Source organism: Leptodactylus fuscus, chromosome 7, assembly GCF_031893055.1.
Source record: "Leptodactylus fuscus isolate aLepFus1 chromosome 7, aLepFus1.hap2, whole genome shotgun sequence".
NCBI classification, from domain to species: Eukaryota; Metazoa; Chordata; class Amphibia; order Anura; family Leptodactylidae; genus Leptodactylus; species Leptodactylus fuscus.
Genome location: NC_134271.1, coordinates 142,974,183 through 143,118,361, shown reverse-complemented (window position 1 = coordinate 143,118,361; position 144,179 = coordinate 142,974,183). Strand labels below are relative to the sequence as shown.

The window sequence follows — 144,179 nt, the reverse complement described above, 5'->3', positions numbered from 1 at the left end:
AGTAGTATTATAGTAATTATATTATTGTACATAGGAGTAGTATTATAGTAGTTATATTCTTGTACATAGGAGTAGTATTATAGTAGTTATATTCTTGTACATAGGAGGTAGTATTATAGTAGTTATATTCTTGTACATAGGAGCAGTATTATAGTAGTTATATTCTTGTACATAGGAGTAGTATTATAGTAGTTATATTCTTGTACATAGGAGTAGTATTATAGTAGTTATATTCTTGTACATAGGAGTAGTATTATAGTAGTTATATTCTTGTACATAGGGGCAGTATTATAGTAGTTATATTCTTGTACATAGGAGTAGTATTATAGTAGTTATATTCTTGTACATAGGAGGTAGTATTATAGTAGTTATATTCTTGTACATAGGAGTAGTATTATAGTAGTTATATTCTTGTACATAGGGGCAGTATTATAGTAGTTATATTCTTGTACATAGGAGTAGTATTATAGTAGTTATATTCTTGTACATAGGAGGTAGTATTATAGTAGTTATATTCTTGTACATAGGAGTAGTATTATAGTAGTTATATTCTTGTACATAGGGGCAGTATTATAGTAGTTATATTCTTGTACATAGGAGTAGTATTATAGTAGTTATATTATTGTACATAGGATTAGTATTATAGTAATTATATTCTTGTACATAGGAGTAGTATTATAGTAGTTATATTCTTGTACATAGGAGGTAGTATTATAGTAGTTATATTCTTGTACATAGGAGTAGTATTATAGTAGTTATATTCTTGTACATAGGAGCAGTATTATAGTAGTTATATTCTTGTACATAGGAGTAGTATTATAGTAGTTATATTCTTGTACATAGGAGGTAGTATTATAGTAGTTATATTCTTGTACATAGGAGTAGTATTATAGTAGTTATATTCTTGTACATAGGAGTAGTATTATAGTAGTTATATTCTTGTACATAGGGGCAGTATTATAGTAGTTATATTCTTGTACATAGGAGTAGTATTATAGTAGTTATATTCTTGTACATAGGAGCCGTATTATAGTAGCTATATTCTTGTACATAGGAGCAGTATTATAGTAGTTATATTCTTGTATATAGGGGGCAGTATTATAGTAGTTATATTCTTGTATATAGGGGGCAGTATTATAGTAGTTATATTCTTGTACATAGGAGCAGTATTATAGTACTTATATTCTTGTACATAGGAGTAGTATTATAGTAGTTATATTCTTGTATATAGGAGCAGTATTATAGTAGTTATATTCTTGTATATAGGAGCAGTATTATAGTAGTTATATTCTTGTAAAAAAGGGGCAGTATTATAGTAGTTATAGTCTTGTACATAGGGGGCAGTATTACAGTATTTATATTTTTGTAAAGTATGTCAGCCTGTTTTATACCAATGTGCAGATTTGGTCTTGTATATAATACATTTGCTTTCCCCTTCTTTTTGCAGCATCTGTGTATAAGTTGTGACAGAAATGATTTTATAACCTTGAGGAAGACAACTCACAGTGAGACAAAGTTCTCCATCTTACAGCAAGATACACAGGAGATGAATTCACTTCTCCAAGCATGATGAGAAAACTTCTGCTGTGTGGCTCTTTACGACTGTACCAAATATGACAGACTCCGATACAGTGACTGCGGAGAAGTTGACCTCATCTTTTAACAAAGTCAGTACAGTGAACAGTTCTGAAATGATCCTGGCAATGCTGAGAGGTGGCACGGACAGTGCACATCTGTATTATACTGTTATACTCAAGTGTATCCAGCAGGTGGCAGCATCATCCTAGCAGAAGATCTGACAGACGGATGGCTGACATGAAAAACACGGAGAAACTTTGAGAAAAGAGAACAAATGAAGGGGTGGTGAACATTGTGCCATTTCTCCATCACAAGCTTTAAGAGCCAAAATAAAGGAATAGACTTCAATATTGTATATTGTGAGGGATTTACTATGCAAATTGTGCCAAAAAAGTGGAGTACGTGGCACATGCCAAATTTATGTAAAAAAACACTTTTTACGATTTCTGCGACACTGCGTAGTTAAGTGAAATCACAATGTACACGAAATTTATTCATGACACTGTAAGGTAAGGGGATCTGTGAAGAACGCCGCCTCTGGGCTGTAAAATGGGCATAAAAAATGGATGAATGACCTCCGATTTATAAGAATGGTGTCGGCCATATTCGTGTCAGATGCGGCTTGGAGTTAGATATGGAGGGACATCTGCTCAGGGTTAGAGAGGATATAGCTTCTGTTAGGCAGGAAATATTCAAACAACAACTCTTTTAAGAGCTACACTGCTCGAAGAGTATATATACCTCCAGTATATACACCTCCAGTATATACACCTCCAGTATATACAGTCTTCCTGTAGAAATTTCACAAAAGCCCTTTTTAGGGCTCAAATTCCCTACCACTGGTATACAGTATATACCTCTCCCATAAGGGTGTGAAGCAAGTGGTATACTTTCCATCCGGTATATACTCAATATACAGTATATACCGTCCGTGTATACTTGCAAAAAATACGCTTGTATACATCAGTTTGTGCGCTCATTATACCTGTCCCATATGGGTGTGAAGCAAGGTGTATTCTTTCCATCCAGTATATACCGTACTTGATATACGCTATATATATACACATCAGCTGTTGTGCAACGTCACCACACGCTGGAACTCAACATACCATATGTTGAGTACAGTGGTTGAGCAGCAGAGACCTTTGATGGAGTTCCATCTCCAAAACCCAAGGGTTCCTCAAAGTCAGCTCCCTCAGTTTGTCAACCATGAGTGGCCATGGATGGCAGACTTATGTTAAATCCTACACGTCTTTGAGGAGTCCACCAAGAGGGTCAGCTGTGACAATGCATTAGTGAGTGTAACCATCCCGCTCCTGTGTGTGATGCGAGAATCCGTCATTGCCATCAGGGGTAACACATTGTACGCTGAGGAGTCTGGGATAGGAGCAGAAACATCCTAGCAGGATATTCAGTGCACACTCCTGTCAGCTTCACTGCGCGGATTGACGGAGGAAGAGGAGGAAGATGAAGTGGCAAATGATGTCATTCTCACACAGGAGGCTAGCGGGGAAGTCCAGTGCTTTCCATTGCTTAAGCGAGGATGGGGTGAAGAGGAGGAAGAGGAGGGAATGGAGAGTGACCCTTCTGGCGGGGGCAGCAAAGTCATGCCAAGTAACACTCTGGCACACATGGCTGACTTCATGTTGGGCTGCTTTTCCAGTGACAAACGCATTGTACACATCATGGAGAGCAACCAATACTGGATTTTTGCAATCCTGGTCCTCAGGTACAAAAATAATATCTCGTCTTTCATTCCGGTAGAGGGGAGGGCCAGTCGCATGAGTGATTGCCACAAGCAACTGGTGCAGAATATAATGGAAATGTTTCCATCAACTTGGTGGCAGAGAGGAGAGTTCCTCCAAGAGGCTAACAACTGCCATCCGGTCCACACCCGTCAGGGGCACACTCTCCAAGGTCTGGGACACGTTAATGGCACCCCGTCGCCAAACTACCACCACTGAGGGGCCTAGTGTCACCAGGAGAGATAAGTATAGGCGCATGTTGTGTGAATGCCTGGCCAACACCAGCCCTGTCCTCTCCGATCCCTCTGTGCCCTACACGTATTGGGTGTCGAAGTTGGACCTGTGGATGGAACTTGCCCTATACGCCTTGGAGGTCCTTTCCTGCCCTGCGGCCAGCGTGCTATCGGAAAGGGTCTTCAGCACAGCCGGTGGTATCATCACAGATAAGCGCAGCCGTCTGTCAGCTGAGAGTGCTGACCGGCTAATGCTGATCAAAATGAACAGCCAATGGATAGACCCAGGATTTGCATCTCCACCTGTGTAAAGCACCCCGACATGAAGTTCCTTGTTTCTGCTCCAGTTCACCAGTTCATCCTTCTCCTCCTCCACCATCACCATTGAAAAACGACATTTAAAACCACCCCATTAAGGCTCACCTCAAGGGCCTGATATTATGCTCCGACAAGGCTCAGTTCATCCCAAGTAAACTCTTGAGGGCACAGGATAAGTAACACAACAATATTTGGGAATACTTAGTAATGACCTCTGGAATTATGAAAAATTATTGGACTTCTCTGATGACTTTCTCAAACTCATTAGATCACCCCTAAGCCATTTTTTTCTGAACTGAAGAACCTAAAGTGTGATAATCTGTCTCTATCCTTCCATCCACTTAATTACCTTGGTCGCCCTCTTGTGCAACGCTTTAGCTCGGCTGTTTTTATTTGTACACAGAAGCCCAAAATTGTGCACAGTATAAGTCACGGGCAGGCGTGTCCCAGTACCGATTGTGTCGAGTATGACGCTCAAATAGTGTGACCCTATGGCGCTTGTGTCACAAGGATATCTAAGCAGTCTGATACAGACAGGTGTCTCGTGAACATGGCAGCACATCGCGATATAAGTGACTGAAAGTGGGATGATAATCGGTGCAAGACGTATGGGGCGTAGCATTTTAGAGATTACCTGGTTTCTGAGGTCAACAGTGTCTCGGATGGACCTGCTATACTAACAGAGGCAACGTTGGCAGCCGCGTAAACCTGCACACTGCGTCGTCCATAAGTGTTTGATGAATGGACATCACCTCCGCAGAGTGGCATGAGGCGGCTGTGACATCTCAGCGCCAGGTCATCTCCTTCATATATATAGGGTGGTGACTGCAGGACGACCGGACCTAAAGAACAAAATATCACAGCTGTAGTCTGTATATGACATGTTACTGTCTGGTGATCCCATGTGAATTGTATTACCACCATAGGACTGGTTTGTACAATATATATTACATGACTCACCGTACACAACATAGAGCGTCACCTCCTCACTAATATCCTCCTCACTGGTCCCGCACTGGTAATTCCCATCATGTCTGGACTGGGCAGACTGAATGGTAAAAGTCTTCCCTTGTTGGATCCATTGGTTGTTCCTGTACCAGGTATATGTGACGTCTCCCTGTACAGCGCCGTCCACATCACAGGTCATTGTTATAGGGTCTCTGTGTAGGATCTTGTTCCAGGGTGGAGTGAAGGTCACCACAGGTCTGACAGTAGATCCTACAACACATCACATTATACATGGACATTTCCTATGGGACTTGTCAATTATGGGGAATATTCAGATTATTCTTACACTGGAAACAAGATACAATAGATCAGATGAATAAAACAATTATGACGTCATCTGGTGTAATAAAGAGACTGTTATATGGACTGTGTCGACCATTTATCACTGGTGGTAAAAATTTCTCCTTTCAGAGTTTTCACACTTTGAGACAAATAGAAACTGAATTATAAAATTTTTAGAAAATGGCTACGTAGTCATGGACGCCTTTGTGCAATTTTACATGAAAGCGAACCGTTTTAAATAAAATCCTAAGTTTTATTTGTGTGTTAAATTATTACACAAACAGCTAAAGCAGCCTAGGCACACTATACTGACGGCCAAACTTACTGTTTTTGTTGGGACAAGGATACTGTTGAATGAGGGGGCTTTCTCCAGGCTTAATCCTAAGAGCCGACAAGGCTCTTCTTCAATGTAAGGACTGTGAATCTGTGGAATAGCCTACCCAGAAGCTGGTTATATAGTGTAAGAGTTGTGAATATGTTGAATAGCCTAACTCAGAGCTGGTTCTATACTGTAAGGACTGTAAATCTGTGGAATAGCCTACCCAGGAGCTGGTTATATAGTGTAAGAGTTGTGAATATGTTGAATAGCCTATCTCAGAGCTGGGTCTATACTGTAAGGACTGTGATTCTGTGGAATAACCTACCCAGGAGCTGGTTATATAGTGTAAGAGTTGTGAATCTGTGGAATAACCTACCCAGAAGCTGGTTATATAGTTTAAGAGTTGTGAATCTGTGGAATAACCAACCCAGAGGCTGGTTATATAGTGTAAGAGTTGTGAATCTGTGGAATAGCCTACCCAGAAGCTGATTATATAGTGTAAGAGTTGTGAATATGTTGAATAGCCTACCTCAGAGCTGGGTCTATACTGTGAGGACTGTGAATCTGTGGAATAGCCTACTCAGGAGCTGGTTATACAGTGTAAGAGTTGCGAATCTGTGGAATAGCCTACCCAGGAGCTGGTTATATAGTGTAAGAGTTGTGAATCTGTGGAATAGCCTACCTCAGAGCTGGGTCTATACTGTAAGGACTGTGAATCTGTGGAATAGCCTACTCAGGAGCTGGTCACAGCTGGCAGCTTTAAAAAACCAAAAGTAAAATAACACCGATACATAGAATTTTTGTTTTTCCCATCTCTTCCCTTGAGCTTGATGGACAGATGTCTTTTTTAACCGTGCGATGTAACTGTAACTCTTACTTAACAGCTGTAATGTAGAACATGATAATATGTTAGACTTACGGAGGTGACTACATGTACGAAAATACAAAGGAAAAAAAATCCTCCATGGCAGCGAGTTCACATATCACCTGTACTATATAACAAAAATGGAGGATTAAAACCCATGAAAGAAACGTGAGAAACTTATCAATACTCAGAGGAAGACGATCACTGGGGACAATGACCATCGACCGTACGTTATTGGAGCCATCCTCTGAAGGTGAAGTCAATGCAAAGCAATATTGGGAAAAAATTGTGAAGGCAGAAGGACGCTACGACATTTAATAGAGATAGATGTAGAGATATCACCTGCAGGAAGTCTCAGGGTCTCTGTGGTCAGTGTTACTGAGGCTCAGGACTGAAAAAGGAGATGTGAGCAAACGTTCATCTCTAACCTCCAGCCACAAAGATTAGAGCCAGAGCCTGCAGCAGGTCCATGGGAACAAAGTCAGGGGAGTATTCTTATTTCTTTTTATATATGTAACATTGGTGGTTGAGGGGACAGGGAACATTAAATTATGAAGGGGGGGCTCACTTTCAAAAAGTTTTTAAAAGGCCCCCCAATGCAAGAAATGGAGTAATGAACCCCATTATAGTCTCCATGGGTAACCGCTCTTTAAGTGGATTAGGTTTCCGTTTTTCGAGTCCCCAAATGGACCCAAAGAACAGAAATCCGAATGCAGGTGTGAACCCGGAATAAGACATCTGTTCCCTGGCTTGACTGTGACTAACATACCTCTTCCTACCCAAAACATCTTTTAGTCTGTAAGTCCACCTACACAGACTATTGAGTGAGAGGGTGTCACTCACTCACTCTCTCACACTCACACACTCACACACTCACTCACACACTCACTCACACACTCACACACTCACACACTCACTCACACACACACTCACACACTCACACACACACTCACACACTCACACACTCACACACTCACACACTCACACACTCACACACTCACACACTCACACACTCACACACTCACACACTCACACACTCACACACTCACTCACACACTCACACACTCACTCACACACTCACACACTCACACACTCACTCACACACTCACTCACTCACTCACACACTCACTCACTCACTCACTCACTCACTCACTCTCACTCACTCACACACTCACTCACACACTCACTCACTCACACACTCACTCACTCACTCTCTCACTCACTCACTCACTCACACACTCTCTCACTCATTCACTCACTCACTCACTGTCAGGACTTCACCCACACTGTGCAATGCATGTTGTGGTGGAAATTTCGTTCACCCATGGCGAATTGCAAAGTTCAGCATTCGGGTTGAACTCGTCTTATAACGAATCGGTTCCTCCATCTCTACTGGGATAGTGAAGTTTTACATTGAGTAAGTGAAATTTTTTCCTTATATCATTACAAAAAATTTTAGATAATGTTTTTATAAAATAAGCATAAAAACACAAGGGATTTTTTTTAAAATTATCAACAAAATATGAAAAATTGTTGAGAATACAGTGCTGGTGTCACATATATATTATAGGATGAAGTGGGCTGGAGGAGACATTTAGTGAAACATAAGCTAAGGGAAAGGACATGTTACCACTGCGAGAGCCAAATAAACTGCTGCTTATACATTGCTAGGGGAAAACAATACACCATTGCAATAGAACTGCAGAATTATAGGAGGAGGACTAGTGGAGCACAGTGTATAGAATTATAGGAGGAGGACTAGTGGAGCACAGTGTATAGAATTATAGGAGGAGGACTAGTGGAGCACAGTGTATAGAATTATAGGAGGAGGACTAGTGGAGCACAGTGTATAGAATTATAGGAGGAGGACTAGTGGAGTACAGTATATAGAATTATAGGAGGAGGACTAGTGGAGCACAGTATATAGAATTATAGAAGGAGGACTAGTGGAGCACAGTATATAGAATTATAGGAGGAGGACTAGTGGAGCACAGTATATAGAATTATAGGAGGAGGACTAGTGGAGCACAGTATATAGAATTATAGGAGGAGGACTAGTGGAGCACAGTATATAGAATTATAGGAGGAGGACTAGTGGAGCACAGTATATAGAATTATAGGAGGCGGACTAGTGGAGCACAGTATAGAGAATTATAGGAGGAGGACTAGTGGAGCACAGTATAGAGAATTATAGGAGAGGACTAGTGGAGCACAGTGTATAGAATTATAGGAGGAGGACTAGTGGAGCACAGTATAGAGAATTATAGGAGGAGGACTAGTGGAGCACAGTATAGAGAATTATAGGAGGAGGACTAGTGGAGCACAGTGTATAGAATTATAGGAGGAGGACTAGTGGAGCACAGTATATAGAATTATAGGAGGAGGACTAGTGGAGCACAGTATATAGAATTATAGGAGGAGGACTAGTGGAGCACAGTATATAGAATTATAGGAGGAGGACTAGTGGAGCACAGTATATAGAATTATAGGAGGAGGACTAGTGGAGCACAGTATATAGAATTATAGGAGGAGGACTAGTGGAGCACAGTATAGAGAATTATAGGAGGAGGACTAGTGGAGCACAGTATATAGAATTATAGGAGGAGGACTAGTGGAGCACAGTATATAGAATTATAGGAGGCGGACTAGTGGAGCACAGTATAGAGAATTATAGGAGGAGGACTAGTGGAGCACAGTATAGAGAATTATAGGAGAGGACTAGTGGAGCACAGTGTATAGAATTATAGGAGGAGGACTAGTGGAGCACAGTGTATAGAATTATAGGAGAGGACTAGTGGAGCACAGTATACAGAATTATAGGAGGAGGACTAGTGGAGCACAGTGTATAGAATTATAGGAGGAGGAATAGTGGAGCACAGTATATAGAATTATAGGAGGAGGACTAGTGGAGCACAGTATAGAGAATTATAGGAGGAGGACTAGTGGAACACAGTATACAGAATTATAGGAGGAGTACTAGTGGAGCACAGTATATAGAATTATAGGGGAGTACTAGTGGAGCACAGTATATAGAATTATAGGAGGAGTACTAGTGGAGCACAGTATATAGAATTTTAGGAGAGGACTAGTGGAGCACAGTATATAGAATTATAGGAGGAGGACTAGTGGAGCACAGTATATAGAATTATAGGAGGAGGACTATTGGAGCACAGTGTATAGAATTATAGGAGAGGACTAGTGGAGCACAGTGTATAGAATAATAGAAGGAGGACTAGTGGAGCACAGAATATAGAATTATAGGAGGAGGACTAGTAGGGCACAGTGTATAGAATTATAGGAGAGGACTAGTGGAGCACAGTTTATAGAATTATAGGAGGAGGACTAGTGGAGCACAGTGTACAGAATTATAGGAGGAGGAATAGTGGAGCACAGTGTATAGAATTATAGGAGGAGGACTAGTGGAGCACAGTATATAGAATTATAAGAGGCGGACTAGTGGAGCACAGTATATAGAATTATAGGAGGAGTACTAGTGGAGCACAGTATATAGAATTATAGGAGGAGTACTAGTGGAGCACAGTATATAGAATTTTAGGAGAGGACTAGTGGAGCACAGTATATAGAATTATAGGAGGAGGACTAGTGGAGCACAGTATATAGAATTATAGGAGGAGGACTATTGGAGCACAGTGTATAGAATTATAGGAGAGGACTAGTGGAGCACAGTGTATAGAATTATAGAAGGAGGACTAGTGGAGCACAGAATATAAAATTATAGGAGGAGGACTAGTGGAGCACAGAATATAAAATTATAGGAGGAGGACTAGTGGAGCACAGTGTATAGAATTATAGGAGAGGACTAGTGGAGCACAGTATAGAGAATTATAGGAGAGGACTAGTGGAGCACAGTATAGAGAATTATAGGAGGAGGACTAGTGGAGCACAGTGTATAGAATTATAGAAGGAGGACTAGTGGAGCACAGTATATAGAATTATAGGAGGAGGACTAGTGGAGAACAGTGTATAGAATTATTGGAGGAGGACTAGTGGAGCACAGTATATAGAATTATAGGAGGAGGACTAGTGGAGCACAGTGTATAGAATTATAGGAGGAGGACTAGTGGAGCACAGTATATAGAATTATAGGAAGAGGACTAGTGGAGCACAGTATATAGAATTATAGGAGAGGACTAGTGGAGCACAGTATATAGAATTATAGGAGGAGGACTAGTGGAGCACAGTGTATAGAATTATAGGAGAGGACTAGTGGAGCACAGTATATAGAATTATAGGAGGAGGACTATTGGAGCACAGTGTATAGAATTATAGGAGGAGGACTATTGGAGCACAGTGTATAGAATTATAGGAGGAGGACTAGTGGAGCACGGTGTATAGAATGATAGGAGGAGGACTAGTGGAGCACAGTATATAGAATTATAGGAGGAGGACTAGTGGAGCACAGTATATAGAATTATAGGAGGAGGACTAGTGGAGCCCAGTGTATAGAATTATAGGAGAGGACTAGTGGAGCACAGTATATAGAAATATAGGAGGAGGACTATTGGAGCACAGTGTATAGAATTATAGGAGGAGGACTAGTGGAGAACAGTGTATAGAATTATAGGAGCAGGAGTAGTGGAGCACAGTGTATAGAATTATAGGAGAGGACTAGTGGAGCACAGTGTATAGAATTATAGGAGGACTAGTGGAGCACAGAATATAGAATTATAGGAGGAGGACTAGTGGGGCACAGTGTATAGAATTATAGGAGAGGACTAGTGGAGCACAGTATATAGAATTATAGGAGGAGGACTAATGGAGCACCGTGTATAGAATAATAGGAGGAGGACTAGTGGAGCACAGTGTACAGAATTATAGGAGGAGGACTAGTGGAGCACAGTGTATAGAATGATAGGAGGAGGACTAGTGGAGCACAGTATATAGAATTATAGGAGGAGGACTAGTGGAGCACAGTATATAGAATTATAGGAGGAGGACTAGTGGAGCCCAGTGTATAGAATTATAGGAGAGGACTAGTGGAGCACAGTATATAGAAATATAGGAGGAGGACTATTGGAGCACAGTGTATAGAATTATAGGAGGAGGACTAGTGGAGAACAGTGTATAGAATTATAGGAGCAGGAGTAGTGGAGCACAGTGTATAGAATTATAGGAGAGGACTAGTGGAGCACAGTGTATAGAATTATAGGAGGACTAGTGGAGCACAGAATATAGAATTATAGGAGGAGGACTAGTGGGGCACAGTGTATAGAATTATAGGAGAGGACTAGTGGAGCACAGTATATAGAATTATAGGAGGAGGACTAATGGAGCACCGTGTATAGAATAATAGGAGGAGGACTAGTGGAGCACAGTGTACAGAATTATAGGAGGAGGACTAGTGGAGCACAGTGTATAGAATTATAGGAGGAGGACTAGTGGAGCAAAGTATAGAGAATTATAGGAGGAGGACTAGTGGAGCACAGTATAGAGAATTATAGGAGAGGACTAGTGGAGCACAGTATATAGAATTATAGGAGGAGGACTAGTGGAGCACAGTATATAGAATTATAGGAGGAGTACTAGTGGAGCACAGTGTATAGAATTATAGGAGGAGGACTAGTGGAGCACAGTATATAGAATTATAGGAGGAGGACTAGTGGAGCACAGTATAGAGAATTATAGGAGGAGGACTAGTGGAGTACAGTATATAGAATTATAGGAGGAGGACTAGTGGAGCACAGTATAGAGAATTATAGGAGGAGGACTAGTGGAGCACAGTATAGAGAATTATAGGAGAGGACTAGTGGAGCACAGTATAGAGAATTATAGGAGAGGACTAGTGGAGCACAGTATAGAGAATTATAGAAGGAGGACTAGTGGAGCACAGTATATATAATTATAGGAGGAGGACTAGTGGAGCACAGTGTATAGAATTATTGGAGGAGGACTAGTGGAGCACAGTATATAGAATTATAGGAGGAGGACTAGTGGAGCACAGTGTATAGAATTATAGGAGGAGGACTAGTGGAGCACAGTATATAGAATTATAGGAAGAGGACTAGTGGAGCACAGTATATAGAATTATAGGAGGAGGACTAGTGGAGCACAGTATATAGAATTATAGGGGGAGGACTAGTGGAGCATAGTGTATAGAATTATAGGAGGAGGACTAGTGGAGCACAGTGTATAGAATTATAGGAGAGGACTAGTGGAGCACAGTATATAGAATTATAGGAGGAGTACTAGTGGAGCACAGTATATAGAATTATAGGAGAGGACTAGTGGAGCACAGTATATAGAATTATAGGAGGAGGACTAATGGAGCACAGTATAGAGAATTATAGGAGGAGGACTAGTGGAGCACAGTATAGAGAATTATAGGAGAGGACTAGTGGAGCACAGTATAGAGAATTATAGGAGAGGACTAGTGGAGCACAGTATAGAGAATTATAGGAGGAGGACTAGTGGAGCACAGTGTATAGAATTATAGAAGGAGGACTAGTGGAGCACAGTATATATAATTATAGGAGGAGGACTAGTGGAGCACAGTGTATAGAATTATTGGAGGAGGACTAGTGGAGCACAGTATATAGAATTATAGGAGGAGGACTAGTGGAGCACAGTGTATAGAATTATAGGAGGAGGACTAGTGGAGCACAGTATATAGAATTATAGGAAGAGGACTAGTGGAGCACAGTATATAGAATTATAGGAGGAGGACTAGTGGAGCACAGTATATAGAATTATAGGGGGAGGACTAGTGGAGCATAGTGTATAGCATTATAGGAGGAGGACTAGTGGAGCACAGTGTATAGAATTATAGGAGAGGACTAGTGGAGCACAGTATATAGAATTATAGGAGGAGTACTAGTGGAGCACAGTATATAGAATTATAGGAGAGGACTAGTGGAGCACAGTATATAGAATTATAGGAGGAGGACTAGTGGAGCACAGTGTATAGAATTATAGGAGGAGGACTAGTGGAGCACAGTATATAGAATTATAGGAGGAGGACTAGTGGAGCACAGTATATAGAAATATAGGAGAGGACTAGTGGAGCACAGTATATAGAATTATAGGAGGAGGACTAGTGGAGCACAGTGTATAAAATTATAGGAGGAGGACTAGTGGAGCACAGTATATAGAATTATAGGAGAGGACTAGTAGAGCACAGTATATGGAATTATAGGAGAGGACTAGTGGAGCACAGTGTTATGTCAGTCCAGGTAGCTGCAACGGGGCTAAGGAATAGCAGTAGGGAATCTCGCCCTGCACTACTCCCACTAGCTATCCCGGTCCCTGCCTCACGGGTGTGGGTCAGCTGTACTCAGGCTAAGCCTGACCCCGACAGCTCCTCTCTCACTGATACCGTAGGCCTAGAGGGACGTGGGAGAAGGAATGCCCTATAAGATCTCTAGGGACTGGAGACTAAAGGGGGTCACCCCTAACGAACAAGTGAAGCTGCTACCGACAGGGACTGACAAGGGTGTGCGCTGACTAACAACACAAGCAGCACACAGGAAAAATGTGGGAAAGGATTCCCCCAAACCAATATGGGAAGGAACCTTACACTAGGAAACAAACACAGGGAAACTGAGTAGAAATCAAAGGATAAGGCAATTCACTCACACAGTCAATTATACACAGAGGGAGGATTGGTGAACACAGAAGGGAAAACACACAAACCAACTCGTTCACCCAAACCTCCCAAAAACCAACCACGGAACTTCCTCTATCCCAGATAACCACCTACTCCTCCTGCTAAGGCCTAGCTCTGTAAAAGCAACACTCAGCACAGAACCATGGGAGGCATGGGTTTAAATACAGAGTAGAGACCACTCCTCCCAGGTGCAAATGGGAGGACAGACTAATCAACCAGGAGATAAAGCTGCCTACCAGCAGTGCGCGCGTGCAAGTCAGAAGGTGTGCACCAATACCCACGACAGGACAACCCCGCAGCGCCAGGATGCCACCCCAGACACTGCGCAGCCAAAAACTCCCCAGGTAAGAAAAATAGAAAGTAATGAACCTAAATACTCCTAACAGGATCCTTCCCTAAAGGAGAAGACTCCGGATTCTCTAGGAGCATCCTTCTTCGGGAACTCCTTGTGGAATTTCTCCATGAGTCTGGGGGCTGACATATCCGACTCCAGGACCCAAGAATTATCCTCAGGACCGTATCCCTTCCATGCCACCAGATACCGTAGCTTCCCCCGAACATATTTGCTATCCAGAACTCGGGATATCTCATACTCCCCGGACTCAGAAACTGGTGGAACCTTAACTGGAGACGTTCCCTTCTTGGCCTTCTTTAACAAGGAGACATGGAACACCCGGTTTATCTTCCACCTTTTAGGTAGTTGCAGCTGCGCCGCCACTTCATTTACCATCTTGATGATCTCAAAAGGACCAACAAACCTGGGACCCAGCTTCTTGCTAGGAACCTTCAACCTGATATTCTTGGTGGACAACCAAACCATCTCACCAGGGAAGAACTGCAACTCTCCTCTCTTCCGATCCGCCTGGACCTTAGCCTGGTGCGACGCCCGCACCAGATTCTCTCGGATATGGGACCATACCCCTTGCAGCTTTTTAGAAAATAGCTCCTCCTCCGGAACTGGGGAAGAAATGGAAGAAAATACTCCGAAAACAGGATGTCTACCACCGGAGCAAAAAAAGGTGTGGTACCTGTGGCATTGGAATCATGGTTGTTTAGGGAAAATTCTGCCAGGGGGAGAAAGGCAGCCCAATTATTCTGGTTCTCTTGAACAAAACACCTCAAAAACTGTTCCACATCCTGATTCTTCCTCTCTGTTTGTCCGTTAGACTCTGGGTGAAACCCGGAGGAAAACGACAGTGTAACTCCCAACCTGCTGCAAAAAGCCCGCCAGAATTTAGCCACAAATTGCGGTCCCCTGTCCGAAACGATCTCCTCAGGAAGACCATGCAACCTTACAATTTCTTTAATAAACGCCTCTGATAGTGTCTTGGCACATGGCAGCCTGGAAAACGGGATCAAATGGCACATTTTCGTGAAGCGGTCAACGACTACCCAAATGACCGTGAAACCCTTAGACACCGGAAGGCCCGTGATGAAATCCATAGACAGATGAGTCCAAGGTGCCTTAGGAGGTTCCAATGTATGTAGAAGACCGTGGGAACGGGTATGCGACGCCTTGGCTCTTGCACAGACCGAACAATTTTGAACAAACTGCAAGACATCCTTACTCCACCCTGGCCACCAAAAATTCCTAGACACCAATCTCATGGTCTCTGAAACCCCCAGGTGACCAGCAAGAACCGACTCGTGACACTCCCTCAGGAGACTTTGTCGGAGAGTAGTTGGGACAAAAAGCTTGTTTCTAGGTATCTTGGAAGGTGCAGCGTGTTGCGCTTCGATCAAGGCCTTCTCCAATTTCGCGCCCAATACTGCTACCACCACTCCATCCCCAAGAATAGTGGCAGGCGCCTCTCGTTCCTCCTCGGTCGACATATACCGGGATAAAGCATCAGCCTTAACATTCTTCGAACCTGGCACATAAGTCACTGTAAAGTGGAACCGCGCAAAAAATAGAGCCCATCTTGCCTGCCGTGCATTTAATCTCTTCGCCGACCCAAGATAAACCAAATTCTTGTGGTCAGTAAATACCTGGACTGGCCTTCTGGCCCCCTCCAGGAAGTGACGCCAATGTTCGAACGCTAGTTTTATTGCCAGTAGTTCCCTATCTCCGATGTCATAATTCCGTTCAGAGGCAGAGAATTTCTTAGAAAAGAAGGCACAGGGATGCGTACCCTCCTCGAACTCCTGAGAAAGTACTGCTCCCACCCCCACCGAGGAGGCATCCACCTCCACTCGGAAGGCCAACCTCTCATCCGGCTGTCTCAAAATGGGAGCGGAGGAGAATCGCTTCTTCAGTTCTTCAAACGCAGCTAGCGCCTCTGGCGACCACTTAGCACAGTCAGCCCCCTTCTTAGTCAAGTCCGAGATAGGTTTCACAACCTCAGAAAATCCCTTGATAAACTGGCGATAATAGTTGGAGAACCCCAAGAACCGTTGGACCGCCTTTAGGTTCTCGGGTCGCGGCCACTCCAAGACTGCCCTGACCTTCTCAGGGTCTATCTCGAATCCCTTTTCCGATAGGATATAGCCAAGGAAACATAATTTATTGACCGCGAACACACATTTCTCCAGCTTAGCACTTAATTGGTTAACCCTCAGGAGATCTAAAACCTCTCTCACTCTCTCCCAATGAGTCTCCAAATCCGGGGTGTAAATGAGTATATCGTCCAGATAGACCACAACCCCCCTCCCTATGACGGCACTTAGTACATCATTAATAAAATTCTGAAAAAACGCAGGCGCATTGGTTAGACCGAAAGGCATCACAAGATTCTCAAAGTGTCCTAGGGGTGTGTTAAACGCTGTTTTCCACTCATCCCCCTTCTTGATTCTCAGCAAGTTATACGCCCCACGTAAATCTATTTTACTAAACCAGCGGGCTCCCGTAATCTGGCTGAATAGATCCGAGATCAACGGAATGGGATAGGGATTCCGCACCGTGATTTTGTTAATCTCCCTAAAATCCAAACAAGGGCGCAACCCTCCATCTTTCTTCTTTACAAAGAAAAACACCACTGCTACTGGGGACTTAGATGGGCGAATATGCCCCACCTCTAGACTCCCCTCAATATACTCCTTGAGCGCCTCCCTCTCCGGAATAGTGAGATTGTACAACCTTGTCTTGGGTAGCACTGCATTTGGTATAAATTTAATCGAGCAATCATAGGTGCGATGTGGTGGTAATGTCTTGGCTGCCCTTTCCTCAAAGACCTCCCTGAACTCACATATTTCTTGAGGCAAATTGTCTATAGACAAAGACATAACGGATATGGGCAGACATCGACCATTACACCCCTGCCCCCAAGAAACTACTGACTCGGTCTCCCAGTTGATAATAGGGTTATGCTGCTTCAGCCAGGGCCACCCCAAAACTACTTGTGCTGGTAACTTAGACAACAAGAACAAGTCAATCTCTTCCCTGTGGCCACCCACAATAAACTCCAGACCCTCCACCTGTTTGGAGATGACAGCTTGCTGTAGAGGGGTCTTATCAATAGCCCACACCGGTATCTGAGACTTCAAGACCAAAGGACTCACCCTTAATTGCTCACAAAACTCTGAGTCAATAAGGTTGACTGCCGAACCACAATCAACCAAAATCCGGCACTTCTGCCCATTTACCCATCCTTCAAGGGTCAACCCGGCAGTCTGAGTACAGGAAACATACACACCTCCCTCCTTAGTAGGTTTTCTCCCTTTACCCTCAATAGACCTGGGGTTATTACTCTCCTTGGCGAACCATTCTCTGGAGGGGCATACCCTTGCTACATGTCCCATCCCTCCACACACAAAACAGCGTACTGTGCGGGACCCTTCACTCTTGGGTCTAGCACTTCGCACAGTGGCCCCAATCTGCATGGGTTGGTCCCCCGGGTCCTCTCTAAAAACAGAGAATTGAGGAGGGCTAAGCCCCCAGGACTCTTGTCTCCACGCTCCCGGAGGCGCCGTCCAACTCTAATTGCCAGCTGCATGGCCTCATCTAGATCTCCCGGAACAGGGTGAGAAACTAGATGGTCTTTAACCTGGTCCGAGAGCCCTGTCTCAAACTGACTAAGTAGAGCGGGGTCATTCCAGTGTACTTCTGCTGCCCACCTACGAAACTCTGTGCAATATTTCTCTATAGCGTGATCCCCTTGCACCACACGTCGTAGGTTATACTCAGCCGTGCGTACCCTGTCTGGGTCGTCATACAGTAACCCCATTGTGGAGAAAAACGCCTCTACAGTTAGTAAGCAAGCTGAGTCGGCTGGTAACGAATGTGCCCAGATGAGGGGATCATCTCTCAATAAAGTAATAATAATCCCAACTCTCTGTACCTCAGAACCGGAGGAAAACGGCCGTAGCCGGAAATACAAAAGACAGTCCTTTTGAAATCGGAAAAAATCTGACCTCTTACCTCGGAAGGGTTCAGGTAAGCTGACTTTTGGCTCCAGAGGCCGACCCACAGGGGCGCTACTCACCTGCCTCTGTATGCCCTCCACCTGAAAGGCTGTGTGTTGAGCCAACTGCTGTAACTGAGATACGTCAGAAGCTTGGATGGCATCCATTCGTAGCTTGATCCCCTCCATCTCAGTGGAAATCTGCTGTACCGCCTGGTACAACTGTTTCAGGTCCGTCATAATGCAAACGAACCTTTTTTTTTTTTTTTTTTTACCGGCTGAGTGTACTGTTATGTCAGTCCAGGTAGCTGCAACGGGGCTAAGGGATAGCAGTAGGGAATTTCGCCCTGCACTACTCCCACTAGCTATCCCGGTCCCTGCCTCACGGGTGTGGGTCGGCTGTACTCAGGCTAAGCCTGACCCCGACAGCTCCTCTCTCACTGATTCCGTAGGCCTAGAGGGAAGTGGGAGAAGGAATGCCCTATAAGATCTCTAGGGACTGGAGACTAAAGGGGGTCACCCCTAACGAACAAGTGAAGCTGCTACTGACAGGGACTGACAAGGGTGTGCGCTGACTAACAACACAAGCAGCACACAGGAAAAATGTGGGAAAGGATTCCCCCAAACCAATATGGGAAGGAACCTTACACTAGGAAACAAACACAGGGAAACTGAGTAGAAATCAAAGGATAAGGCAATTCAGTCACACAGTCAATTATACACAGAGGGAGGATTGGTGAACACAGAAGGGAAAACACACAAACCAACTCGTTCACCCAAACCTCCCAAAAACCAACCACGGAACTTCCTCTATCCCAGAACACCACCTACTCCTCCTGCTAAGGCCTAGCTCTGTAAAAGAGACACTCAGCACAGAACCATGGGAGGCATGGGTTTAAATACAGAGTAGAGACCACTCCTCCCAGGTGCAAATGGGAGGACAGACTAATCAACCAGGAAATCAAGCTGCCTACTAACAGTGCGTGCGAGCAAGTCAGAAGGTGTGCACCAATACCCACGACAGGACAACCCCGCAGCGCCAGGATGCCACCCCAGACACTGCGCAGCCAAAAACTCCCCAGGTAAGAAAAATAGAAAGTAATGAACCTAAATACTCCTAACACACAGTATATAGAATTATAGGATGAGGACTAGTGGAGCACAGTTTATAGAATTATAGGAGGAGGACTAGCAGAGCACAGTATATAGAATTATAGGAGAAGGACTAGTGGAGCACAGTATATGGAATTATAGGAGAGGTCTACTGGAGCACAGCGTATAGAATTATAGGAGAAGGACTAGTGGAGCACAGTATATAGAATTATAGGAGGAGGACTAGTGGAGCACAGTATATAGAATTTTAGGAGGAGGACTAGTGGAGCACAGTGTATAGAATTATAGGAGGAGGACTAGTGGAGCACAGTGTATAGAATTATAGGAGAAGGACTAGTGGAGCACAGTATATAGAATTATAGGAGGAGGACTAGTGGAGCACAGTATATAGAATTTTAGGAGGAGGACTAGTGGAGCACAGTGTATAGAATTATAGGAGGAGGACTAGTGGAGCACAGTGTATAGAATTATAGGAGGAGCACTAGTGGAGCACAGTGTATAGAATTATAGGAGAAGGACTAGTGGAGCACAGTATATGGAATTATAGGAGAGGACTAGTGGAGCACAGCGTATAGAATTAAAGGAGGGGGACTAGTGGAGCACAGTATATAGAATTATAGGAGAGGACTAGTGGAGCACAGTTTATAGAATTATAGGAGGAGGACTAGTGGAGCACAGTATATAGAATTATAGGAGGAGGACTAGTGAAGCACAGTGTATAGAATTATAGGAGGAGGACTAGTGGAGCACAGTATATAGAATTATAGGAGGAGGACTAGTGGAGCACAGTGTATAGAATTATAGGAGGAGGACTAGTGGAGCACAGTGTATAGAATTATAGGAGAAGGACTAGTGGAGCACAGTATATAGAATTATAGGAGGAGGACTAGTGGAGCACAGTATATAGAATTTTAGGAGGAGGACTAGTGGAGCACAGTGTATAGAATTATAGGAGGAGGACTAGTGGAGCACAGTGTATAGAATTATAGGAGAAGGACTAGTGGAGCACAGTATATGGAATTATAGGAGAGGACTAGTGGAGCACAGCGTATAGAATTATAGGAGGGGGACTAGTGGAGCACAGTATATAGAATTATAGGAGAGGACTAGTGGAGCACAGTTTATAGAATTATAGGAGGAGGACTAGTGGAGCACAGTATATAGAATTATAGGAGGAGGACTAGTGGAGCACAGTGTATAGAATTATAGGAGGAGGACTAGTGGAGCACAGTATATAGAATTATAGGAGGAGGACTAGTGGAGCACAGTGTATAGAATTATAGGAGGAGGACTAGTGGAGCACAGTGTATAGAATTATAGGAGAAGGACTAGTGGAGCACAGTATATAGAATTATAGGAGGAGGACTAGTGGAGCACAGTATATAGAATTTTAGGAGGAGGACTAGTGGAGCACAGTGTATAGAATTATAAGATGAGGACTAGTGGAGCACAGTGTATAGAATTATAGGAGGAGGACTAGTGGAGCACAGTATATAGAATTATAGGAGGAGGACTAGTGGAGCACAGTATATAGAATTATAAGATGAGGACTAGTGGAGCACAGTGTATAGAATTATAAGATGAGGACTAGTGGAGCACAGTGTATAGAATTATAAGATGAGGACTAGTGGAGCACAGTGTATAGAATTATAGGAGGAGGACTAGTGGAGCACAGTGTATAGAATTATAGGAGGAGGACTAGTGGAGCACAGTATATAGAATTATAAGATGAGGACTAGTGGAGCACAGTATATAGAATTATAAGATGAGGACTAGTGGAGCACAGTGTATAGAATTATAAGATGAGGACTAGTGGAGCACAGTGTATAGAATTATAGGAGGAGGACTAGTGGAGCACAGTATATAGAATTATAAGATGAGGACTAGTGGAGCACAGTGTATAGAATTATAAGATGAGGACTAGTGGAGCACAGTGTATAGAATTATAAGATGAGGACTAGTGGAGCACAGTGTATAGAATTATAGGAGGAGGACTAGTGGAGCACAGTATATAGAATTATAAGATGAGGACTAGTGGAGCACAGTATATAGAATTATAAGATGAGGACTAGTGGAGCACAGTATATAGAATTATAAGATGAGGACTAGTGGAGCACAGTGTATAGAATTATAAGATGAGGACTAGTGGAGCACTGTTGAGTTAGATTTAATCAATTTAGACAGATAAATCATAGGGAGAAAGCTATTCACTGTACTATGACTGCAGTGTTCAGTGTGTTACACATACACTAGCCAGGTCACTCTTTCAGTGCCATGAATCTTATTTTCTACTTCTTTTTTAATGCAGTACTAGATCTGCCATTGGTGTTGCACTGTTTTCTGTGACTGTCCACAGAATAATTTACATTAGTATTACAGTTTTATTAAGGTGTCGTGCAGATTATACATTACTGGCTGATACTTTGTGGTATGTTTTTACTTCCCGTCTCACTAAGAATAGACTTAAATATCAATCCCACGCTTTTAAGACAAAGAATCATAACCATATGTGGGCTTCTCGATGCACATCACAGCTCACAATGACCAGGATGATCTTCATCGCATGTAAGTATTATTATTTTTATCACCATTATTTTGTTTTATATATTTCATATATTTACATATATTTTTTTTTTAATTAAATAAATAAGAATTCATATAAAAATTTAGGTAAATGAACATATTATAAAAACTGGAGCCTCTCCATGGATCTGGTGTGTGCCTATTCACGCCATACCTTTTCATGTGTCAGTATGCGGCTTCATTATACCGTATATAGATATCAGAGACTAATATAGCGCTATAGTATGTGTCAGTATGTGGCTTCATTATACTGTATACCGATAATATATCAGACTAATATAGCACTATAGTATGTGTCAGTATGTGGCCTCATTATACTGTATGCAGATAATATATCAGAGACTAATATAGCGGTATAGTATGTGTCAGTATGTGGCTTCATTATACTGTATACAGATAATATATCAGAGACTAATATAGCGGTATAGTATGTGTCAGTATGTGGCCTCATTATACTGTATACAGATAATATATCAGAGACTAATATAGCGGTATAGTATGTGTCAGTATGTGGCTTCATTATACTGTATACAGGTAATATATCAGACTAATATAGTGCTATAGTAAGTGTCAGTATGTGGCCTCATTATACTGTGTACAGATACTATATCAGAGACTAATATAGCGGTATAGTATGTGTCAGTATATGGCTTCATTATACTGTATACAGATAATACATCAGAGACTAATATAGTGGTATAGTATGGGTCAGTATGTTGCATCATTATACTGTATACAGATAATATATCAGAGACTAATATAGCGGTATAGTATGTGTCAGTATGTGGCTTCATTATACTGTATACAGATAATATATCAGAGACTAATATAGCGGTATAGTATGGGTCAGTATGTTGCATCATTATACTGTATACAGATAATATATCAGAGACTAATATAGCGGTATAGTATGTGTCAGTATGTGGCTTCATTATACTGTATACAGATAATATATCAGAGACTAATATAGCGGTATAGTATGTGTCAGTATGTGGCCTCATTATACTGTATACAGATAATATATCAGAGACTAATATAGCGGTATAGTATGTGTCAGTATGTGGCTTCATTATACTGTATACAGATAATATATCAGACTAATATAGTGCTATAGTAAGTGTCAGTATGTGGCTTCATTATACTGTATACAGATAATATATCAGACTAATATAGTGCTATAGTAAGTGTCAGTATGTGGCTTCATTATACTGTATACAGATAATATATCAGACTAATATAGTGCTATAGTAAGTGTCAGTATGTGGCCTCATTATACTGTATACAGATACTATATCAGACTAATATAGCGGTATAGTATGTGTCAATATGTGGCCTCATTATACTGTATACAGATACTATATCAGATACTAATATAGCGGTATATTATGTGTCAGTATGTGGCTTCATTATACTGTATACAGATACTATATCAGAGACTAATATAGCGGTATAGTATGTGTCAGTATATGGCTTCATTATACTGTATACAGATAATATATCAGACTAATATAGCGCTATAGTATGTATCAGTATGTGGCTTCATTATACTGTATACAGATACTATATCAGAGACTAATATAGTGGTATAGTATGGGTCAGTATGTTGCATCATTATACTGTATACAGATACTATATCAGAGACTAATATAGCGCTATAGTATGTGTCAGTATGTGGCCTCATTATACTGTATACAGATACTATATCAGAGACTAATATAGTGGTATAGTATGGGTCAGTATGTGGCTTCATTATACTGTATACAGATACTATATCAGACTAATATAGCGCTATAGTATGTATCAGTATGTGGCTTCATTATACTGTATACAGATACTATATCAGAGACTAATATAGCGCTATAGTATGTGTCAGTATGTGGCCTCATTATACTGTATACAGATACTATATCAGAGACTAATATAGCGCTATAGTATGTGTCAGTATGTGGCCTCATTATACTGTATACAGATACTATATCAGAGACTAATATAGCGCTATAGTATGGGTCAGTATGTTGCATCATTATACTGTATACAGATAATATATCAGAGACTAATATAGCGGTATAGTATGTGTCAGTATGTGGCTTCATTATACTGTATACAGATAATATATCAGATACTAATATAGCGGTATATTATGTGTCAGTATGTGGCTTCATTATACTGTGTACAGATACTATATCAGAGACTAATATAGCGGTATAGTATGTGTCAGTGTGTGGCCTCATTATACTGTATACAGATACTGTATCAGATACTAATATAGCGGTATAGTATGTGTCAGTGTGTGGTCTCATTATACTGTATACAGATACTGTATCAGATACTAATATAGCGGTATATTATGTGTCAGTATGTGGCTTCATTATACTGTGTACAGATACTATATCAGAGACTAATATAGCGGTATAGTATGTGTCAGTGTGTGGCCTCATTATACTGTATACAGATAATATATCAGACTAATATAGCGGTATAGTATGTGTCAGTATATGGCTTCATTATACTGTATACAGATAATATATCAGACTAATATAGCGCTATAGTATGTGTCAGTATGTGGCCTCATTATACTGTATACAGATAATATATCAGAGACTAATATAGTGGTATAGTATGGGTCAGTATGTTGCATCATTATACTGTATGCAGATAATATATCAGAGACTAATATAGCGCTATAGTATGTGTCAGTATATGGCTTCATTATATTGTATACAGATAATAAATCAGAGACTAATATAGCGGTATAGTATGTGTCAGTATGTGGCTTCATTATAATGTATACAGGTAATACATCAGAGACTAATATAGTGGTATAGTATGGGTCAGTATGTTGCATCATTATACTGTATACAGATAATATATCAGAGACTAATATAGCGGTATAGTATGTGTCAGTATGTGGCTTCATTATACTGTATACAGATAATATATCAGACTAATATAGTGCTATAGTATGTGTCAGTATGTGGCCTTATTATACTGTATACAGATAATATATCAGACTAATATAGCGGTATAGTATGTGTCAGTATGTGGCCTCATTATACTGTATACAGATACTATATCAGATACTAATATAGCGGTATATTATGTGTCAGTATGTGGCTTCATTATACTGTATACAGATAATATATCAGAGACTAATATAGCGGTATAGTATGTGTCAGTATGTGGCCTCATTATACTGTATACAGATACTATATCAGACTAATATAGCGCTATAGTATGTATCAGTATGTGGCTTCATTATACTGTATACAGATACTATATCAGAGACTAATATAGCGCTATAGTATGTGTCAGTATGTGGCCTCATTATACTGTATACAGATACTATATCAGAGACTAATATAGCGCTATAGTATGTGTCAGTATGTGGCCTCATTATACTGTATACAGATACTATATCAGAGACTAATATAGCGCTATAGTATGGGTCAGTATGTTGCATCATTATACTGTATACAGATAATATATCAGAGACTAATATAGCGGTATAGTATGTGTCAGTATGTGGCTTCATTATACTGTATACAGATAATATATCAGATACTAATATAGCGGTATATTATGTGTCAGTATGTGGCTTCATTATACTGTGTACAGATACTATATCAGAGACTAATATAGCGGTATAGTATGTGTCAGTGTGTGGCCTCATTATACTGTATACAGATACTGTATCAGATACTAATATAGCGGTATAGTATGTGTCAGTGTGTGGTCTCATTATACTGTATACAGATACTGTATCAGATACTAATATAGCGGTATATTATGTGTCAGTATGTGGCTTCATTATACTGTGTACAGATACTATATCAGAGACTAATATAGCGGTATAGTATGTGTCAGTGTGTGGCCTCATTATACTGTATACAGATAATATATCAGACTAATATAGCGGTATAGTATGTGTCAGTATATGGCTTCATTATACTGTATACAGATAATATATCAGACTAATATAGCGCTATAGTATGTCTCAGTATGTGGCCTCATTATACTGTATACAGATAATATATCAGAGACTAATATAGTGGTATAGTATGGGTCAGTATGTTGCATCATTATACTGTATGCAGATAATATATCAGAGACTAATATAGCGCTATAGTATGTGTCAGTATATGGCTTCATTATATTGTATACAGATAATAAATCAGAGACTAATATAGCGGTATAGTATGTGTCAGTATGTGGCTTCATTATAATGTATACAGGTAATACATCAGAGACTAATATAGTGGTATAGTATGGGTCAGTATGTTGCATCATTATACTGTATACAGATAATATATCAGAGACTAATATAGCGGTATAGTATGTGTCAGTATGTGGCTTCATTATACTGTATACAGATAATATATCAGACTAATATAGTGCTATAGTATGTGTCAGTATGTGGCCTTATTATACTGTATACAGATAATATATCAGACTAATATAGCGGTATAGTATGTGTCAGTATGTGGCCTCATTATACTGTATACAGATACTATATCAGATACTAATATAGCGGTATATTATGTGTCAGTATGTGGCTTCATTATACTGTATACAGATAATATATCAGAGACTAATATAGCGGTATAGTATGTGTCAGTATGTGGCCTCATTATACTGTATACAGATACTATATCAGATACTAATATAGCGGTATATTATGTGTCAGTATGTGGCTTCATTATACTGTGTACAGATACTATATCAGAGACTAATATAGCGGTATAGTATGTGTCAGTATATGGCTTCATTATACTGTATACAGATAATATATCAGACTAATATAGCGCTATAGTATGTGTCAGTATGTGGCCTCATTATACTGTATACAGATAATATATCAGACTAATATAGCGGTATAGTATGTGTCAGTATGTGGCCTCATTATACTGTATACAGATACTATATCAGAGACTAATATAGCGGTATAGTATGTGTCAGTATGTGGCTTCATTATACTGTATACAGATACTATATCAGACTAATATAGCGCTATAGTATGTATCAGTATGTGGCTTCATTATACTGTATACAGATACTATATCAGAGACTAATATAGTGGTATAGTATGGGTCAGTATGTTGCATAATTATACTGTATACAGATAATATATCAGAGACTAATATAGCGGTATAGTATGTGTCAGTATGTGGATTCATTATACTGTATACAGATACTGTATCAGATACTAATATAGTGGTATATTATGTGTCAGTATGTGGCTTCATTATACTGTGTACAGATACTATATCAGAGACTAATATAGCGGTATATTATGTGTCAGTGTGTGGCCTCATTATACTGTATACAGATAATATATCAGACTAATATAGCGCTATAGTATGTGTCAGTGTGTGGCCTCATTATACTGTATACAGATAATATATCAGACTAATATAGCGCTATAGTATGTGTCAGTATGTGGCCTCATTATACTGTATACAGATAATATATCAGACTAATATAGCGGTATAGTATGTGTCAGTATGTGGCCTCATTATACTGTATACAGATACTATATCAGAGACTAATATAGCGGTATAGTATGTGTCAGTATGTGGCCTCATTATACTGTATACAGATAATATATCAGAGACTAATATAGCGCTATAGTATGTGTCAGTATGTGGCTTCATTACACTGTATACAGATAATATATCAGAGAGTAATATAGCGCTATAGTATGTATTAGTATGTGGCTTCATTATACTGTATACAGATACTATATCAGAGACTAATATAGCGGTATAGTATGTGTCGTATGTGTCAGTATGTGGCCTCATTATACTGTATACAGATAATATATCAGACTAATATAGCGCTATAGTATGTGTCAGTATGTGGCTTCATTATACTGTATACAGATAATATATCAGACTAATATAGCGCTATAGTATGTGTCAGTATGTGGCTTCATTATACTGTATACAGATAATATATCAGACTAATATAGCGCTATAGTATGTGTCAGTATGTGGCTTCATTATACTGTATACAGATAATATATCAGACTAATATAGCGCTATAGTAAGTGTCAGTATGTGGCTTCATTATATTGTATACAGATAATATATCAGAGAGTAATATAGCGCTATAGTAAGTGTCAGTATGTGGCTTCATTATACTGTATACAGATAATATATCAGAGACTAATATAGCGGTATATTATGTGTCAGTATGTGGCTTCATTATACTGTATACAGATAATATATCAGACTAATATAGCGGTATAGTATTTGTCAGTATGTGGCCTCATTATACTGTATACAGATAATATATCAGACTAATATAGCGGTATAGTATGTGTCAGTATGTGGCCTCATTATACTGTATACAGATACTATATCAGAGACTAATATAGCGGTATAGTATGTGTCAGTATGTGGCCTCATTATACTGTATACAGATAATATATCAGAGACTAATATAGCGGTATAGTATGTGTCAGTATGTGGCCTCATTATACTGTATACAGATAATATATCAGACTAATATAGCGGTATAGTATGTGTCAGTATGTGGCCTCATTATACTGTATACAGATAATATATCAGACTAATATAGCGGTATAGTATGTGTCAGTATGTGGCTTCTTCTAGTGGTTTGTTCGTTCTCTAGTGTGAGTCTATTATTTTTTATTTTCTCAAACCACTACAGAGTTACCAGATAGGTGTGACTCTTAAAGTTGGCGGTAAGTTATTCTTTTCTGTACATGACTATAGGAGCAACCGCCATGTCTGAGCTTCTCCTCTGCTCCATTAATAGCACTTACTGATATACTTTCCATCTTAGTTGTGGCCATAGATAACAATAGACTGGAGACGACTCTCCAAGGTGTATGGGAGAGTTCTTCCTTCTCGTAAGAGGAAGTGAGTGCTGGTTAGACTATCTTCTGCTTGTCAGGGACCTAATTATAGTAAAATACATGAATAACATTATTTTTTCTGTTTCACTTACAGTCATGTTTACAAGAATAACAGGTGAGTGAAAACGGAATTGTGTCTGGATCTGGATTAATGCAGAACACAAATATCCTCAAGGTTACAGCAAAAATAATTGAGACCTGATAACACTTCTAAGTTCTTGCAATAGTTGTCTGATGACTTGGGTCAAGTGTTTTCAACTAATACATCTGTAGAACGGTGATCTTGGTGCCATATAAAACCTGAGAAACTTGTCTTTTACATGACACCAGAATTAAGTTCTATGTAAGTTTTATAATTCCTGAGATATAGCTGTTTGAAAAGATTCCCAACTGAGTTTTCAACTATGGGACCAATGCAGGTAGAACTGTGATCTTGGTGCCATAGGAAAGCTTAGAATCTCAGCTATTATAGGACACCAGATTTCTATGTAATCATGTTCAAAGTTTTATAATGCTCGAATTGCTGCCTCATTGCCAAGATATCACCCTGCAAATGAGATTCCTGGAGCAACAAGAGTGTTGTTATTGATCTATATAGATAATGCCATCATTGCACGAAAGAGCTCATGTGCAAGGTGATATATTGGGAATTTACAAGGGAAAAGCACCATTTAATTCAGGTGGCCATAACCTATCTGTCTGCAGGACTGGGCTGATATCATGGGTTCTGGTGACCTGGTGGCCGTCCTGCTGTAGTCCTCGAAGTCGAATTCTGCTCTAAATGATTTAATTTCGTATGCAATGCAGCTTAAGGTTAGAAATGGGAGAATCGGTTTGCAACTTTTCAGATTCGACCCAAATATTTCAAATTATTAGTTTTTTAACGAAACCAAAGAATTTGGGGATTATCTCAGAAGAACTATATTGCCTCCATGGCAAGCATTGCAGTAAATTTATTATACACTAGGGTTTCTTCAGACCCCAGACTACAATAGGTGGGGGTCAAGGGGAGGTGAAAAAATTAAAAAACATTCATACTCATCTTCAGTTACCTGTTTTGGGCCTCCTCATGGGTTTCCGGGCACTCTGTGTCCGTCTCTTGGTGTCTGGTGCTCTTCTGTGACGTCATGCTTCAGGGTCAATGCTGAGACCAGTGATTGTGGTAACATGGCGCCCAATCACAGGCCTTAGTGTGACCCCAGGCAGATGATGTCACAGCCAGTGCTGGATGCTACGAGGAGGGAACGGAAGGTAAGTATTTTTATTATTGTCACCTTCCCTTTCACTTTCAATTCTATCCAAAGTGAACTAGAGGATTGCTTTGTCCGAACAAGGGACAAAATAAATCATTAAAGTTCACCCATCATTCCTTAAAGTCACAATGTACAAATGTTGAATGTAAATGCAAACTTACTGGTGATATTTGTAGGATCTACTGTCAGACCGGTGGTGACCTTCACTCCACCCTGGAGCAAGATCTTACTTGGAGACCCTATAACAATGACCTGTAATGTGGACGGTGCTGTACAGGGACAAGTCGCATATACCTGGTACAAGAACAACCAATGGATCCGTACGGGGAAGAAGACTTTTACCATTCAGTCTGCACTGCCCAGGCATGATGGGAATTACCAGTGTGGCACCAGTGAGGAGGATATTAGTGAGGAGGTGACGCTCTATGTTTCAGAAGGTCAGTCATGTAATATATATGGAGGCTGATACACATGGAAGTGAAGCAGAAAAAAAAGAGATCTAATATGACAAGAATGATACTTTGCATATGCAACAACCCAGTGGACAGAGTGTTGGGAGGATGGGAGTAATAGTTGGACATGTTTAGGCTCATGGTGGCTGTGGTCATCCTTAGAAACCTTCTGGTACTACTCAGGTGCTAGTGCAGTGATGAGAGGACCTGCAGAATGGATGATGATAGTAGTATCCACCCCAAACACTCTCTGTTGAATGCCATCCTGGGCCTGATGGTGGTGTAGGGTGCCCTTGATGGTAATACAAAATATAAGACTCAACACAGTCTTAAAAGTCTTTGAACAGTTCACGAACTCATAGTTTACTGAACTAAAACAGACAAAAGCAAACAACCCCATGCACAGGCATGGTCAACACTGGGTTGGAGATGAAGCTTGTTGATGGTATTCCCTGGGGGTCAGTCAGTCTTCTCAAAAGGTGTTCTAGTTTTACTCTTCAGTTTTAACAATAAAAATACTTGAAATACCTAGGACGCAGGTTTTGGAAAGAGATGTCCAACCTGCCCGGAGGCGTATTTATTGTAGACTGGATCGTAGCTTTGAGGTCCATCTAAAACTCTTTTCACAGTTTTTGTTACACATACTTATTCCAAAAAGTGAGCAGAGCTATGGCCCATCTCCTTACATTGCTTCTAACTGGTAATGACAGGTCCATTCTAACCGGGTTACTCCAGTGTCTACTTTGGAACCCTTGCAGGGTAGGGAGGGAATTCACTAGACCCTTCTTCAGGCTAGAAATGAGGGTTGTACCTTCTCAAGTTCAGCCTAAGAGGTTCTGTCCAGTTAAAGGTACAACAGTATTCATAGAGTAACAGCATGTAATGTGTCTTAAAGCACAAACCACACAAGGTAACAAAACAACAATGTTTCACTATACATATGCTATACAAACACACATTATTGCAGTAGGTTGAACAATATCATAGTTATATTTCATATAGAATCAATAGACAGTAAGAGATTACAATTTGGATATTTTGTGCTTCAGGTCCGGTCGTCCTGCAGTCACCACCCTATATATATGAAGGAGATGACCTGGCACTGAGATGTCACAGCCGCCCCAAAGATATCAGGGGGACAATATACTTCTATAAGAACAATGAACTAATCCATTCATCTACCACTAACTCTGAATTCCTGTATAGAGACCATCTAGATGTGACTGCTGTATACAAGTGTACAAGACAAGTCATCATTACTGGCTATAGTATATACAGCGATGAGACTGAGGTCACTGCTCCAGGTAACTCCTGACCAACAGTTTAATAAAATTGTAAAGTTTTCTGTATAATTATAAATCTATATAGTTATCATTATGTACATCACCTACATGACATCATGACGCTCGGCGTACTCAGGTCACTGCTGAGGTTCAATAATAGGCCTCAGCACTGAGCCTGGGCCAATGACGTCACAGGAGGGCACCGGACACCCGGAGGAGGTCCACAAGAGGTAACAGGAGTTGAGTATGAATGCTTTTCTTATTTTTGTCTCTTCTGAGCCTCCACCTATTATACTTGAAGAGATCCCACTGTATAATTTGGAAGCCAGTTTAGTTAGTCCCAGACGAATCGGCAATTTGGAAGGAACCAGTTCTCCCATCTCTACACTCTACATGTGGTGTGGACAGCGGGTTTTTAGAAGATGGCAGACGTTTTTTTTTTTAACCTTTTTAAGTCTTTCACCCTTCATTCCTTTCCAAGCCACAATGAGTCTCATACATTGGGTCCCATTAAGATTTATAACAATCAGATGTCTTCTGTAAAGGACAGCAGAAAGCACGATACATTGTGGATTGGTATTATGTTATTCACTGCTAAGATACTTTGTATTAGATGCTGTCAGGACAATGTGATGTTTTGCAGGATCTTCTACCTCACTCATGGTGACCTTCTCTCAAAATTGGAAAAAGATCTTCACAGGAGACTCCATAACAATCACCTGTGATGGAAACCACCATGGCCCATATTACTGGTACAAAGATAATCGATTATTGATGAAAACTGATCAGAAATTTATTTATATCCATTCTGCCCAAAGAAGTGACAGCGGGAAATACCAGTGTGGAACCAGTTCTGGTCATAGTCCTGAGGTCAGATTGGAGGTCAGAGATGGTGAGTTCTTCAGGATATTTAATTGAATTTTGATCATGGGCACCAGCTTTCCAAACCAGCAGTGGAGCAGTGTTTGCTTTAACCTATGTGGCTAAGTAGGTTTAGGCTCCAATTGTCTCATTTGAGATCAATTTCTACGCCAATGGGAAAAACACTCAATGTAAGAATTGTCATCAAATCTTAGTAGAATACACTGGGATGGATAATCCTCATTCTCAACTACAAAACTAGTGTTTTATAGAGACAAGCGAGTAGTATTCGATCGAGTAGGTATTCGATTGAATACTACGGTATTCAAAATATTCGTACTCAATCAAATACTACTAGCTATTCGCAGTAAATATTCGATTCAGAGCCAGCGTTGATTGGCCGAATGCTATAAAGTGTATAGCATTCGGTAAATCAACGCTGGTTCTGCAGCAGGCTCGTCCTTGCTAGGAGCTGGCAGCTTGCTGTTACGAGGGAGCTGACTTTTTCTCATAGGAATGAATTGACCAGCGTTGATTGGCCAGTGTACAGCATTTGACCAATCAACGCTGGTTCTGCCGGAGGCTCGTCTGTAAGGAGGCGGAGTCTAAGATCGGACCACAGCAGTCTCCATTGGCCGAATGCTGTACACTAGCCAATCAACGCTGGTCAATGCATTCCTATGACAAAAAATTAACCTCCCTCGTAACAGCAAGCTGCCAGCTCTCCTGACTAGCAAGGACGAGCCTGCTGCAGAACCAGCGTTGATTTGCCGCAGGCTTGTCTTTGCTAGTGGGGAGAGCTGGCAGCTTGCAGTTACGAGGGAGCTTACTTTTTATCAGCGCAACTGCAAGCCCTGTGCAGTTAAAGCGCATGCACCCCATAGACTATAATGGGGTCTGTGCGCTTTAACTGCACAGTGCTCCTCCTAAACACTCTCCTCCTGCTATTCGTGGACTTGGTGACTCTCCTTTAGTCGAATAGTGGTTTCCCCTGAAACGAGCATTTTTTCCCATAGACTATAATGGGATTCGATATTTGATCGAGTAGTTGAATATTGAGACTCTACTCGAAACGAATCTCGAATATTTCACTGTTCGCTCATCTCTAGTGTTTTATAGTCTCATTTACATAAGTATAGAAATTTAAGAGATATGTTAGTGAAAGAACGGTTTGAGGACACACGTCCACAGACATAGTAGTAAGCATTAAGGCAAATTTTGATGTGGACATTGTAATTATTGTAGGCAACCCCAGAGTGTGAGGTACACAGAATGGGGGGGGGGGGGGGGGATATGCTTTAAAAGTCTTTATTACATGTAGGACCAATTATCTGACCGCTGCTGGAGGACACGAGGAGGGGGGCACAGCATGTAGACATAACAGGCAGAATCAGCTTTTTTGCAGAGGTGGGGGACATATGCAGCTATCATGATAACGTGTGGTAGTGCCTTTAGTATTTAATAAGATCTCATGGTCACAGCCGATAGAATTGATAACTTGCATCACCCAAAAAGTACAACCTCTTTCATTGCAAACCCTCCTCCTTTCTTCTTACCACTGTCATGTGTTCTATCCGTTCAAAGAAGTCTGAAGCCATGCAGGGAGACAGGGTGCTGAATTATTCCTCCATACTATCTCCCTCTCTTGCCATGCTTCCTTAACTCGTGGGGGACGGATGGTAACATAGGCTGTAACAAAGCCTCCATGTGTCCACTAGGAAAAAAATTCCAGTCATCCAACCGCAGGCATCTTCCAAGCATAAAGAATAGACTTTGAGAGAAGGAATCTGCAATTTTCTCCTGTATATAAAGAGTTGACTATTCCGTTGGTAAAATGGTAATTTTTAGTGTTTTTTTTTATTTTTATGAAATTATTCTAGATTGGTTATGATTATTGATGTTTGAATGTAGTTAATAAAGTTATACAAATAATGGCAGAGTGTGGTGCATCGTTGAGCCCCATAGGAAGTGGCACAGCATGTGAAACGGCCATAGGTCATGTATTGCCGAGTCTGTACCTTGTATTTTTTTTATTTGGTAAGAGGTTTGTGTTACACTTTGTATTCCAGGCCCGGTCATCCTGCAGGCTCCTCTCTATGATGGAGATAGCCCATATCTGAGATGTGAGAGTCGGCCTGACTATTCTGTAGAATGGACAAGATTCTATAAACATGACAAATATCTAAAGGACTCAGAAGACGGATATTTATATCTCACAGAAGCAGATGTGGCTGGAAGATACAGATGTCAGAAAAAACTGTACAGGAATTCTACATTTTACACGGCTTCGGTGTCTGTCCCCATCAGAGGTAAATCTTGTTATTTACATAGATTAATGCCACGTGACATCTTATTAGGTTCTGCTCTCTATTACTATCTGTCATGAATGACATCCAATACCAATTTTTGTTTTTGCGTATGATTTTTCCTCCCCACCTTCCAAGAGCCATCTTTTTTTTTTTCAGTTGAGAGTCACATGTTGGCATATTGTTTGTGGGGCAAATTTTACTATATAATGGCACCATTAAAATATCTTGTACAATGTACTGGGAAGTTGGAAAAAAAATTCTGAATGATGTTGAATTGGGAAAAAAAAAATTTTTATGGCAATTTCTTATGGGTTTAATTTTTATGGCATTCACTATATGATATGTTACCTATATCCTGTGGATCAGTACGATCATGGTGATACCAAAGTTATATGGTACTAGCAGAAGAATGAGGAAAAATGGCGAGGTTGTTATAGAAATCTGGAGTAAAGCTGTGTGCATGTGGAGACTAAGCACCAACGAGCTTCTATTGGCTGATAAGAGACATGTGACCGTGTGTATGGCAGGTGGAATTTGAGTGAAAGACTTGCAGGCTTGTATTGGCTAAGACAGGTCTTTGTTTTGGGAATACTGTATCTCCAGAACGGTCCATCCTAGAGAGCTGAGACCTGGTCTAAAACATTCCCGGACCCCTGATGTACCTGTGTGCCAAATTTGGAGAGGATCGCATAAAGAACAGACATACAGACAGAAACTCATTTTTATATATATGAGACTAGCAAGAGGACCCGGCTTCGCACGGGTATATTTCATTTTTGGTTTGTGTAGTGGCCCCATAAGAATTGTCCAGTTTTGCACTGGCTTATTTTGTATGTCATTTGTGTGTGTCCATAAGCATCAGGTGATCATGTGTATCTCATTTTGGATATCAGTGAAAAACCTGCGAATTGTTATGGATACCTGGAGTAAAGCTGTGTGTATGTGGCCTTATGTAACAGTGTCATCCACAGTACCCTGCCCTTTTAAAGCTGGCATACAGCAGTGAAGAAAAATGGCTGGGTTTCTATGGAAACCTGGAGTAAAACTCTAATATGTGGTACTCTGTGCAGAGCTGCATATCTAATCCTCCGGCGTGTGATACTGTGTGGAGAGGCGTGTATTTACTCCTCCAGTGTGTGGTACTGTGTACTGAGGCGCATATCTAATCCTCCTGCATGTGGTATGGTTTCTCCGACCTCCTACGCCTGCGCAATAGAGATGTAGTTCCGGTGACAGCACAATATCAGGACCCCTGCTCTATTGCACATGTGCCTGCAGAGGGTCAAAGAAGAGGATGGGCCGTCCCCACAGAAGAAAGTTTGGACAGGAAGAAACATAAGTATGATGGGGTGGGTGGGGTTGTATTGGTGATGCTTCATTTCCGGAACCGGGTAAACAGAACATCAATGGATAATCAGAAAATGTGCCTGGGGCGGTCACATGACTGCTCCAGGGATATGGGTAAATATACATTTTTTCTAAAGTAAGTAATTTAGAAAGTAGGTGGGGGAGGGTGTTTAGATTAGTGTAGAAATTTCATTTTATCCCGGACAACCCCTTTAAGCATGGTGTAGTATTTTCTTGTCTGTGTGCTTCTATGTAGTCAGATGTGTCCATAGTCACTACAATCTGTTGGATTTCAGTGATTTTATGGATTTTCTCTGTGGAGATTGTGTATTACCTTGTGCTGTTTGCCCATTATCTCCTTTATTTTTTTTCTTAAATCAGTCCCCAGTCCAGAGATAAGACTGACCCCATCCATGGTGATAGAAGGAGACAACATGACCCTGACATGTGACACGAGGCTTAGTCCACACAGACAGACCACAGAACTGCAGTTTGCTTTCTACAGAGATGGGTGGGAAGTCCGGGGATTTCTATCATCTAATAAATATGAAGTTTCTTACATTCAGCTGGAGGATTCTGGGAATTATTCTTGTAAAGCGAGAACGTTAGACAACAGAGGTTGGGAAATGAGTCAACAATTACCAGTACATATACACAGTGAGTATAACAATGTCTCCTTCACCTAATCTCCTGACATCTCCCCACTTGTATTCTCGGATCCTCACAAGGTCTTCTTCATTGCTCCCCTCTTGTTTATTCCTCACACAATTGTCTCAAAGATTTCTGTCTTATATTTGGTGGAAATCCTTTATAACTGACATCATGTCAAGTCAACTACAATATATATGTACAGTCTCGACCGTGATTTGTATCATAAGCCCATCACACTATATTTACTTCCTCAATTAATTATTTTCCATTATCTTCACCTACAGATCTGTTCTCCAGGCCAGAGATAAGACTGACCCCATCCATGGTGACAGAAGGTGACAACATGACCCTGACATGTGACACGAGGCTTAGTCCACGCAGACAGACCACAGAACTGCAGTTTGCTTTCTACAGAGATGGGCGGGAAGTCCGGGGATTTCTATCATCTAATAAATATGTTCTGTCTGCTGAGCTGGAGGATTCTGGGAATTATTCCTGTGCAGGGAGAACTGGAGACAACAGAGTCCGGAAGACTAGTCAAGAATTACCAATACTGATACAAAGTGAGTATACAATGTATCCATTCCTAAGTACACCACACATTCCCCACAAGAAAGAAATCTAGAAGCAAGGTTGGGTTCCGAATACTTTTCCTACCTGAATTTTCTTTTTGTGACTGAGTTAGGCTGAGGCCTCACACTTTTTTTGTTGCGTTTTTCTGAGCCAAAGCCAGGAGTGGATTGAGCGCAAGGTAGAAGTATGAGTTCCTTTTTATAGAGTTAATAGAGTAGATTTTTGTCACTGAATTAGGAAGATTTCTGGGTTGTATGGAACTGAATAACAGTTGTCATAATATACACAAGTACAATAGGTATGACTAAATTATCTGTTCCTGGTCGTGGACACAAACACTACAGACTGACAGTAAATCTGACTCTGAGAATTGTGATAGGTACAACCACTGCATAGAGTTGTACAATAGCATACACTGAGACACACACAAAGACTGTTACAAATTAGTCCATGGTCATGTGATATAAAGTCCATGGTCATGTGATATACAGTCCACGGTCATGTGATATACAGTCCATGGTCATGTGACCATGCAGGTGCACCTGTGTGTTCCTCACATGACCATGGACTGATTTGTATCAGCTGAAAGTAAGTAAAATACTGAAGAGCAAGCATAGACTGGTTCCAGTGACTATCATCACCAGACTCAGGGTTACCAAGAAGTTGCCTTCAATTCATGGAATATAACTGTTTGTTGTTACATTCCGTACTGTGAGTCTGTGCACCATACAGCATTGTCTCCTGAGTGCCCTAACTTGCACTACCCTCAGGGTCACTCCAACCACCATCAGGCTCATTCAGGCTTACTACAGGAAAAAAAAACAAAAACAGGTTATTACTAGCACCATCTTCCAAAAAATGGGCCCCGTCATTACCGGTCCAGCCTTGCGGGTACTCGAGGGTTGATTGAGCCAAATACAGCTACCATGAGCTCACTGACGTATCTACCGGGGTAGCAGGGGTAGTGGCTGCCATAGGGCCTGGGACATTAGGGGCCCGGTGACAGCCGCTACCCCTGCGGGTTTTTTTTTCTTTTCTTAATAGGCCCTTACCAGCTGGAGTTACTCCAGCTGGTAACGGGCCCAATTTACTTACTGATCCTAGCAGGGGCCGGGATCGATAAGTGACGCCGTGGGCCCCACAAGCACTATTATTATACTCAGGGGTCTTTTCAGACCCCAGAGTATAATGATCAGAGGCCCCGTAAAGGAATATAATAAACGTGTTACTTACCTTTCCACGCTCCTGGCAAGCTTTGGGCCTAGTTGTGTGACGTTCCTGACGTCACATGACCGGGCCTGCTTCCTGGGTCATGTGGCATCCCAGAAGTCATTGAAGATGGCCAACACCACCGAGGGCTTCAGCGGAGCCGGGGATAGGTAAGTGACAGTGGTTTTTATGTTGGTATCCCCCCCTGGGTCTCTGATTATTATACTGTGAGTAAAATAATTGTACATGGATGTTCACAGTGGGGCATAATACTGTGTGCAGGGGTCACAATGGGGCATAATACTGTGTGCAGGGGCCACTATGGGACATAATACTGTGTGCAGGGGCCACTATGGGACATAATACTGTGTGCAGGGGCCACTATGGGACATAATACTGTGTGCAGGGGCCACTATGGGACATAATACTGTGCGCAGGGGCCACTATGGGACATAATACTGTGTTCAGGGGCCACAATGGGGCATAATATTGTGTGCAGGGGCCACTATGGGGGATAATACTGTGTGCAGGGGCCACAATGGGGCATAATACTGTGTGCAGGGGCCACTATGGGGGATAATGGTATGTGCAGGGTCCACAATGGGAATTATAGTATGTGCAAAGGTCACTATGGGGCATAATTGTATACGCAGGGGCAACAATGGGCGTAATAGTATGTGCAGGGGCCACTATGGGCATAATAGTATGTGCAGGGGCCACTATGGGGCATAATAGAGCATGCAGGAATGCGGGGGGGGGGGGGGGGGTTGGTCGGCGTCTTTGGCGCCGGTCATGGGGGGGGGGGGGTCACAAGTCAAAAGTTTTCCAGGGGGCCCCACCGTTCCTAGTTATGCCACTGTGTGAGCCCAACCGTAACTGACTACCACACAACCTTCCTGCACAGTGTTACTATGTTTTACTCTAAAGTTACTACAGTGTTTCAGGGAAAACAGCAATTAAACATGAGTCAGGAAAAGGGAAAATAGTCAACTGTGCAGCTCCACACCAGCTTCTCCCCACCTAACTCAGCATCATTTACAAGTCTTTACGCATTTGTGTATAGAAATAGACCTGTCATCACAATGGGTGGGAAAACGCTGATGGGGAGTTGTCCCAATGTCTCCTGGACCCATTCCAAGCTCTATTCCTGGTTCCTTTTCAAAGTTGTCTTTATAATACCACAACACTACAAAATAATTTAAAAATTAGCTGTGAACAGGGAGCCTGCCGGGATTTCATGCCCTATGGTTTTGTTCTCTTTTACATGGGAGTGGCTAGGTTGCACTTCTATGTATTTCTATACATAGTAAGGGAAGTGATCTGAACCTTTGCCACAGGTGATGTAATAGTTGATAAAAAAGACAAACGTGTTATAGGTACAATATCTTTATTGGCTATGCGGAAATATTTGCATTTATTTCCACTTTGCTTGGCTTATACTGAGAGAGGTTCATATCAGAGCATAGTATATCTAAATTATTCTGTGGGTTTTGCTTTCCATTTGACCCTTTGAGACCTGCTGTGCCCTTCAGCCTTTTGAGTTTCTTTGGCTTGCTGATAAGTTGGTGACATAATTTACTGTAGAATTCCTTTAATTCTTCCTTGGTTAGATGTGAACCAGGTCCTTGTATTGTATCTTGTGGTAGAAAAATCCATTAAGAAGCCTGAAGAAGGTTCCTCTGTGCTTTGAAAGCTGCAATTTTTTTTTCTAGTTAGCCAGTAAAGGTATTGTATCTAAAAATATTTGTTTTTTTGACACAAAAGTATCAAATATTACATGATTTTTTTTCTGGCTAACACGGTTATTATTTCCGATACTTTGTAAAATCACAGGTGATAGAAAGGCAAAGTACAGCTCTGCTTTTAATGTCGTCTTTGCTTTTCCTATAAATTGTTTTCCATTATAACTTCGCCTACAGATCTGTTCTCCAGTCCAGAGATAAGACTGACCCCATCCATGGTGACAGAAGGTGACAACATGACCCTGACATGTGACACGAGGCTTAGTCCACACAGACAGACCAGAAAACTACAATTTGCTTTCTATAAAGATGGACAAGAAGTTCGGGGATTTCTATCATCTAATAAATATGTTCTGTCTGCTGAGCTGGAGGATTCTGGGAATTATTCCTGTACAGGGAGAACCGGAGACAACAGAGTCCGGAAGACAAGTCAAGATTTATCAGTACAGATACACGGTGAATATACAATGTAAAGAGATCTAGAAGTAAGGTTGAGCTCTGATCACTTTTCTGTCTGAATTTTACTTTCTGCATTGAATAAGAAGGATTTCTGAGTTACATGGGACGGAATAACTGAGATGTCATCATTTGCAATCTGTATTTTTCTATTGGCGTAATATCACCGAGCTGCCCCTAGCTGCATGTTACACTAATATATTGGGATAATGTATACTGTATCATTGTGTTATATGTCTGACATCTATTTAATAATGAAATAATATGTTCCTTTTATAGAGATGGATGGACAAGGACGCTACATATACCTGTATCCGATAATCTCTGTGATTCTGTTCCTCATCTTCAGTATATCAGCTTTTCTGATCTTCAGACACAGACACCATTTGTCCAGATCATCTCCTAAGAGACGCCAAACCAGAGATCCCCAACCAGGTAACCCTGACTTTTATTATATAATGTTATATTACTAAACTAGCTGGTGGTAGGAAACAGGTTACTGGGGTTGAGCCAATCTTGAGATTTCAGGATCGATTTTAAAATCCAATTTCCAATAATTTTCCAGCCAATCCAAATGAATCCAAAATGTTTGCAATGTTCAGATTGAATCCAGTTCATTCCATATGATTTGCTCATCTCTACTAAGTATCTGAAGATGTCTCATATTATGTATTTATATTTTCAGCTTCATCATTCAAATTCACTGAAAATGTGAGTATTATATCAGAATTTATTGTATGGTTTTTTTTTTTTTTTTAAATTAAAGTCATCAGAAGTGATACGAATAGATGAGAACTGTCTATAAGCCCATGAAGGACATAAGTAAGGGGCAAAGTTTGATGGAGCTTTTTAGGCTATGTACTCATAGAGCTGCCAATAGGGTTGAGCCAATCTTGAGATTTTAGGATCGATTTTAAAATCCGATTTCCGATCATTTTCCATCCAATCCCGATTGCAAAATTTGCTCGATCGGGATCTGATCCTTTCTCGATCCCGATCGCTCAACCCAAATTGTATATTATATATATTATAGGGTTGAGCCGATCTTGAGATTTCAAAATCCAATATCCAATCATTTTCCATCCAATCCCGATTGCAAAATTTGCTCGATCACCGATCAGGATCCAATCCTTTCTCGATCCCGATCGCTCAACCCTAATTGTATATTAAATATATTGTAGGGTTGAGCCGATTTTGAGATTTAAAAATTCGATTTTCGATCATTTTCCAGCCAATCCCGATCGTGAAATTTGCTCGATCGCCAATTGGAATACGATCTATCCCGATCGCTCAACCCTAGCTGTCAATGTCAGTAAGTCCTTATACAAGCAGTTAGGTTCTGTTCACATCACATTTAGAGCCTATATTTGGCATGTATCAGTAAAAGGTGCAGATTTATAAGCCAAATGTATATTTTCACATCAGTTGGGCTGGTGTATCACTTAGTCTCATGGTTTGTAATGACATAGTACTAGTAGGCTTTGCTATTTTGTGGTATACAGGTAAAGAATGGATATTGGGTGGTATACATTTAATAATAGAAGCATATAGGTATATTAGTAGGAGTTGCTTGTGATCCCCAAATTAATATACAAACAGCAACATTTTTTTAAATCAAGCATACTACACACATATACAGAGCATCACCGGCAAGGGTATCCTTACATCCCAAGGAATTACAATACCTGGTACGATGACACAAACTTGCAGGAAGGGACAATAATAGCAATGGTCTTACTTACTGGCTTTAGGTGCTGTCCTTGCTCAATGTCATCTTTTTGATCATTCCTATGAACAGCTTTTGGTATCTTGAAAGAACACTCAAAACTGAATTAGTAGGATTTGATTGTGATTCCCAAACTAGAGATCTCACCTTATTGTCTACAAGCTTCGAAGTCTTAAGTTCCCTTCTGGGGTGAAAGGGAATTTCCCAGCCAGGGAAGAAAAGTAAGACAAACTCCTTAGCATATGTGCACAGTCTTCCAAAGGACGTTCTAGCAATTATTTTGCTATATAGTAAAAACTCTGGGAGATTTCTTTCCATTCTGATATTGTATTTCATCCAGTCAGAATGATGCCTTTTGGGCATTGCTTCCAATCAGAATTGCACATGGGCACATTTAGATAAAATGGTATGGTGCACAAAACGCTAAGAATCTATCTTAATATGTATGCCATATGTATCTTAGCACATGCGCAAAAACCTAGTAAATACAGAATGTACATACAAAAGTGGAATTATGTTAATCATATATGCATTACAGATTACTCTTTCATAGGCAATGCATGTTGGATGTCTATACAATAGAATACAATACAGCTTTATAATTTAATTTCCTCTTGGCTTATACATTTATATAGGCTCTAGATGTGAATTGAACACAACCTTATAGCTGTTTTTGGTCAGTTGTTGGAAAATATCATAGGTAGGGTTGAGCGATTGTGTTCGGAAAAATCGGATTCTGATCGGCGATTGAGAAAATTTCACGATCGGCAATTGGAATTCTGAACACGATCTTTTTAGGTGGGATCGAGATCGGTAGTATTTCTCCACAATGCCTTCACACTGAGTATATAGTGTATACTCAGTGTGAAGGCTCCGCTGTGGTTCCATAGGAATGAATGGAAGCAGCCGGCACACAGCCTTAACCCCCTGCACACCGGCTGCCTCCATTCATTCTAATGGGAGCGAAAGTAACATCTTTAGTAGCTACTTACCTCCAGAGATGGCTGCTCCGGTGTTCTTCGCCTCGCTGCCGCTCCAGCTGCAGTCTTCTTCGCCTTGCTGCCCCCTGCCTCCCAGGTTAGGAGAGTGTGGGCGGGTTAGGAGTGTGTGGACGGGTACAGGGCGGGGAGACGTGATGTGGCAAAGAACACCGGAGCAGCCATCTCAGGAGGTAAGTGGACACCAGGGGGGACTAAGTAGCCAGAGGATTAAAAAATAAATCCTCTGGCTACTTAGTGATTCACTACACAGCGGATTCTAACAATTCTTAGATTCCATGCTGTATAGTGAATAGGATTGCTTTTAACCCCTTCCCGACATGCGCCGTAATAGTACGGCGCATGTCGGGTCTGTAACTATGGCGACCGCCCAGGAGCCGGGCGGCCGCCATAGCCGCCGGGTGTCTACTGCTTTAAACAGTAGACAACCGGCTCTCATGCCTCCGATCGGTCCCCTTTGACCGTGGCGCCGGAGGCGCCATTTTCCCGGCGGCGCTTGGGCGCCGCCATTTTGCCCGGGATCGCCGGCTCCTGGAGCATGCTCCAGGGCCGACGTCCCGTTGCCATGACAGCCGGGTGCCTGTATAAGGCTCCCAGGCTTGTCTGCAAATCCTCTCTTTTGCAGGCTGGTCTATGCAGCCTGCAAAAGAAAGGATGATTTTTTGCAATGCATTGCAATGCATTAGCATTGTAATGCATTGCATTAGTGATCAGACCCCCTGGGGTTCAACACCCCTAGGGGGTCTAATAAATGCAAAAAAAAAAAAAAAAAAAAGTAAAAAAAAAAATATAAAAAAATATAAAAAGTATTAAAAGTTCAAATCACCCCCCTTTCCCTAGAACAAATATAAAAGTAGTTAAAAACTGTGAAACATATACGTGTTAGGTATCCCCGCGTCCGAAATTGCCCGCTCTACAAATCTATAAAAATATTTTTCCTGTTCGGTAAACGCTGTAGCGGGAAAAATAGTCGAAAGTGCCAAACTGCCGTTTTTTCACTGTTTTGATTCTGATAAAAATTTGAATAAAAAGTGATCAAAGCAATAACATTTCCCGAAAATGGTAGAACTACAAAGTACACCCGGCTCCGCAAAAAAAGACGCCCTCTGCATCCCCGTACACTTACGTATATAAAAGTTACGGCCGTCGGAATATGGCGACTTTTAGAAAAAAATTTTTTTAACAGTTTTGGAAATTTTTTTAGGGGTCAAAATGTAAATAAAACCATATAAATTTGGTATCCCTGGAACCGTACTGAAACACAGAATACAGGGGACATGTCATTTTGGCTGCACAGTGAACGCCGTAAAACCAAAGCCCGTAAGAAAGTCGCAGAAATGCATTTTTTCTTCAAATCCACCCCATTCTGATTTTTTTTCCTGCTTCCCAGTACATTATATAGAATAATTAATGGTAGCATCATGAAGTAAAATTTGTCCCGCAAAAATTAAGACCTCATATGTCTCTGGGAGCGGAGAAATAAAAAAGTTATGGGGTTTAGAAGGAGGGGAGTCAAAAACAAAAAAACGAAAACCAAAAAATGCCAACGGCGGGAAGGGGTTAAAATCCGATCTCCATAAATCCCATTGACTTGCATTGGGATCGGAATTGGGATTGAGATCGGGTTCGAATGAAAAATGATCGGAAATCGGATTTTAAAATCGATCCTGAAAAGTCAAGATCGGCTCAACCCTAATAATAGGCACAGTAGAAGGTAAAGCTGGCCATATACCTTAGATAGATGCTTGTTCAGCCAACAGCTAAGCCTCCAATTCTTCATACAAAGGAGCATTCTGGCATGGAGAAGGAATAATCTTGATTGTTAAAAAACAAAAAAAAACAAAAAAAACAAAAAAACAATCCTTGAAGTAGATGTCCACCATTCTGTCCAGACAAATTCCATTCAGCATGTTTGGCTTACATTACTCTAAAGTGTATGGGCACCATAGGGCAGAAAATAAGGGATCAGCTTACACAACCATTCAGTCTGCAGTGTCTAATAGAATTGTAGAAGGTCTCAAACATTATATTACATTCAGTCTGCATCTTCCTTGCTCCACAGGTTATGTATTCAGCCAGCAGGATTAAGGATAGTGACATTTGTGAATCTACAGATCTGGACGTTGGACAATTACACCTGCCTGGACAGTTATACGTAGTACAACCACCACCTCTATGTGTCTATGAGAACTGAACACAAAGCTCATTGGAAGTGCAAGCAAGAACAGAAATTAGAAATGAGATATAGATAGATAGATAGATAGATAGATAGATAGATAGATAGATAGATAGATAGATAGATAGAGATATATACTAAATACAACAAAATATGTACAAAGACAGAAGTAACGCATAAAATATGACCTATCTCCATACTACAAGTAGAAACAAATGGTGGTGGGAGGAAAAATCTACCATGTGCTGATACAATTGTATTTAGTATGATTTAAGTCCAGTGAGTCATACCAGTTATTACAGACAAACTGGGAAGTATATAATACAAATCACAAGGTACCGTATATACTCGAGTATAAGCCGACCCGAATATAAGCCGACCCCCCTAATTTTACCACAAAAAACTGGGAAAACTTATGGACTCGAGTATAAGCCGAGGGGTGGGGGGGAATGCAGCAGCTACTGGAAAATTTCAAAAATTTAAATGGTTGGAGTTTTTTGGGTGCAGTAGATGTTGGATGCTGGGAAAGGGGAGGGGGTGTTCTGGTTGTCTGTCTGCCCCTTCCCTGAGCTTGAGGACAGTTTTTTTTTTCCCCACTTGCAATGCTTCTATTAACCCATTCCAGACAGAACAGGAGCACTGCAGATCCCCTATATTCAGTAGACCGGGCACTGTCAGACACATGGATACCTAATGTGTATGTGTGTCACAGTCATTTTCTACTTTTACATGTATTCTAGGGAAAGGAGGGATTTACAACATTTATTTATTTTATTTTTTTATTATATATTTTTTAAAACCTTCTTTTTTTTACTATTTTATGGGAGATTCTATACATTACTATATACCCGAGTATAAGCTGAGGGGGGCTTTTTCAGCACAAAAACTGTGCTGAAAAACTCGGCTTATACTCGAGTATATGTGTAGATATATGTAAATATATTTTGCAGGCTGTAAGGAATCCATTAGGACATTCCCAGGGCCTATGTCTGATTGTTTCATGCTTGGTTACTGATTTCAAGGCACACTCATTTCTGCAAGTGGGTATGCCAAGTGTCATGACCTCGTGAAGGAACCCCAAAGTATAATAATGATTATTGAATGATGAACCCCTAAAATTAAGCTGAACCCAACATTTTTGGAAAATTTGTAAGCCTGCTTTTTCTGAGTTTATTCATCTCTAGTGATAATTTTGACATTTTATGACAATCTAAGTTCGTGCTAAAACAGTAGTAAATCCCAGGTCTACTAGGAATTAACAGTATAAATAAGTATAAAAAGTGTAAAACCATACAAAGTACAATAAAAGTAGCGCGGCTCTGTGTGGTCAGTGATTTATTACCGCCATCACATTCTTCTGTTTGGAGTACACAGTAGAAATTCATTCACATAGGATATGCAGGGCCACTTTAAACATACAACTAAGGCTGCCTTCACACGGAGTAACGCCGGGCTTCATTCACAGCCGTACACGTGAGCGCTGCGGAAGGCTCCCGAACACTTCCCATTCACTTCAATGGGAGCGCTCGTCAAGCCGGTGTTACGAGCACTCCCATTGAAGTGAATGGGAAGTGTACGGGAGCCTTCCGCAGCGCTCGCGTGTACGGCTGTGAATGAGGATTTTTACAAGCCCGGCGTTACTCCGTATGAAGGCAGCCTAACAGTGTATGGGGTAAGTGGGGCTATGTATATTTTTATAGGTATAATGAATGGGAGAAAAACAGAAGGAAAAGAAAGATGTGGGGGATAAAAATGCATATGAAGATCCCAAAGCTAAGCACATACAATAATATACAGGTGTGTAAAGTAACATAACAACCTTATATACTATACTGTGGGGAAGGTAACTCAGTACCAGCAATGGTGCGGACCCAAGCAGTCAGAGACAGGGACACAAATCTGGTGCCAACAGGTTATTTTAGGAAAATTAAAATATAAGCAAAATAAATAAACTTTCACTTCAGGTACAAAAATAAGCAAAATAAAATACAGTTATAACTTCAGACAAAAACGTCAAACAAAACCCTGCTTGTCTGAGCACTAACTTAAACAGTATGAAGCTAACTATACATGTGGCTTACTACCAGCCACACAAACAAGCAAAAAAGCAGAGTACGGTCTCACCAGACTTTCAGTATCTCAGGACAGACCCAGACGCCTTCTCTCACACCCAGGATCTGCCTTGAAGTGCAGGCTCTGAAGCTTTTTATGACCCAGTAACCAGCCAAGGAGTCACACCTGGACTGAGGCCTACTTAACATCTGCACTGGACCACACATAGGTCAGAAACCTGGGGCTGATATACTGGGACTCAATCACTCTGCATGTCGCAGGAGATGAGTTTAATAAACAAGAATACAGGAGCAAGATTAAATCACATCATTGTAAGTTCTAATATAAATTATACTACCATATATAAAGACTATAACTAAGGCTATAGTAAGGCTATAATATACCCGTCTTCAGATGAAGGCGTAGATAATTTTCTCTATATAGAGAGAAAAAGGAAAGAAATTGTATATTGCAAACCTTATTTACACACAGCATATCACAATAGTAGAACATTAGTATAATGATCGGACCTAGCAAAGTGAACAGAAATATCAATAAATTAAAGGGATGCTATCATTGGATACCCTTTTTTTCTCCCTAACACATAGGAATAGCCTTAAGAAAGGCTATTTTCTCCTACCTTTAGATGTCTTCTCCACGCTGCCGTTCGGTAGAAATCTGGTTTTTCTTCAGTATGCAAATGAGTTCTCTCACAGCACTGGGGGTGGGCCCCAGCACTCAAATAGCACTGGGGGTGTCCCCCAATGCTGCGAGAGAAATCTCCAGCGACGCCTCCATCTTCTTCTGAAACGGCTGAAGAATCTGATCACACAACACCATAATCACAAAAGAGTGAAGTTTTGTTTATACAATTAGTTTGGATTAGGTCAGGGGCATAACTATTGCCAAAGCAACCATAGCGGCTGCTATGGGGCCTGCGACCTTAGGGGTCCTTATGGGCCACTGCTACTTTATTTTTTAAATAGCCAGGAGTAACCCAGCAGGTAACGGGCCCTATTTACTTATCAATCTCCATTCCCGTTCTCGGCCACTCCCTCTTCTCCCCTCCAGGGGGCCCCATGCATTCCATTGCGACTGCATATGGGATGCAAGGGGCCCTCTGAAGGGCAGAAGGGAAAGTGGAGGTGGCCATGAGCAGGAGCGAGGATCGATAAGTAAGGCCACGGGCAAATTTTGTTGAGTTCTCTTCAGACTCCAGAGTATAATGATCAGAGGCCCAGGGGAGGTGATCAAATATAAAACCAGTGCTACTTACCTCTGCTGGACTCCGATGTGATTCCCTGCCATCTTTGGACTTCTTAATTGACATCACAGATGTCATGTGAGTCAGGTGCATCACTATGTCATAATGATGCCGGTGTAACCCATATCTGGTCAGGTGAAAAGACCCCAGAGTATAGCAATAGTTTGTGGTTAGCTCTGCTGCACTCAAAATTTTTACGATACAGTAGGGGCCACTATGAGAAATTATACTGTGGGGGATGGGGGGGGGGAAACTATGGCACATAAACTGTGTGCAGGGGCCACTGTGGTACATTATACTGTATGCAGGAGCCACTACGGGACATTATACTGTATGGAGGGGCCACTACGGGACATTATACTGTGTGGAGGGGCAACTATGGGGCATAATACTGTGTGGAGGGGCAACTATGGGGCATAATACTGTGTGGAGGGGCAACTATGGGACATTATAATGTGTGGAGGGGTCACTATGAGGTATAATACTGTGTGGAGGGGCCACTATGAAACATTATACTGTGTGCAGGGGCCATTATACTGTGTGGAGGGGTTGCTGTGGGACATTATACTGTGTGGAGGGACCACTATGGGACATTGTACTGTGTGCAGGGGCCACTATGGGACATTATACTTTGTGGAGGGGTTGCTATGGGACATAACACTGTGTGCAGGGGCCACTATGGGGGATAATACTGTGTGCAGGGGCCACTATGGGGGATAATACTGTGTGCAGGGGCCACTATGGGGCAAAATACTGTGTGCAGGGGCCACTATGGGACATAATACTGTGTGCAGGGGCCAGTATGGGGACATAATACTGTGTGCAGGGGCCACTATGGGGCATAATACTGTGTACTGGGGCCACTATGGGACATAATACTGTGTGCAGGGGCCACTATGGGACATAATACTGTGTGCAGGGGCCACTATGGGACATAATACTGTGTGGAGGGGTTGCTATGGGACATAATACTGTGTGCAGGGGCCACTATGGGGCATAATACTGTGTGCAGGGGCCACTATGGGGCATAATACTGTGTGCAGGGGCCACTGTGGGGACATTATACTGTGTGGATGGGTTGCTATGGGGCATAATACTGTGTGGAGGGACCACTATGGGACATTATACTGTGTGGAGGGGTTGCTATGGGACATAATACTGTATGCAGGGGCCACTATGGGGCATAATACTGTGTACTGGGGCCACTATGGGACATAATACTGTGTGCAGGGGCCACTATGGGACATAATACTGTGTGCAGGGGCCACTATGGGGCATAATACTGTGTGGAGGGACCACTATGGGACATTATACTGTGTGGAGGGGTTGCTATGGGGCATAATACTGTGTACTGGGGCCACTATGGGACATAATACTGTGTACTGGGGCCACTATGGGACATAATACTGTATGCAGGGGCCACTATGGGGCATAATACTGTGTGCAGGGGCCACTATGGGACATAATACTGTGTGGAGGGGTTGCTATGGGACATAATACTGTGTGCAGGGGCCACTATGGGACATAATACTGTGTGCAGGGGCCACTATGGGGGATAATACTGTGTGGAGGGGTTGCTATGGGACATAATACTGTGTGCAGGGGCCACTATGGGACATAATACTGTGTGCAGGGGCCACTATGGGGGATAATACTGTGTGCAGGGGACACTATGGGGCATAATACTGTGTGCAGGGGCCACTATGGGGGATAATACTGTGTGCAGGAGCCACTATGGGACATAATACTGTGTGGAGGGGCCACTATGGGGGATAATACTGTGTGCAGGGGCCACTATGGGGGATAATACTGTGTGGAGGGGTTGCTATGGGACATAATACTGTGTGCAGGGGCCACTATGGGACATAATACTGTGTGCAGGGGCCACTATGGGGGATAATACTGTGTGCAGGGGACACTATGGGGCATAATACTGTGTGCAGGGGCCACTATGGGGGATAATACTGTGTGCAGGAGCCACTATGGGACATAATACTGTGTGGAGGGGCCACTATGGGGGATAATACTGTGTGGAGGGGCCACTACGGGACATTATACTGTGTGCAGGGGCCACTATGGGACATTATACTGTGTGCAGGGGCCATTATGGGCATAATACTGTGTGCAGGGGCCACTATGGGGTATAATACTGTGTGCAGGGGCCACTATGGGGCATAATACTGTGTGCAGGGGCCACTATGGGGCATAATACTGTGTGCAGGGGCCACTATGGAGGATAATACTATGTACAGGGGCCACTATGGGACATAATACTGTGTGGAGGGGCCACTATGGGGGATAATACTGTGTGCAGGGGCCACTATGGGACATTATACTGTGTGCAGGGGCCACTATGGGCATAATACTGTGTGCAGGGGCCACTATGGGGTATAATACTGTGTGCAGGGGCCACTATGGGGCATAATACTGTGTGCAGGGGCCACTATGGGGCATAATACTGTGTGCAGGGGCCACTATGGGGCATAATACTGTGTTCAGGGGCCACTATGGGCATAATACTGTGTGGAGGGGCCACTATGGGGCATAATACTGTGTGGAGGGGCCACTATGGGGGATAATACTGTGTGGAGGGGCCACTATGGGGCATAATACTGTGTGGAGGGGCTTGTGTGACTGTGTAAGTTCACATGGTATTAGGAATGAGGGACACAACCTAGCCATTGCCAGTGCTGTCCTGACAACCCGATGCTCAGCACTGCTAGTGGAGTGGTCAGGAGAAGAGGAGATGGCCGCTGAGTAGCAGTATGTAGGTAACTTATGGACTTCTGTCCTGTGTGGACTTACCATTATAGTTCAGCAGTGCGAGGGCCGGGGAGGCCGGAGTGACGGTCACTGTGTGAATACAGCCAGAGATGACATGGATTGTACCTAGACACATAGAGATGACAGATACTCTGCCTAGTATTGTATCCTGGTCCTCACCATTAGATCCTTCCACCTTTCTTCACCCCCAGAGCTCCTATAAGATTTCCATCTGAGATCATATAATGGGCGGCCATAACACTTGGTCATGTGACCCCATATCCTGCATTTCCCATGATCCCTCACTCCTCACCTGTGCGGCCCTTCCATATCTTGGCTCCACATGGTCAGTCATGTGCGTCTTCCATGAGGAGATTCTCTATATCTCTACAATATCTTGTCATGGAGCCGCACATTGATCTTGAGGGGCAGATTTCGGGGTGACGTGTAGGACTGTAGAGCTCGCCCTCTCACATTCACCCCCATAAGGCCTCGCTGAGGACCCAGAATTGGTTCCAGGGTCAGTATCAGAATGTGAGGTAAAATCTCAGCCATGTCCTTGTATTTAGTGTAAGACTGAGGCCTTATTGTAATAGGACGAGACAGACGCCATGTTACTGCCCAAAACTGAGGAATGGATGACGTTCTCTGTATTAGGCCAAAAACTCAGAATTTTTCCCAGGAAATCTTTTTGGTTTTACTTGATAGTAACACAGAAGACGACATTGTAGTGATCCAGACAGTCAGGGGTTAAATCTTAAGGAAATGTCCAGAAAAGACAGAAATACTTACGTTTATGGCCGGAAAGGTGCAGGAAAAATTTGTCAGGTTAAACCTGAGGTAAAATATCCCTAAAACATTGTGATTTTGCTGTACAATGGCGGCTTTATGCGTTTTTTTTTTACATAAATATGTCATTTTACCTCGTATTTCTGTAAAATTTCATAGTAAGGGTGAATTCACACTGAGTAAACGCTAGCTTATTCTGAACGTAAAACACGTTCAGAATAAGCGGCGTCTAAAGCAGCTCCATTCATTTCTATAGGAGCCGGCATACGAGCGCTCCCCATAGAAATGAATGGGCTGCTTCTTTCACTCCGTGCAGTCCCATTGAAGTGAATGGGGAGTGCCGGCGTATACGGCAAGCTCTGCTCATGTCGGAGCGTATACGCCGGCACTCTCCATTCACTTCAATGGGACTGCACGGAGTGAAAGAAGCAGCCCATTCATTTCTATGGGGAGCGCTCGTATCCCCGCTCCCATAGAAATGAATGGAGCTGCTTTAGACGCCGCTTATTCTGAACGTGTTTTACGTTCAGAATAAGCTAGCGTTTACTCAGTGTGAATGCACCCTAACACAGACATTGTAGGGATCCAGACAGTCAGGGGTTAAGTCTTCAGGTAGAAACGCCAAGGAAATGTCCGGAAATACTTAGGTTTATGGCCTCAAAGACTCAGGAAAGACTTGTCAGGATAAACCTGAGGTAAAATGTCCCCAATACATTGTGATATTACTGTATAATGGCGGCTTTATGTGATTTGTACATAAATATGTCATTTTACCTCGTATTTCTGTCACATTACAGGATTATTAGAGAAGAAAACTCCTTATTGTTAGACATTGCCATAGAAAATACAGGTCTTATCTGCCCATACTAACCAGGCACAGTACATAGCAACCAATCACAGCGCAGCTCTCATTTTGTATTCTGCTAGTGAGACATGAAAGCTGCGCTGTCATTGGCTGCTATGGGCAGATAAGACCATTTTGCCCTTAGACCATTCTGATAAATCTGCCCCATAGACAGAGGCCTGAGGTAAAGCTTTTGGGCTCCAGTGCAGACTCAGTAACAGGCCCGACGTCTTCTTATCTCTCTATAATCCTGGTGTCTTATTATACTATAGAGAGGCCTTTGGGCCCCTCAGCGGTCAGGGCCCGGTAGTGACTGCTATCTCTACAGCCCGGCCCATAGACTTTACCTCACATAATGATACTGATGTAGACGCCGCCATTACAGTCATCCTGACAGACAGATGTTACTGAGCCATCACCAAGACAAATATGGTGGAAAGATTCAGGCTGGAGCTGCAGAAGTAACTCATTGGCATTATGGACGTGTCAGGTAACATCTGTTCTTATGGATTTGTCATTTTTTCAGCCATTTTCCATTTTGCCATCATTATCAACAAAATGGCGCTGGGCCCCTCTGAAACTAATGGCAGCAATGTCTCTGTAACCCTGGCAGATAGCAACAAAGCTGAAAGGCTCCCGAATTCAGTGCAGGGTCAGCTGTCTAACGGTATATAACACCCCCATCTTATAGGACATGAAAGGTCCAGTATAAATTGCCTCGTGATGTACAGTATATATATATATATATATATATATATATATATATATATATATAGCTGGTACCCGCGACTTCGTCTGCGGTGATTGTAGCAGTGGGTATATACAGGCGCGGGTAAGGTTTTCGTACTGTGTATAAGGTATGGGATATGAAATGTAAGTTTGTATCTTGTTTTTGCTGTAATTCAGAGAATACGTGAGACTTTTGTGTTGCAGTTACTTTGTATTTGAGCTGCTATATATACGGTGTTGTGAGAAACTTTACATAGTGACTTTGGGACAGAGGTATTTGAAGTTAACCCTTTCCCGCCAATGGCATTTTTTGATTTTCGTTTTTGACTCCCCTCCTTCTAAACCCCATAACTTTTTAATTTCTCCGCTCCCAGAGCCATATGAGGTCTTAATTTTTCCTGGGACAAATTTTTCTTCATGATGCCACCATTATTTATTCTATATAATGTACTGGGAAGCAGGGAAAAAATTCAGAATGGGGTGGATTTGAAGAAAAAATGCATTTCTGCGACTTTCTTACGGAATTTGGTTTTACGGCGTTCACTGTGCAACCAAAATGACATGTCCCCTGTATTCTGTGTTTCGTTACGATTCCGGGGATACCAAATTTATATGGTTTTATTTACATTTTGACCCCTTAAAAAAAATCCAAAACTGTGTTAAAAAATTATTTTTTGAAAAGTGGCCATATTCTGACAGCCGTAACTTTTTTATACGTGCGTGTACGGGGATGTATAGGGCGTCTTTTTTTGCGGGACTGGGTGTACTTTGTAGTTCTACCATTTTCGGGAAATGTTATTGCTTTGATCAGTTTTTATTCAAATTTTTATCAGAATCAAAACAGTGAAAAAATGGCGGTTTGGCAGTATTGACCATTTTTCCCGCTACGGCGTTTACCGAACAGGAAAAATATTTGTGTAGCTTTGTAGAGCGGGCGATTTCAGATGTGGGGATACCTAACATGTATGTGTTTCACAGTTTTTAACTACTTTTATATGTGTTCTAGGGAAAGGGGGGTGATTTGAATTTTTAATCCTTTTTATTTATTTTTTTATATTTTTTTTAGTTTTTTTAAACTTTTTTTTTTTGCATTTATAAGACCGCCTAGGGGTATTGACATGGGTTGGCAGTGTCGCGGATTGTCAGAGCGGTGGGGGTCGGCAAACATGGCTGCTCCGGAGCGTTAAAGAGAGCCTCCTGAAGTATCGTTAAGGTGAGGGGCAAAGTGGTAAAGTACATGTATATGTGATTGTGTGGGGTTAGGGGCTAGGCTGTAGAGGGCACAAAGCATGGGAAACAAACAAGGAGAACTAGAGCTGATGATACACAAGGAAAACTATGACGTCATCGGCATCACAGAAACCTGGTGGAATGACATGCATGATTGGAACATACAGATGGAAGGATACAACTTATTCAAAAAGAATAGAACTAATAAAAGAGGGGGTGGAGTTGCATTGTATGTTAAAAAAGAACACATCTCCACAGAAATTACAGTTTTACACAATGATAATCTACTGGAAATTATTTGGGTAGTAATTCAAGGGAAAAACAATGATAAGGACATCATACTAGGCGTTTATTACAGACCACCAGGACAGACAGAAGACATGGATGAGATTTTTTCACAGCAAATGACCACGCTCTCAAAGAAACATGAAATAGTGATCATGGGAGACTTCAATTACCCTGACATTCATTGGGAAACCCACACAGCCAAGAGTAAAGGCTCCATCAAATTTTTATCCTCTCTAGCAGACAACTTCATTGCCCAGCTAGTAGAAGAAAACACGAGAGGAGCATCCATTTTGGACCTAGTCCTAACCAACAAAGAGCACATGGTTGAGGGACTACGGGTAGCAGGGACACTGGGATTCAGCGATCATGCTATACTTGAGTTTGGGGTTGCAAGAAGAAGACCTGAGAAGACACAGACGTCAAGGCTCGACTTTAGCAGGGCAGACTTCAAGAGCCTGAAGGCAAGGGTTAGCAGAATTCCATGGTGCAAAATTCTTAAGCACAAAAATGCACATGAAGGGTGGGAAATCTTCCGTAGGGAAATCATTAAAGCACAGGAACTAACAATACCTAGAAGGAAGAAAAATGGGAAGCACCTAAAAATATCAAGATGGATGACCAAAAAATTACATAACCTGCTAAAAAGGAAAAAGGAAACATACAAAAAGTGGAAGATGGGAACTATACCTAAGGAAGAGTACACAGCAGTCTGCAGACTCTGCAAGAAAAGCATCAAAGGAGCTAAGGCTGAACACGAATTGAAGCTTGCAAAAGAGGCAAAGAGTAAGGTAAAAGGATTTTGGGGATATGTTAAAAGCAAAAGAAAAGTGAAGGGGACCATTGGAGTCCTGAAGAATGACAAAGGAGAAACAGTTAACATGGTGGAACAGCAGGTGGAGCTACTAAATTCATATTTTGTATCCATCTTCTCCCAAGAATCTAATGGAAATATCAACATTAATGGTGATGGAGATGAGGGGAAGGAGGACTCCAAGCTGACTATAAGCGAAGGTCTGGTAAGAGAGCACTTAGCCAAGTTACAGGAAACCAAGTCCCCAGGACCAGATGATTTACACCCTAGAGTCCTGAAAGAGATAGCAGAGGAAATAACAGAACCCCTTGCTATAATCTTCGGTAAGTCATGGAAAACAGGAGTGGTCCCTTTAGATTGGAAAAGGGCAAATGTTGTCCCCATCTACAAAAAGGGGAAAAGGGACGATCCAGGAAATTACAGGCCGGTAAGTCTGACCTCGATAGCAGGAAAAATCTTTGAGCAAATTGTCAAGGAACATTTACTTCAGTACCTGGATGGGAAGGCATTAATTAACCAGAGCCAGCACGGCTTTATGACCAATAAATCTTGTCAGACTAACCTGATTTCCTTCTACAACAAAATCACTGAATGGTTGGACCAAGGGAATGCCGTGGACATAGTATATCTTGACTTCAGTAAGGCATTTGATAAAGTATCACATAACCTTCTTATTGAAAAAATGATTAAGTATGGCTTTGACAAAAAATCAGTTAGGTGGATTCACAACTGGCTTAATGATCGGGCACAACGAGTAATACTAAATGGCTACACATCGAACTGGAAGAAAGTCAAAAGCGGGGTGCCGCAGGGCTCTGTTCTGGGTCCAGTACTTTTTAATATCTTTATAAATGATCTGGACGATGGAATTATTGGGGAACTCATAAAATTTGCAGATGATACGAAGATAGGAGGAATAGCCAACACTAGAGAGGAGAGAGAGTGTATTCAAAAGGACTTAGACACACTGGAACAATGGGCGGAGGCGAACAAAATGGTATTTAACAGGGACAAATGCAAAGTTCTACATCTGGGTAACAGAAATGTAAAAAACATATATAGTATGGGAGGAATAGAACTAAGTGATAGCATAGGGGAAAAGGACTTGGGCATAATAGTAGATCACAAATTCAACATGAGCCAACAGTGCGGTGCTGCTGCAAAAAAGGCTAATAAAATTCTGGGATGTATTAAGACAAGCATTGAATCTAGATCAAGAGAGGTCATTATTCCGCTGTACTCTTCCCTGGTCAGACCACACCTGGAATACTGTGTACAGTTCTGGGCGCCTCAATTCAAGAAAGACATCGATATATTGGAGCAAGTCCAGAGAAGAGCAACCAAAATGGTGGAAGGTCTGCAAACCATGTCCTATGAGGAGCGGCTAAAAGAACTGGGATTGTTTAGTTTGCAGAAGAGAAGGCTGAGGGGAGATTTAATAGCAGTCTACAAATATCTGAAAGGTAGTCACAGTGCAGAGGGATCTACCCTATTCTCATTAGCACAAGGAAGTATAAGAAGCAATGGGATGAAACTAAAGGGAAAGAGATACAGATTAGACATTAGGAAAGACTTTCTGACAGTGAGGGTAGTGAGAGAGTGGAATAGGCTGCCACGGGAGGTGGTGGGCGCTCCATCAATGGAAATCTTCAAGCGGAATCTGGATAAACATATAGCTGGGATGATTTAGGAAAACCTGCACTCGCAGGGGGTTGGACCCGATGGCCCTTGAGGTCCCTTCCAACTCTACCATAAGAATAAAGAATAAGAATAAGAATAAAGAATAATTTTGTGGCTTGCTATGGTCCAAAGTGTGTGAGATTGCAGAGATGGTGGTGTGAGTTTGGGTTTTGTGGGGGTCCTGGCACAAACGTATGTGCGCTATTGTGACAAAAAGTAGCCTATTGTTTAATCGGGTGTATTAACTATGTTTGTGGAAAATTTCAGCCAAATCGGTGGAGCGGTTTTTCCGTGATTGAGGAACAAACATCCGAACATGCAAACATCCAAACCCACAAACCCACAAACTCACAAACTTTCACATTTATAATATTAATAGGATATATATATCTGCATTTACCTAAGGGCAACAGAATATTTTTTTCACATCGTTTGTTACACGTCTTAGTCTTGTGGTATGTAATAACATAGTACACCATACAATTCCATGTTATACAGGTAAAGAATGAATATTGAGTTGTATACATGTTTTAACAATATAAACATATTACACACATGTACAGAGTCTCACAGACAAGGGTATCCTAAGATCCCAAGGAATTGAAATACTCGGTACTTCTGCACAAAGTTTTTTTTTTTTTTTTTCTATCTAAGATATCACAAACTTTATTAATTACAAAAAGTCAAAATCTTAAAAAATTCAAGAGGCAAGGTCACTGTGCTTCTACACTGGAAAAAATCAGTGGTACCGCACACTATTTTTGTCTTATGTGGTGCTAACAAAAATGATCCTTTGACCCCTTAGTATCAGTAAGGAATAAATTTGTTGCACACACTATTTGGATTCGTGAAAAGAATAGTGTTTTATTTATACAAAAATTGTTAACGCCATTGACACATTGCAAAAGAATGCTTATAATGAACTAGATCCGCAATCTTATTTGACGTTTCGGTCCTTAGACCTTCCTCAGAAATGATCTATATGGTGTAGAGGTAGAATTTCAGGCTAAAGCACGGGGTGGGTGTGATCTAGTATGATGGAGCTAGCATAGCAGGAGGACAGGAGTAATGTCAAGGCCATAATAGTCTTTGCAGGGACCACTATGGGGCATAATTCTGTGTGCAGCTGGCACTATGGGGCATAATAGTGTGTGCAGGGGCCACTATGGGACATAATACTGTGTGCAGGGGCCACTATGGGGCATAATACTGTGTACTGGAGCCACTATGGGACATAATACTGTGTGTAGGGGCCACTATGGGACATAATACTGTGTTCAGGGGCCACTATGGGGCATAATACTGTGTGCAGGGGCCATTATGGGGCAAAATAGTGTGTGCAGTGGCCACTATGGGACATAATACTGTGTGCAGGGGCCACTATGGGACATAATACTGTGTGCAGGGGCCACTATGGGGCATAATAGTCTTTGCAGGGGCCACTATGGGGCATAATACTGTGTGCAGCGGGCACTATGGGGCATAATAGTGTGTGCAGGGGCCACTATGGGGCATAATACTGTGTGCAGGGGCCACTATGGGGCATAATACTGTGTGCAGGGGCCACTATCGGGCATAAACTGTGTGCAGGGGCCACTAGGGGGCATAATACTATTTGTAGGGGTCACTATGGGACATAATACTGTGTGCAGGGGCCACTATGGGGCATAAACTGTGTGCAGGGGCCACTATGGGGCATAATACTGTGTGCAGGGGCCGCTATGGGGCGTAATACTGTGTGCAGGGGCCACTATGGGGCATAATACTGTGTGCAGGGGCCACTATGGGAGATAATACTGTGTGCAGGGGCCACTATGGGGCATAATACTGTGTGCAGCGGGCACTATGGGGCATAATAGTGTGTGCAGGGGCCACTATGGGGCATAATACTGTGTGCAGGGGCCACTATCGGGCATAAACTGTGTGCAGGGGCCACTAGGGGGCATAATACTATGTGTAGGGGTCACTATGGGGCATAATACTGTGTGCAGGGGCCACTATGGGGCATAAACTGTGTGCAGGGGCCACTATGGGGCATAATACTGTGTGCAGGGGCCACTATGGGGCGTAATACTGTGTGCAGGGGCCACTATGGGGCATAATACTGTGTGCAGGGGCCACTATGGGAGATAATACTGTGTGCAGGGGCCACTATGGGGCATAATACTGTGTGCAGGGGCCACTATGGGACATTATACTGTGTGCAGGGGCCACTATGGGGCATAATAGTCTTTGCAGGGGCCACTATGGGGCATAATACTGTGTGCAGCGGGCACTATGGGGCATAATAGTGTGTGCAGGGGCCACTATGGGGCATAATACTGTGTGCAGGGGCCACTATCGGGCATAAACTGTGTGCAGGGGCCACTAGGGGGCATAATACTATGTGTAGGGGTCACTAGGGGGCATAATACTTTGTGCAGGGGCCACTATGGGGCATAATAGATGGCGCAGGAATGCAGGGGGGGCGGGTTGGTCGGGATCTTTGGCGTCGGTCCGGGGGGTCCATGTCAAAAGTTCACCACGGGGCCCCGCCATTCCTAGTTATGCCACTGCACACCACAAGTATATATAAAATACACTCATTTGATGTATACAGGTATTAGTGTTAGGACCATAAGTAGACATAAATTCATATAGCATAATATATCATAATTATAGATTCCATATAAAGTACCCATCAATCCATGGTTTTAAACCATATCACCTGCCTAAGTGTGCAGATAGTCATAAAGATACCAGTAATATACATAAATAGTGGACCACATATGGTCCACAAACTTACACATAGAAACACCGTGACCTCCACCTGCAGCACATACTTGCGTTTTGCGCGTGCAGCCCCCTGACGAAGCTATGCATATATGACATATATACATATGTCATATACATATATTACTATATACGTCATGTCATGCATCTATTGCACCTAGTCCAACTAGTTTTGATCCAATGATACTGAATGTTGGTTTTAGTTTTTTTATGTTTATTTATATTATTTTTCAGCCTCTGCCATAGATCTTACTAAAAACAATAAAGTCTGCTACACTCAACTTAACTTTGCTCCAAAAGGTCAGTTTTTATTTGCTTTATAACAAACTTTTTGGTATTTTCTAGTCTGTTCAGGGATTACAGATTGCCAAACTTTTCAAAGTTAGTTTTATATTCACTTTTTGGACCAAAAGTTCAGTTTGGGTTCAGACCAAAAAGCGTAAATTGGATTATTAAGTCATCTATGACACTCTGAGGGATCCTAGGATTCTTATCTACACACCTTTTTTTTTTTTCACTTTAACACAGTATTTACTGCTGGTAAATGCTGGTAACAAACAGGATGCTTCACTAGGAGTCAGTGAAAATGACGGAATAGAAAAGCTACTATGTAGATATTTAGCTATGGTAGGGGTGCAGAGGAGGAGGAATGTGATGAAGTTTCTTAACTCTGGCTTAAAGTCATGGTGTCACTGTCATCATCATCCTGCTGTGACTGAGATGATGAGTGAGCCATATTCTCCACAGTCTCTTCTGCTTTGTTCATAATATTCTGTCTAAGTCATTTGTAGTCTGGTATTTGTAGTAGCTACTACTTCTTGCCCGGCGGCTACTACTCACAATGTTACTGCTACATTATCCTGTTCTTTGTCACTCTGAATTATAACATTTTTTAATTCAGAAACATTTATGCAACGAAAACTTGCTCAAATAGGTAGTAGTGTAATGTATATAACTTCAATGGGAATTTTTTGGTTTTTGAGGAAAAAAAAAACAGTAAAAAAAAATTGGGAAAAGGGGAAAATGAGAGTTTTGGAAAGGGAGTAAATAATAAAAACACAAAAGTAAGAAATATATATGCGTCACGTAAGGGTTAGGAATCGAGATGAGCGAACACTAAAATGTCCGAGGTTCGAAATCCGATTCGAACAGCCGCACACTGTTCGACTGTTCGAACGGATTTCGAACCCCATTATAGTCTATGGGGGGGATATGCTCATTTCAGGGGTATGCAAAATTCGATAAAATTATACTTAACAAGTCCACGAGTGACGGTCAGGCTGGATTCTCCTTGAAGTCTTCTCCCGGCGCAGCGCCCCCGTGGCGTCTTCCGGCTGAAATTCACTCTGCCTAGGCATCGGGGCCTAGGCAGAGCCGACTGCGCATGTGCAGTCGGCTCTGCCCGGCCCGACACCTGAGCAGAGCCGACTGCGCATGCGAGGGCATGCCTGCGCTTGCGCAGTCGGCTCTGCCTAGGCCGGATGCCTAGGCAGAGTGAATTCCAGCCGGAAGACGCCGGGGGGACGCTGCACGGAGAAGACTTCTAAAGGTAAGAGAAGAACCAGCGTTGATTGGCAGAATGTATAGCATTCTGCCAATCAACGCTGGTTCTGCATCGAACCTTAAACTTCAAACAGCAAGTAGTGTTCGATCGAGTACGAGTATTTCGAATACCGTAGTATTCGATCGAACACCTACTCGATCGAACACTATTCGCTCATCTATAGTTAGGAAATCATCAGTGCACACAATGATGGGTATCACTGCTGGATGTTTCTGGAACACATCAGGATATCACTGTCTGATGTGTCCATCTCATGTGCCGTTGATAACATAGTTGTAAATAAACTACTACAGACATTGGCAACTTGACTTATCCAATTCTTTTCCATAGCTTTTGTTTTGGTTAAAAAAATTTCCATCTGTATCTTGCCAGCAGCTGATCTGAATACGGGCAGATGTGTTCCTGACCGCCAGTACCGATTATAGTATTCTTGCTTTCATCCCAGAGAACAATTTAGCATAAGTCAGTGAATTGTATTATAGGTTTGTAATGTTTTTGTTGTTATCGAATTATATGTGATGTGATCCCTATGGGTGGCTGGAATGAAGTAAGGCGAGATACACACGACACAAATGAGAACAGCCCCCATTTCACTGTCATGTAAATTTATTTATTATGCTTACTTATATAGCACCATCATATTCCGCAGCGCTTTTACAGATATCGTCAGTCACTGTCCCATATAGGGCTCACAATCTACATTCCCTATCAATATGTCTTTGGTGTGTGGGAGGAAATCAGAGTACCCGGAGGAAATCTACACAAACACAGGGAGAACATATAAACTCCTTGCAGGTGTTGCCCTTGGCAGGATTTGAACCTAGGAGTCCAGCGCTGCAAGGCTAGCCACTGAGCCACCATGCTGCCCTTATGTGAATGTAGCCTTACAATGTGATCAGTAAGATTTCTAGTTATTTGGAAACATTTATACATTAAATTGTGTACATTTTTGTTTTTAATGTAAATTTTATTACCCCTGTACAAGTCAATGAGGAGAGGACTTGACATGTTTGGGCACTTGTGATAGAAAACATATATTTACACCTACAGTACATTGTGCTGTATATGGTTTATTAGCCATCATTTATCTGACAGGTTCATTTTACCACTTAGGGCTCAGGATCAGTAACATCTATGTTTGGGATTACAGAGTAATTGCCTCTGGAATTATGGAAAATTATTGGACTTCTGACAACATTCTCCAATTCATTCCTCGGATTCTTCGGATTGGCTGACGTCTCTCTTTAGATGATGGTACAGAATAATAATACCCATAATAACTATCAGTCCAGATATTATCAGCCGTATATTATTTATCAGCGCATAATTCCGGTCTCCATCTGAAACGAAAAAATAAATGAGACTGTATAACAAGTTTATTTTCTTTATCCTCATACATGTGTGTCTAGTGGTGGTGACTCCAAGACAAGCAGACAGATGTTCTGATATCTCCGGCTCCATGTCCAGCTGATATTGACTTAGGGAACGTTCACACTACCGTCGATGTCCGACAGGTAGTGTCCGCTGCTAATGTCCGTGAAAAATCTTTCACGGATATTAGCAGCGGACACTAGCTGTGTCCGTGACATTCTGCATTTATTTTAATGGCGATCGGGTGCTTTGTTTTACACTCCATGCCTGTCCTTAAAAGTCTGTTCCTAAAGATGTCCGACTTTTCAAACGGACAGAAAAAACCTACATGTCGGGTTTTGCTGTCCGCTTGAAAAGTCGGACATATTTAGGAACGGACTTTTAAGGACAGGCACGGAGTGTAAAACAACTGATACTAGATATACAGACCTTGGTGGGATGAAATCAGGTGAGGGTTTTATTCTGAACATGAAGACAAATTCTCAACTGTTAAGATTTGGCAGCCATAATATAGACGACTATAGCTGATCAGTGGTGTAACTAGGAATGGCGGGGCCCCCTGGCAAACTTTTCACACGGGGCCCCCCAACCGACCGATGCCGAAAACCTCGACCCTGCGAGGATCGGTAAGTAAATAGGGCCCATTACTGTCTGGAGTAATTCTAGCTGATAACGGCCTAGTAAAAAAACGAAAAAAAACGTAGCGGTAGAGGCTGTCGCCGGGCCCCTAATGTCCCGGGCTCTGTGGCAGCTGTTACTGCTGCTACTCCTGTAGTAACGTCCCTGTAGCTGATATATTCTTAGGCCAGTCTTAATTGATTTCTCAACAGACACAAGACTCCCCAGCATTACTAAAAGGCTCCGGACTCTTAACCCCTTCCCGCCGATGGCATTTTTTGATTTTCGTTTTTGACTCCCCTCTTTCTAAACCCCATAACTTTTTTATTTCTCCGCTCCCAGAGCCATATGAGGTCTTAATCTTTGCGGGACAAATTTTTCTTCATGATGCCGCCATTAATTATTCTGTATAATGTACTGGGAAACTGGAAAAACATTCAGAATGGTGTGAATTTGAAGAAAAAATTCATTTCTGCGACTTTCTTACGGGCTTCGGTTTTACGGCGTTCACTGTGCAGCCAAAACGACATGTCCCCTGTATTCTGTGTTTCATTAAGATTCCGGGGATACCAAATTTATATGGTTTTATTTACATTTTAACCCCTTAAAAAAAATCCAAAACTGTGTTATTTTTTTTTCTAAAAGTCGCCATATTCTGATAGCCGTAACTTTTTTATACTTCAGTGTACGGGGATGTATAGGGCGTCTTTTTTTGCGGGGCCGGGTGTACTTTTTAGTTCTACCATTTTCGGGAAATGCTATTGCATTGATCACTTTTTATTCAAATTTTTATTAGAATCATAACAGTGAAAAAACGTCGGTTTGGCACTTTTGACTATTTTTCCCGCTACGGCGTTTACCGTACAGGAAAAATATTTTTATAGATTTGTAGAGCGGGCGATTTCAGACACAGGGATAACTAACATGTATGTGTTTCACAGTATTTATCTACTTTTATATGTGTTCTAGCGAATGGGGGGTGATTTGAATTTTTAATACTTTTTTAAAAAAAATTATATATTTTTTTACTTTTAATTTTTTTTTTGCATTTATTAGACCCCCTAAGGGTCTTGAACCCCATGGGGTCTGATCACTAATGCAATGCATTACAATGTTAATGCATTGCAATGCATTGCAAAAAATCATCATTTCTTTTGCAGGCTGCATAGACCAGCCTCCAAAAGAAAGAGGCTGCAGACCGTCCGAGGAGCCTTTACAAGGCTCCTGGCTGTCATGGAGCTTGCTCCAGGCGCCAGCGATCACTGGCAAAATGGCGACTCCCATGCGCCGCCAGGGTAAAATGCCTCCGATCGGTCCGGGGACCGATCGGGTACATTAGAGCTGGTTGTCTACTGTGTAAAGCAGTAGACACCCAGCGGCTATGGCGGCCGCCTGCCTCCTGTAGCTCGGTCTCCTCATGTGCCACAGATTGTTCCCTATAAAAGTAGATACAGCTTATGGGGGAAGCATCTCCAATGCAGAGAGGCATTTGTAATGCAAAAGTCATCTTAATCTAAGTGCACTTATACGTGGTACTTAGACAGGGCATGAGAGAAGCAAGCAATGGAAGAACACCAGGTAAATCTAGAACAAAAACAACAAGCTACTACACATGGCATCATAGAGCTGCACTATCACTTACCATCTTAGCCATTGTCTTCCTGCAGACTTCCCCTCCATCTTTCCCACCAGTACACACCATCCATATCAGTCCTTCTCTTCTTCCTTCTCCCATATACAGCTCTCACACACTTTTCACTCTTTTTAACCACCCCAATCCCTTTTAAACACTGGCCAGAGAACTACCATAAAATTACTGAGATCACAAGACTGACACTAGTACAAATAAGGGCTCGTTCACATCTGCGCCCGGGACTCCGTTCTGCAGGTTTCCATTTCCTGCATAAAACAGGGCAGGAGACGGAAACCTGCCAGAATGTTTCAATCCCATTAATTTGTCCGGCTGTGAGCGCTGGTGAGCGTTTTATGCTCTCCACGGCGAAACCTTTTTTTTTTTAACCGGACACAGAGTTGGACATGCAGTACTCTGTGTCCGGTTTATAAATAATAATAATAAATTTTATTTATATAGCGCCAACATATTCCGCAGCACTGTACAATTTGTAGGGTTCAGATACAGACAGATACAAAACAAAGAACGTCATTTCACACAATGGGACTGAGGGCCCTGCTCACAAGAGCTTACAATCTATGAGGTAGAGGGGATGACACAAGAGGTAGGAGGGGCGGCATTGCTTATACAGGGGTCAGACAATTTTGTAATAGAGGTTACAGCCATTACACAAACAAAGCTTTATGGGCCGTCACTAGTAGTGTCCTTTAACATGTGGATAGAGCATGGACAAATATGTTAGGCTGAAAAGGCATCAATAAGGGTTTGCATTAGGAATTGTGATAGGCCTGTCTGAAAAGATGCGTCTTTAGTTTGCGTTTGAAACTGTAGAAATTGGGAGTTAATCTGATTGTCCGGGGTAGAGCATTCCAGAGAAGTGGTGCAGCTCGGGAGAAGTCTTGTATACGAGCGTGGGAGGTTCTGATAATAGAGGATGTAAGTGTTAGGTCATTGAGTGAGCGGAGAACACGGGTTGGGCGGTAGACAGAGATGAGGGAGGAAATGTAGGGAGGTGCAGCATTATGGAGAGCCTTGTGGATGAGGGGGATAACTTTATATTTTATTCTATATTGAATGGGCAACCAATGTAGCGACTGGCACAGACCGGAGGCATCGCTGTAGCGTCTAGCCTGGTAGATGAGCCTGGCCGCTGCATTCAGAATAGATTGTAGAGGGGAGAGTTTAGTGAGGGGAAGACCGATTAGTAAGTAGTTACAGTAGTCAAGGCGAGAATGAATCAGAGAGACAATAAGTGTCTTTAGTGTATCTCTGGTGAGGAAAGGGTGTATTCTGGAGATATTTTTGAGGTGGAGGTGACATGAACGTGCGAGTGATTCAATATGAGGGGTGAAGGAAAGGTCTGCGTCAAACATGACCCCGAGGCAGCGGGCCTGCTGCCTAGGAGTTATAGTAAGGCCTGAGACTGCAATGGATATATCAGGCACAGATCTGTTAGATGGTGGAAACAGTAGTAGTTCAGTCTTAGAGAGATTTAGTTTCAGATAGAGCGAGGACATGATATTAGAGACAGCAGAGAGACAGTCACTGGTATTCTGTATGAGTGCAGGGGTGATGTCACGGGAAGATGTGTATAATTGGGTGTCGTCAGCATAAAGATGGTACCTGAAGCCAAATCTGGCGATGGTTTGTCCAATGGGGGCTGTGTAGAGAGAAAAGAGCAGGGGGCTGAGGACCGAGCCCTGAGGAACCCCAACAGCAAGGGGAAGAGGGGAGGAAACAGAGCCCGCAAATGATACACTGAAAGTGCAGTCTGAGAGATAAGAGGAGAACCAGGAGAGCGCAGTGTCATTGAGGCCGACTGAGCGGAGCATAATGAGGAGGAGATGATGGTCAACAGTGTCAAAAGCTGCAGAGAGGTCCAGAAGAATAAAAAGAGAGAAATCGCCATTGGATTTAGCCGTCAGGAGATCATTGGAGACTTTTGTGAGAGCCGTTTCAGTAGAGTGCAGAGCGCGGAAACCAGATTGTAAGGGGTAAAAAAAAAACGGTTTAAAAAAAAACGGTTTCGCCACGCAGAGCATAAAACGCTCACCGGCGCTCACGGCCGGACTCAGCATGACAGGTTTTCATCTTCTGCATGCAGAAGACGGAAACCTGACAAAGGAGACCCGAACGCTGGTGTGAACCTAGCATAAGGACACATGGAATTGCAAAAATATTGGCTGATGCAATGCTAGGATAGGGTTCAGTAAACAGTAAGAGTTGGGTGGAATAGGAGATGTACCATAGAAGCAATAGAGGACAAGTCTACTGATGGTTTCTACAAGGGAAAAAGACATAGGCAGTAGATGGGAATAAATGGCTGGTCGTAAAGAAGATGTTGTGAAGACCAGAGGTTATGTACAGTATATAGAAGTATCAGGTCAGCTCAGAGATATATGGTGGGGACAGGTATATACTCACTGTATCTCTGCACATGTAACTCTTCGCTCACTTTCCTCACTCTGTTGTCTCCAGTTTTCCCTGCACAGGAATAATTCCCAGAATCCTCCAGCTTAGCAGACAGAACATATTTATTAGATGATAGAAATCCCCGGACTTCCCGCCCATCTCTGTAGAAAGCAAACTGCAGTTCTGTGGTCTGTCTTTGTGGACTAAGCCTCGTGTCACATGTCAGGGTCATGTTGTCACCTTCTGTAACATTTGATGGGGTCAGTCTTATCTCTGGCCTGGAGAACAGATCTGTAGGTGAAGGGAACAATGGAAATGAATTTATAGGATAAGCAAATACAGAGTAATGTCCATCTGGTACTTATAGTACACTCTGACCTCCAGCACGATCAAAATCTCATCTTGTGATCGTGATCGCCCAGGACGTCAGAAGATGCAGGTGACACAACCATGAAGACAAGAGGGGGAAGAGTCAAACAGATAAAGACATATTGACTAACACACAAGAGGCGTTCAAAGTGATGACGCGGCTGTGCTTGGAGTACAGGGATAGCGCCCCTATGCCTCATGGAGTTAATTTTTTGACAAAACTATTGGTAAGATCTTGATACTAAATATATGCCTGGAATAGACTGTATAAAGACTACTGTACTTAAGATTGAGTTTCTTAATGATAGACTCCCTATAAGTAGTATCGTTCCCAGCACCGCAGTTAGATAGGTTAGGGTCACCTGTATAAAATGTTCTGTTCCCCTTGTGAATTGTTGCCTTCAATGACGAGATATCACTGATTTTGTCAATATGAAAATTAGCTCTTTCGAGTAACAAGGGTGTGGTCACTTACCATTCCGTGCAATGATATCTCTCATGAAGCTCCAAAGGATCTCATTTGCATGATGACAAAAACAGCCACATCTTGGGAGTGGATTCACAAGAGGGAAACACCATTGTATTCAGGTGACCCTAGTCTACCTACTGGCTGATATGTTGGTTCTGGGGATGGTCTCCCTTTAAATCCAGCTGTACAACAAATCCTGATATTAACCATTTGTTTTTTGGAATCTACAATATGTCATGTGGACGTTCCCCCATGACAAGGATTTCCTTACTGATTTTACAGAATGGAGAATACATAGGTCTCAAGGAATGGGCCCTCCATCTTGTCTCCTCTGGTCAGTGACTATCCCGCTGTATTGTCATCACTTGTGGGCAGGTAGTAATACTGAGCAGAGCCGATGTTACTGCCCTATAACATGTCATGTGGCCTTAGTCCTATAAGTCTATGTTACATGTAAGAAAACAGAAGAGAGAGCACCGCGCGGCACCTTGTGCATTACCCTTTTAAAGTGATTCCACAAAGTATTATTCAACATATAATCACCTTTAAGCGCTGTGAAGTGATCACAGCACTCAAATATCACTTCATAGACAAAATGGCTAGTAGCTGGCAGATCTTAACCGTGAAAACACGTATGCATGGTACTATACAGAAAAGGACCTATCCAACCAACTTCTACAGAAGTATCAAATGGATAAAAGGATCCGTGCTTACCAACCGTAGTTCTTGTTGCATTCGTTTATTAAAGCCTCACACACAACGCGTTTCGAAACCGGAAGCTGGTTTCTTCTTCAGGTGCACAAAGGACATCAAAGGACGTCCTTTGTGCACCTGAAGAAGAAACCAGCTTCCGGTTTCGAAACGCGTTGTGTGTGAGGCTTTAATAAACGAATGCAACAAGAACTACGGTTGGTAAGCGCGGATCCTTTTATCCATTTGATACTTCTGTAGAAGTTGGTTGGATAGGTCCTTTTCTGTATAGTAGTATGTTACATGTAAAGTACAAGATTTACCTCTGATGGGGACAGACGAGGCAGAATCATTTAAGTATAGAGGAACTCCATATAGTTTTTTCTCACATCTGTATCTCCCAGGTAACAATGATTGTTTGAGGAATAATCGTCCGTCTTCTGATTCCTGTAGAAATTCGCCATCTTTATAGAATTTTGTCCATCTTACAGGATATTCAGGACGACTGTGACATCTCAGATATGGGATCGATCCATCATATATAAGAGGAGCCTGCAGGATGACCAGGGCTGAAATACATAATGGAATACTGATATCGTTCCCAAGTGATGGTTAGGCAGCATGGAGTCTATACATATACACGTCTGTTTAGAGGGGTTTTCTGATGTTTAATGCTGATAAACTATCCTTAGGATAGGTCAGTAATACCTGATTGAGGGGGTCAACATCTTTCCAGAACTCCCATAGAAGTGAATGGGCGTTAAAAAAACCAATATAATCTCCATGAGACATCAACAGGATGAAGGAGAGCCTGAGGGGGGTTTATTTTAGAAACAGGTGGGAAATCTTGATATGGGATTTGCATTTATCAGAAGGTTATAGCATATTCTGTGGAATATGATGGAAACCCTGAATGACAGAAACCTTGTCTGCCTAAAAAAGTGGCTACCCACGTAATCACGGACTCCAGAGACTATAATGGGGTCCATCAAGTTTCCTCGAGGTTTCTGCCAATTTTATGCTGAGGCTGGTGGGGAGAAAAGTCTTGCTTACAGGACTTTTCTCTCCACTGATTTAAAGGGATCCTATGATTAAAAGTAAATTTTTTTGTCCCTAACATGTAGGAATAGCCTTGAGAAAGGCTATTCTTCTCCTACCTTTAGATGTCTTCTTTGCGCCACCATTCAGTATATAATTCAGTTTTCGTCGGTATGCAAATGTGTTCTCTCGCAGCACTGGGGGCAGGCTCCAGCACTCAAACAGCACTGGGGGCGTCCCCAATGCTGCGAGAGAACTCTCCATCTTCTTCAGGAACTGGGGGGTTGAAGATGCGAGGCCTAGAAGTTTGAAGCCAACCACCGGAAGAAGAGCCATTCCTGAAGAAGATGAAGGTGGCTCCCGGAAAAAAGAACCGACCGGCTCCCATTGGTTTCAATGGGAGCTGTCTTTTTGGTCAGGATTTTGAGGTGGATACGGCCTCAAAATCCCGACCAAAAAACTCAGTGTGAACTTACCCTAAAGCTGCGAAAACAGAAAACCCATCTGAGAAATTGCTACAATATTGGGAAGGGCAAAATCTACAGTTTGGTACATCCTGAGAAAGAAAGATGGTGGTGAACTCATCAATGCAAAAAGACCTGGACAACCATGGAAGACAACAGTGATGGATGATCGCAGAATATTTTCCATGGTGAAGAGAAAATTCTTCACAACAGCCAAACAAGTAACCAACACTCTCTAGGATGTAGGTTATCAATATCCAAATCTGCCATAAAAGGAAGACTACATGGAAAGTAACTACAGAGGGTTCAATGCACGGTGCGAGCCACTCATAACCCTCAAGAATAAAGAGCTTAGGTTGGACTTTGCTAAAAAAAATATAAAAATCTAAAAAAGCCAGCACAGTCTGGAAGAACATTCTATGGACAGATGAAACCAAGATCAACCTTTACCAGAATGATGGAAAGAAAAAAGTATGGAGAAGGCGCGGGACAGCTCATGACTAAAGCATAGCACATCAGCTGTAATACATGGCGGAGGCAGTATCATGGCTTGGGCAGACATGGCTGCCAGTCGCACTGGGTAACTACTGTTTATGATGTGACACAGGACAGAAGCGGCCGGATGAATTCTGATGTACTCAGAGACATGCTGTGTGCTCAAATCCAGCCAAACTGATACATCATACAGATGGACAATGACCCAGAACATAAAGCCAAAGCAAGGAGTTTATTAAAGCAAAGAAGTGGAATATTCTCGAATGGCCAAAATATTGGAAATTAACATTTTATTTACAATTATTTCATTTGTCCAATTACTTTTGAGCCCCTGAAGTGAAAGGATTCTGTTTATGGATAGGCTTTAGTTCCTCACATGTTTATGCAATCATATAATTCAACACGCTGAAAGTCTGATCCAGCGGATAAATAAAATCTTGTGAGCCTGGTTGCAAACTTTTGTCTGAGGCCTCCTACCCCCTTGCTAGAGCAAATTCTGGATAGTGGCAGTTATGGGCGCTGAAGCGATATCTGATGCTTGGAAGGGATTAAGCTTTAGTACCCACAACAGCAGTTATCAAGAATATGGTGAGTGAGCAGCGCAGCGTCTGGTATGTAAACAATACTGGGGCAGATTGCATGCTCCACACTGTACCCCACTCAGTATTATGTGCTCAACAGATGACCTCACACAGTATTATGTGCTCCACAGTGGCCCCCAATCAGTATTACATGAACCACAGAGGCCCGAACACAGGATTATACACTCCACAGTGGCCCACACATAGTATTATATGCTCCACAGTGGCCCCCCACACAGTATTATATGCTCTACACTGTACCCCACTCAGTATTATGTGCTCAACAGATGACCTCACACAGTATTACGTGCTCCACAGTGGCCCCCAATCAGTATTACATGAACCACAGAGGCCCCAACACAGTATTATACACTCCACAGTGGCCCACACATAGTATTATATGCTCACGTTGACCCCACACAGTATTATATGCTCCACAGTATTATGTGCTCAGCAGTGGCACCACACGCAGTATTATATGCTCACAGTGGCCCCCACACAATACAATGTGCTAGAGGCGGGATGGTGGCCCAGTGGTTAGCATATGGGGCTCACAATATACATTAAAAAACAAAAGCAAAAAAACAATACAATGTGCTCCACAGTGGCCTTCACAAAGTACTGGCAGGAAGAGCTCCGGAGCAGATGCTCAGCCCAGGGCAGGTGAGTATAAGGATTTTTAAAAAAAATTTATGCAGCTCCCCTGAGCTGGCATTTAATGGAAAGGGGCCCGGTCTGTTGTCCTGTATTCAGGGTGACGTTCTGAAACCGGCAGAGACAGAAGACCATGCAAGACTTTTCTCTCTGCTGATTTTCAGCAGTTTCTGTGGTGGAGCGTTTGATATAGATGTGAACTGAGCCTTAGTGATGATTTAATAAATATATATAAAGAATTATCAGCGACTCCTCCATGATAGTACTATGGTGGAAGATAAATCTCCCGGAGAACTCACCATCACTGACCTCTAGGCTGGCCTCAGGACTACGACCAGAACTGGTTTCACATTGGTATTTCCCGCTGTCACTTCTTTGGGCAGAATCTATATTGATAGACTTTTGATTTTCCCTCAATAATCTATTATCTTTATACCAGGAATATCTCCCATAGTTGATTACATCACAGGTGATTGTTACGGAGTCTCCAGTGAAGATCTGTTTCCAGTTTGGAGAGAAGGTCACCATGACTGAGGCAGAAGATCCTGCAAAACATCACATTGTCCTGACAACAGAAATGATAATGGAAATGATACAGACATGGAATAATATCCAGTAATATCAATACAAACGTATTTTTGAATGTTCTGCTCAAGTAGTAGAAGAGGAAAACAAAGATCGTCTAAGGGTAAGTTCACACTGAGTAACGCCGGGCGTGTATCACAGCCGTACACGCCGGCGCTTCGGCAGGCTGCCAAACACTTCCCATTCACTTCAATGGGAGCGCTCGTAACAGCGGCGTTACGAGCGCTCCCATTGAAGTGAATGGGAAGTGTTCGGCAGCCTGCCGAAGCGCCGGCGTGTACGGCTGAGATACACGCCCGGCGTTACTCAGTGTGAACTCACCCTAAGTGTGAACAGGTTTCTCTAATGTCCACACATGACAAAAGAGCAGATAAACAAAATGATAAGCACCCGAATTTTGTCGTCATTTTTGGGAAAAGATGGCGTCCATGCTTCACAACTAATTTTCTATGTGTTTTTTCAAAATTTCTAGAGGAGTCGTTCACACTACTGTCTGTTAAAAAATGGTCTGTGCAAAAAAATGGGTCGGTATGTTTGTGAAAATCCCAAATTTATACAGTTTTATTTAGGATTTATCCCCTTAAAAAATCTAAAACTTTACAAAAAAAGTTTTTTGGAGTCACCATATTCTGACACTTGTAACTTTTTTATGCTGCCATGTATGGGGATGTATAAGGGTTCTTTTTTAGTTATACCATTCTGAGGAGATGTTGGGGATGCTTTGATCGCTTTATTGAAATTTAAATGGCAAGTAAAACTGCTAAAAAAAAGAAGACACATTTTGTGTTTTTTGAGTCAGGGTATTTTTGGACGCAAAGATGTATAATATGTTTATGTACAGGGTGGTCATAATATAACCTCAGTTGTTTGGAGTCGTGTGCAGGATAACCCAATGGACGGAATTGCCTGAAACTTTGTATGTGTGCTAATCAAGGCATGGGGAAATGGACGGCATGAAAAAAATAAAAAAAAACCCCTAAAAATCATCACCAACTGCTTCCTCGTGACAATGACACCCGCATGACATTTGCATTAATGTTTCTGGTCAGAGTGGAAGTGGATACCAATTGGCCATGGAATATCCTGTGGAGCGACGAAGCGCATTTTTACCTGAATGGAACGGTCAACACACAGAACTGTCGCATATGGGCCACCGAAAACCTGCGTGCGCTCGAGGGGGTTCCGCTGATCGTTCATGATCAGACCATTCTTTTTCGAAGATTTGGGCCCTACTGGCGTTGCCACCTGTTCCGTCACAGCAGCGAGGTACCGGACAATGCTGGAAACAGTGGTTGTTCCCAAACTCCAACAGCGGCAGTGTCTGCAGACGATCACCTTCATGCAGGATGGAGCCCCTCCTCACATCACAAATCCTGTGAAGAACGCTCTTCGTGCACATTTTCTCGATGACAGGATTTTGAGCCGCTCATTCCCTACAGCGTGGCCACTGCGCTCTCCGGATCTCACTCCTTGTGATTTCTGGTTGTGGGGACACTTGAAGGAGCGTGTTTATCGGGGGAATGTCGAAACCCTGCCTGACCTCAAAGACCGCATCACGTTGGAAGTGCGCAGCATCTCACCAGAGACGTTACTCGCAAGCGTCGAGCACGTTCTGCATAGGATGACCATGCTCACCATGAATGATGGCGGCCACATTGAACAGTCATGCTAGTCGGTGGTCCAAATGGGACATCCCCAAGTATCGACAGACAGGTTTTGCGGCGCGCGCTCACTGTACAGTGCCACATTATCCCCTGGTGGGGAGTTTTCGTATTAAATTTTTTTTTATTTTTAAATTCTTTTCATGCCGCCCGTTTCCCCATGCCTTGATTAGCATACATACAAATTTTCAGGCAATTCCGTCCATTGGGTCAGCCTGCACACGACTCCAAACACCTGATGTTATATTATGGCCACCCTGTATATTTATTATCATGGATCGGGGAGATTTGCATTTTTAGTCTTTTATTATTTTTAAAAACTTTTTTTAAACCTTTTTTTTTAGCTTTTAGAATGCAGAAAGTGAGAAGAAGAGAGAGGAGGCGAACTGGGGAGAGAGGGAGATGGGGAAACCCTTTAAGCAATTGCAGAAGATCAGGGACAAAGGCTAGGTGCCCATGTACATGGGGATCTCTGTTGTTACCCAGCGGTTACCCATAGACAGCCTAGGCCCATGGCCCTTGAGGTCCCTTCCAACTCTACCAAAAGAAAAAAAAAAATCTCTCTGATGGTTTGCTACAATGGATCAGTCTGGAGTGCGGGCTATTTGGTTCACAGAACATTTCCCAGTCTGAGTAATATTGTATCTGCTTCTGAAGACCAGTTCCCATCAGCGTTTGAGTTTCCACTGAGGAAATCCGCGGATCCCATAGACTATAATGGGGTCCTTGTGGTTTCTACTCAGTGTCCACACGAAACATGCGAAGGGAAAAGAAGTGCTTGCAGTACTTTTCTGTCCGCATGTTTCATGCGGACACTCACTTGAAACCACATGGACCCCATTATAGTCTATGGGGTCTGCTGGTTTCCTGAAGGTAACAGCTTTTTAATGCGTATAGGTTTCCGTTCGGGGGTCCCCAGGCAGACTCCCCAAATGGAAACCTGAATACTGATGTAAACTGGGCCTCAGCTAAAAAGCAGGAACAGGGCCCATGTCCACAACCATTTGCTAGTTCAGTATTGTATTCAGGTTTTTCATAAATAGCACACTTGATAGGTTCTCTAACACCGAGAATGAAACAGCCAAATTATAAAACTAAAGAAACACAAAACTAATAAATTTCCTCAAGAAATAGTCAAGTTGTGATATTTGATAACGGATATTTACCTGGAGCAGTGACGCTGTGTATATTGTAATCAGAAGCGGTGACTTGTCTTGTACACTTGTATACAGCAGTCACATTTATATGGTCTCTATACAGGATTTCAGAGTCAGTGGTAGATGAATGTATCAATTCATTGTTCCTATAAAACTCTATTGCCCCCCTAATATCCTTGTAGCGGCTGTGACATCTCAGTGCCAGGTCATCTCCTTCATATATATAGGGTGGTGACTGTAGGGCTACCAGACCTAAAGAACAAAATATCAAAGCTGTAGTCTCTATATGACATATTACTGTCTGGTGATCCCATGTAAATTGTAATAATACCATAGGACTGGTTTGTACAATATATATTACATGACTCACCGTGCATAACATAGAGCGTCACCTCCTCACTAATATCCTCCGCACTGGTCCCGCACTGGTAATTCCCACCATGTATGGACTCGGCAGACTCAATGATAAAAGTCTTCCCTTGTTGGATCCATTGGTTGTTCCTGTACCACGTATATGTGACGTCTCCCTGTACAGCGCCGTCCAAATCACAGGTCATTGTTATAGGCTCTCCATATAAGATCTTGTGCCAGAGTGGAGAGAAGGTCACCACAGGTCTGACAGTAGATCCTAAAACACATCACATTATACATGGACATTTCCCATAGTAATGAGCCTATAAGCACATGCACACAATACACGGGCGCTCTTACCTGACAGTCCTGCAGTGACCGCTGTAATGTAGAACATGATAAGATGTTAGTTAGATGAAGAGAGAATTATATCTACTTTACAAACCAAAAGTTTGGACACACCTTCTCATTCAAAGAGTTTTCTGTATTTTCATGACTATGAAAATTGTAGCTTTACACTGAAGGCATCAAAACTATGAATTTTCACATGTGGAATTATAGACTTAACAAAAAAGTGTGAAACAACTGAAAATCCGTCTTATATTCTAGGTTCTTCAAAGTAGCCACCTTTTGCTTTGATTCCTGCTTTGCACACTCTTGACATTCTCTTGATGAGCTCCATGAGGTAGTCACTGGAAATGGTTTTCACTTCCCAGGTGTGCCCTGTCAGGTGTAATAAGTGGGATTTCTTGACTTATAAATGGGGTTGGGACCATCAGTTGTGTTGTGCAGAAGTCAGATGGATACACAGCTGATAGTCCTACTGAATAGACTGTTAGAATTTGTATTATGGCAAGAAAAAAGCAGCTAAGTAAAGAAAAAAGAGTGGCCATCATTACTTTAAGAAATGAAGGTCAGTCAGTCCAAAAAATTGGGAAAACTTGGAAAGTGTCCCAAGTGCAGTTGCAAAAACCATCAAGCGCTACAAAGAAACTGGCTCACATGAGGACCGCCCCAGGAAAGGAAGACCAAGAGTCACCTCTGCTGAGGAGGATAAGTTCATCCGAGTCACCAGCCTCAGAAATCGTAGGTTAACAGCAGCTCAGATTAGAGAGCAGGTCAATGCCACACAGAGTTCTAGCAGCAGACACATCTCTACAACAACTGTTAAGAGGAGACTTTGTGCAACAGGCCTTCATGGTAAAATAGTTACTAGAAAACCACTGCTAAGGACAGGCAACAAGCAGAAGAGACATATTTGGGCTAAAGAACACAAGGAATGGACATTAGACCAGTGGAAATCTGTGCTTTGGTCTGATGAGTCCAAATTTGAGATCTTTGGTTACAACCACCGTGTCTTTGTGCGATGCAGAAAAGGTGAACGGATGGACTCTACATGCCTGGTTCCCACCGTGAAGCATGGAGGAGGAGGTGTGATGGTGTGTGTGTGTGTGGGGGGGGGCTTTGCTGGTGACACTGTTGGGGATTTATTCAAAATTGTAGGCATCTGAACCAGCATGGCTACCACAGCATTTTGCAGCGGCATGCTATTCCATCTGGTTTGCGTTTAGTTGGACCATCATTTATTTTTCAACAGAACAATGACCCCAAACACACCTCCAGGCTGTATAAGGGCTATCTGACCAAGAAGGAGAGTGATGGGGTGCTACGCCAGATGACCTGGCCTCCACAGTCACCAGACCTGAACCCAATTGAGATGGTTTGGGGTGAGCCGGACTGCAGAGTGAAGGCGAAAGGACCAACAAGTGCTAAGCATCTCTGGGAACTCCTTCAAGACTGTTGGAAGACCATTTCAGGTGACTACCTCTTGAAGCTCATCAAGAGAATGCCAAGAGTGTGCAAAGCAGGAATCAAAGCAAAAGGTGGCTACTTTGAAGAACCGAGAATATAAGACAGATTTTCAGTTGTTTCACACTTTTTGTTAAGTATATAATTCCACATGTGTGAATTTACAGTTTTCATAGTTATGAAAATAAAGAAAGCTCTTTGCCATAATAATATAGTGCTGCAATGCTGCAGGCACACAAGCCTTGCCTGTGGCATTACATACGGCACTTGGTTGTGTTGTACAGCTGAGGCCCAAGACCAGCGGCCAGAGCAGTAAGACACTCCAACTCCAGGGCATTAACCCCCTGCATGTTGTGATCAATAGGAATCACAGTATCCAGTGGGTCCGGGAGCAAGATCGCCACCCCTTGGATCCCCTACGATTAGATTGTGGGGTTTGAGGAGTTTCCATGGTAGTCAAGGGGTCAATCAACAGGCTTAGGGAACTATCTATGCTGGTACATTACACTAGGGATCTCAGATCCCAGGTTCAAGTCCCCTTGTGGGACACATAAAAGAAAAAAGTACATATATTTTGAAATAAACAATTAAAAAACCCACCTTTATATCTTCAAAAACTCATAATGTAAACAAAAAATAAAACAACATGTTAGGTATCCCTATGTATAAGGAATCACTATCGAAAAATATTTTTATTTTATTCCGTATGGTGAACGCTGTCTAAATGCCAATAAAAAGTGTCATATGTAGTCCTATATACCCCAAAATAGTACCAATGAAAAGTACAGTTCATCTCGCAGAAAATTAACCTTCTATCAACTCTGTCAACTTAGAAATAAAAATTTTACACCTCTCAGATCATGGTGATGCAAAAATAATTGATTTAAAGTATGTCCCCAAATGGGTTTTTGTTCTGCAAAATTATAAACACATAACAAAATAATATAAATGCGGCATTGCCATAATTGTACCATCTCGCAGAATAAGGGTGCATTCACACTACGTAACGCCAGCATGTATCACAGCCGTACACGTCGGCGTTACAGCAGGGCTGCCGGACACTTCCCATTCATTTCTATGGGAGCCGGCATGCGAGCGCTCCCCATAGAAATGAATGGAAAAAAGCAGTCCATTCATTTCTATGCGGAGCGCTCGCATGCCGGCTCCCATAGAAATGAATGGGAAGTGTCCGGCAGCCCTGCTGTAACGCCGGCGTGTACGGCTGTGATACACGCTGGCGTTACGTAGTGTGAATGCACCCTAAAGGTAACATCTTACTCATGCATTTTTGCTTTAGGCTACGATATGTTGTGCCCGCCTTGTATCAGAGACGAATGCTCCAAAAGCTGTTCTGCTCGAGATACCCTACTAACAGTTTTTGGAGTGTTTTTCTCCTGCTAACATAAGCTGGACCCAATGTATCAAGCTCTGAAGTGGCGTATCTATGGAAAATATACAATTTTCATTATCAGATGTGCATTCATTTCTGGAAACTAAATGAATGCAATGCTTAAGGGTTAAAAATGCTTGCTACACTGCTTGATCAATCCCTTGAGAGGTGTAGTCTAAAATGTGATCACGTCTGTGGATTCCAATTTACTGGCAATTCAGACGCTCTGCAAAACTGGCATGATGTCCAAAAACCAAACTGTGCTCCAAAAACGAAAATAGCACTCCTTCCCTTCTGATATATGGCATTAAGTACGTTATCCTGGGTACACCACTGTCATACATGTGCGCATAAACTGCAGTTTGGGCACACAGGAGGGCGCAGTTGTGAAGGAGAGAATAAGCTTAGATTGTTGGTCTTTGGATGCCATGTCACATTTGCAGAGATCCTTAAATTGCACCTACAAAATGCACCTCTTTGGGAATTACAATGGTGTTCAGAAAATCCCTCTAAATCTGTACTCCAAAAGCTAAAAAGGGCAGTGCTTTTTCCCTCTTTCCAGTCCTGCTGGGTGCCCAAGCAGCAGTTTACACCCAGATATGCAACTTTTTTGTACCCAGAATAGCCCACTGAATAGTTTTAGGATTGCGCGTCTGATGACACAAAGTGGGCACAACATATTGGGCACTGGAATTATATGTTTTATAAAAATGTCAATGTTCACTTTGCACATTCATTTTTACAAAGTACTCTTGGGCTCAAAATGAAAATACCCCAGAAGAAATTCTTTGAGGGATGTAATTTCTAAAATGGTGTCACTTTTTGTGGCTTTCCATTGCTTTTCTACGTTAAGGGTTCTGCAAATGTGACATGGCACCTGAAAACTATTCCAGCAAAATCTGCCCTCTGAAAACCAAATAGCAATCTTTCTATTCTGAGCCCCGCCGTGTTCCCATACAGCAGATTACAATCACATATAGACATATAGAGCATTGCCATGTTCATGAGGAATTGTTTATCAAACCGTGGGGGCTTTTTCTTCCCCACTTAGCAAATAAAGTGACATTTTAGTAGTTTTTCATTTAATATCTCAATATAAATAAAATTTCTGAAACTATAGCCCTTGATATGTTCTGTGAGGGGTGTAGTTTCTGAAATGGGGACACTTTTGGGGGATTTCATTGTATTGGTACTGTAGGAGGTCTGCAAATGAGACATGGCACCTGAAAACTATTCCTGCAAAATCTGCTTTTCAGACACCTAATGTCTCTCCTTCCCTTCCATGCGCTGCCGTGTGCTCAGACATCAGTTTACACCCACATGTGGGGTATGTCTGTGCTCAGGAGAAATTGTGTAACAAACTGTGAGATACATTTTCTCCTTTAACCCCTTGTGAATGTGCTAATTTTAGGTTAAAAGAAAAATTCCCCTCCATATTGTTTTATTTCCCGTATCATGCTTAAAGGGTTAACAAACTTTCCATATGCTGTTTTGAATTATTTGAGGGGTGCAGTTTTGAAAATGGGGTGATTTATGGGGGTTTCTCATATATAGGCCTTTATAATCCCCATCAAAACTGAAGAGGTCCCTGCCAAGGACGAAAAAAAACAAGAAATGAGTTTTTATGGTCTCTCCATATTTGCGTGGATTTCCTTCCATACTGCAAAGTCATACTGATGGGGCAAAATGTACATTGTGAACCCTATATGGGGATAACAATCTACATAAAAAAAAATTAAAAAATAAAGTGGTCCCTAAAAAATTAGTTTGGACATTTTTTTATAAATCTGGAAAATTGCTGTTACACTTAACACTTTAATGTCCAAAATAAATTAAATGACAATTAAAAGATGATGCCGGTATAAAGCAGAGATATGGGAGATAATATTTATTAATGTATTTCAGTGGTATGACCATTTGTCTGAAAAGCAGAGCAGCTCACATTTTGAAAATTGTAATTTTTTTTTTACCAAATTTCAATCAAATTTCCTATTTTTTTTATAAATACAAAAATATTTATCGATCTACACCACTAACATGAAGGACAATGTGTCACAAAAAGAATCTCAAAATCACTTGTATAATTTATAGCGTCTCAAAGTTATTGTCTTATAAAGTGACACATGTTAGTTTAGAAAATTGAGGCCTGGTCCTTAAGGGATTAAAGGGTTGAAATAAATAAATTATTTTACGGAAATATAAAAAAAAGCAACCAAAGTTTAAGTGGTTTGAGAAAATAGTAGCAGTAGTTGTAGAGAAAAAAAAACTAATATCTTGTTAACAAAAAACAAAACTTTTCAGATCAATCTAATTTTTTGTTAAGATTATCTAATTTTTTTTTAGAAATAACAGTAGAAAAATGACCATTGTAAACTTTACACAAATTTTAAAATTTTACAAATTATAGACCCGCGGTTACAGAATATTATTAAAACTGAAGCCCACACCTCTAATATCACATATAGTAGGTAGAAATGTCAAATGCAAAGAAGAAAATTCTCAGTACTCACCAAGGAAGACGATCACCGGGAATAACGGACATCGCACAACGATTGTAGGAACCATCTTCTAAGTCACCAGCAAGTGATATAGAAGGAGACGGCTGTACAGACTGATGTGGAGACAGGTGGACTAGATATGTACAGAAGGAAGTAATATGTATCACTTGTGTAAGCAGGAAATCTACAAGGTTCCTGTGGTCAGTGATTGTCAGATTCGGGTTAGACTTCTGTCACAGCAGGTCCCATAGCTCTTAAAGGAGTTGTTCACATACACTAAAATATTTTTAATTTAAAAAAAAAAAAAAAGTTAACTTACCAATTACAGATCTTTCATTCCAATGGTGGCAGCACGGTCAGCAATGACATTTTCTTGTGACATCCCGTTTAATTCATAGAAGCAGAGATGAGCTCAGTGCTCCGGAGGGGAGCATATAACTTCACAATAAAGCAAGATATTCAATACGCACAGACTTCATGAACAGTCATTGTTCCCTGACACAGTTTCAGGTTTTTGGCACATGCAGTTTTGAGGGCCTATATATATATATATTTTTTTTTTATTTTATTTGGGTTATTCAAATATTTTTTGCGTCTTTTTCTAGTGACTTTAATTGTATGTCCTTTTTACTGTAATATGCTTTTTTTTCTAACGTTTTTTAAAATTATGTCTAGAAAAAGGAGGGGAAACATTCATCACTTTTTTGTGTAAAAATTGATACAATTTTTAAAATATATATTTTCCCTTCCATTACAGTCATTTTTATCGAACTGACACCTATTTGTGATTCTCTGGTAGATGTGGGTATGATAGTTATAGTAGGGTTTGGTTTTTTTTTCATTCTTTTGGGGGTTTTTTTACACCTTGTCCCTCGGGGGCATTTTACATGTTTTTATTACTGATTTCCCCTTTAACCGGGGATGATACCTTAGCCTCCTAACATACGCTGGGTCCTCTAGGATAACCTTCTGGTTTACAGCTATTCTTTTTGACCATATTCACATCAAATGATGGTTCATCATTTTCCAATTTGCTATAGAAGTCACAAGCACATACCTGCTGATTTTGGTGGACTGTATCTTTGTTATCTGATATATCGTTCAGTTATCATTAATGGTCCATCAGCCAAGACCCTCACCAACTACTAGAATACAAATGATGATTTCTGGAAACGGAATATCACCAAACTAACTCAAATATCCCCTTCACGCCATCATAATTACCTGTCTTCAGGTCCAGTCCTTCTGGGCATGGGATGTCTTTTCTTCTGGACAATAATCTATATTGACATTACTGGCCACTGCCAAAAGAGCAATTTCATCTCTGTGCACATTCTTTAACCCTTTCATGCCTCAGCCAGTTTTTGTTTTTAGACTTACGTTTCTCTCTCTCCTCATTCCAAGAACCATCATTTTTTAAAATTTTTCAGTTCACATTGTGGCTTATTGTTAGCGAAAAAAATTGTACTTTGTAATGAGTGAAGGGGTTAAATATACTTTTGTACTGAAGAGACAATTTGGACAAGGGGTAACATTTTCTCATTATGGAGCATTGGTGTTAATCTGAACAATATACTGTAAGCCTTTCTCTGTATACACAGGTGCACTGCAGCGTATATGTAATCCTAGATATACATCACACAGTAGTACAGTAGTAGTGGTGGACGTGGTACTTGTAGTGTCTCCTTCACTGATGTAAAAATGAAGCTTCGTTATTTCAGTATTTATTATTTTTGGTTACTATGTAAGCGCTGTCTGTACAGTAAGTAAATGAGTGGAGAGAAGTAGGACAGGCGACAGACATAAGGAGGGCGAGGAGGAGACAAGTATGACTACTACTAACAGTAAGGATGTGGCAGACAAGAGCTGAACTACTTCTGGCCTTGGTGGCAGCGCCAGTAGCCGCAGATGATGAGTCTTCTATTATCTATCAGGTCATCTAATTCTAGAAGAACATAGAATATGCCAACTATGCGAGGAGGAAATATACAAGGTTTCTGTGGTCGGAGATTCTCAGACTCAGGTAGGTTTGTGTCACAGCTTGTCACGGAGGGTTTAAAGGGGAAACTCTAAACTCCCTAAGAATATACAATGGCCGGTGTCTGACTATATATACACAGTGACCCAATGGAGGAGCCTGAGGATGAGGGTTGTGGTTGGTCATGGTTGAGTTCACCAAACCTCCATCACTCCTCAGGGCTGATACAGTGGATGTTGTGGCAGTAGCGGCTTCTACGCACTTCTATTGTTTTTATATCATCTAATTTATTATGTATTAATTAAGTTTAATTCTTTGTATTTCCAAGTATGTGTTGTTTTTTTTTCAGTATAACACTTGGAAATATTTCCGAGTTAATATTGATTTTTATGAATTTCTATGGGTAACCAATCAATATTGTGGATTTTTTTTCTGTATGTGCAAATGTTCATAAATAAAGCGGTTTGGGGATTTTTTTCATATTTATTTCTATATCCATAGTAAAGGATAAAAAGTTAGTAATGAATATATCAGGTCATTACGGATGTGGTAATACTAAATATTTGCATTTTTATTTATTTTTAATTTTTGAGACTCACAAGGTAATTTGATATTTTTTTTACATGGCCATTTTACATTTTTTGTTTTTGCCTTTTACTTCCTGCTTTCCGATATAACTTACTGATTTTTCTTCCATTACAATGAGTTTGGAGGACACAACCTCACTTCTCTCTCTTTATGTATTGGGCAGTGATACAGAAGGGCATTGGCTCAATCACTTTATTACTTTTTTGCTTAGAGCGTTGTCTCCATCTTTTAAAGCTGTTTCTAGTTATTATTTATTACACATTATTAAGTTGGTGATCTTGTAATAGTATTTATGGTCTACAGTTCATGGTTTACTGGAAGATCATTTTTGTGAAGTTTTTTTTATTTGTTACTTCTTGTCTCTGTGAGACTTAAGGATCAAACCAAAGACTTATAAGATAGATAATAATAACCCTATATGGTATTTGTGACACATCACAGCTAAGTATGGCCAAGATGATCTTCATGGTGTTGTGTAAGTATTATTGCTCTCACCGCCATTATTCTGGTTGGGTTTTACATACAAGGTTTATATACTTGTCAGTGTAATATGTTACTACGAGGCTAACAATCTTTTCTCTATGGTAAATTATATCAGCTGGTTTTTTATACAAAACACAAATCAGCCCATTCAATATATTTACATTGAATTGTTCAAATAATTATGAATTTACATTTAAAATAGGGAAAATTAAGGAAATATAAAGAGTGGGAAAAATAATTTTTAGAACATTTTATAAGGCATGTTAGAAAAGCTGGAGATATGTTTCTTTCAATGAGATCAGCAACTTCCAGATATGTTTTTTTTTTTTTTTTCTTTTTTGTTTATAAATTTGGATTTTCTCTTAGATAATAAAATGCAGCAGGCCCATATTTTAGAAAAGCGGGTTTTTTTGTTGCAGATTTTGCTGTATTTTTTAAGCCAAAGCCAAGAATGGCTGGAAAAAAAAAGATAAATATAAAGGAGTCTCTTCTGCTCTCCTCTGCTCAGTCCACTGCATCATAAAATGCTTCATTTCTGAAACATGGAGCCTTGGGGTTAGTTGTGCCTTTAAACAGCAGAGATTTCGTTTTTGGCCCTTGGGGTGAGTTGAGCCACTAACCAGCAGAGTTTGGGGGAATCAGGGTGGATTGAGCCTCTAACCAGCAGAGTTAGAGGGTTATCAGGGTGGGTTGAGACTCTAACCGGCAGAGTTTGGGGAAATGAGGGTGGATTGAGCCTAGTAGGAGCAGAATTGTGCAGCGCTGATGGAGGAGGAGTATGAGGAGGAGGAGGAATTGTAGAGATTGAGCACACACATGAAACTTCATGTCGGGTGCTTGACACCGGTGGACATGAAAATGATGGGTCTATCCAGTAGCTATTCATTTTGATGAAAGTCAGCCGGTCAGCACTCTCAGCTGCAGCTGCGCTGAAGACCCTTTCCGATAGCACGCTGGCGGCAGGGAAGGAAATGACCTCCAATGTGTACAGCGCAAGTTACAGCCACAAATCCAACTTGGAGACCCAATAAGTGTAGGGTGCAGATTGATCAGAGAGGACAGGGCTGTGGTCGGCAATATGCGCCTATACTTGTCCCTCCTGGTGACACTAGGCCCCTCGGTGGCGGTAGTTTGGCGAGGGGGTGCCATTAACGTGCCCCAGACCTTGGAGAGTGTGCCCCTGGTGGTAGTGGACCGGATGACAGTTGGCAGTCTCTTGGAGGAACTCTCTCTCTGCCGCCAACAAGAGTTGATGGAAACATCTCCATCATATTTTGCACCAGTTGCTTGTGGCAATCACTCATGCGACTGGCCCTCCCCTTTACTGGAATAAAAGTCGAGATGTTATTTTTATACTGGGGGGTCGAGGATTGCAAAAGTCCAGTAGTGTTTGCTCTCCAGGATTTTGACAATGCCTTTGTCACTTGAAAAGCACCCCAACATGAATTCAGCCCTGTGTGCCAGAGTGTTACTTGGCATGACTTCACTGCCCCCACTGGAATGGTCATTCTCCATTTCCTCCTCTTCCTCCTCCTCCATTTCGACCCATCCACGCTGCAGCAATGGGATGCACTGAACTTCCCCGTTAGCCTCCTGGATGACAATGAGATCTGCCACTTTGTCATCCTCCTCCTCCTCTGCCTCCATCAATATATGCTGTGAAGCAGACAGGAATGTGCACTGACTATCCTGCTGGGATGGTTCTGTTCCTATGCCCAACTCCTCAGCATACAATGCGTTATCCCTGATGGCGATTAGGGATTCTCGCATCACACACAGGAGCGGGATTGCTACACTCACCAGTGCGTCGTCACAGCTGACCCTCTTGGTGGACTCCTCAAAGACACACAAGATCTCGCATAAGTCTGCCATCCATGGCCACTCATGGTGCAGAAACTGCGGGAGCTGACTCTGAGGATCCCTTAGGTTTTGGAGATAGTACTCCATCAAGGGTCTCTGCTGCTCATACACTCTGCTCAACATGTGTTATGTCGAGTTCCAGCATGTGGGGACGTCGCACAACAGCCTGTGTTCTGGCAGATGGAGTATTTCTGGAGGCTTCAGAGGTTAGCAGCGGCTACTGTAGACTTGCGAAAGTGGGTGCACAAGCGCCGCACTTTCACCAGTAGCTCATGAACGTTGGGGTACGTTTTTAAAAACCGTTGCACCACTAAATTGAAAATGTGGGCCAGGCATGGAATGTGTTGGAGGTTGGCAAGCTACCAGGTTCCAGCCGTTATCAGACACGACCATGCCTGGGCCCAGGTGCAGTGGCGAAAACCCTCACCTCAGAGGCAGTGTGCTGTCTGTCCCCCAAGCTGATGAAATTCAGCACAGCCTGCTGACGTCTCCCCACGCCAGTGCTGCAGCATTTCTAGCAGGTAGCTGGGGTGGATGTGACGGCGGAGGAGGAGGAGGAGGGTGGTGGTTCAGAGACCCTGCCAGGAATTTTGGGCAGGGAGACGAGGTAGACTGCCCCAGTTTGTGAACCAGTCCCAGCCTCAACTACACTCACCCAGTGTGCCGTCAGTGAAATGTAGCGTCCCTGTCCACATGCACTTGTCTACGCGTGAACTTAGGGCCTACCTGATGTTGCGTGACATGTGCTGGTGCAAGGTGGGGACGGCACACCGGGAGAAGTAGTGACGGCTAGGGACGGCATAGCGAGGTGCCGCACTTGCCATCAGGTCATGGAAGGCCTGAATTTCCACAAGCCAGAACGGCAACATCTCCTGGGCCAAGAGTTTGGAGATGTGCCCGTTTAAGGCTTGTGCATGTGGGTTGGTAGCGCTGTACTTTTGCCTGCGCTCAAACATCTGGGAGATGGTGGGTTGCTGGAAAGAGGCGCATGATGGTACAGGAGAAGGAGGTAAGGCAGGAGAAGGAGCTAAGGCTGTAGAAGGGGAGGATGAGGGAGAAGTCCTCAAAGTGGTAGAGGCAGATGTGTAGGTGTCCTGGCTGGTGGTCTGGACTGCAGCGCTAGCACTGGCAACAGTGGGAGAGGCAGTGGCTGCAACGCCGGACGACGATTGTCCTACGTTTGCTCTCTCCCACTGAGTCCAATGCTTGCATTTCAAATGATGGTGCCTGGCAGTGGTCGTAAGGTTGCTCTTTTCAGAGCCCCTACTTAGTTTCGAATTGCAAAGTGTGCAAAACGCACTATATTTGTCCTCCGCACATACATTGAAAAATCTCCACACCACCGAAGACCGTGGCCTCGATGGGGGAGTTTTTCTAGGCTGGCTAGAATAGGGAACATCTTGGGCCTTGCTGGCTGTGGCCTGGCTTCGGTGAAGCAGCTGTCCTCTGCCTCTGGACATGCCTCTGCCTCTAGCCACCCTCTTTGGTTCTGCACTTCCCTCCACATCTACACTGCTTTCCCCGCTTGACATCCCCCTGTCCAGGTCGGGTCAGTGTCCTCGTCAACCACCACCTCCCCTTCCAATTCCTCTCTTGGCTCCTCCTCCTGCACACCACACATGCCAATAGACTGCCCTGATGGTAACTGTGTCTCGTCATCATCACTGAGGGCGGGTTGCTAGTCATCAACAACAAAATCAGCAGGAGATGGCGGATGCTCCAGTGTTTGGGCATCAGGACACAGAAACTCATCTGTTAGCTCCCGGGATTCGGGAAGTGGTGGGACAGAGAGAATGACAGTGAAAGGACCCGAAAACAGCTCTTGGGAGGTGGGAAAGGTGGGATTAGGTTGCTGGGAAGATTGGGCATGTTGTAAAGAGTAAGAACCAAACTGTTGGGTAGGAGGAGGAGTTGAGGTAGAGGTTGACTGGCTGGTGGAGAATGTGCTGGAAGCATTTTCCGCCAGCCATTGTAACATCTCTTCCTGGTGCTCAGGCCTGGTTAGTGTTGTACCCCGCACCCTACTTAATGTGGCCATCAAGCCAGGGACTGTGGGGAAGCACAATGCTTGCTGCCCCTGAGGAGTTGTCACGGAATGCGCTGTGGCTCCATCGCGACCTTGCTCCCATGCAGCATTCCCACACCCCCGTCCTCGTCCCTTTGTTCTATCCTTACGCATTTTTAGATGTATAGTGATATGATTTTTATGGTGTATACACAGAGGAAAGCTGGGTTGAGCATATATAGCCTGACAATTGCTGTGTATCCCTGTTAGGTTTTGGAGGTACACAGCATGAATAGCTGGATTGAGCGTATATAGCCTGACAACCACTGTGTATCCCTGTTAGGTTTTGGGGGTACACAGCGTGGATAGCTGGATTGAGAGTATGCAGCCTGAGAATCGCTGTGTATCCCTGTTAGGTCTTGGGGGTACACACCGTGGATAGTTGGATTGAGTGTATATAGCCTGACAATTGCAGTGTATCCCACTTTGGCGTTTGGGGATACAAACCGTGCAAAGCTGGATTGAGTGTCTATCGACTCCTCTCCCTGCAGTATAGCTCTGAAAAGAGCTGTTGTTGTTCTTCAGTGTTTTCCTTCCTAGTAGAAACTAATCCCTCTCTAGCCCTCAGCAGATCTCTGTCCCTATGTCTCCAAGCTGCAAAATGAGACGAAGATGGCGGCCACTATTCTTACAAATCGGATGTCACCTGATTTCGGCAGCCAATGGCTTTTTCTGATTTTTTTTCAATACCTATGTTGTCGTAGTTCCTGTCCCACCTCCCCTGCACAGTTATTGGTACAAAAAATGCGCCAGGGAAGGTGGGAGGGGATACAAATATTTAATGCGTTTGCCGCGTGGTATTCGATTGTGAACGAATACCTCGAACAGCCTGATATTCGATCGAATACCAATTCGATTGAACGCCGTTCGCTCATCTCTAGTCAGTATACCTTAAGTATGTGAATTGTATTATAGGTTTGTAATGTTTTGTTTTTGTTGAATAATATGTGATTTGATCCCTACTGGTGGCTGGAATGATGTAACAATGTGATCAGTAAGATTTCTATTTATATGGAATTGTTTACACTTTATATTGTATAAATTTATATTGTAAAAGTAAATTTTATTAACCGTAATGGTGAAATGGAAGGTTAGGTGGCACTACTCATGCAACAGTTGAAAATCTGTATGGGGACGAGCAAAACGCATAAAAAAGGTGGTGCCCTAAGCAGAAAATTCATCAGAAAATTGATGAACAAGTAGAAAAATACTTGGCACTCACCCAAATGCGTAAAATTCAAACTTTATTTTTCACGATCCAGGTTTAAAAACACATTGATGCGGGAGGAGGCACACTCTGAGTTGAGTGACAGCCGTTTCATGCTATAAGTCAATGAGGAGAGGAGTTGTCATGTTTGGGCACTTGATATGGGAACAATATATTTACGCCTACAGTACATTGCGCTGTATATGGTTTATTAGCCAACATTTATCTGTCAGATTCACTTTACCACTTAGAGCTCAGGATCAGTAACATCTATGTTTAGTATTTCAGAGTAAATATGACAACTTTCTCTGTCAACATTCTCCAATTCATTCCCGTCTTCCGGTCTCATTACTTCCTCGGGTGGGCCGATGTCTCTCTTTAGATGATGGTACAGAATAATAATACCCATAATAACTATCAGTCCAGATGTTATCAGCCGTATAATATTTATCAGCGTATAATTCCGATCTGAAATGACAAAATAAATGAGAATTTATAACAAGTGTCTTTTCTTTATCCTCATACATGTGCGTCTAGTGGTGGTGACTCCAAGACAAGCAGACAGATGTTCTGATATCTCCAGCTCCATGTCCAGCTGATATTGACTTACTGATACTACCTATTGTAATAGGAGGTTTTTTTTCCACAAAATCAGAGTTGTCTTATTGATGTGATACGACAGGGTTAATGTCTTACTAATCAGTCTGTATTTCATGTTGTACATCTATAGGAGGTTCACTCTGTAGCTTTGTCTGTATTTCTGTATACTATACTGGTCTGTCTATAAGTAGATAAACATTCCTTCAAATTCCTGTACCATAAATAATGTTATAAGGTGACCGCTCAGCCCCTCACCCACCCTAAAGGTGCTATAAAAACTGTATTCCTATTGTGTTAGTCTCGACTGGAATCCTAAGAAAGAAAGTTGTCCCAACAGATCTGGAAGTCATCAAATGATGTAGTGGCATAACTACCGGGGTAGCAGGGCTATCGGCTGCGATAGGGCCCGGGACATTAGGGGCCCGGAGACAGCTGCTACCCCTGTGGGTCTTATTTTTCTTAATAGGCCGTCACCGGCTGGAGATACTCCAGTCGGTAACAGGCCCTATTTACTTACCGAACTTGGCAGGGGCCGGGATCGGTAACTATTATACTCGGGGGTGTTTTCAGACCCCCGAGTATAATGATTGGAGGCCCAGGAGAGGTAAGAGAACATAACAAACGGTATTACTTACTTCTCCGCGCTCCGTACAGGCATCGGGCCTAGTTGTTTGACGTCCATGACATCACATGACCGGGACCTGCGTCCTGAGTCATGTGACGTCTGTGCGTCATTAAAGATTGCCGACACCGCCGAGGACTGCAGGGGAGCCAGGGATAGGTAAGTGACTTTTTTTATGTTTGTATCCCCCTGGGTCTCCGATTATTATACTCTGGGGTCTGAAAAGACCCCAGGGTATAATAATTGTTCATGGGTGTTCACAATGGGGCATAATACTGTGTGCAGGGGCCACTATGGGGCATAATACTGTGTGCAGGGGCCACTATGGGACATAATACTGTGTGCAGGGGCCACTATGGGACATAATACTGTGTGCAGGGGCCACTATGGGGGATAATACTGTGTGCAGGAGTCACTATGGGGCATAATACTGAGTGCAGGGGCCACTATGGGGGATAATACTGTGTGCAGGAGCCACTATGGGGGATAATACTGTGTGCAGGGGCCACTATGGGGCATAATACTGTGTGCAGGGGCCACTATGGGACATAATACTGTGTGCAGGGGCCACTATGGGACATAATACTGTGTGCAGGGGCCACTATGGGACATAATACTGTGTGTAGGAGTCACTATGGGGCATAATACTGAGTGCAGGGGCCACTATGGGGGATAATACTGTGTGCAGGAGCCACTATGGGGGATAATACTGTGTGCAGGGGCCACTATGGGACATAATACTGTGTGCAGGGGCCACTATGGGACATAATACTGTGTGCAGGGGCCACTATGGGACATAATACTGTGTGCAGGAGTCACTATGGGGCATAATACTGAGTGCAGGGGCCACTATGGGGGATAATACTGTGTGCAGGAGCCACTATGGGGGATAATACTGTGTGAAGGGGCCACTATGGGGCATAATATTGTGTGCAGGGGCCACTATGGGACATAATACTGTGTGCAGGGTCCACTATGGGGCATAATACTGTGTGCAGGGGCCACTATGGGGCATAATACTGTGTGCAGGGGACACTATGGGGCATAATACTGTGTGCAGGGGCCACTATGGGACATAATACTGTGTGCAGGGTCCACTATGGGGCATAATACTGTGTGCAGGGGCCACTATGGGGGATAATACTGTGTGCAGGGGCCACTATGGGGCATAATACTGTGTGCAGGGGCCACTATGGGACATAATACTGTGTGCAGGGTCCACTATGGGGCATAATAGAGCACACAGGAATGTGGCAGGGGGTCGGTCGGTCTAGGTCGTTGGTGTCAGTCAGGAAGGGGGGCCTATGTCAAAGATTCGCCACGGGGCCCCGCCATTCCTAGTTACGCCACTGAAACGATGGGTATATATCAGAGTTACATGTTCTGTTTGTCCGTGTCTGTATGGTTACATGATCAATAGTCCACAGCTGACGTACAATTAAGTAGAAAGGTATTGACTGCTGATCACCCACAGGGGGCAGTGACAAGGGATGTGATGTGGGGGTGGAGGGGGGGGAGCAGGGGATATGAAAGGGAAGCATACATTACACAAGAGCCGTCCGTACAGCCACACATCACCCTCTCAGGAAAAAGTAACAAAAGAAGAAGTTCTTTCCTTTATTGAATACATATATTTGTATTTTGGTGAACGTGAGATATACTGGATCTACCACATGTACTCAGTCAGTGTTTAGGGGTGTTTGTGTGTATCCCATATATCACATGGGCCTTACAATTCTGTGGTAAATATTACATTGATTTGGGTTTTCTTTTATAAATATAGAATAAGGGATATTTTTTTTCTTTTTTACACTAAAGAATATCTGATAGTCACCGACAAAGAATATCAGTCATTGGCCATGGTGATACTATTGGAGTGCATGAAGACATATGTCAATGTAATCTGTTATTCAGATGGTCCTTCTCATATGGGATTAAAGGGATCCTATCATAGAAATCCTTTTTTTTCTTAGTAAAACGTTGGAAGAGCCTTTCGTTGTCTCCTCCGCACTGCCGTTCCATAGGAATCCTGGTTCTTGTCGGTATGCAAATGAGTTATCTTGCAGGACTGAGGGCATCCCCAATGCTGCGAAAGAATTCTCTCCAGCGCCGCCTCCATCTTTGTCAGCAGCGTCCTCTTCATCCTCTTCTTCCGCCGCAGGTTTACGACTTCTAGGCGTCGGGTAAAGCAGACTGCGCATGTACACAGGCCACAAGAAAATGGCCGCTTGCACAGTATTGTAAGCGGCCATTTTCTCATGGCCTATGGTTATGCGCAGTCTGCTCTGCCCAAGACCAAAGGCCTAGAAGTCGAAAACCTGTGCCGGAAGAAGAGAATGAAGAGGACGCTGCTGACGAAGATGAAGGCGGCGCTGGAGAGAGTTCTCTCGCAGCATTGGGGACTCTCCTAGCACTGTTTGAGCGCTGGGGCCCGCCCCCAGTCCTGCGAGAGAACTCATTTGCATAGTGACAAGAACCAGGATTCATACGGAATGGCGGCGCGGAGAAGACAAAAGGTAGGAAAAGAATAGCCTTTCTTAAGGCTATTCCAACATATTACTCAGAAAAAAAGGGTTTCTATGATAGGATCTCCTTAAGCACCATAGGAGTAACATTACTAGTAACTTTGGATCAGAGGATATGGAAAATATGTAAGAAGGACGTGTGGTTATATTAGAGTCTAGGGGAACTGGATTAGTGACATGTGACAAGTTAGGGTAAGTTCACACGGAGATTTTTGGTCACGATTTTGAGGCCGTATCCGCCTCAGAATTCTGACCAAACAGACGGCTCCCATTGAAATCAATGGGAGCCGCTCAAGTCTATTTCCTAGATCCGAGATTTCTTCCGGCTCCGAGAAAAAAGAAGTGAGATACTCATTCTTCAGGCCGTTTCGCCTTGTGATTCAGCCTGAAGACACTCCCTCCTCTGGACTAGGCCCATTCATTGGACCTAATCCTGAGCGGAGTGCGCCCCGAATGCTGGTGCAGTGTATCAGTCGCGGCTACCTGATTTTCGGTCTGGAACCTGAGGCGGCCTTCACCTCAGGTCCTGGACCAAAAAATTCTGTCTGAATTTACCTTAATTCATTGTATCTTCCGTAGCAGAAAACCCTATAGGTCATCCTGGGCAGAGTTATTACATGGGGGGTTGGACTATGGTAAAGTGGGATATTTGTTGACATGTTTATTCAAGTGATAAAGGAGGGGGATGTCTTCTAAAGCCCCCATAAAGATTATAGCCACAAGCTGTTTTATTGGACATTGCTATGGATTTAGTAGTCTACACTCAGTTATTCCGGACTAAGTGTATCCTGGACTGAGTTATTAAGTCATTCCTAAAGGCATCAGGTTTGTTATCTTTACTAAGTATAAGCTGTATGTGTGTACAGACCCCGAAAACAAGTGTTTCCAATAGTAGCCACATATTATTCCAGCCAGCCAGAGGACTCCAGCATCAATGTGTGACCTGCTCTGTATATCCCATTACAGTCATGGCCAAAAGTTTTGAGAATGATACAAATATTATTTTTTACAAAGTCTACTGCTTCAGTATTTCTAATGGCAATTTGCATATACTCCAGAATGTTATAAAGAGTGATCAGCTTAACAGCAATTACTTGCAAAGTCAATATTTGCCTAGAAAATGAACTTTATCCCCCAAAACACATTTCAACATCATTGCAGTCCTGCCTTAAAAGGACCAGCTAACATCGTTTCAGTGATTGCTCCATTAACACAGGTGTGGGTGTTGATGAGGACAGGGCTGGAGATCAATCTGTCATGATTAAGTAAGAATGACACCACTGGACACTTTAAAAGGAGGCTGGTGTTTGGCATCATTGTTTCTCTTCTGTTAACCATGGTCTTGTCTCATGCCAACTGTAAAGCATCCTGAAACCATTCATGTGTGGGGTTGCTTCTCAGCCAAGGGAATCGGCTCTCTCACAGTCTTGCCTAAAAACACAGTCATGAATAAAGAATGGTACCAGAATGTCCTCCAAGATCAACTTCTCCCAACCGTCCAAGAGCAGTTTGGCGATCAACAAAGCCTTTTCCAGCATGATGGAGCACCTTGCCATAAAGCAAAGGTGATAACTAAATGGCTCAGGGAACAAAACATAGAGATTTTGGGTCCATGGCCTGGAAACTCCCCAGATCTTAATCCCATTGAGAACTTGTGGCCAATCATCAAGAGACGGGTGGACAAACAAAAACCTACAAATTCTGACAAAATGCAAGCATTGATTGTGCAAGAATGGACTGCTATCAGTCAGGATTTGGTCCAGAAGTTGATTGAGAGCATGCCAGGGAGAATTGCAGAGGTCCTGAAGAAGAAGGGTCAACACTGCAAATATTGACTTGCTGCATTAACTCATTCTAACTGTCAATATAAGCTTTTATTACTCATAATATAATTGCAATTATATTTCTGTATGTGATAAAAACATCTGACAAACACACATAAAAACCAGAGGGCAGCAGATCATGTGAAAATATAAGATTTGTGTCCTTCTCAAAACTTTTGGCCATGACTGTATACAGTATGTGCTGTATTACTAGATGGATCTCTGAGTTAAGCCGCCATCTGTAGTGGAAGTGAACGCCCGTGTGTTGTATTATGACCTCACACCACAAGACAATAACAACCAAAGAAAAGGGGCTCTGTGTTATTATGATGTATTAATTTATATTATACTATATTTCACTACCCATGGTCTCATGGCAATTAGGGAGTAGGATCTGAGATCGTGTGACAAAATGGTCCAAGTTGAGGAGCATTTTGGCCACTTTCTAGGATCACCCAGTGAGTAAATTGGAGTCACATTGGGGAATGTGATTATATTTGCTGCATATCAGATGAGGTCAGAGATATATGGAGGGGACAGGTATATACTCACTGTATATCTGCACATGTAACTCTTCGCTCACTTTCTTCACTCTGTTGTCTCCAGTTCTCCCTGCACAGTAATAATTCCCAGAATCCTCCAGCTTAGCAGACAGAACATATTTATTAGATGGTAGAAATCCCCGGACTTCCCGCCCATCTCTGTAGAAAGCAAACTGCAGTTCTGTGGTCTGTCTGTGTGGACTAAGCCTCGTGTCACATGTCAGGGTCATGTGGTCACCTTCTATCACCATGGATGGGGTCAGTCTTATCTCTGGACTGGAGAACAGATCTGTAGGTGAAGGGAACAATGGAAATGAATTTATAGGATAAGCAAATACAGAGTAATGTCCATCTGGTACTTATAGTACACTCTGACCTCCAGCACGATCAAAATCTCATCTTGTGATCGTGATCGCCCAGGACGTCAGAAGATGCAGGTGACACAACCATGAAGACAAGAGGGGGAAGAGTCAAACAGATAAAGACATATTGACTAACACACAAGAGGCGTTCAAAGTGATGACGCGGCTGTGCTTGGAGTACAGGGATAGCGCCCCTATGCCTCATGGAGTTAATTTTTTGACAAAACTATTGGTAAGATCTTGATACTAAATATATGCCTGGAATAGACTGTATAAAGACTACTGTACTTAAGATTGAGTTTCTTAATGATAGACTCCCTATAAGTAGTATCGTTCCCAGCACCGCAGTTAGATAGGTTAGGGTCACCTGTATAAAATGTTCTGTTCCCCTTGTGAATTGTTGCCTTCAATGACGAGATATCACTGATTTTGTCAATATGAAAATTAGCTCTTTCGAGTAACAAGGGTGTGGTCACTTACCATTCCGTGCAATGATATCTCTCATGAAGCTGGGTGAAGATAATGTAAATGAACTTATAAGAGAAGCAAATACAGAGTAATGTCCATCTGGTACTTATAGTACACTCTGACCTCCAGCATGATCACAATCTCGTCTTGGTTTTTGAAAGAACGAGCCTACTGTGCATGCACGTGATTTTGATCGCCCTGAACGTCAGAAGATGCAGGTGACACAGCCATGAAGACAAGAGGGGGAAGAGTAAAAATTATAAAGACTAGAGATGAGCGAACACTAAAATGTTCGAGGTTCAAAATCCGATTCGAACAGCCGCTCACTGTTCGAACAGGTTTCGAACCCCATTATAATCTATGGGGAACATATACTCGTTAAGGGGGAAACCCAAATCCGTGTCTGGAGGGTCACCAAGTCCACTATGACACCACAGGAAATGATGCCAACACCTCTGGAATGACACTGGGACAGCAGGAGAAGCATGTCTGGGGGCATCTAACACACCAAAGACCCTCTATTACCCCAACATCACAGCCTAACAACTACACACTTTACACACTCAATACCACCTCTCAGACAGTAGGAAAACACCTTGAAACATTCTTTCTTTCTGGAAGTGAGTACAGCCTGTCACCCAGAAGTGTATTTGGCCCTTGGAGTGAGGAGAGCCTGTCAACAGAATTGTACTGGGTAATTGGAGTGAGGAGAGCCTTGCAGAAGTATTTTATTCGGCCCTTGCAGTGAGTTGAGGTTTGCACCAGCATTGTATTGGGTACTTGGCGTGAGTTGAGGTTTGCACCAGCATTGTATTGGGTACTTGGAGTGGGTTGAGGTTTGCACCAGCATTGTATTGGGTACTTGAAGTGAGAAGAGCCTTGCACCAGCAGTGTATTTGGCCCTTGGAGTGAGGAGAGCCTTGTACCAGCAGTGTATTTGTCCCTTGGAATGAGGAGAGCCTTGCACTAGCAGTGTATTTGGCCCTTGGAGTGAGGAGAGCCTGTCACCAGCATTGTGTTGGGTACTTGGAGTGAGGAGAGCCTTGCACCAGCAGTGTGTTTGGCCCTTGGAGTGAGGAGAGCCTGTCACCAGCATTGTATTGGGTACTTGAGGTGAGGAGAGCCTTGCAGAAGCATTTTATTCGGCCCTTGTAGTGAGTTGAGGTTTGCACCAGCATTGTATTGGGTACTTGGAGTGAGTTGAGGTTTGCACCAGCATTGTATTGGGTACTTGAAGTGAGGAGAGCCTTGCACCAGCAGTGTATTTGGCCCTTGGAGTGAGGAGAGCCTTGCACCAGCAGTGTATTTTGCCCTTGGAGTGAGGAGAGCCTGTCACCAGTATTGTATTGGGTAATTGGAGTGAGGAGAGCCTTGCAGAAGCATTTTATTTGGCCCTTGGAGTGAGTTGAGGTTTGCACCAGCATTGTATTGGGTACTTGGAGTGAGGAGAGCCTTGCACCAGCAGTGTATTTGACCCTTGGAGTGAGTAGAGCCTTGCACCAGCACTGTATTTGGCCCTTGGAGTGAGGAGAGCCTCCCACCAGCAGTGTAGTTGGCCCTTGGAGTGAGGAGAGCCTTTCACCAGCAGTGTATTTGGCCCTTGGAGTGAGGAAAGGTTTGCACCAGCAGTGTATTGGGTACTTGGAGTGAGGAGAGCCTTGCGCCAGCAGTGTATTTGGCCCTTGGAGTGAGGAGAGCCTTGTACCAGCAGTGTATTTGGCCCTTGGAGTGAGGAGAGGTTTGCACCAGCATTGTGTTGGGTACTTGGAATGAGTTGAGGTTTGCACCAGCATTGTATTGGGTACTTGGAGTGAGGAGAGCCTTGCAGAAGCATTTTATTTGGCCCTTGGAGTGAGTTGAGGTTTGCACCAGCATTGTATTGGGCACTTGGAGTGAGGAGAGCCTTGCACCAGCAGCATATTTGGCCCTTGGAGTGAGTTGAGGTTGGCATCAGCATTGTGTTGGGTACTTGGAATGAGTTGAGGTTTGCACCAGCATTGTATTGGGTACTTGGAGTGAGGAGAGCCTTGCAGAAAAATTTTATTTGGCCCTTGGAGTGAGTTGAAGCTTGCACAAGCATTCTATTGGGTACTTGGAGTGAGGAGAGCCTTGCACCAGCAGTGTATTTTGCCCTTGGAGTGAGGAGAGCCTGTCACCAGTATTGTATTGGGTACTTGGAGTGAGGAGAGCCTTGCAGAAGCATTTTATTTGGCCCTTGGAGTGAGTTGAGGTTTGCACCAGCATTGTATTGGGTACTTGGAGTGAGGAGAGCCTTGCACCAGCAGTCTATTTGGCCCTTGGAGTGAGGAGAGCCTTGCACCAGCAGTGTATTTGGCCCTTGGTGTGAGGAGAGCCTTCCACCAGCAGTGTATTTGGCCCTTGGAGTGAGGAGAGGTTTGCACCAGCATTGTATTGGCTACTTGGAGTGAGGAGAGCCTTGCAGAAGCATTTTATTTGGCCCTTGGAATGAGTTGAGGTTTGCACCAGCATTGTATTGGGTACTTGGAGTGAGGAGAGCCTTGCACCAGCAGTGTATTTGACCCTTGGAGTGAGTAGAGCCTTGCACCAGCACTGTATTTGGCCCTTGGAGTGAGGAGAGCCTCCCACCAGCAGTGTATTTGGCCCTTGGAGTGAGTAGAGCCTTTCACCAGCAGTGTATTTGGCCCTTGGAGTGAGGAGAGCCTTGCACCAGCAGTGTATTTGGCCCTTGGAGTGAGGAAAGGTTTGCACCAGCAGTGTATTGGGTACTTGGAGTGAGAAGAGCCTTGCACCAGCAGTGTATTTGGCCCTTGGAGTGAGGAGAGCCTTGTACCAGCAGTGTATTTGGCCCTTGGAGTGAGGAGAGCCTTCCACCAGCAGTGTATTTGGCCCTTGGAGTGAGGAGAGGTTTGCACCAGCATAGTATTGGGTACTTGGAGTGAGTTGAGGTTTGCACCAGCATTGTATTGGGTACTTGGAGTGAGGAGAGCCTTGCAGAAACATTTTATTTGGCCCTTGGAGTGAGTTGAGGTTTGCACCAGCATTGTGTTGGCTACTTGGAATGAGTTGAGGTTTGCACCAGCATTGTATTGGGTACTTGGAGTAAGGAGAGCCTTGCAGAAGCATTTTATTTTGCCCTTGGAGTGAGTTGAGGTTTGCACCAGCATTGTATTGGGTACTTGGAGTGAGGAGAGCCTTGCACCAGCAGTGTACTTGGCCCTTGGAGTGAGTTGAGGTTGGCATCAGCATTGTTTTTGAAAATCAGGGTGGACTGAGCCTGAGTTTTGGTAAATTCATGGTGGAGGGAGCCTCTAACCAGCAGAGTTTTGGTAAATTCATGGTGGAGGGAGCCTCTAACTAGCAGAGTTTTGGGAAATCAGGGTGGAGGGAGCCTCTAACCAGAAGAGTTTTGGGAAATCAGGGTGGAGGGAGCCTCTAACCAGAAGAGTTTTGGGAAATCAGGGTGGAGGGAGCCTCTAACTAGCAGAGTTTTGGGAAATTCATGGTGGAGGGAGCCTCTAACCAGCAGAGTTTTGGGAAATTCATGGTGGAGGGAGCCTCTAACCAGCAGAGTTTTGGTAAATTCATGGTGGAGGGAGCCTCTAACTAGCAGAGTTTTGGGAAATCAGGGTGGAGGGAGCCTCTAACCAGAAGAGTTTTGGGAAATCAGGGTGGAGGGAGCCTCTAACTAGCAGAGTTTTGGGAAATTCATGGTGGAGGGAGCCTCTAACCAGCAGAGTTTTGGGAAATCAGGGTGGAGGGAGCCTCTAACCAGCAGAGTTTTGGGAAATTCATGGTGGAGGGAGCCTCTAATCAGCAGAGTTTTGGGAAATCAGGGTGGAGGGAGCCTCTAACCAGCAGAGTTTTGGGAAATTCATGGTGGTGGGAGCCTCTAACCAGCAGAGTTTTGGGAAATCAGGGTGGAGAGAGCCTAGTAGGAGCAGAATTGTGCAACGCTTAGAATTGTGCACTCTCAGCTGGCAGCCGACTGTGCTTATCAGTGATGATGCTACCGGCTGCACTGAAGACCCTTTCAGAGAGCATGCTGGCGGCAGGACAGGACAGCACCTCCAAGGCATATAGGGCAAGTTCAAGCCACAGGTCCAACTTCGACACCCAATATGTGTAGGGCGCAGAGGGATCGGAGAGGACAGGGCTGTGGTCAGAAAGGTATTCCCACAACATGCACCTATACTTCTCACGCCTGGTGACACTAGGACCCTCAGTGGTGGGAGTTAAGTGAGGGGGTACCATCAAGGTGTCCCAGAGCTTAGACAGTGTGCCCCTTGTGTGGACCGGGGAGCACTTGGTCGCCTTTTGGAGGAACTGCCCTCTCTGCCGTCAACGACACTTGCTGGAAACATCTCCATCATATTCTGCACCAATTGCTTGTGGCAAGCATTGATGCGATTGGCCCTCCCCTCTACCGGAATAAAAGATCAGATGTTGTTTTTATACCGGGGTCAAGGATAGCAAAGATCCAGTACTGGTTGTCCTCCATTATTTTGACAATACGCTTGTCAGTTGTAAAGCACCCCGACATGAAGTCAGCCATGTGTACCACAGTGTTAGTTGGCATGACTCCTATGGCCCCACCGGAAAGTTCAATCTCCATTTCCTCCTCATCCTCCCTTTCTACCCATCCGCGCTGCAACAATGGGACGATTTGAACTTGCCCGATAGCCTCCTGTATCACCATCACATCATCTGACAGGTCTTCATCCTCCTCCTCCTCTTCCTCCATTAAACGCGGTGAAGCGGACAGATGTGTGGACCTACTCTCCAGCTGTGACGGATCGGATGCTATCCCTGACTCCTCTGTGTGATCTGAGTTATCCCTGATGTCAATGAGGGATTCTCTCAGCACACACAAGAGCGGGATTGTAAGGCTCACCATCGCATCTTCAGAGCTCACCCTCTTTGTGGACTCCTCAAACACCCTTAAGGTCTCTCATCCATGGCCACTCATGGCTGAGAAACTGACGTAGCTGACTATGTGGCACCCTAGGGTTTTGGAGAATATCTATAGATATTAATATTAATTAATATTATTAATATATATATATATATATATATATATATATATATTAATATAATATTAATATTCATTTGAGTCGTCTCCGGGGTGGGGGAAGCCGCGATATCGTGGCAGGCGGGTTTTGACCATATTTTGGCTTAGCATCTCGAGTCAAAATATGGTCAAAATCCACCCCACCGCCCCCCGTGTGAACGAGCCCTAAGGCATGAGCTGGTTACGATTGTATTCTGCCTGGTAGCAGATACATCAGCTGATTGGTCCGTTGGCTTCAGTGGCGGGAAGCTGGAGCTTTAAAACGGAGGACTTCGTGAGGGATCTGTGACAGCTTACCCTGGATCCAGGATAGAGCAGCACCCACCCCCTCCCCCCTCTTAAAATTCTATTTTCCCTACCCATTGCGATGCTTTGTTAGTGGGGAATTGTCTCCCAGCTAATACTGAGGGGACTGTGTTTGAAGTGCAAAAGTAGGGGATTTTGTGTACTTTTAATAGTATATTTAAAAGATAGGGTAGTTTATTAAAAGGAAACGTCAATAGAAACATAATAAACATTAGTACTAGTGCTGCACACCCCTAATCTGCACTATGTCTGTGCAGATACATTGTGGCTATACTAAAGCACGCCATAAAACAACAAGAGCTGTCAGTCCATAATGTGCAGATTATTATCACTGAGGTAGCTGTTCTTAAATGGAGAACTATTGCTGAGGACTACAGCTATTGATGTCAGGCAGTCAGGCAGTATGTGTGTTGGTGGTGACATGCCGTCCTAAATGTGTGTATGTGTTCAGTAGCTGCAGTATTGTACTTCTATTAGTCAGTAAAATTCCCCAAGTTAGCCCGCCCTAGGTTGAGATCAACATCATTTATGCATGTTGAATGGTGTATGTTGTGCCCTATTAGCCTCAATATACAATACGGAGCTAGATCTTATAGAGCCTACTATATTGCTCTAGGGAGCTGTATTAGCTTAGTCTGGCGTATTGAGGGCATGTGTGGCTTTAATCAACCCTAGAGCAGAGGGGAATAGACTAGTTGGTTCAATTCATCAATAGCTGTAGTCCTCCGCAATAGTTCTCCATTTAAGAACAGCTACCTCAGTGATAATAATCTGCACTGAGTCATTACGGACTGACAGCTCTTGTTATTTTATGGCATGTGTGAGGGGTTGAAATATCTTTTGAAAATTATGTATGAACAAAGGTGGGAGCCGAGACTGCTCTATCTCTCTCTATCTCTCTCTGTCTCTCAGAGATGAGCAGTCTGTTACACAAGGAGCCAGTTAAACTGGTTAGACGGAGACACTATGTGCTGTGTACGTGTTGAAGCCGTAAATACTTCTGGTTCAAGCTAGTCAAAACTGTAAGAAACTAAGAACATGATCAGATAAGGACAAATGCCTTGTAGCTTGGCTGTGACTGTGATGCTATATAAACCTGCCCTTCTGTGTCAATAAACTGAAACATACTGGATATGATAGACTGCTGTCTGTCTGTCTGTTTCCCGAGCTCATACCCTCCAACTGATCAATTAGAACTACGACAACATAACTCAGGGGTCTTGTGCCCCTAACACATGCTTAAGTATAGCCACAATGTATCTGCACAGACATAGTGCAGATTAGGGGTGTGCAGCACTAGTATTAATGCTTGATGATACACACATTATGTTTCTATTGAACGTTTCCTTTTAATAAACTCTAAACCCTATCTTTTAAATATACTATTAAAAGTTATATTTTAAATGTACACAAAATCCGCTACTTTTTCACTTTAATACTAATTCTTGTACATATACCATACTCAATTATTTTTCAATTTTCTATTGGGGGACTGTGTTTAATCAGTTAATTAATTGAATTTTGTGGGTAATCATTAGAGATGAGCGAGTAGTATTCGATCGAGTAGATATTCGATCGAATACTACGGTATTCAAAATACTCATACTCGATTGAGTACCACTCGCTATTCAAATGGAAAAGTTCGATGCAGAACCAGCATTGATTGGCAGAATGCTATACAGTCAGCCAATCAACGCTGGTTCTTCTCCTACCTTTAGAAGTCGTCTCCGTGCAGCTTCCCCACGGCGTCGTCCAGCTCTGAATTCACTCTGCCAGGCATTGGGCCTGGGCAGAGCCGACTGCACAAGCCCATGCTACAAGAACATGGCCGCTTTGACTGTAAGTGGCCATTTTCTTGTAGTGCGGACATGTGCAGTCGGCTGTGCCCAGGCCCGATGCCTGGCAGAGTGAATTCAGAGCCGGAAGACGCCGCGGGACACTGCACGGAGAAGACTTCTCGGAGGATCCAGCCCGACCCTCACTCGTGGACTTGGTAAGTATAATTTGATCGAACGTTGCCTACCCCTGAAACGAGCATTTTCCCCCATAGACTATAATAGGATTCGTTATTCGATTCGAGTAGTCGAATATTGCGGGGCTACTCAAAACGAATATCGAATATCGAACATTTTACTGTTCGCTCACCTCTAGTAATTATTAATTAGTTATCTTTAATTACAGTTTATTATTGATTTTGGTTATTTAATTATTGGTTAATTATTTATTTAGTATTAATCTATTTATTGATTCTGGTCATTCATTAACTATTCATGTAACCCCTTAATAAAGGCATTGCGGCCAATTTTTATCCAGCGAAGAACTTGGTGTGTTTTGATTTATTTCAGAGAGAACACAAAATGACACCGAGCAAACCAATGATAGTATAGTATTTTTGTATAACGATCTAATATATAGACAAAAAAAGATTAATAGACCAGATGGCCTCTCACCTGCTCCGGTTGTGACAATTGCGTTCACAACCACATTTAGAGCTTTGCCATAATGGGCTGAAAGAGCAGATAGAGGGGGCAGCACGCCTTATATCCACCGGTAAACCTATTGCCTATTGTTCTCCAATAAAAGGACCTGTTTTTGATCAGTGGGCGCCGCCAATATTCTTTCTTCTTTCTCCATTGATTTATTTCAGGTTATTTATTTTAACTAGTAAGTAATTATTTATGCATATGTGCCTTTGTGACAGCATGCAAAATCTGTGATAAGGCTTCCAAACCTGCCCTCTATCTTGTCTCCTCTGGTCAGTGACTATCCCGTTGCATTGTCATCACTTGTGGGCAGGTAGTAATACTGAGCAGAGCCAATGTTACTGCCCTATAACATGTCATGTGGCCTTAGTCCAATAATGTTATGTTACATGTAAAGAATAAGATTTACCTCTGATGGGGACAGATAACGGGTCAGATTCAGCATCAAGTACAGAAGTCCCGTATAGTACTTGATCACATCTGTATGTCCCAGTTTCCACTGGTTTTATGAAATATAGTCGTCCGACTTCTGATCCCAGTAGACACTGGCCATCTTTATCGATTCCTCTCCATCTTATAGGATACTGAGGACGACTGTGACATCTCAGATGTGGGATAGATCCATCATCTGTAAGAGGAGCCTGCAGGAGGACCGGTCCTGGAATGTATAGTGGAATAACATAATAGCACAGGAGGAACTCCGGAAATATCCACCTAATGTAATACTGATGGAATCCACAAGTAATGGTGAGGCAGCATGGAGTCTATACATACAGTGTTGGCCAAAAGTATTGGCACCCCTGCAATTCTGTCAGATAATACTCAGTTTCTTCCAGAAAATGATTGCAAGCACAAATTTTTTGGTATTATTATCTTCATTTAATTTGTCTTCAATGGAAAACCACAAAAAGAATTGTCAAAAAGACAAATTGGATATAATTCCACACCAAACATAAAGAAGAGGGTGGACAAAAGTATTGGCACTGTTTGAAAAATCGTGTGATGCTTCTCTAATTTGTGTAATTAACAGCACCTGTTACTTATGTGGGGGGCCAACAATATCTTTGGAAAAATTAAGTATAAAAAGGTGGAGGCTTATGCTGGTATATCACATTATATCTCATTATATCTCTCTATCTCACTCTCCATCTCAGGGATGAGATGTCTCTTCCACAAAGAACCGGTTAAACTGGCCATGTGCTGTGTATTTGTTGATACTATACACAAGTCTATACCACCTTACAGAACAATGGAGACAGTCAGGCAGGGAATGGGCATTGTTCGTATGGCTGTATACAAAAGATCAAAGAAGAGAAACCCTTCTTTAGGTTATAAGGAAATGGAATGTTAATGAATAATTATCTAACTAATTGTCTTTAAAGCCTCACCTTTGAAGATGTACTGGGTGTGTAGAAACAGGTTCTATAGCCTATTGATCGTTAGTCCCAGACTGGAGTGATCTGACCAGCCTGTGATTATTATCTCTCTTGCCATGATACATGCAGAAAGTCCATCCCAGTTTGGATAGCAATAATGAGATGGAGATTACAGTAGGCCTTATCCAATAGTCATTTGCCACAGCTTATGTTATAACCAATCATGTCATTAGAATAGTCCAACCTGCTCTTGTCTGTATTGTATAAAAACTACCTCTCTGTAACAATAAAGCACAATTCATTTTGATACACCACCAGCTGTGTCTTTGTGATTTCTCCAGGCACCAAGGATGTGTGTAGCTTATCCAGGCCTGTTATTTAATTTGGAACTACAGACAACATAGCTCTGGGGGTCTTGTTCCCCCAACAGAAATTGTCGCCCAACGTGAGGGCGTCGATGATCGTTTGATGTACAGCCGATAGTGTACTGATCCACTCACCAACTGATTTGGAGGACCTCAGATGAATAAATCAGCGCTGAAAGAAAGGTAAACTTTTGCTTTACCAAATAATTAATCTGACTTCCTACATGTCCCGGATCCTGTGTGTTGATAAGTGAGGTTAGTGCTGCATATATTATAAAATCAACGCCATTTTTATATAGTACGGAAGAATCAAAAGAGTATGTTATTGTAGCGGGGTGGGAAATGTTATACCTCATTCTTTGTATACTGTCCATGCTGTCATTTGGTTGCTACATCTGTTATAAAGTGTATAGGGCGGCACAGAAGGGAGAGTCAGTTTCCATCCTTAGTTAAAGGAGCAAGTATGTGCAAAGATTCAGGGGTGTTTGGAAAAGGGACACAGACAGAAGTTTAGTCTGTGGAAACCGAAAGAGGTTTTTGCCTTGAACACTAAGCCAGAGACTTGCACATTAGAGATTAGTTCAATGAAAAGAGATTGACTGTTTGGGAGTTCTCACCAAGAGGAGTCTGCTTGACCCTCGAGAAGTCAAGAGTGGCCCTCTATTGTCTTAATTGCCTTAGAGGGGTGGGAGCTCACAGCTGACTGGCCATCAGCTAGTATGGGGAAGGGACCCTCTGAGATATGGTACACCCCATATGAACTAATAGGGAAGGGAGAGAGAGATAAGAAGCTTCCGCCCAAGTAAAAAAAAAATAAAAAATCTGTGACGGGTCTGTGTGGCCCTAGAGAAATCTGTGAGAGGTCTGTGTGGCCCTAGAATTGTGGAAAACATAAGTTGCCGCCCAAAAGTAAAAATGAACATTTTTAAGAGATAGGACTGTTTGATAGTAAATTTTGGGAACCAATGGGGAATAGATTATGCAGGACAAATACAGGAGCGTAAATTACAAAGGGGAATATATGCTCTGATTGAAGAACAGAATGGGAGGAGTGCAGAGTCAGCTGGTATGGAAATCATCCCAAGAGATAGTTTAAGGAAAGAGAAGTTGATAAAGGAGGTAATAAACTGTTGATAAGATGTTGGATAGTTGGATAAAAATTAAGTAAGGAATGGTTACAGAAATAAGGTATTAAATGTTTGTATATTTTTCTTAGTGTAAGGAAATGCATAGTGAGCACCCACTCACAGTCCAGCTAAAGGGTTAATGTGGTCTGCACATGGCATTGTGTTGTTAGCGCCATGTGAGTGATGACTAAATAAAGATATAGGGAGAGTCCGCTGAAGTATATTGTGGCAGACCACTCACCAAGGTAGTAGATTCTGGGTGAAATCAGGTCTGTAATGCTTTGAAAAACACCATGATTGCTGAAGCATTCATGCAAGGAATCAGACCAAATATGGCCGAAAGGATCAGAAGCTGCCTCTTGCCTGTCTCTGATTGTGGTCAGGATAATTTACCATGAATGTCAGGCCCCTCCCCCACCTACCAGTGTCTTTTGTATCCACAGCAGAGGTATGGTATACAGTATACAAGGTTTGGTAGAAGTCAGTAAGAAGGGGGAGGGGGAGACACTGCAGGTAGCTAAGTTGTCAGCTATAAGTGATAGATAATTTGTAATTTGTAACTGTATGGTGTAAAGCTGTTTTCAGCCAATGCCAGTATTTGACTTTTCAAGACTAATACTAAATAAGTAATGAGTAATACTAAATGGCTACACATCGAACTGGAAGAAAGTCAAAAGCGGGGTGCCGCAGGGCTCTGTTCTGGGCCCAGTACTTTTTAATATCTTTATAAATGATCTGGACGATGGAATTATTGGGGAACTCATAAAATTTGCAGATGATACGAAGATAGGAGGAATAGCCAACACTAGAGAGGAGAGAGAGTGTATTCAAAAGGACTTAGACACACTGGAACAATGGGCGGAGGAGAACAAAATGGTATTTAACAGGGACAAATGCAAAGTTCTACATCTGGGTAACAGAAATGTAAAAAACATATATAGTATGGGAGGAATAGAACTAAGTGATAGCATAGGGGAAAAGGACTTGGGCATAATAGTAGATCACAAATTCAACATGAGCCAACAGTGCGGTGCTGCTGCAAAAAAGGCTAATAAAATTCTGGGATGTATTAAGACAAGCATTGAATCTAGATCAAGAGAGGTCATTATTCCGCTGTACTCTTCCCTGGTCAGACCACACCTGGAATACTGTGTACAGTTCTGGGCGCCTCAATTCAAGAAAGACATCGATATATTGGAGCAAGTCCAGAGAAGAGCAACCAAAATGATGGAAGGTCTGCAAACCATGTCCTATGAGGAGCGGCTAAAAGAACTGGCATTGTTTAGTTTGCAGAAGAGAAGACTGAGGGGAGATTTAATAGCAGTCTACAAATATCTGAAAGGTAGTAACAGTGCAGAGGGATCTACCCTATTCTCATTAGCACAAGGAAGTACAAGAAGCAATGGGATGAAACGAAAGGGAAAGAGATACAGATTAGACATTAGGAAAAACTTTCTGACAGTGAGGGTAGTGAGAGAGTGGAATAGGCTGCCACGGGAGGTGGTGGGCGCTCCATCAATGGAAATCTTCAAGCGGAATCTGGATAAACATATAGTTGGGATGATTTAGGAAAACCTGCACTCGCAGGGGGTTGGACCCGATGGCCCTTGAAGTCCCTTCCAACTCTACCATAAGAAAAAAAAAAAAAAAAAAAAAAAGACTTGTGTAAGAGTATTGTGATGTGTTATATTGGTAAAAACTTTGATTGGAATCTTGTAAAGAAAAATGTTAAAAGTCTGGCAGTCGGCCCTTAAGGCAAACCTCAAATATAGTGTAAGAGGTTCTGAACATCTGTGGTAATTAGATGAGTGAGGTTTGCCATGGAAATATTCAAAAATTGCACAAAAATTTTAATATGTAATGTTGGTATCAGTATTGGCTGTTTAAATAATATTTAATGTCTTTAGAATTGGATTAACCTTTCCACTGCCAAGGGTCTCTGGAAATTTTGCACCTCCAGTAGCCAGAGCAATTTTCACAGTTTTGAGATGGATAAATCAGAGCTAAATTGCAACATTAAAAAAGCATCCAACCCCCCCCCCCCCATACCTATATATTTTCTTAAAGTAGACACCTGCAGCATTGTCTCAATGCAACTTGGTACTGTATACGAACAGGCACCTTCATGCAATATTGATTTAAAGTGAATGTTTTATGAAAAATTGCAAATAAATTTATATTAGCTGTTAAAAGTGGAAACCAAACAATAAATTATATGCACCAAACCTCCTAAAAATAAGAATTCAACATGTGCAGAGTTCATTCATATCACTATGGCTTGCACCCGCATGCACGTGTCTTCAGAAAATTGCTGTAACTGGAAGGAACAAAAATCTGCTTTGAAGCTGGAAATGCTAAAAAAGTATCATCCTATAAAATGTAGGGATTACACACTATGAAAAGTAAGTGAACCCTTAAACCCTATATATTTTTTGAAAGTAGACAACCTGAAGATTACATATATCTCAATAAGTCAACAATAGCCACATCCACCTTCATGCAACTTTGTGAAAAACACAAAACATTTTTTTCTTAAAAATGCACTAAAACACATATTTGCACCTAAAACTCATGTTCAATCTCAGATTCATATACAAAATACATTTAAAATAATAAGTTAAGGTGTATACAATGTGTATATATATATACTATATGTACCACAAACATCAACTACAACAAGAGCTCGGACTCCCAAAAACCCTAATACAGAAGATAGGCAGGATTTTGCTGTTATTCACTAATATGTTATAAAGCTATACTGCACCTACCAAACTGTGACTGTGATACCAAAATCTAACTTTTTTGAGATTGCACAGCATACCGTATATAAAAACACAATTTTAATAGTTTATATATACAACCACCTTCATGCAATGTTGCGGCAAACAGAGATTGCAAGCAAAAATTGCACAACAATTCAAATTTGCCACTAAAATGCGGCTCAAGCAATCCCTTTCTGCAAACATAATGTACTTTCCAAAAAACTGCAATATGTGAGGAGTTCATACATACCACACATGTATATATTTACAGGGGTGGGTATTAAAGAAACGCCAAAATGGCAGAAATGCGCCATTCCATTTTGTGCATGCAAATTAAATAGGACTTTACGTAAAAATACTATTTTCCATCCCCCTATAAAAAATTTAGCCACCTATACGTTCATCTCTAGTGATAATAGTTATTACTATTATTTTAGCGTGTAACGGATATCGCTTGAGGCATATTTTACTCTAGAAAGCTCAGATATGGACAGGGATTGGGTGAAATGTAAACTTTATTCATGACTTTGTATGTGTTGTGTAAGTGTTTGGTGCGACTTTTTTTTGGCGCTGTGACCTGGACAATAGTAAATGTCTGGGTCACAGCGCCAATAACCTTCCTGGTTGTGTTCAGGAGGTATAACATAAGAATACCCCACTAGTAAAGCTCAGGGGGAATTATATTATACCTGTATGTGACAATCAGACAGCAAATCAGTATGCTATCTGATTGACAGGAGGGGGGAAATAGGGACTAAATCCCTCCTCCCCCCTCCCCCTAGGGTCACATAGAGGTTGTCCACAAAGATTAGAGAAAATGCTTCTCTATCTCTGTGTCTCCGTGCAAGCTGCTGCAGCTACAAGTCCTTCTCCCCTTCCTGTTTCACTAATATTTCCTGAGACAGGAGAGGGGGGACAATTTAAAGTCCTGTATCTCAGGACTCGTTTGGCCTATGAAGATAATTTTAGATTCATTTTAAAGATGAGAATCTCATCTTTAAAATGACACCAAGATCTTCATAATAGCCCTTACAGCTTTTTAGAGAATTGCTGTTAAAAACACTGTCGGGAATTGAGATCTTCAATGAGATCTAAATCCCCAATAGCGTTTTCAATAGTGAATCACTTTGGCACAGTAAGGGTTAACATGAAGATCTTGGTGTCATTTTAAAGATGAGATTTTCATCTTTAAAATGAATCTAAAATTATCTTTATAGGCCAAACAAATCCTGAGATATGGGCATCAGAAGTTAAGCATGTACCTCTATGTCCTCGGCTATGCAAGTGACACCCTGGGAGGACGTAGAGCTATGTGATTGGCAGTGAAAGGGTTAATGGCATAAAAATTTGAGATAATCATTATTATGTTTATTTTACAGTAATATCTGTGCGAGGATTATAACTAACCCTGTGATTATTTGTAGGAAAAGAAGAATAAGATTTGGCCATCCTGAGACAATAAGTGATATCACTTTTTTTTTTTTTTTTTTTTTTTTAATGATTTAATGGATGTGTGTTGTCTGGAGCTCCAGTGTGAGGTTTGCATGTATGTATGGAAGGCGAATGGGCCCATATGTGTGTTAGTATATGTACATGTTACATGTGTGTAACATCCCTGCCTGCGGCGCAGGAGGCGTGTGCAGTTTGATAATCTGCTTAACCCCTTAACGACCGGCCCATAGTAAAATTACGTCGGCACTGACAGATCCTTCCTGACTGCCCTATAGTAAAATTACATCGGGCAGTCAGGGAAGGATTCCCTGTCAGTGCCGACGTAACTGGAGTGGATCTTAGCTGTATCTGACAGCTAAGACCTTGCTCCATTACCCCCCATCGGAGGTGTCTCCGATCGGGGGTTTTTAACCCCTTCAGTTCCGTGATCAAACATGATCACGGAACTGAAGCGGTTCCGTGATGCTGCCGGTCTGATTGGCACCCCCCGCGGCGAGATCGGGGAGTGCCAGTGTCTCCAACATGCAATACCTGGTTGATCCTGCCTGGGGTAAGAGGAAGTCAGACGCAGGAAGCCCCTGCGACTGACTTCCTCTACACGCTGCAAGACGCTGACTGCTGTGTCCTGCAGCGTCTAATAGAGAATTAGTGATGCTTTTATCAAAGCATCACTAATCCAAGTGTTCTAAAGGGACACATGAAAAAGTAAGAGAAAAAAAGTGAAAAATAAATAAATAAAGTTTATAATAAAAATGAATAAAGTTATAAAGCCCCCAAAATGCCTTTTTTTTTTTTATAGAAAATGAATTATATAAAAAAAACTAAAAATTAATAAAAACAATACATATTTGGTATTGCCACGTCCGTAATAACCTGTACAATAAAACTGAAGCAATATTTAATGTACACGGTGCACGTCGGAAAAATAAAAGGAAAATAACCCGCCGAAAGTAGTGATTTTTCGAATCTTACCTTACAAAATATGCTATAAAAAGTGATCAAAAAGTCATATGCACCCCACAACAGTAACAATAAAAAGCGCAGGTTGTCCCGCAAAAAATAAACCCCCAACCAACACTGTCAACCGAAAAATAAAAATGTTACGCCTCTCAGAAGATGGCAATGCAAAAAACATTGATTTATGTCCCCAAATGTGTTTTTATTCTACAGAATTAGTATCACATAAAAAAATAATATAAATGAGGTATCGCTGTAACCGTACCGACCCGCAGAATAAAGGTCACATGTTACTTATACTGTACGCTGCATGGCGCAAAATTAAAAAGGTAAAATGCAATGTCAGAATTGATTTTTTCTTTTTTAAATCCAGCAAAAAAGGGTTAATAAAATGTATTCAATAAGTTGTAGGCACCCAAAAATGGTGTCATTACAAAATACATCTCATCCCGCAAGCAACAAGCCCTTATATGGCCATGTGACCAGAAAAATAAAGAAAATATAGCATCTAGTAATGTGAAGGCAAAAAAAAAAAAAAAATCGCCAAATCATTAGAATACGACTGGCTGCGTCAGGAAGGGAATATATAAGCTGTGTGAGCGAATATCAGGGGACACCCCAAATTTACAGCTTATAAGGGAAAAGACACCAGAAGTGACCCCCAAAGTGACCCCCAGAGTGACTCCCCCAATCATAGGAGATACTGGGACATAGTAGGGAATGTGGTGTTTGCAATGTTCTCCGCACAGCTTATATATTCCCTCTTCGCCATCCGCTGTGCAGTCCCGTCTGGGATGCTAATACTCACTACACCCCCTGATAAATTCTTTGAGGGGTGCAGTTTTCAAAATGGGGTGACTCCTTTGGGGAATCCACTTTTCTGGTACCTTTACAGGCTCTACAAACATGACATGGCGTCCAGATACCAAACATCTGAATCTGTGCTCCGAAAGCCTCATCGCGCTCCTTCCCTTCTGCGTCCTGCTGTGCGCCCAAACTGCAGTTTATGACACATGTATGACACATGTATGACACTGGTGTACCCGGGATAACGGACGTAATGTCATATGTGGGTATAAACTGATATTAGGGCACAGCCGGACACAGAAGGGAAGAAGGGTTATTGGGTTTTTGAAGCGCAGACGGTTTGGTTTTTGGATGCCATGCCACTTTTGCAGAGCTGAAACGCCAGTAAAGTGGAATCCCCTGATATGAGACCTTATTTTGGAAACTACACCCCTGAAGGATTTATCCAGGGGTACATAGAGCATTTTTAACCCCCAAGTGTTGCTATAACTTATTATCCATAAATGAATACGAAGCGAGGTGAGAGGTGAAAATAACAATTTTTCCAGGAATCCGTCATTTCAGTGCGTAATATGTTGTGCCCGACTTGTATCAGAGATGAACGCTCTAAAATCTGTTGAAAATCTCTGGAAAAATTTTCATTTTTAACTTCTCATTATCAGCTGCGATTTCATTTCTGGAAACTAAATAAATGCAACACTCAAGGGTTAAAATGCTCGCTACGCCACTTGATAAATCCCATCAGTGGGGTAGTATCCAAAATGGCATGACATGTCTGCAGATTCCACTTTATTGGCACTTCAGGGGCTTTGCAAAAGTGGCATGACGTCCAAAAACCAAACTGTGCTCCAAAAACCAAAATAGCGCTCCTTCCCTTCTGTGCCCGGCTGTGCCCAAATAGCCATTTCTACCCACATATGGCATTAAGTCCGTTATCCGGGGTACACCAGTGTCATACATGTTGGCATACACCGCCATTTGGGTACACAGCAGGGCGCAGATGTGAAGGAGCGCTATGTGCTTTTGGAGTTCAGATTTAGATTCTTCGTTTTTGGACACCATGTCACATTTGCAAAGACCCTAAAATTGCCCCTAAAAAATGGGGTCACTTCTCGGGGAATTCCAGTTTACTGTCACCTCCAGGGCTCTGCAAAAACATCATGGACCAGAGGGTCCCTCTAACTCTGTAATCCAAAATCTAAAAAGTGCAATGCACCTTCCCTTCTGAGCCCTGCTGTGTGCCCAAGCAGCAGTTTACACCCACATATATAATTTTTTGCCCCTCGGGATGGCCCACTTAATAGTTTTAGGAGTGCAGGTCTCTGACAACACAAAGTGGGTGCAATGTATTGGGCACCGAAATGGCATATTTCTTTAAAAATTTCAATTTTCATTTTGTACATTAATTTTTTGGAAGAATTTTTAGGCTCAAAGTGATAATATGCCTTGATACATTCTTTGATGGGTGTAGTTTTTAAAATGGGGTCACTTTTGAGGGTTTTCCATTGTATTGATACTTTAGGGGCTCAGCAAATGCGACCTGGCACCTGAAAACTATTCCAGCCACATCTGCCCTCCAAAATCCAAATAGCGCTCTTTCCATTCTGAGCCCCACCATGTCCCCATACAGCAGATTATGGCCACATATGGGGTATTGCCGTGTTCAGGAGAAATTGTTTAACAAACTGTGGGGGGCTTTTTCTCTTTTAACCCCTTGTGAAAATGAAAACTTTGGGGATAAAGGGACATTTTAGTAATTTTTAACCTACACATCCCCAGGTTAGTAAAATCTGTGAAACGGCTATAGGGTCAAAATACTCGCTATACCCCTCAATGAATACCTTAAGGGGTCTAGTTTATAAAATGGGGTCATTTATTGGGGTTTTAAATTATTTTGGTAACGCAAATCTTGTTTGAATGCGCAATGGCCCTGAAACATTTGGAAGCAAAAATTGTGTCTTGAAATCCAGTTGGTGCTCCCTTCTTTTTGGGGCCTACCGTGCGTCCATACATAGGATTAAGGGCAGAAAGTGTACATTTTTGAACACGGGAGAAATGGGGCCATCTATTTTGGATGTTTTTCTTCATTTTCATATGTTGTTGTGTAAAAAAAACTGCCTTTAAAATGACTCTTTTGTGTAAAAAATATGAGAATTTTTTGTTTGACACAAATTCTTTTAAAATCTATAGGGTCAAAATACTCACTATAACCCTCAATGAATACCTCAAGGGGTCTAGTTTATAAAATGGGGTCATTTATTGGGGTTTTCAATTGTTTTGGTAACTCAAATCTTATTTGAATGCGCAATGGGCCTAAAATATCTGCAAACAAAATTTGTGTCTTAAAATCCAGTTGGTGCTCCCTTCTTTTTGGGCCCTACCGTGCGTCCGTACATAGGATTAAGGCCACAAAGTGTACGTTTTTGAACACAGGAGAAATGGAGTCATCTATTTTGGGGTGTTTTTTTCCATTTTCATTTGATATGTGCAAAAAAACTGCCTATAAAATGACACTTTTGTGTAAAAAATATGAAATTTTTTTGTTTGATGCTAATTTTCTCAAAACTTATGGGGCCAAAGTACTCACTATACCCCTCAATGAATACCTTAAGGGTTCTAGTTTATAAAATGGGGTCATTTATGGGGGTTTTCAATTGCTTTGGAAACTCAAATCTTGTTGAAATGTGCAATGGGCCTAAAATATCTGCAAGCAAAATTTGTGTTCTGAAATCCATTTGGCCCTCCCTACCTCGTGGGCCCTACTGTATGTGCGTACATAGGACTAAGGCCACAAAGTGGACATTTTTTAACACAGGAGAAGTGGGGTGATATATTTTGGGGTGTGTTTCTTCTTTTTGATGTGTTGTGTGCAAAAAAACTGGCTTTAAAATGACACATATTTGAAGAAAATGAAAATGTAATTTTTTTCATCATTTGTAATAATTCTTGCAAAACAATATTTGTTTGATCAAAATGCTCACTATACCCCTCAAAGATACCTGAAGGGGGCGAGTTTTACAAATTGGGTCATTTAATGGGAGTTTCTGTCATTACGCCACCTATTCCTGTCTGTAAACATAGCTTGGTACAGGGAAAAATCACAAACTCAAAATTTCCAAAATTTGCTTATAAACTTGAAAAACTTCTAAATTGTCTAAATTACTCAAATATGTTAAAATTATTTCAAATATGCTTGAAATACAAAAGGAACATTTGGAAGTATATAACTACTAACTTTTTTGCCCTGTATTATTGTGTATATGTGAGATATCGCAGCTAAAAATGGAAAACATTGAAAAATTTTCAAAATTTTCAGCATTTGCGAGTTTTTTAATAAATTTACGCAAGTTATATCAGTCTAATTGTACCTTCTCAGTAAAGTACAACATGTCACGAAAAAACAGTATCAGAATCGCTTGGATGCGCTATACTGTTACAGAATTATTCACTGATAAAGTCACACAGGGCAAATTTCCAAAATGTGGCTTGGTCATTAAGGTCCAAAACAGGCTGGTCACTAAGGGGTTAAAGTTTTTAGTTGCACTGTGTGAACACGGCTCTAGTTCTTAATTGGATTTGCACCACACCCGTCTTCTGCCAATGTTGCCTCTGTTCATTAAGTGTTTGATTTTGTCTTGCCTGTGATTGACAGCTTTCCTTCCTATCAGGTTCAGGGCGGGTTCTTCCTCCCCTATTTAGTCTTGGCTCACAGTCACACTGGTGCCGGTTATTGCCTCTTGCTTGCTGGTGCCTCTTGCTTGCTGGTATCTCTTGCTGTTTAATTACTTGTATTCTGATCCTTGACCTCTGGCTTCCCTACTGATTATTCTGTTGGACTCTGATTTGGCACTACATCGCTCTACTGTTACCGAACCCTGGCTAGCTGACCTCCCTTTGTTGTTGTTCGTCTTGTCTGCGTTTTGTGTTTCACGTATTCACGGAGGGACTGTCTTCGTGGTTGCCGCCTAGTACCTAGAATACGGTCTGGCAATAGGAAGGGAAAGTGGGGGGCTTCAGCTTAGGGCTCACTGTCCCTTGTGCCCCTTCCTCCAGGGTTCACCAGCAGCTTCTGGGGAATTATCATCTGGCTATTCCCTAACAATGTGTCTGCTATGTCTACATGCTCTGTTTGTCTATGTCTGTATTGTTACATTTTCAGACTCCACAGCGAGCAGATGAAGATATTGACTGCTGATAACCCCACAGAGGGTGGTGACAAGTAGATATGAAAGGGAGACATAAGTTCTTTCCATCATTGAATATATATATATGTGTGTTCTGGTGAATATGAGATGTACTTGATATAACATGTACATGTACTATGTACTCAGTGCTTATTGGTGCTTGTGTGTATCAAGTATATCACATGGGCTTTATACTTGTAATATAAATTTTTGTCATGGTGATCGGGAGATAGATTTGATCCCTTATTTAAGGCTTTTTAAATCATGCTGCTAGAGCCCCACATATGCATGAATAGCCTTTAAAAAGGCTATTCAGGCACCGTAAATGTTATATTAAACTACCCCCCAGTTTTAAAATAAAACCCTAAAAAAGAATGTGATCTACTTACGGATCGTGCACTGTGGGCGGGCATTCAGGGTGCGCCGTCTTCTTCATCCACGCCTCCTCTTCCTCCGATGCCCTCTGGTCCCGTCCTCCTCCGGCGCTCGCGAACTGACACTGATAAAGGCTATGCACGCATATGTGTGGCTCTATCAGCATGATTTTGCTGATAGAGCCCCTTTAATGAATTGTTTGTAATTCTGGAGTGTTTAGAAGTTGTAGAGAACTGAATTCACTTAGGATTGTATAAATAAGCTGTTGGGAAATGTAGTGGGGGGAGGAGAGCTCGCTCCTATCCACTGCCAGAAACCGCCAGAGTATGTGGTGGTGGTATTTTTAGGTCATTGTCTGAGCAAAAGTACCAAACATCTTTCAGATGAGCAGACCAAAGTGGTGAGAGAACTGCAGGTGCCAACCCCCCCATGCTCAGTTACATACCTTTTTGGTCATGGATCAGATAAACTGTGAATGGGCTTGTAAAACCTGTTTGACAAGGGCTTGCCTGACTATCAGAAACCCTTTTCAAATCTATGTCACTGAGGTGAAGGGACAGGCTACTGAAGTCCTCAGGCATGTTATAGTGCACGTTTGGATGCTGTTGCAAGGGGAACGCCCTCTTGTGTAAGGGTTGTACTCTCCGTAAAAAGCTCAGATGTTGTCCTAGACCACCCCCTGGTGGTATACAAACCACATGACATCTACGCAATCCTCACACAGGTAGACAGACATCATATTTCCTTGGCAAGACAAAGCAAGATGGAATTTGCGCTACAATCCACCTCAAACATCTAATTTCAGCGTTGTTTGACTTTTGAATCCTGTAAATCTTTTTTTTTTTTTTTTTTAATGTAGATTGTGAGCCCCACATAGAGCTCACAATGTACATTTTTCCCTATCAGTATGTCTTTGGAATATGGGATGGAAATCCATGCAAACACGGGGAGAACATACAAACTCCTTGCAGATGGTTTTTTGCCCTTGGCGGGATTTGAACACCAGGACTCCAGTGCTGCAAGGTTGCAGTGCTAACCACTGAGTGTGGCCCCTGAATCCTGTAAATCTTTTACCAGTAGGAGTTCATGATTCAAAGGGGGAGTAGATGATGAGATTTTTTTTTATTATTATTAATGAGATATTTTTAAACTCCCTCTCAGAAGAGGCGGCTTCAGTCATGTTACTGATGCCCCATTGGAGAATCCTGACTATGAGATGTTTGTGGATGGTTCCAGGTACCTAACAGAAAAAGGCAAATTTGTTACAGGGTATGCTGTAGTCACTATACATGACACCATAGTATAAGAAGCCCTTCCACCACACATGTCAGTATAAGAGGCTGAACTGAAAACCCTTATAGAAGCCTGATAGCACAACAAACATTTACACTGACTCCTGATATGCGTATGGCATTGTACATGGTTCCAATCACAGGGCAAACCAATTAAGAATGGAAACTTAGTGAGTCAGTTGATGGAGGCCATATTGCTCCCTAAGCAGTTGGCAATTGTGAAAATCAGAGCTCACACAAGGGGAAGAGACCCTGAGAGTATTGGAAAAAGCAGTGGTACTGCTGCCATGGAAGGGTCTCAACCTGGTGAGCAAAATGGATATTGACCTAGCAGACCCCAAGGGGCTGTACTCTAAGGTGACTGGTGAGGAAATTGAGAATTAGACAAAGGCTGGTGCCAGAGAATGTGAAGGAATGTGGAAAATGGGGGATAGATTGTGTCTGCCCGCAGCAGTATACCCCCAAATGGCTGGTTTGGCCCACGGTAAGGTGCATGCCTCTTGAAATGCCAAACAGGTGGTGGCAATAACTAAATCACACTTGCCAGTTGAAATGGATTAAAGTTGACTCAACCTCTGTCCTGTGTCCTTGTGTGTACCACATTGAGCATGGAGAAAAGAAAGAAGACCAAAGAACTGTCTGAGGACTTGGGAAGCAAAATTGTGTGGAAGCATGAGCAATCTCAAGTTCATCTCCAAAGACCTGAATGTTCCTGTGTCTACCTTGCGCAGTGTCATCAAGAAGTGTAAAGTCCATGGCACTGTGGCTAACCTCCCTAGATGTGGACGGAAAAGAAAAATTTACGAGAGATTTCAACGCAAGATTGTGCGGATGGTGGATAAAGAACCTCGACTAACATCCAAACAAGTTCATGCTGCCCTGCAGTCCAAGGGTACAACAGTGTCACCCCGTACTATCCGTCAGCGTCTGAATGAGAAGGGGCTGTATGGTAGGAGACCCAGGAAGACCCCACTTCTTACCCAGAGACATAAAAAAGCCAGGCTGGAGTTTGCCAAAACTTACCTGAGAAAGCAAAAAACGTTTTGGAAGAATGTTCTCTGGTCAGATGAGACAAAAAAAGAGCTTTTTGGGAAAAGGCATCAACATAGAGTTTACAGGAAAAAAAAGAGGCCTTCAAAGAAAAGAACACGGTCCCTACAGTCAGACATGGCGGAGGTTCCCTGATGTTTTGGGGTTGCTTTGCTGCCTCTGGCACTGGACTGCTTGACCGTGTGCATGGCATTATGAAGTCTGAAGACGACCAACACATTGTGCAGCATAATGTAGGGCCCAGTGTGAGAAAGCTGGGTCTCCCTCAGAGGTCAGGGGACTTGCAGCAGGACAATGACCCAAAACACACTTCAGGTCAGCACTAGAAAATGGTGGTGAGAGAAAGCCCTGGAGACTTGTAAAGTGGCAGCAATGAGTCCAGCCCTGAATCCCATAGAACACCTGTGGGGGAGGAGAGATCTCTTGGTGGTAGTTTGGAGAAGGCCCCCTTCACATCTCAGGGGGGACCTGGAGCAGTTTGCCAAAGAAGAATGGGATAAAATTCCAGCAGAGCCTTGTAAGAAACTCATTGATGGTTACCGGAAGCGGTTGTGCGCAGTTATTGTGTCTAAAGATTGTGCTACCAGGTATTAGGCTGAGGGTGCCAATACTTTTGTCTGGCCCATTTTTGGAGTTTTGTGTAAAATGATTAGGGTTGAGCCGATCTTGACTTTTCAGGATCGATTTAGAAATCCGATTTCCGATCATTTTTCATTCGAACCCGATCTCGATCCCAATTCCGATTCCAATGCAAGTCTATGGGATTTTTTTTTTCTAAAGATCGTTTTTTAAAAGCAAAAAAAAGGTACCCAAAAACACATACAAGTTCTTAGAATGCATAGAAACAGCAAGATACTTAAATGGCCATAAAAACATTGTTTTCTAATCTAAAAATTGAAGCACATGAGTCTCTGAAAAATTGTAACTTTAAAAAAATAAAAAATATGTGCAGGAGGAGCTACAAAAAATCGATGAGACATTTTTTAACAACATTGATTTCTTTATAATGCCAACAGTGTGCTATAGCCCTTCTCAATCCAGGACTAGTTCATCTTTATAAAACTCAGGCGATCGACATTGACAGTCGAGAGTCTTGTCCGAAGCTCTTGTCACAACACCACCTGCAGTGCTGAACAGTCGTTCAGAAAACACACTAGCTGCTGGACAGGAATGTAACCCCAGGGCATACTGGGCAAGTTCAGGCCACATTTCCATCTTTGACACTCAGTACTCCAGCAACTCTTGTGGTAAGATGTCTATGTGCGTTTTCATATAGTCTTGCACCTGCAACAAAAAATGCTGTCTCCGGTCTGATACCTCTACATTTAATGTTGGTGTAGTGGCCTCAACAAAGACAGCTAAGCACTAGCCATTAAGCCTACACTTCCCTTGCAACGGGCTGTGCTTCTGTCTCTGGGACCACCACGGCGTTGTGAAAGTTGTGCAGGAGTTGGAGATGATCTTGACTCACTGCTTTCTGTAGGAAATGTGTCCATTAAGTCGTCCAACAGTGTTTGATGATTCATATCGATATCCCTATAAGCCTGTGGTGTGATGGAAATGAAGCCCGGAACTTTATCCCTGAAGCGAGGATCAAGTAGGGTTGCCACCCAGTATTCAGGATCTGCCAGGATGTTTTTTACACGTTTATCTTCCAGAAGACAATTAAGCATGAAATGATACGTACCTGGTGGAGATTCATGACTGTCCAACTCATCTAAGCTGACTATAGTCTCTTCTGCATCCCCCCATCCACGCACAATGCCTGTTGACTGGGACTGCTGGAATGACTCCTCCACAGTGACATCAATCTCCTGATCCAAATTGTCCTCATCCTTCTCCTCCTCCTCCTCTGAATAAGTACCCACACAGGCTATTCGAGTCTGTGACCCAGTCTCCAACCATTGCCTGATCCGTCCTGACCTGGAGTCATGGTGGCCATGTTGGTCTTCCAAGTCCTGGCTGTCTTCCAAGAAAATCTCCTCTTCCTCCTCTGTTGGACATACCTGATCCCTCAAAGTTATGAGACTGTCCTTCAATCTGTACAAAAGTGGCACATTCATGCTGACGCTGGTGTTGTTTGTGCTGACCACTGTTGTTTGTGCTTTATTCTGGACACTGAAGAACCAAACAGACGTCATGCAGCTGTGCCCACTCCACAGCCATAAGATGGAGGTTTACTGGGGCAACATTTGTACTTCGGGCTCCTCTCGTCATCAAAAGATCTATTCCTGCTGGCTTCTGTTCGACAAACCTCTGCAACATATTCAATGTCGAATTCCGCCTGGTGGGCACATCACATATGAGCCTGTGAACGGGCAAGCGGTGTTTGCGCTTAAACTGAGCCATGAGAGATGAAGCTACCTTGGACTGCCGTATATGGGCACACAATGTTCATACTTTGTCAATCAGGGGTGCAAGATTGGGATAGTGTTTCAAGAACGTTTGCACCACCAAATTGAATACATGCGCAAGGCAAGGTATATGTGTCAATGGGAACAAATTCAGGGCCACCACCAAATGTCTACCATTGTCGCAGACCACGTTGCCTATTTTGAGGTCTAGCGGACCAAACCATAACTCAGTTTCAGCAATTATTGCTTCTTTGATGTTTTCAGCAGTGTGAGTCAGTTCCCCCAAACTAATTAATTTCAGTACTGCTTGCTGCCTTCACCCACTAGCACGACAATACAAATTAGGTGCATTTCCAGACCCATGATGTGATGGAAGTTCTGGTGTGGAACTCATTCCGTCCCCGGAACTCTCAGGAAATGAAGTTTCCAAATGAGTTGAAGGGGAAGTTGGACCCCCCAATAAATTTGAAAGGACCCTCCTTCGGGTTGGAAGAACAGACGACAAACTGTCGTCCATATTCTGACAAGGATCAAAAATGTTGACCCAATGTATGGTCAGAGATAGGTAATGGCCCTGCCCATGCTGGCTAGTCCACGTGTCTGTTGTCAAATGCACACATGCACTAACAGATTGCTTTAGGGCACGCTTTATCTGTTGCTTGACATGTTCCTGCAAGTCAGGGACCGCCTTTCGTGAAAAGTAATGGTGGCTGGGTACAACATATTGGGGCACAGCATGGGCCATCAGGGAGCAAAAAGCCTTTGATTCCACAAAGCGGAAAGGGACCATTTCCAAGGCCAGTAGTTTTGAAATACTGGAGGTAAGCAGCTTAGCACGCTCATGTGTGGCTGGATAGGTTTTTTCCTTTCCATTAATTGATGGAGGGTGGGCTGAATATTAGAGCCAGAAAGAGCGGAACATGTTGGAGAAATTGGCATGCGAAATTCATATGTGGCTCTTTGGCCAGTGGTTCCTGTGATTCTTTTATACAAATTGCTTGACTGGTGTCCAGCACTGCTGCCTGGCGCACATGAAGTTGGTGTGTATGTGGCACTGGCATTGGACAAGTAGATTGAAGAACTAGCCAAAGCTCGTGGTGGGTCAATGTTCACAGACACATCCCTCTCTTCACTTTCTTGTTGATTTAATATTTTAAAAAGTGATGGGTGTAAAGATTTCAAATGCCTAGGCATAGCATTTGTATTGAGGTGCCTAGTGTCCTTTCCTCGGCTAAGTGACTGCTTGCAAGTCTTGCATATCACCCTCGTTGGGTCATTTTCATCTTTGGTGAAATATAACTCCACAGTTTGTTTGGAGCCTTTCTTTTTCAGGTTAGCACGTGTAGGCGCTTTGGGTTACAGAGTGCCAGCAGGAGAAGCGTTTACTGGTGTTCGTGTTACAACTGGGATTTGTGCATTAATTGGAGGATGTTTTGGTGGCACTGGCAAACGAACTTTGAACCTCATCATCAGAACTAGTTCCCTGATCCTCTTCACGTGGAGACCAAGTTTTGTCAACATAGTCATCATCCACTGGCTCTTCTGAATAATCTTCCACACTAACACATGGACTGGCCTGGATGATGGTGAAGGAGCCGCATCTGGAATTTGTGTTTCATCATCATCAGATGGCGGCTGTATATCTGTGAACTAGGACATTGAATGATCAAATAATGCAGCAGATCCCTCAGCTTCTGCCAAATTTGTGTGACAGAGTAATTTAGAAGGTGGTGAACTGGATGCCCATTGAACATTTGGCACAGCAGATGACCCAAAGCTTCGTTCAGTGGAATATGAGGAGGAAGTCCTTCCAGAAGAAGATGCTTCAATATATGAAGTAATTAGTTGTCTGTGGACTGGCTTATCAGCATTCAGAATACCGGATTCGCCACACACACGCAATGCTAACGCCTGTTTTTTCCCTTTGCCGACAGGTGGTTGAGCACTGGCCAGAGCACCTTTGTTGGGTCCGTTTACTTTTTTATTTTGGGAGGGCATGTTTTTTAATATAATAGTAACTTTCAAGTAAAAAAGCAGATTTTATTTAGTTGAGTGACTGGAGAGTTCCCCTTTTTGATGGGAACAGCCTCTCCGTTTTTCAGGGGAAAAAAAGTATACTCTTTTCTCAAAGTTATTTATAGTCTGAAGACAGAGCTGCCTATTGGATGGGGACAGCCGCTGATTTTTCAGAAATAAACATATACGTTTTTCTTAAAGGTATATAGTCTGAGGACAGAGCTCCCTTCTTGACAGAAGAAGCTTTTTCTTAGTATAAGATTGAAAATGAGACCCTCACTAGCACAGCTAAGCACTTGCCTACACTGACCTTAGCTACAACTGAGCTCCTCTCTCTAGCTACAACTGAGCTCCTCTCTCTAGCTAGTATGTGCAACAAAATGGTGGCATCTGCATCATCACTGCTCTTATATAGAAGGGTGTGATGATGCTACCGACAACCAATCACATTGCTGCCCATAGCTAACATGGTGCCTGATTTTCAGGCATCATGTTAGCTTTTCCCACAATAATTGGCCAGTAGCAAAGCATTGTGGGAACATAACCTCCGACCTCGATCCCGCCGGAAAAGATCGGGATCGGAATATAGAACGCGATCATGAAATTTACTCGATCGCCGATTGGAATCCGATCTTTTCCGAACCTGATAGCTCAACCCTAGTCACCAGTTGTGTCCTTTGATGTGCAGATGGTGCCTGGACGAATAAAGTTACAATAGGAAACAAAGAAAATACATCTCCAAATTGAAAAAATACATACACATGTTTTATTAGAATAAAATTTACATGCAAAATTACATATACAATAAGATAAAAAGATTGACAGACATCAGCACAGGAATGTTCCCACAAGAGGTCAGCACAAAAATGGGTAATCACATCTCCTGGTAGTAAAGTATATAGTACATAATAACATACCTCCCAACTTTTGAAGAACCGAAAGAGGGACAAAATGTGCGGGGCAAATTTAGCCCTGCCCACTTTTGTGTTGACGCCGCCCATTCTAATTAATTTTTAATGTGCCCGCACGCTGTATAATCCTCTTACAGTCACCCGTAAATTATATGTCCCCCTTCTATCTCTCCCCCAGTTTCATATACACCCTTCATCTGCCCCCAGTTTTATGTCCCCCCTCCATCTCTGCCCTCAGTTTCATGTCCCCCATCTCTGCCCCAGTTTAATTTCCCTTCATCTCTGTCCCCAGATTCATGTCCCCCATCTCTGCCCCCAGTTTCATGTCCCTCCATCTCTGTCCCCAGATTCATGTCCCCCATCTCTTCCCCCAGATTCATGTCCCCCATCTCTGCCCACAGATTCATGCCCCCCCCTCCATCTCTGCCCCATATTCATGTCCCTCCATCTCTGCCCCCAGATTCATGTCCTCTCCATCTCTGTCCCCAGATTCATGTCCCCCATCTCTTCCCCCAGATTCATGTCCCCCATCTCTGCCCACAGATTCATGTCCCCCCTCCATCTCTGCCCCATATTCATGTCCCTCCATCTCTGCCCCATATTCATGTCCCTCCATCTCTGCCCCCAGATTCATGTCCTCTCCATCTCTGCCCCCAGATTCATGTCCCCTCCATCTCTGCCCCCAGATTCATGTCCCCACATCTCTGCCCCCAGATTCATGTCCCCCCATCTCTGCCCCCAGATTCATGTCCCCTCCATCTCTGCCCCCAGATTCATGTCCCCACATCTCTGCCCCCAGATTCATGTCCCTCCATCTCTGCCCCCAGATTCATGTCTCTCCATCTCTGCCCCCAGATTCATGTCCCCACATCTCTGCCCCCAGTGTCATGCCGTCCTCTCCTTCATCTGCCCCAGTTATACGTTCCACCTCAGTGTACACATTACACTTACCTTCTCCTCGCTTCCCCGCCGCTCTCTTCGCGCCTCTCTCTCTCGCACACAATTGTAGATGCGATGTGACGTCATCATATCGTGTCTACACAGCCAGTAGACCGCGTGCAGCGGCGAAGCAAGGAGCTGAACTGTGACAGCTCCTTGCTTTAGCCGGGTATGTGTTCAACTCAGATCTGCGTCCTCTGGATGCAGATCTAAGTTGAAATTGGGACATACCTCCCTCCAACCGGGACCGTGGGACACGTCACCGAAATCATGAATGTCCCGCGGAAATCGGGACTGTTCGGAGGTATGCATAATAATTATACATGGGATGTGTGACTCAATGTAAATAAGATGATATATATATACGTTATTAACTCACAACAAATGCACAAAAACCCAGCACTAGATGATGAATATAAGTGCCTACTGACGTAATTAATAGAGATGAGCGAGTAGTATTCGATCGAGTAGGTATTCGTTCGAATACTACGGTATTCGAAATACTTGTACTCGATCGAACACTACTAGCTGTTCGAAGTTAGGATTCAAAGCAGAACCAGAGTTGATTGGCAGAATGCTATACATTGCCAATCAACGCTGGTTCTTCTCTTACCTTTAGAAGTCTTCTCCCTGCGCAGCGTTTCCGCGTCCTCTTCCGGCTCTGAATTCACTCTGCTTAGGCATCGGGCCTGGGCAGAGCTGACTGCGCATACCCGATGCCTAGCAGAGTGCATTCAAGGCCAGAAGAGGATGCGGGGATGCTGCGCATCCAGCCCGACCCTCACTTATGGACTTGGTAAGTAGAATTTGATCGAATGTCTACCCCTGAAACAAGCATTTCCCCCCATAGACTATAATGGGGTTCTAAACCCGTTCGAACAGTCGAACAGTGAGCGGCTGTTCGAATCGGATTTTGAACCTCCAACATTTCAGTGTTCGCTCATCTCTAGTAATTAACAAATGGAATCAGTGGCGTAACTACCGCCATAGCAGCAGAGGCAGCTGCCACAGGGCCCGGGACATTAGGGGCCCGGTGACAGCCGCTACCGCTGCTATCATTATACTCAGGGGTCTTTTCAGACCCCTTAGTATAATGATCGGCAGCCCGGGAGAGGTAAGAAACATAAAAAACACTGTTACTTACCTCTCTACGATCCAGGCAGGCTTCGGCCTAGTCATCTGACATCTCATGACCCTGGCCTGCGTCGGGTCATGTGACGTCTGACGTCATTGAAGATGGACTACTTCGGCGGCTGACAGCGTAGAAGCCGGGTCCCCCTGGGTCTCTGAAAAGACCCCAGAGTATAATAATTGTTTATGGGTGTCCACGGTGGGACATAATACTGTGTGCAGGGGCCACTATGGGGATAATACTGTGTGCAGGGGCCATTATGTGGTACAATACTGTGTGCAGGGGCCACTGTGGGGTACAATACTGTGTTCAGTATTGAGCTGCAATACTGTGTATTTGAGCTGCTATACAGTGTTGTGAGAAACTTTACATAGTGACTTTCGGACAGAGGTATTTGAAGTTAACCCTTTCCCGCCAATGGCATTTTTTGATTTTCGTTTTTGACTCCCCTCCTTCTAAACCCCATAACTTTTTTATTTCTCCACTCCCAGAGCCATATGAGGTCTTAATTTTTCCTGGGACAAATTTTTCTTCATGATGCCTCCATTATTTTTTCTATCTAATGTACTGTGAATCAGGGAAAAAAATCAGAATGGGGTGGATTTGATGAAAAAATGCATTTCTGCGACTTTCTTACAGGCTTTGGTTTTACGGCATTCACTGTGCAACCAAAATGACATGCCCCCTGTATTCTGTGTTTCGTTACGATTCCGGGGATACCAAATTTATATGGTTTTATTTACATTTTGACCCCTTAAAAAAAATCCAAAACTGTGTTAAAAAATTATTTTTTGAAAAGTCGCCATATTCTGACAGCCGTAACTTTTTTATACGTGCATGTACGGGGATGTATAGGTCGTCTTTTTTTTGCGGGACCGGGTGTACTTTGTAGTTCTACTATTTTTGGGAAATGTTATTGCTATGATCACTTTTTATTCAAATTTTTATCAGAATCAAAACAGTGAAAAAATGGCGGTTTGGCACTTTTGACCATTTTTCCCGCTACGGCGTTTACCGAACAGGAAAAATATTTGTGTAGCTTTGTAGAGCGGGCAATTTCAGACGCGGGGATACCTAACATGTATGTGTTTCACAGTTTTTAACTACTTTTATATGTGTTCTAGTGAAAGGGGGGTGATTTGAATTTTGAATCCTTTTTATTTATTTTTTTTATATTTTTTTTTACTTTTTTTAAACTTTTTTTTTTTGCATTTATTAGACCGCCTAGGGGTATTGACATGGGTGGGCGGTGTCGCGGATTGTCAGAGCGGTGGGGGTCGGCAAACATGGCTGCTCCGGAGCGTTAAAGAGAGCCTCCTAGAGTATCGTTAAGGTGAGGGGCAAAGTGGTAAAGTATATGTATATGTGATTGTGTGGGGTTAGGGGCGAGGCTGTAGAGGGCAATATGAATTTTGTGGCTTGCTATGGTCCAAAGTGTGTGAGATTGCAGAGATGGTGGTGTGAGTTTGGGTTTTGTGGGGGTCCTGGCACAAACGTATGTGCGCTATTGTGACGAAAAGTAGCCTATTGCGCAATCGGGTGTATTAGCTATGTTTGTGGAAAATTTCAGCCAAATCGGTGGAGCGGTTTTTCCGTGATTGAGGAACAAACATCCGAACATGCAAACATCCAAACACACAAACCCACAAACTCACAAACTTTCACATTTATAATATTAATAGGATGTAATTTTATATGTCAATTTTATTCTAATAAAACCTGCATATATATATTTTTTTTAAATTTGGAGATGTTGAGTGTCTTGTTTATCTTATATTTTCTTTGTTTCCTATTGCGAGTATTCCAGAGGTAACAAAACGTACGTACTTGAAGGGGTTGAATACTATGGGGAGAATGTTCACCTGGTTTATGTAAACTATGTAATTCTCCCAAATTGTGCTATGTTGTTGTTAATATAACGTTAGCCTGAAATGGCATCATATCGTGTGGGGTAATGTGGGAGCAGGAACAGAGGAGGGTTTACTTTAGGTATAGTGATAGGTCTGTCTGTCTCAGCGATATATATATATATATATATATATATATATATATATATATAGAGAGAGAGAGAGAGAGAGAGAGAGAATGCACAGTGCCACTTCTCTAATCTTATATACTGGGTATAATTCTCAGTCCTTCTCTATTCAGTATATACGTATACTGCACAGTACCACGTCTCTAGTCCTGTATGCTGGGGTTAATTCTTAGCATCTCCTTTATTATTCTGTATATATGGACACTGCACAGTATCACTTCTCTACTCCTGTATACTGGTGTAATGCTCAGTACCTTCTCTCTTATTCAATATATGTATATATAGACACTGTACAGTACTGCTTGTTTTGTCCTGGTGTATACTGGTGTAATTCTCAGTATCTGCTCTTATTCTGGGTATATATATTTTGACATCATCCAGTCTGAAATATCCACAGAAGATCTATGATTAGTTCTCCAAGACGGCACGTACAACCTCCCTGCTGAGTTCTGCTAAAAACTGTCTGCAAGTACTGAGAAAAACTGATGGAGGCAAAGGGCAAAGGTCATACCGAATATTGATGGGATTTATAAACAATGAGAAAGAGAGAGAGAGAGAGAGAAAAAGAGACAGAGACTGCATATTCGATTGGAATTGAATACGTCGAATACCCGGATATTCGATCGAATATCTATTTGATGGAACGATGTTCGCTCATCTCTACTCACCATTACTGACCTCCAGGCTGACCTCAGGACTACGACCATAAATGGTTCCACACTGGTATTTTCCGCTGTCATGTCTTTGGGCAGAATGGATATAGAAAGACTTCTGAGTTTCCTTCAGTAATATATTATCTTTATACCAGGAATATGGCCCATGGTGATTCCCATCACAATTGATTGTTATGTTGTCTCCAGTGAAGATCTTTTTCCACTTTGGAGAGAAGGTCACTATGACTGAGGCAGAAGATCCTACAAAACATCACATTTATGACAACATGTAATGGAAATGACACAGACAGGGAATAATATCCAGTAATATCGATAGAAATGTATTCTTGTATGTTCTACAGAAGTAGAAGAAGCTTTGTAAAATATCCTGTAAGTGTGAACAGGTTTTTCTAATGTCCACCACATGACAATAAGGTAGATCACAAATAAATATTCACCAGAATTCTGGCATCATTTGTGGAAAAATATGGCGTCCGTGCTTTATACCTAATTTTCTAAGTGTTTTTCAAATTTTCTAGACACTCTCTAAGGGGCGCTCACACTACCAATGGAAGTCTGTTATGACAGGGTCTGTGACAAAAAAAAGAAGTCATTTGTATTCTATAGGTCGGTACGAGTCCAAGGATACCAAATTTATACAGTTTTATCTATAATTTAACCCATTAAAAATCATTTTCTTGGAGTCGCCATATTCTGACACCCATCACTGTTCCGTGTTTGTTTCCGTGTATGGGGATGTATAAGGGTCTTTTTAACTCTACCAGTCAGTACTGGGAACGTTGAGGATTTTCAAGAAAAGACGCTCTATAGAGATGAGCGAACAGTGTTCTATCGAACACATGTTCGATCAGATATCACGCTGTTCGCCATGTTCGAATCGAATCGAACACCGCGTAGTAAAGTGCGCCATTACTCGATTCCCCTCCCACCTTTCCTGGCGCCTTTTTTGCTCCAATAACAGCGCAGGGGAGGTGGGACAGGAACTACGACACCGGTGACGTTGAAAAAAATAGGAAAAACCCATTGGCTGCTGAAAACATGTGACCTCTGATTTAAAAGAACAGCGCCGCCCAGCTTTGCGTCATTCTGAGCTTGCAATTCGCTGGGGACGGAAGTTTCCCTCCATTTAGCTAGGGATTACATTCTGGTAGGTAGGGATAGAATAGGATAGGAAGGAGAAGACAACCAACAGCTCTTATAAGAGCTAAATTCCAGGGAGAAGCTTGTCAGTGTAACGTGGCACTGACGGGCTCAATCGCCGCAACCCAGCTTTCCCAGGATCCTGAATGGAATACACTGAACGTGTATTCCCGTATACCCTATATACCCCCGATCCACGTTCCAACGGTGTGCCCCGCCACCTCCACCCCAGAAACTAACTTGAATACACTGTAAGTCCCCTAACAATAGAATTGGGGCTATATACACCCTCAATTCTTGCTACTGCCATATAGTGCCAGGGTCTGACTGGGAATTCAAAGAATATATTGGGGTTACATACACCCTCAATTCCAGGGAGAAGCTTGTCAGTGTAACGTGACATTGACGGGCTCAATCGGCGCAACCCAGCTTTCCACAGTGTTGAGGATCCTGAATGGAATACACTGAAAGTGTATTCCTGTATACCCTATATACCCCCGATCCACGTTCCAAAGGTGTGCCCCCCCCACCTCCACCCCAGAAACTAACTTGAATACACTGTAAGTCCCCTAACAATAGAATTGGGGTTACATACACCCTCAATACTTGCTACTGCCATATAGTGCCAGGGTCTGATTGGGAATTCAAAGAATATATTGGGGTTACATATACCCTAAATTCTTGCTACTGCCATATAGTGCCAGGGTCTGACTGGGAATTCAAAGAATATATTGGGGTTACATATACCCTCAATTCTTGCTACTGCCATATAGTGCCAGTTTCTGAGTGGAAATTCCCCAAATAATTTGGGGATACATTCACCCTACATCTCAGGCTCTTGCCATATTCACCCAGGTTGTCAGAGCTGCACCAGCTCGTTCCTAGACAGCTCGGTCCAAAAAACCCATTACCTATATAGAGGATTTTGACAATGAAGACAACATGTTCTAAATCTAATCTGTCTGCACCTTCTCCTGAATTAAAATGAAGGCAGCTATTAAATTTCAAATAGCACTGCACAAAGGAAGATCTTATCAGCTTGTCTCACGACATGCTACTAAAAAGTGTCATTAGTGTATCTTAATGTAAATATAGTTGTAAGCTTGTTGCATTTTAGGCACTGCCAAGTTATTTATTACCACCCGCTCCCTTATAATGATGATGACGCCAAAGTCACTGTGGGTGTTCAGAGCTCACAGCTTTTGCTGACATTTGTCTTGCTCTCTGTCAGTACCAGCTGTCTTTTTGGATACTGTAAAGTTATGTTGACTTTATTAACAGCTATAGAAGCTTTAGCCAGGTTGTGACGGTGTGTAACCCCAACAACACTAAGTGAGATACACATTAATAGTCAGTCTATGTACGCTAAACGCATCACTTAAGTAATTTTTTTTCCTCTCCCCTAATATAAGAAAGGAACAGACATTAGACCTATACCGGGGTTCGAGGCCTGCAAAAATCCAGTGTTATTTGCTCTCTATGATGTGAAGTATGCGTTAGACTCTTGAAAAGCAACCCAACATGAAGTCAGCCATGTGTGCCAGTGTGTTACTTGGCATGCCTTTGCTGGCCCCAACTGTAAGGGTCACTTTCCATTTCCTCCATTTTCCACTCCGCTTCACACCATCTGTGGTGAAGCAATGGGATGCACTGAAGTGCACCCTCTAGCCTCGTGTGGGACAGGGACATCAGATGCCACTCCATCCCCCTCGTCTTCCTCCGCCAGCCAACGGTGCGAAGATGAGAGGAGTGTGCTCTGAATATTTTCTGCCTAGCAGAGGCTAGTTCTCACTTACGAAAATGGCCACACTTTGACCTGTATATCAGCTACAATGGTGTAGGTTTCAAAGAAACATGGCACCAACAAGTTGAAAACGTGGGCCATGTGTGGACCATGTTTGAGTCTGGCAAGCTCCAGATCTGCTACCAGGTTCCAGCCATTATCACAGGCGCAAAAATGCCAGGCCCCAGGTGTAGCAGGGAAAAAAACATTGCCATCTCAGCCAGGATGGCATCCCTGACCTCTGGGGGTGAAGGTGGAGGTTGCAGCGTAGTAGGGTTTCAGTCTACTCCTGCCATGAATTTTGGCCTGGGAGAGGAGATAGGCCACCCCAGTTTGCACCCCGGGACCAGACTCCACCACATTCACCCTGCCTGTCATTAAAGATAAGCAGCATCCCTGACCACAGGCGCTTGTCCATGTGTCGGTGGTCAAGTGGACCTTGCAGCAAAGCGCAGAGCTCTGGGCTCGACTGATGTTATGGGACACATGCAGGTGCAAGGCAGAGAGAGCACACCAAGAGAAGTAGTAACGGCTAGGCCCAGCATAGGGAGGTGCCCCAGCTGCCATCTGCTGATGGAAGGCCTGGGTATCCAGAAGCCTAAACGCCAACATCTAAAGGGCCAGCAGTTTTTCGATGAGGCTGTTAAAGGCTTGGGCATGGGGTGGGTTGTGCTGTACTTCTGCCTGCAATGAAAAACCTGGGAGATGTGGAGTGGCTCAGAAGAGGCGCATGATGGTGCAGGCCAAAAGGGCGCATGAGGGTGAACTCCCCAATGTGTCAGAGACAGATGTGTAGGGGTCCTTGCATCATATACTTGCACCATACTTGGCTTTGGAATTTAATTTTGTGTCAAAAAGTGGTTAAGACAGCGATCCCTCAGCTACTCCCGTTACACTGTCTATTGACAACTCCAGCACTGAAGTTACCATCTCTTGAAGTGGACCACCACTTCTGAGATCCCAAAGGAAGTTGGCAAGAGATGTGCAGTGCAGAAAAAAAAGATGAGAAAATAAGTGTAGGCTGTAGAGCACAGAGGGATCGGAGAGGACAGAGCTGGGGTCGGCCAGGTATTCCCACAACATGCGCCTATACTTGTCCCTCCTGGTGACACTAGGCCCCTGAGTGGCAGTAATTTGTCCAGGGGGGCCATTAATGTGTCCCAGACCTAGGAATAAGTCTTCCAACAGGGTAGAGTTTTGCATGCCTTTGCTTCTACCCACTGTTTTTGCTACTTAGCATCCCTCCACATCTACACTGCTTTCGCCCCTAAACAGCACCCAAGTGTATGCCTCTGCTTCTACCCTGTTTTTTTGTTGAATTAGCTTCCCTCCACATTTACACTGCTTTGGCCCCTAAACATCACCCCAGTTTATGCCTTTGCTTCTACCCTGTTTTTTTGTTGAATTAGCTTCCCTCCACATCTACACTGCTTTCGCCCCTAAACATCACCCCAGTTTATGCCTTTGCTGCTACCCTGTTTTTTTGTTGAATTAGCTTCCCTCCACATCTACACTGCTTTCGCCCCTAAACATCACCCCAGTTTATGCCTTTGCTTCTACCCTGTTTTTTTGTTGAATTAGCTTCCCTCCACATCTACACTGCTTTCGCCCCTAAACATCACCCCAGTTTATGCCTTTGCTTCTACCCTGTTTTTTGTTGATTTAGCTTCCCTCCACATCTACACTGCTTTAGCCCCTAGACATCACCCCTGTCCATGTGGGGTCGGTGGCCTCGTCATCCAACAACGCCTCTTCCAATTGCGCACTGTCCCCTTACTGCAAACTGCACATGACCACAGCTTTCCCTGATGGCAACTGTGTCTCATCATCCTCACTGAGGTCCAGAAATGTCAGTGGCGGGTCCACAACCACAAAATTGGAAGGAAATGACGGATGCTGCAGTATTTCTAACACCTGTTCCTGGTGCTCGGGCCTGGTCTGTTTTGTACCCTGCACCCTGCTGAACGCAGCTGCCATATCCGGAGTTGTGCTGAGCGCATGCTAATGTTTCATGTCCACTGCAATGGATGGGATAGGATTTCACATAAGTCTGCCACCCATGGCCACTCATGGTTGAGCAACTGAGGGAGCTGACTTTGACGAATCTTAGGGTTTTGCAGTTGGAACTCCATCAAAGGTCTGTGCTGCTCACACACTCTGCTCAAGAGATGATATGTTTAGTTCCAGCAGTGTGGAGATGTCGCACCACAGCCATTGTTCGGGCAGATACCGGTGTTGTAGGAGTGCATAGAGGCTAGCGACGGCAACTATAGACTTTCAAAACTATCCGCACAAGCGCCGCACTTTCACCAGTAGCTCAGGAACATTGGGGTACTTTTTTAAAAAGATTAGCAGCAATGAGTTAAAAACGTGGCCCAGGCATGGAACATGTTGCCGGCTGCCAAGCTACAGAGCCGATCCCAGGTTACGGCCATTATCACACATGACAACATGCCTGGGCCCAGGTGCAGTGGCAAAAACCACATTGCCGTGTCATCGAGGATGGCATGACTCACTTTGTAGGCATTGTGCTGTCTGTCCCCCAAGCTGATGAGCTTCAGCACGGCCTGCTGACGTCTCCCCACACCAGTGTTGCAGCGTTTCCAGCTCGTAGCTGGGGTCCACTTAACGGCGGAGGAGGAGGAGGGTGGTGTTTCAGCCCTCCTCCCAGGAATGTTGTATGGGGAGACAAGTCAGTCCACCACATTTTGCGACGCAGTCCCCGCCTCAAGTACATTCAACCACTGTGCCAAGATTGAAAGGTAGAGTCCCTGTCCGCATGCACTTCTCCATGTGTAGCTGGTCAGGTGGAACTTTGTGCTAAGCGCTGAACTTAGGGACTGCCTCATGTTTGGGGAAAAGTGCTGGTGTGGACGGCACAGTGAGGTGGTGCAGTAGACACTCTGCCCAAAAAGGGCAGAGTGTCCACAAGCCGGGACCCCAACATCTCCTGGGCCAGAATTTTTGAGATGAGGCCGTTGAAGCCTTGGGCATGTGGGTGGGTTGCACTGTACTTTAGCCTGAAATGTAAAGCCTGGGAGATGGGGAGTTGCTGGGAAGAGGCGCATGATGGCGCAGGCAAAAGGAGAAGTGGCAGGAAGAGGGAAGGATGAGGGTGAACTCCCCAAAGTGTCAGAGTTAGATTTGGAGGTGACCAGGATGGTGGTCTGGACTGCAGCGCCAGCACTGTCAACAGTGGGAGAGGCAGTGGCCGCAAGGCCAAACGACGATTATCCTGTGCTTGCTCTCACCCACTTACCCCAGGGCTTGCCTTCCAAATGATAGCACACGCAAGAGGCGGTGAGGTTGCTCTCTGCAGATCTCCAACTAATGTTAGACTTGCAAAGTGAGCAAACTGCACTAAATTTATCATGTAACTGACATCTATATGATGGGTCTATCCATTGTCTGTTCATTTTGGTGAAACTCAGCCTGTCAGCTGACAGACAGCTGTACTTATCGGTGATGATGCCACCGGCTGCGCTGTAGATCCTTTCAGATAGCACGCTGGCAGCAGGGAAGGACCTCCAAAGCGAACAGCGCAAGTTCCAGTCACAAATCAAACTTGGAGACACAATGAGTGTAGGGCGCAGGGGGATGGGAGAGGACAGAGCTGGGATCGGCCAGGTAGTCCCGCAATATGCGCCTATACTTGGCCCTCCTGGTGACACGAGGCCCCTCAGTGGTGGTAGTTTGCCCAGGGGGTGCCATTAATGTGTCGCATACCTAGGGAAAATTCTTGAAACAGGGGAGAGTTTTGCATCTTTGCCCTTGCTGCCTCTGGACATCCCTTTGCCTCTAGCCACCTTTTTCCCTGCTTAGCTTGCCTCCACATCCACACTGCTTTTGTCCCTAGACATCACCCCAGCCCATGCCTCAGCTTGTATCCCCATTTTTTGCTGATTAGCTTCCCTCCACATCAACAATGCTTTCACCCCTAAACATCACCCCAGTTTATGCCTGTGCTTTTACCCATTTTTTTTGTTGATTTAGCTTCCTTCCACATGCACACTGCTTTTGCCCCTAGACATCACCCCAGTCCATGCCTCTGCTTGTACCCCCAGTTGTTGCTGCTTAGCTTGCCTCCACATCCACACTGCTTTTGCCCCTAGACATCACCCCTATCTCTGCCTCTAGCCATAACTCTGCCACCCCTGGAAACTCATGGTGCAGAAACTGAGGGAGCTGACTTTGAGGAATCCTTGGGTTTTATAGATGGAACTCCATCAAAGGTCTCTGCTGCTCACACACCCTGCTCAACATACGGTATCTAGGGTTTGAGCGTGTGGTGACCTAGCACAACAGTAGGTGCTTCAGGCAGATGTAGGCCTTGCTGGAGTGTATTGCGGCTAGCTCCAGGTACTGTAGACTTGGGAAAATGGGTGTCCAAGCGCCACACTTTCACCCTTAGCTCCGCTAATTTGGGGTATGATTTTAAAAATCGTTGCACCACTACATTGAACACGTGGGCCAGGCATGGTACGTGTTGGAGGCTGGCAAGCTCCAGAGCCCTCCAACAAGAAAAAAAAGCCTGGCCCCAGGGGCAGAGGGGATAAACAAATTGCCATCTCATCCAGGGTGGCATTTCTGACCTCAGAGGCAGTGTGCTGTCCGTCCCCCAAGCTGATGAGCTTCAGCACGGCCTGCTGACGTCTCCCCACACCAGTGTTGCAGCGTTTCCAGCTCGTAGCTTGGGTCCACTTAACGGCGGAGGAGGAGGATGAGGGTGGTGTTTCAGCCCTCCTCCCAGGAATGTTGTGTGGGGAGACAAGTCAGTCCACCACATTTTGCTACCCGGTCCATGCCTCAAGTACATTCAACCACTGTGCCAAGATTGAAAGGTAGCGTCCCTGTCCGCATTCACTTGTCCATTCGTAGCTGGTCACTTGGATCTTTTGGGCAAAGCGCTGAACTTAGGGACCACCTCATGTTTGGGGAAAAGTGCTAGTGTGGACGGCACAGTGAGGTGGCGCAGTAGCCAGCAGGCCCAAAAAGGGCAGAGTGTCCACAAGCCGGGACCCCAACATCTCCTGGGCCAGAATTTTTGAGATGAGGCCGTTGAAGCCTTGGGCATGTGGGTGGGTTGCGTTGTACTTTAGCCTGAAATGAAGGGCCTGGGAGATGGGGAGTTTCTGGGAAGAGGTGCATGATGGCGCAGGCAAAAGGAGAAGGTGAGGACTAAAGGATTTCCCATTGCCTATTCCATCTGTGGTTGTCATGGTTTAAAGGGGTGGTTGTTACTGTTTGTTGAGCTTAAATTATGGTTTGTGTCCATCCATTTGGGGAGTAAAGAAGGTTTTCAGTTATTTTCCTACTTTGATAGAGGTTTCTTTGAATGTGGAAAGTGTGTAGTTGTTAGGCTGTGATGTTGGGGTTATAGAGGGTCTTTGGTGTGTTAGATGCCCCCAGACATGCTTCCCCTGCTGTCCCAGTTGTATTCCAGAGGTGTTGGTATCATTTCCTGTGGTGTCATAGTGGACTTGGTGATCCTCCTGAGACGGATTTGGGTTTCCCCCTTAACGAGTATATGTTCCCCATAGACTATAATGGGGTTCGAAACCCGTTCGAACACTCCAACAGTGAGCGGCTGTTCGAATCGGATTTCGAACCTCGAAAATTTTAGTGTTCGCTCATCTCTAATGCTCTATTCTAGTTATTACATGAGGGATGCATGTATGTACTGAACAGGCAGATCAGGAATGGTGACAGATCCTCCTTATTATACTTCTCATTTCTCCGATCAGACAGCCATGTGTTACTATTACGGCCTCCATGTTCCGTACCTGAGATGACATGTCTGACACAGAAAATGTAAAAGCCAAATAATAACCCTTAAGAAACACAAAACAAATACATTTAAACAAAAAAAAAAAAATAGTCCAGTTGTGATACATGATAATGAGGGTTTACCTGGAGCAGTGACGTCAATCTCATCACTGTATCTGGCAATGTCAGGAATGGTGAATTGTCTTGTACACTTGTATACAGCAGTCACATCTAGATGGTCTCTATACAGGTATTCACAGTCAGTGGTAGATGAATGGATTATTTCATTGTTCCTATAAAACATTATTGCCCTCGTAGTATGCTCGATGCGGCTGTGACATCTCAGTGCCAGGTCATCTCCTTCATATATATAGGGTGGTGACTGCAGGATGAACGGACCTAAAGAGCAAAATATCAAAGCTGTAGTCTGTATATGACATGTTACTGTCTGGTGATCCCATGTAAATTGTATTCCTACCATAGGACTGTTTTTTTCAATATATATTACATGACTCACCGTACACAACATAGAGCGTCACCTCCTCACTAATATCCTTCTCACTGGTCACGCACTGGTAATTCCCACCATGTGTGGGCTCGGCAAACCGAATGATAAAAGTCTTCCCCGTATGGATCGATTGGTTGTTCCAGTACCAGGTATATGTGACGCCTCCCTGTACAGCGCCGTCCACATCACAGGTCATTATTATTGGGTCTCCATATAAGATCTTGTTCCAGGGTGGAGTGAAGGTCACCACAGGTCTGACAGTAGATTCTACAACACATCACATTATACATGGACATTTTCCATAGTAATAAGCATATAAGCACATGCACACAATACACGGGCGCTCTTACCTGACAGTCCTGCAGTGACACCTGTAATGTAGAACATGATAAGATGTTAGTAAGATGGAGATAGAATTATATCTAAGTTATCTTCTCATACATGCAGTGTCCTGCCTGACAACCTGTCCACAATAAGGACATCATGGCTGGGAACAAGTACAATAGCATACCTCCCAACCGTCCCGATTTCCGCGGGACAGTCACGATTTGGGTGACATGTCCCACGGTCCCGGTTGGAGGGAGGTATGTCCCAATTTCAACACAGGTCAGCTCCTCGCTTCAGCCGCATGTGTCAGCGAGAGAGAGACGCAGCGGCGAAGCGAGCACGCGAGCAGCTTCAGCCGCATGTGTCAGGGAGAGAGGCGGGCAGCGGTGAAGCGAGGAGCTGACCTGTGTCAGCTCCTTCCTTCAGCCGCATGTGTCAGCGAGAGAGGCGGGCAGAGAGCGGCGAGGGAGCGGAGGAGAAGGTAAGTTTAATGTGGAGGTGGAACGTGAATCTGGGGGCAGATGAAGGAGAGGACGGCATGACACTGGGGGCAGAGATGGAGAGAACATGAATCTGGGGGCAGAGATGGGGGACATGAATCTGGGGGCAGAGGTGGAGGGACAGGAATCTGGGGGCAGAGATGGGGGACATGAATCTGGGGGCAGAGATGGAGAGGACATGAATTTGGGGGCAGAGATGGAGGGACATGAATCTGGGGGCAGAGATGGAGGGACATGAATCTGGGGCAGAGATGTGGGACATGAATCTGGGGGCAGAGATGGAGGGACATGAATCTGGGGGCAGAGATGGAGTGGACATGAAACTGGGGGCAGAGATGGGGACATGAATCTGGGGGCAGAGATGGAGAGGACATGAATTTGGGGGCAGAGATGGAGGGACATGAATCTGGGGGCAGAGATGGAGGGACATGAATCTGGGGCAGAGATGTGGGACATGAATCTGGGGGCAGAGATGGAGGGACATGAATCTGGGGGCAGAGATGGAGTGGACATGAAACTGGGGGCAGAGATGGGGACATGAATCTGGGGGCAGAGATGGAGAGGACATGAATCTGAGGGCAGAGATGGGGGACATGAATCTGGGGGCAGAGATGGGGGACATGAATCTGGGGCAGAGATGGAGAGGACATGAATCTGGGGGCAGAGATGGAGGGACATGAATCTGGGGGCAGAGATGGAGGGACATGAATCTGGGGGCAGAGATGTGGGACATGAATCTGGGGGCAGAGATGTGGGGACATGAATCTGGGGGCAGAGATGGAGAGGACATGAATCTGGGGGCAGAGATGGAGGGACATGAATCTGGGGGCAGAGATGGAAGAGGGACATGAAACTGGGGGCAGATGAAGGGTGTATATGAAACTGGGGGAGAGATAGAGGGGGGACATATAATTTACAGGAGACTGTAGGAGGATTATACTGTGTGCGGGCACATGAAAAATTAATGAGTGGGCGGAGTCAACACAAAAGTGGGTGGGGCTAAATTTGCTGCGGCGCGCCGCACATTTTGTCCCTCTTTCGGTTCTTCAAAAGTTGGGAGGTATGCAATAGCATAGAAGGTTCCTGTATTCATGGTGGTATCCAGTGGCGTAACTACCGCCATAGCAGCAGAGGCAGCTGCCACAGAGCCCAGGACATTAGGGGCCCGGTGACAGCCGCTACCACGGCTATCATTATACTCGGGGGTCTTTTCGGACCCCTGAGTATAATGAGTAGCGGCCCGGGAGATGTAAGAAACATAAAAAAAACACTGTTACTTACCTCTCCACGATCCGGGCAGGCTTCGGCCTAGTCGTCTGACGTCTCATGACCCCGGCCTGCGTCCCGGGTCATGTGACGTCCGACGTCGTTGCAGAAGGACGGCAGCGGACGCCAACAGTGTAGGAGCCGGGGGACAGGTAAGAAACAGTAGTTTTTTATGTTTTTATTTTCCCGGGTCTCCGATTATTATATTCTGGAGTCTGAAAAGACCCCAGAGTATAATAATTGTTTATGGGTGTCCACAGTGGGACATAATAGTATGTGCAGGGGTGTGATGAATCGGACCCCAATCATGATTCTCAGCTATATTTATAACTTTCTATGTATTGTATCAGTGTGGTGAATGGCCCATCAGTTATGGCCCATCTCCTATACAGGGCCTGTTATATATCTATATTATTCCTATTTGCCATTTGCTTGCCTTCCAAATGACCCTATTTAGTTTTCATCTGCACAGTGTGCAAAACGCACTCAGTTTGTCCTCCGCATATACGTTGAAAAAATCTACACACCATCGAGGGAGGTGGCCAAGATGGGCAAGTTTTTTGCGAGTTGCTAGTACAAGGAAAAACTAGGGCCTTGCTGCCTCTGGCCTGGCCTCTGTGAAGCAGATGTCCTGTGCCTCTGGACATGCCTCTGCCTCTAGCCACCTTTTTTGGAGCTTCGCTTGCCTCCCCATCTACACTGCTATCCCCGCTAGACATCACCCCTGTCCAGGTGAGGTCGATGGCCTCGTCGTCCACCACCTCCTCTTCCAATTCCTTCATATGCTTCTCCTCCTGCACACTGCACAAAACCACAGCCTACCCTGATGGCAACTGTGCCTCGTCATCATCACTGAGGCCGAGGAATGCTGGTTGCAGGTCGGCAACCACCAAATCAGCAGGAGATGGAGGATTCTCCAGTGCATCAGGACAGAGAAATTCATCTGTTATCTCCTGGGATGCGGGAAGTGGTTGGCCAGAGTGAGAGACAGTTAAAGGACCCGAAAACAGCTCCTGGGATGGGGGAAAAGGTGGGATGACTCTGCTGGGAAGATTGGGCATGGTGGGAGGAAGGAGGGGCAGGGAGAGGGACAGTTAAAGGACCAGAGAACAGCTCCTGGGAGCAGGGACAGTTGGGATTACTCTGCTGCGAAGATTGGGCATT

The 144,179-nt window shown here is 43.0% G+C and overlaps 4 protein-coding genes and 1 long non-coding RNA gene across 5 annotated transcripts in view; 3 read left to right on the top strand and 2 right to left on the bottom strand.

The window, feature by feature from the left end:
• Positions 1–1,570, top strand: part of LOC142214610 (DNA damage-regulated autophagy modulator protein 1-like) — a 13,124-nt gene extending 11,554 nt beyond the window's left edge. Inside the window, exon 7 of the mRNA XM_075283549.1 lies at positions 1,448–1,570. Coding sequence (XP_075139650.1) covers positions 1,448–1,570 — 123 coding nt within the window. The remainder of the gene's footprint in view (positions 1–1,447) is intronic.
• Positions 1,571–30,277: 28,707 nt separating this feature from the next.
• Positions 30,278–37,669, top strand: LOC142214609 (high affinity immunoglobulin gamma Fc receptor I-like). The gene is made up of 5 exons (XM_075283548.1): positions 30,278–30,578; positions 31,643–31,897; positions 32,520–32,768; positions 34,807–35,046; positions 37,329–37,669. Exons 1-5 carry the CDS (start codon positions 30,278–30,280, stop codon positions 37,667–37,669), a joined length of 1,386 nt encoding a protein of 461 aa, XP_075139649.1.
• Positions 37,670–48,386: 10,717 nt separating this feature from the next.
• On the bottom strand, positions 48,387–83,022 carry LOC142214608 (cell adhesion molecule DSCAML1-like). The gene is made up of 11 exons (XM_075283547.1): positions 82,968–83,022; positions 77,619–77,639; positions 77,278–77,535; positions 76,917–77,159; positions 74,580–74,597; positions 73,804–74,049; positions 70,596–70,841; positions 68,757–69,035; positions 68,578–68,613; positions 52,046–52,129; positions 48,387–48,412 (listed from the first exon to the last, which is right to left on the bottom strand). Exons 1-11 carry the CDS (start codon positions 83,020–83,022, stop codon positions 48,387–48,389), a joined length of 1,512 nt encoding a protein of 503 aa, XP_075139648.1.
• Positions 83,023–91,383: 8,361 nt separating this feature from the next.
• On the bottom strand, positions 91,384–143,797 carry LOC142213414 (high affinity immunoglobulin gamma Fc receptor I-like). The gene is made up of 8 exons (XM_075281731.1): positions 143,681–143,797; positions 141,273–141,293; positions 140,932–141,088; positions 140,559–140,813; positions 131,720–131,965; positions 106,327–106,575; positions 97,259–97,537; positions 91,384–91,604 (listed from the first exon to the last, which is right to left on the bottom strand). Exons 1-8 carry the CDS (start codon positions 143,795–143,797, stop codon positions 91,384–91,386), a joined length of 1,545 nt encoding a protein of 514 aa, XP_075137832.1.
• LOC142214318 (uncharacterized) lies at positions 99,214–101,246 on the top strand. The gene is made up of 4 exons (XR_012717266.1): positions 99,214–99,283; positions 99,448–100,021; positions 100,063–101,087; positions 101,211–101,246. It is a non-coding gene; the product is annotated as an uncharacterized LOC142214318 (long non-coding RNA).
• Positions 143,798–144,179: the final 382 nt, after the last annotated feature.

Bases quoted from the DNA above. Each gene is read 5' to 3' on its own strand.
- LOC142214609 (XM_075283548.1), top strand. From the start codon at position 30,278: ATGTTGAATGTAAATGCAAACTTACTGGTGATATTTGTAGGATCTACT. The intron at 30,579-31,642 runs GTCAGTCATGTA...TTTGTGCTTCAG, and splicing joins GACGCTCTATGTTTCAGAAG to GTCCGGTCGTCCTGCAGTCA. The intron at 31,898-32,519 runs GTAACTCCTGAC...GATGTTTTGCAG, and splicing joins GACTGAGGTCACTGCTCCAG to GATCTTCTACCTCACTCATG.
- LOC142214608 (XM_075283547.1), bottom strand. From the start codon at position 83,022: ATGGTTCCTACAATCGTTGTGCGATGTCCGTTATTCCCGGTGATCGTC. The intron at 77,536-77,618 runs GTAAGAGCGCCC...GATGTGTTTTAG, and splicing joins GGTCACTGCAGGACTGTCAG to GATCTACTGTCAGACCTGTG. The intron at 70,842-73,803 runs GTGAGTTCTCCG...TATGTATTTCAG, and splicing joins CAGCCTAGAGGTCAGTGATG to CCCTGGTCATCCTGCAGGCT.
- LOC142213414 (XM_075281731.1), bottom strand. From the start codon at position 143,797: ATGAAGGAATTGGAAGAGGAGGTGGTGGACGACGAGGCCATCGACCTC. The intron at 106,576-131,719 runs GTGAGTAGAGAT...TATACATTCCAG, and splicing joins CAGCCTGGAGGTCAGTAATG to GACCGGTCCTCCTGCAGGCT. The intron at 91,605-97,258 runs GTGAGTATATAC...TTGTCATTTCAG, and splicing joins GTTACATGTGCAGATATACA to ATCGGAATTATACGCTGATA.